The following is a 109,703-nucleotide window of genomic DNA, read 5'->3' on the forward strand; positions in this document are numbered from 1 at the left end:
AAGATGATGTAGCAGGAACCTTGTGAGAAAGCAGTGATGTCATCTCAAAGTTTTGATTATCAAATAAGGGCTCGGTCGACATGGTTAGAATGCACAGGAGGCGTGAGGAAAGCAAACTTCAAATGTGAAGAGAAAAGAAGTTCATCTGACATGTTGCAAATAAGGTAAGAACTCTGACAACGTGAAATGCTTCCCGGAGTGTTCAATCTTGCATTTTATAGAAAGGTGTCAGACAGGTTGTACATCAGGGCCCATGAGCGGGGTGAGTTATGAGAGAAAGCATAAGTGGAATTGCAGAATCTAGTAGAAGAGGCTGCGAAGGGGCAGGCTCCTGGTTAGCAACAGAGTTCTATGGGGAAAGAAGGGAATAAATATCACACTTACCTCTCAGAGGCCAAGTAAAGTTCTGCTTTGGAATACAGAATGGTTAATTCATAGAATGAGATGTGTATACAGAAGGAAAACTGTCTTTGAAGAAGAATACATTACAGGACTGGTCTTCAGCAAAGAATCAGTAAAACTCGAGTTATGGAGTTATAACTGAGCTTGTTCCCAAATTCTAAGGTACTTTGACTTTTGTAGTGAGACACTGTACCAAAGAATCATGACCATGGGCCACTGTGTCACTTTCTTTCACAGCTTCCTATTCTTCCCAGCCAGAGCTGGAAGTAAGCAAATGCGCCACAGCTCAACTTCGCATTACCCACCCAACCCTAACTGGCCCCTTCCCAGACTCCCACGCTGTTTGTGTGACAACACGTAGAATATAAACTCTAGTGGGTCATAGATCTAAATGTGAAAGCTCAAACTATAAAACTCTTAAAGGAAACTGGGAGTAAATCTTCATGACTTTGGGTTAGGCAATGATTTCCTAGACACACCATGAAAGGCACAAGTGATAAAAGAGAAGATTGATAAATTAGACTTCAAAATTAAAAATGTTTGTGCTTCAAAGGACACCATCAAAACAAAAGGACAACCCACAAAAATGGGAGAAAATGTTTGTGACATATCTAAGACACCTGTGTGTAGAATATAAAAAGAACCTTCACAGCTCATTAGTTTTAAAAAAAACAACCAAATTTAAAGATGAGTAAAGGACTTGAATAGACATTTTTCCAAAGAAGAGATATGAATGGCTAATAAGCACGTTAAAAGATCTTATCATTAGTCACTAGGGAAATACGAATCAAAACCACAATGAGATATCGTTTCAAATCCACTAACATGTCTATAATAAAAAAGATAGAAAATAACAGGCATCGGTAAGGATGGGGAGAAATTGGAACCCTCATACACTGCTGATGGGATTGTAAAAGGGGCAGCAACTTTGGGAAGCAGTTTGCCAGGTCCTCAAATGATTAAACAGTTATCATAAGAGTCAGCAATTCCATTCCTAGGTGTCTACCCAAAAGAAAAGAAAACACATCCACACAAAAACTCGTACACGAATGTTCATAGCAACGTTATTCATAATAGTCAAAAAGTGGAAACGATGCAAATGTCCATTCAATGGAATATTGTTTGGCCATAAAAGGAATGCGGTAATGCTACATCCTGTAAGACGGATGAACCTTAAAAACATAAACTTTCATTCATGCTAAGTGGAAGAAGCCGGTCACGGAAGACTACATATTGTATGATAACTACAGGAAATGTACAGAATAAGCAAAACCATAGAGACAGAAAGTAAATTAATGGTTGCCAAGCGCTGGAGGATGGGGGAGCAGGGAGTAGGGGTGGGAATTGACTGCTAATGGTTAAAAACTGTCTTTTGGGGGTGATGAAATGTTTCAAAATTAGATTACAGTGATGATTGAGCAACTCTGAAAATATACTAAAGCCAGTGAATTGTACAGGCTAAACAGGTCAACGTTGTAGCATATAAATTATATCTTAATAAAGGTGTTTTTAAAAGCATATATATGTATGCATATATAACCCATACACAAATAACCCATAGACATATACATATATGCTATATATGTCCACACATGCACACACACATGCGCACATACATGTAGGTGAACTCTAAAGTAGCCTGGGGTTCCTGTGACGATTCCCTGGCACTACAGCGTGCAGCATGATCTTAGGGTTTTCACATTCATAACATGTTGTGGGTTCCTATGAGAAGGGAATGTAAAATATACAAGACAGTAATTTGCCTTTTCAAGTCCCTGGTTTTGGGGCAGATGCTCTCGACAGACCTGGGTTCAATATTATCCTTTCCTGGAATAAAAGTTATAAGATCAAGGAGCCCTTCTTCCATCTAGGATGACTTAGACTGGAATAAAACTTCCAAAGCCCGTTTTCATTGTTCTCATTTCCCCAGGTAAGTTTATGAGAAATGTATAATCTTTGCTTCCTGAGCACAAACTTCTTTGTATATATTAGACTTGATTTTAACCATGAATCAAATCCTGTGCAATTTATTCTGGCCTGCCTGATTTATCCATTTCTAAGAGAAGAATGTTAGAGATTTCCACTGTAATTGTGAGTTTTTGATGTCTCTTCGCATGCCCACCAGTCCTTCCCTTACTTATTAATGCTGTAATGTTAGAGACATAAGGATTTATGATTACTCTACCTCTAAGTGAATTGCTCTTTCTGTCAGTATGAAATGTTCCTCTTTATTCTTCTCTGTACATTTCATCTTGAATTCTATTTTGCTTGATAGGAATGTTGTTCTGCTTGCTTTCTATTTCTTACCATCTACCTGGAAAATACTTTTTTCAGTTTATTTGTTTCCAATGCATCTCTTACAGATATCATATAGTTGAGGTCTCTTTCTTCATTTTATTTCATTTTGTTTTAGGTCAGCCTACTGGCCTAAAAATCTACTTTTTAATAAAGGAATTTAATACATTCATATTATTATAATTACGGATTATTGTACTTATTTCTGCCATATTATTTTATTTTTACTTTTTTGAAATAGTTTCATAATTATAGAATTATTGTAAGAGTAGTACAAAAGACTCCAATATATTTTTAGCCCACATTCACCAATGGTTAATATTTTGCCACATTCTTTATCATTCTTTGTCTCTCTCTCATTCTCTCTCTCTGATCTATTATATATATAATCTCTCTCTATACACACATACATATCATATGTATGTATTGTGCATCACATAGTTATATACGCATACAATTATTTTTCTATTTCTGAACCACTTGAGAGCACACTGCAAAGATCATATCCCTTTATTCTTATATTCTTCAGTGTGAATATTCTAAGAAAAAGAAAATTATCTTACATAACCACAGTAACATCATTAAAATCAGGATACTTAATGTTGTTGTGATACCATTATCTAATTAACAATTCATATTCAAATTTTTCCCAATAATATGCCTTACAGCAATTTTTTCCCCACCCCTGTGTCCAGTCCATCATTGTGCATTATGTTTAGTTGTCGTGTTCCTTTAGTTTCCTCTAATCTGGAACACTTCTGTAGCTTTTATTTTCATAATTTTGACATTTTTGAAGATTATAAGTCGGTTATTTTCTAGAATGTACCTCAATTTGTATTTTCTGTCATCTTGTTGTGTAGGTTTTGTACTTTTCATTGTTTATTTTTTCCTCTTCCTGGTCTTTTATTCAATTGTTGAAGCTTTTTGTTTGTTTTGTTTTGTTTACATTTAGTTTCTCTAGCTGCTTGGAAGTTACACAATCTACTTCTACTTTCGTAATGGTTACTCTCATATGATTAATACACCTATTAAACATATTTTTCTATCCACTGTCTAGAATGATCCAGCATTTAGCTCCACCCTGAGACAAAACAAGCTTTTGCTTACTTTCGTTTACCGGCTCCCTCTGCTTCTGCTACCACTTTCTATGCTGAGATCATCTGGGATTTTTATTTTTGATTGTTTTTCTTTAATCCATCCCTCAGTAATTATTAAGATTTAACTATAATTTATTCTGGTTTCTTTACACCCCCCCTCATTTTTTTCTATCTTATGTCTTCTTTTTGGGTTTATTTTTAATTATTTGAAAGTACAAACTTTACTAATTTTTTTGGAGATGATTCATGGTTGATAAAATTTTTGAATCCTTACATTTCCAAAAAGAGTCTTTGCTTTCACACTTGAGTTACAGTTTGGCTAGGTCAAAATTTTAGGGCCAATTTTTTCCCTCAGAACTTCGAAGATATTGTTCCAATTTATCCTTGTTTTCAGCATTATTGATGGGGTCTGATGTTAATATGATCTTTGTTCTTATGTAGGTCATCTGCTTTTTACTCTCTAGAAGCCTTTAGAATGCCCTCTTTATTCTTTTTGTTCTGAAATTTCACAAGGATGGATCCAGATATAATTCTTTTTTCATTTCTCCTGCTTGGAAACTGGTGGAGACCAATACGAACATTTTCTTTTTCTGAGAAATTTAATTTCACTAATTCCTCCATTATTTCCTCTTTTACATCCTCTCTGTTCTCTCTTCGTGGAACCCCGACTAAACGGCTATGGGAGTCTCTGAGTCAACCCTTCACATCTCTTTAACTTTTCTTTCATATTCTCTTTGTCTTATCCCACTATGTTTTCAGAGAATGCCTCAGCTTGGTATTTCAAAATGCTGTTTCTATGTGTCCCTTCTACTATTTAGCTCCCAAATTGACCTATTTATTTTGAGTATCAAATTTTTATTTTCTACAATATTCTGTTAATGTTTTAGTTATAGTTATAGTATCCTTCATCTTTCCAGAGATATTTTTATACTTATTCTAAAACCTCATGAGCTCTTTTAATTATGATCCTTCAAGACGTTTTACTTGTTGAATTTTGGCTTTTGTTTTGAGGTGTTAGTTGCAGAGTCTTAGTTGCTCGGTGATCTTTCGAAAATTTGTAAGTTTGTTCTGTCAAACACTGCCTGTGTGGGAGGGGAGAGACGCTGGGGCTTCCGGTTGGTGCCGGCGCTTCCCCTTCCCCTAGTGTGCCTTATCCAACACTAGAGGGCGCTCGTCTTGCTTTCTTGCCTGGCTTCTCCAGCCCGGAGCACAGCTTCGCTGATCTAGCCTGTTGGTTCATTCTATTCCTGTTTTGTCCTTTTCTATTATCTCTCCAGATCTTTCAGAGCCTTCCTCGGCTTGCCCACTGTCCCCTTCCTGCTGTTGGCTGTAATTTCCTGAGAGAAGGGGAGAATTATACGGTGAGGTCTTTGCTACTCAGATTTGGTTGTTGTTTTACCATGTTTTAGAAACTCGGAATTACAAATCTTGAGGGGAAAAAAAAGCAAGTATGTTTAACCAAAAAAGTTAAAATCTCTGCCTCAGAATATATGCTGCTAACTTTGTAGCCTCAAATGCTATTTAAAGCTTGGGAAACGAAGTTAGGAAAACTGATATTTGAGTTTCCATTCTGCCGCTTTTTCTAAGTGCTGTGATCTGTTTCTGAACCTCAACTGCTTGATCCGTAAGTGGGGGATAGTAAGAGTGTGTTCTTACATACTTTGTCAGTGTCACAGAGCTACTCAAAAGTCGTTATTCCTCACACTAAATAATGCCTCCTCAGACCTTGAGGGTGGGGGGAGGAGTAGGAAGTAGGAGAACAGAAGAAAAGACTGAGATGACCAAGATGGGGGAACAGGAGATTGCCACAGCTCTTGCCCCGGACTTCTGTTTTCTAATCACGGCTCTCAATTCCTTAGAATTCCTAAAACCAATCTTTTCTGTGTGTCTAATCTAGAAACAATGCTTTCCTTATGATATAAAACCTAGCCAAAAGAATCACTGTGAAGGTTCCCATTTAACCAGAGCGGATAATTGGTTATGGGGCATATCAGGTAGGGGATGGCTATTGATACTCAGTAGATAGGATTATAAAATTATATTAACTTTTCCCTGGAACTTCAGCAAAGTAACAGTTTTATACCCATCTTGTTGTCTGTGTAAAAGAACTTGGAGTTATCTAAAATCTGAATCTGAAAATACCTTCTATAAAGAGAAGACTTTGCATTTTTTCTTCTCAATGGTGAAAAACTGGATAGAACCATAAGCGCTTCCAAGGCTCTGAAATCCACATGGGCTGGAGCCCCAGGCAGAGTGCCCACCAGGACACTTCTCCTCAGAGGATTCTTATGCTCTTCCTCTCTTCAGGGAAGACAGTTTCTCAGCCATTTCAGCCCAAGATGTGCTCCAGTTACAGGTACTCACTTTGGGGCTTAATGTTCAGCGGTGCAATGAGCATGGATAATACTGCAATGCAATGGATAGAGAGAGAGATTTCGTCCCAATGCACTTTCACAGAGGTTATAACAGACGGCCTTAGCTACGATTGGAATTCTGTGTTTTACTTCTTGGTTAAAATAATTCTTTGCCAGAATATTTTCTTCACTAGCGTGAAACCATCTAGCTGAATCAAAATGGTGCTTCTGCCTAAGGATTTCTTATGTGGGTGATCATCATTTTTCAGAGGTGAGACTGTTTATTTCCCTCCATTCTCATTCTTCAGGGATTATTCCGTCATACAGGATTCAGCACGATTTACCCAGCACCCATTCACTCTTTTTGGGTTTATAGAAAGGATCAGTTTGGTCCGAGGTTTCTCATAGTTTAAAATGGAGGCATCTAGTGATGGTCAGGATTTGGGGAGGAAGTAGATTTAATAGGCTGGGAGAAGGGTGAGAGACTGGACACCATCTGGAGTTATTTCCAGCTACATCAGCCAGATTGTTATTGACCAGAAGCTGGCAGCTTTTCTGTGGCCTGCACTATACGAATATAGTGAGCTCAGCCAGGTCTCAGCTGACAGGCTCTCATATTTCTAGACACTCCAGCAGTGGGTCCCAGAATGTAGATTTCATGGACAAGGATAATTAAAAATAAAGGAATTATGAAGATACATAGAAGACGAAAAATCTTAGAATAAAGGTCAACTGTTTAAATTGAATAATTTCAAATATATGAAAAGACTCACTATCATGTCCTTAATTTTCTAATTTTCTTCCTGACCGATGAAAATCAAATCCTGGGTCAGCACTGGAACACACACATAAATGTCTGAGAACCAGTGTCCCTCATCCATGGATAGTCTGTAATTTTTCAGTCTGCAAATCCACTTCACATATTTAGAGAATACCTACTATGTCAGAATACAAGAGTGAACAACAGCCGTCCATTGTAACACACTTGTGTGCCCAATTATCCAGAACACTTCCCCAATGTCTTACTTGAGTTCACTATTCTTTCAAATAAAAGAAGTATTTGCATAATTATAATCACTCAAATAGCCATTTTTGGCTACTGTTTCAATCTCCAATCTGAATGACTCTAAGGGGAGTAAAAGGGTAATGTTTAAACATCAGAGTGTTTTCATGTTTGAGGGGATGATTTTAAACTCTGCTTGCTGAAAAAGCAAGAAAGATGAAGCATAAAGAAGAGCCTGTACACCTAGGTGAGACTGTGTCTTTGGTGTTATGTATATGTAACTAAGAAGCCAGAACTCAGATAAAGGAATTGCAGTCTTAATAGTACACTCCTGGAAAGCCAAAACTGCATTTCCTTTTTGTCCAATTAAGGAAAGTTTGACTGAAGGGCAGGAAGGTTTCGCTGTTCTGTCCTTATTGCTCAACGAGCTCGTTGAACAGGCTAAACGGGAGCAGAGTGAGCATTCAGGGGCGAGGCACTGCTTCATTCCGAGGGTTACTAGGCAGCTGCCAAAGACAGTTAAAAAAAATAAAAGAAAACTGCTCAAAGCCTGATGCATGAAGCACCAGATCGACGTGTTGGGGCTCGCAGTTTTAGTTACAGCAAACTAATTACCATCCGCGTAATTTCTAGTTATGGATGAGGGACTATTTGCGCAGCATCCAGTACTTTTCATATTATCTCACCTTGGAATCTGCAAATTAATAGAGGTAATATATTATTATGGATAAAGATTGAATCTGGCGATGATCTCAGACGCTGAAGGGACCAGCTGTCCCATAGCACAGGGGATTTTTTCATGCTTCTCGGGGACTTAAACTTGAACTTAAACCTCCAGTAGTGTTAATTTCTACTGGTAAGCTTTTGCCCTACTGGCCTTGCTTATATGGTTCAGAGCCCACAAATCTGATGTCACAGCATGACGCTCCCTGTCCTCTGCCGGGAGTCTCTTCTGTGGGCGCGCTCTCCTGATGAGAATCTGCCCTGCTCTGACTCTCGACTGCGTCAGTCTCTGCCAATTACCCTTGCGAAAAGAACTCCTTTAAAGCGTGTGATGCATTTGGCTTTCATACAATGGTCTAGTCACAAACTCTCTGTGACAGCTCTACCTTGAACAGCCCCGTTGGGAATCCAGAAGAGCTAAGGTTACACTTGGATTCTCTTTAACTACAATATTCTTTTGGCTTTTATACTGGCCCCAAACCTGGTATAAACAGTGTTTTTGTAATTGCTGAGTAGAGTTTTCTCACTGGTTTCTGCTGTCCACTCAAAGGAAACATGGAATATGGGCCCACAGAGAAGATCTTCATAATGATAACAGATAACCTTTACCGCGGCCTGACTATGTGACAGATACTGTGTTAAGCAGTTTACAATGGGCTGTCCCATTTATTCCTTACAACCACTCTATGGAATGGCGACTATTATTCCCATTTTACAGCTGAGGAAACTGAGACAGAAAGATTAAGGAAACCTGCCCAAAGTCACTCAGCTTGTGTGTGGTGGAGACAGGATTCCAATCAAGGTCAGTCTGAGTCCAAAGCCATGTTCCTACCTTCTTACACTTTCTCCTAGACAAGCCATTTGTCCTTCAGCCATGTGGGGTATTTGGGAGAGGAGATCAGCCATGACACACATGCACACACACAGAGTCTAGCTTTGCTCCCAGTCAGATGTGTGGTTAGTGCTTGTAGAGCTGACTGAGGGGGAGTCTCTACCTTGCTTGGGACACTGAATCTCTTCAAAAGACAGTACTTTCTTGAAGCCTCACCTGGTGGTGGGTGGTCTTGACGCACCATTTTGTTCAGGCCAGTTCTCCACAGATTCCTGGCCCCACCACTTGATTTAAGAGGGGTGGGGAGGACTTGGGAATTTACTTTTTTAAGAGACAGCCAACTTTATGATTCAGATAGTCCACAGACTATACTTTGAAAGGCACTGAAGCCATACAAGAAGGGACTAATATCTGTAGAGGCTAATATAGTATTTCCTGAGGGAGTGAAACTTTATAAAAGTGGGGCAGACAAGCCTGAACAGAGAATCTTTGGAATCCAGCTTTGGTCTGGAGCTTGCATATTGTTTCATTCCCTCTGGATTATATAAACTACAGTCAGGAAAAGGTGGGGAGCAACAACAATACTCCACACACACACTCCCCTATAATTTTGAGACTCCTTAATATCTTCTACAAATATGGTCTGAGATGCTTATATCGCCATTAGCAAAGGCTTTCTTTAGCCATGTCTGTGAATGAACCCGTGACCTTTCTTACTTTCGTCACATCTCGACCTTAGAACTCTCCAAACTCCAAGCAGCACTGACGAGGGACCTCTCAGCTGAGCCCCACACTGCTGCCAGACTGGGGCGGGGAACTGCTAGCCTTTGTTTTTGCTTTCCCTCCACCTGCCTCTGTCTCGGCTACACTCTCCTATCCAGCTCCGTGGAGGTAGATTCCATGTGTGAGTTCTCACTTGTTTCAGTTCCTGATCTCATTTTGTCTGAGATAAGAAGGGTGTGCAAAGATTTAGATTCCTACCTCAAGCCAGCAGGATTTAATATTTAAATCACATCCCATTCATTCAACAACGTGTGAGTGCCTACTCAAAATCTGAGCACCTACCATGTGTCAGGTATTGTTCTAAGCACTTGGGATACATGAGTAAACCCAACAGAAAGATCCCTGGCCTTGTAGAGCTTATATTCCAGTAGAGAAGACAGACAACAAACGATAACGGATTAAGGCAGTAAGTGCTATGAGGAAATGAAAAGGTAGAGTAGGGGATCTGTGTGTATGTGTGCCTTTGTGTGTGGGGGTCATGGTATTACATAGATGGCCAGGATAAGCCTTTTTAAGGAAATGAGAATTGTGCAAGGATGTAAGGGATGGGAGGGAGTTAGAGGAGATTTGTGGGAAGAGTATTCCAGCCAGAGTGATAAGCTAGGGCAAAGAGACTGTGGCAGGGATGTGCCTCGCATGCTCAAAGAATAGTCAGGAAGCCAGTGTAGCTGTAATAGATTGAACAAGAAGGATAATAGAAGGAGATAAAATAAGAGGTAATGACAGGGAAAGTCAAGAATAACTTCAGCTTTTTTGTCTGAGCTACTAGAGGATTGGAGTTGAGATCAGCTGAGGGAGGGAGGTCCGTGGATGGAGCATGGGGCAGGTTTAGGGAATAGGAATGAAGGTCGGAGGTTTGACCATTGTAATGAACAACATGGAGGTAGCTGGTGCTCCTGACAAAAGCAATTTCAGTGGAGTAATCGGGGTAAAAGCTGATTGGAGGGGGTTCAAATGGAATAAAGGGAAGGTAATTAGATAGAGTAAATATAGACAGTTCTTTCCAGTTATCTTGATACAAATAGAAAGGCAAAAAAGTGGGTCAGCAGCTCACAAAGAATTAAGAGAGGTGGTGCTATCATTGCTGTTTTTAAATGGGAGAAATATAGACAGGACCGTAAGACTAATAAGAATGATTCAATAGAAAGACAATTGATAGTGTGGGAGAGACAAAGGAAAATTGCTGGAGCCATGTCCTTGATAGGATGAAAGGGGTCGGGATCCAGTCCAGAAGTACAGTGACTGGCTTTGTAAAGAGTTCAGGGAGCTCATCTATGGCAACAGGTGAGAAAACTGAGCACATGGGAGATGATGCTGGTTGGTGGTCAGATGAGATGGTGTGAGTCTGGGGAAGTCCTCTTCTGATGCTTCAATTTTCTCAGTGAAGTGGGAAATAAAATAATCTGTTGAGAATGAAGATGGGTATGAGGTTTTGGGGTTAAAGAAGAGATGAGAAGCTATGAAAAGGTTGTCTGAGAGAGAGGGAGAGTGAGTGAACTTGAAATGTAAGGTATGACTGCTTATAGGCATTAGGGGCCCAGTTGTGCTTCTTGGTCATAAATTTAAAGTGCAACTTGTCAGGAGTTTGTGGTTTTTGTCCAGTCATATTTAGCTACACAGGTGCAGGTACAGAGTAGGCTGAGAATTGGATTTGACTCAGGGAGAACAGAGAAGGCACTCTAAAGAGGAGTTAATTGAAGAGAACTTAATGAAGGGACAATTTTCAAAGGTGTGGGCAACATTAAGGAAACCAACGAGGGTGGTGAGGCATCCCAGGGTTAGCAACAGCAGAGAGCCGTTACCACCCCCAAGGCTGAAAGGGCAAGAGGTAAGCGTCGTTATCAGAACCCTATGAGAGGTGTGGCTGCAGGAGAAGGGCCTGCCAATCCAGAGCTGCGGCCTTAGAGAAATTCAGCCACCGCTGAACTGTAGCCTGACAGGAGGGGAGCAGAGGGTTAATACCCCTACCTCTCTTTCTTCTGCCGCTGCAAGCCCGCTCTCCTGCTTGTGCCTCTCATTGGCTGAACCTAACTGGTAGCTAAAGGGGAAGGGAGCCTTGGTGCAGCATCTATACAGGGCAGCAACTAGCACACAGAGTGGACAAGGATGGAGAGTGGATCTGGAGGAGCAAACAGAAGAATATCCATCTGGACCGGAGTTGAGCCTTTGCCAAATAAGTAGACTGAAGTGAGAGAGGGGCAAGTGAGTCAAGCGAATACGCAAGGGAGTAATTATAATGGTTGCTTGTGGAATTCACACGGGTTAGGAGGAAAGAGAGGACATCAAGGGCATGAGGAATAGTGAGAATACAGAGGAATCACCATCTGGTGAGAGTGGAAGATAGCTGGCATTCAGGGAACAGAAGGAGTGAAGGAAGATAGGAGGTAAAGGTAGGAGGTAGTGGTCAAAAAGTAGGACTCATGGAATTGGTATCAGGGAGGAGTTGCAGTTGTTGATAATGACAAGGTCTAGATATTATGATGCAAGTGAGTGGCATCTACTATTTAGTGTTATCAGATATGACAACTACCCAGTTGTCCTGTTGCTCTGCCTGCTTGCTGCCTCAGTTGGTGGCACTGGCTTTTGCCTCAGCCCTGGTTTCCAACAGTACCCTGTTTAGTACTATGGTCCCTTCTAGAAGTGGAGACTTGCCCTGCAGTCCGGTATGGTTGACTGTGCCCCACTGTCTTTGGGGAAGTTTCCTGGCTGATGCCTATGGTTGTCCTGACCCAGGACTCACTTCTGATTGCCCATTGCAGAGTTTCACCACTAGGGGGAACCTGGCCAATTTCCCCTTGGACTCTAACTTTGACAGACGGTGGTTCGTGACTGCAGCTGGTGTGACACTCCCTCTGGGCCTCCCTCACCACCCCCCGCCCCCTTCAGAGTTAGCCTTGGCTGACTGAATGGATTCCCTCAAGAGCCTGTCCTCAAGCAGAATCGCTCTACCTCCCCACCTGTCTAGACTGCTATGAGGCCATTATGCCTTGAGTGAGAGGACTGAATTAGAACACTACTGAGAGGAGGATCTATAAATGGACAAGGTAAAAGTGGCAGATACTGGTCATTTAACAGTCTTTTCATAAGTCATACTATGTCCAACTCCAGATCTTGCATATCCAGAGTTTCTTCTCATAAATATTTGTAAAATACCTTTTTAGTTCATAGCCAAAAACTGAGCACTATGTTAACCTTTCTAGCAAAGAAAAATCATATGAGTTATATATAAAGTACATGATATAAAGCAGAAATAGCTTTCCAAACGTACTGTAATTATTTAGAGCTAGAATAATAGTAAATTTTAAAAGAAAAAAGAACGTCAGTGATAATTTGACAATGCTGGGCATGTGGTGCTCCTGTTACCTGGTGTAATAAAATAAAGAATCTGGCATCTGCCAATAATGAGAAACGGAACTGGAGCAAAATATTCAGTTTATAATAGTGACAAAAACTAGAAAATTCTTAGAAATAAATTTTTAAAGGAAAGTATAGGACCTATGTGAAGCAGACTAAAATCTTCCTGAAAGATATAAAATAAGATCTACGTAAAGTGAGAGACATTTTCATTTTGGATGTGAGGAAGACTAATATAAGAAAAATGTCTCTTCTTCCCAAATAAATGAGATTAGTTATTGCATTCCAACCTGAATCCCAAAAAGCTTAAAAAAAAAAATAACAGGCAAAATTGCTTTAGAATTAAGATAGAGGATTAAATATCTAAAAGTGACCAATAATTTCTTTAAAAGAAGGATTGAGAGGGGCTTACCTTTCCAATTATTAAAGCAATATCAAATGATTGTGCCTATGGTTGATAATACTGTGTCACTCTTGTATAATGGAAATTTCAGGGTTTTTTCCCCAATGCTCATACAGGTCTAGATGGATGTAGGGCTGGCTTTATTTTAGAATACTAGAAATGTAAATTGCAGTTTGGTGGTTACACCCATGGATTCTGAAGTCAGACTGTCTGGATTCAAATTTATTGGCTCTGCAAGCTCAGACATCTTAATATCTTGATGCCTGGTTTTGCCTTTGTCTAGTGGAATAATAACAGAACCTTTCCATGGAGTTGCTGTGAGGATTAAATGACTTAATCAAAACAACAAAAACTTAGGATAGTAGGCATCCTACTGTACCCATGAAGTAATTTTTCTAACTTTTTTCCCGCTTAACAATAGATCTTGGATATCCCTCCAACGTCCCTATAGATTTAACTCACTCTGTGAATAGCTGCCTAGCATTCCCTGGTCTGGATAAACCAAGGATATAGTTTTTTGCAATCTTTCGCCTATTGATAGACATATGGAGTTTTACAGTTTACCAGTACACACAATGCTACGATAAATACCCATGACTGTACAGCCTTGGAAATTGGTGTATTATATTCCTCTAGGATAAAAACCCCAGAGGTGAGATTGCTGGGCAAAAAGATCTCTCTTATTTAAACAGAAATTACCAAATTACTTTCTAAACTATTAGTAATAAGCCAACATGCACAAATAATATATATTTGTCCCTTTTTTCTGCATCCTCACCAGAACTGGATGCCGTAACACTTTTAAAGTTTTGCCAAACGATGACCAAAAAATGGAATCTTGTTTTCATTTTATTTAAAATTTCTAAACAATTAATGAAATGGATCATTTTTTCATATATTTATTGGTAGTTTCCATTTCCTTTCTTATGAAATGCCTGTTAATATTCTTTATCCATTGTTCAATAGGATTGTATGTCTTTTCCTTATCAATTTATGTAAAAGGGACAAAGGAACACTTTGTTTATTACATGTGTTGGAAAATATTAAATTTTTCCCAGTCTATCGTGTTTGTTTTTGGACTTTGTGATGTCTCGCATCCTTTTGTTTTCTGCTTTTATGTAGTCAAATATAGCTATTTTTACTTTATAGTTTTTGGTTTTCCTGTATTTCTAGTCTTTACAAAGAAATTCTCTTTGTACTGGATAATAAAAATATCCTTTTAAATTTCATATAGTGTGTTTATTTTATTTATAATCTTCAAGGTCTTCAATCCATCTGTAGTCTATTTGTGTGTGAGGTGGGGGCAGAACTTCCCATACGGATGGATGAATAATTAAGGCAGCACCGCTTATTACACAAACCACCCTTCATCCATTTTTTCTTAAGTTCTCAAGTATATTTTGATCTGTTTCTGGGTTTTCTGTTCTATCCTTCCTATCAATTTTTCTAGTCCTGTGCTAAAACTGTCTGAATTACAGTCCTTTTATTTTTTATTTGTATTGTTTGGTTTGCAAAATGTTTTCAATTTACTTAACATGTTTTCTTTTTTCTTTCAGCTTTATTGAGGTACAATTGAGAAATAAAACTATAAGATATTTAAAGTGTACACCATGATGATTTCATATACATATACAATGTGAAAGGACTCCTCCCATTAGTTAGTTAACATATCCATCATCCCACGTATTTATCTTTTTTTTTTTTTTTTTGGTGAGAACATTTAACTTCTACTCTTAGCAAATTTCACTTGTGCAATAGTGGTACAGTATTATCAACTGTAAGCACAGTCATTTTATATTGTTTTAACAGTTGATACAGATAAAGAAGAGGTTCAAAGTCTGAGCTCTGGGCACTCAAACATGAAGAGGATGAGTTAAGAGAAACAAACGGCAAAAGAAACTGAGGAAGCAACCAGAGAGGCAGGATGAAAACCAAGAGGATGTGGTATGCTGGGAGAGTGTTAAGGAAAAGGGAGAGCAGCTGGTAGGTCTGCTGACAGGGCAAGGTCTGAGGTTTGACCATTGTCATTAACAACATGGAGGTCATTGGTGACCCTGATAAAAGCAACGTCAGTGGAGTAACGGGGTAAAACCTGATTGGAGGGGATTCAAGTGGAATAAAAGGAAAGCAATTGGAGATAGTAAATATAGACAATTCTTTCTAGGAATCTTGCTACAAATGGAAAGGAAAAGAAATGGGGCAGTAGCTAATGAGTTAACAGAGGTATTGTTCTCTGTAAGTTAACATTTACAATGTACTATTTACATATTACATATGTAATTATGTTACTACACAAAGGCCTTGAGCTAGCAAATAAAATGAGACTTTTAAAAAGTGCAATTCTGTGGCTCCAGTCATTTTTCAACACTGCATGGCTCTAGATTTGCAAAGTAAACCTGGGGAAGCAGATATAGTTAACACTTTCTGCACCTATGCAAATAATCAAGCCAAACCTAACGAGACCAGCTTTTTCTCATGACCAAGAATAATCTTTGAGATTCTTATGGTCACAAAGGGGGAAGTTGTTAGGAAAATTGGAAAGACTTTGAAAGGGGCAAAAAAGACAACTGGGTATACTTTGAATGAAATACTAGATGTCCCTTCTGGGTTATCTGATGCTATACGCATTTTGCCTTTTTTTTTTTTCTTGGTCTTTGAGCTATTTTATAACCCTGTAAATTGCAGAAAACTAATGGAGACATGATTATTGCCCAGAGAAGCAATAAATTCTGCTGGTGGAGCTGCAATTTATTTCCCCCACGGAGAGGGCCACTTTTGCATCTGTTAGCAGATTCACGTCAGCATTCCTGATTGCTTATATATGTGTCTGTTCCTTGAATTCTTGGAATCATTTTTTTTAACATCTTACTGTTCCTTCGTTAATAATGAGCTAAATAAAAATTTTGAGACATGACTGCCTTCTGTCAGAGTCATAGTTTTACACTTGTAAAGAAAACATTTTTACCCATATGTTGTGTTTAAAGTCTTTAATATTTTTGAGCTCTCTTTAGATGGAAGGGGTCATATAGGGATCTAGCTTTATTTCCTTCAAAAAGCTAGTCATTTTTTCACCATTTATTGAGTAACCCTTTTCCCCTATGGATTTAAAGGCCACCTTTCTGGTGTTATTTGGTCCATTTAAGTGTTCTCTATTATGATCTATTTATTTATTTCCACATCAATACAAATCTAAGTTCAATGGCTTTATAAGACATTTTGATAATTTGACAGGTTATTTTCATGTTGCACTGATCCTGCCAAAGAAGAGACTGTCCTGCTGATTTGGATTAGTCTAAAATTGAAACTAATGAAAGATAGAAAATGGGTATACAAAAAATTGGCCCATTTGTTTGGGCCCATCAACCCCTTCCAGACTATCCTAACCAGGAAGAACACATTATGAATCTAGAAGGGAAGTGAACAGGTCCCCTGAGTTGCAACGTTAGTCATAGATTATTCCATAGGGGAGGTGGAGAATAACCCAGACCTAGACGATTATGTGTAAATAGGGAAGAACAGAACAGCATTAGCAGACACTCATGAAGCGATAGTGGAAGAAGCCAGAACTATCTAAAGCACTGAAGGACCGGACCTTTGGATCTAGAACAAAACCTGCTGATGTTCACAACAGGCTTTTAGATGCACACACTTTAACAACTGCTTGGGTTTGAAAGTGATAATTACTCACACTCTTTGCCCCTGGGGTTTTGCTCAATTAAGAAATAGACACAGGAGGCACCGTTAAGGATAAAAATATCAGCTTTATTGCTAATGAAGCTAGATTGGAGCACATGGCTTGGACTCCTGTGACCCAAATTTCCACCTTGAAATCCACAGGTGCAACCCATATGGCCCTGCAGAAGGGGCTGTCACCCAGGAAGCTCAGGGAGGGTCAAGACCGGACTCACACCGAGTCACAGCATGAAGTTCTAGGCTGTTTGTCACTAACCCTGTCCGCAAGAAGAATTTGGCTATCAGACTCTGGCCACCTTGCTGGGATGATCAAACTCCTAAGATCATGCGGAGGAGCCTGTGATGGATAAAGAAAAGGCCAGGCTGCAGGAGCCGTCCTCTCAATAGTTGCTGGAGAAATGAAAGTGCTGACAGAATTTCCTTTTTTATGAGTGGCTGCAACGTGGGTAGAGGAAGCCCCGAGTGCCTCCTACAACACAGCACAGAAATTGATACTCATAAAGATGACCCTGAGTTTAAAGAGAAAATAGTATGTTCAACCTACTCTGATCATGACGAATGGAGAAATATGTAATATGTTTCAGACCAGATAGATTTCTATCAGAAGTATTTTTTACAGTTTTGGCACTTAAATATAAGCTTGCACAAACACAGAGTGTTCTAGAACACTGACCAACGTGTGCAAATCTGTCTCCAACAATCCTGAATAGTGTGTACAGTACTCAAATGCCCCCCTTTTTAGTATTGCATCCCAAAAGAATGAACACAAAATTCACAAATACTGAGTTCACATTTTTAATGTTTAAAAACTATGTTAACAGAGCAGTTAGAGAACAGGACGTCTTACATTTCTTTATTTACATCACATCCTGAAAAAAAACCCATTTGATTAACTATGAATAGCAAAGTTCGGTGACTTGTGACTCAGTTAAATCACCCATCTGAAATTCATGTACAAGGTTTTTACATGAATAAAACAGTGGTATGCTATACATACTGGACTCAGATGAAATCTAAAATACACGGGACTCTAGAGGGTGGATTACGTACCAAGATTTTCAAGATTCAAGTGTTTGGGGAAAAAATTACTTAAGACAGTCCATGTTGGCGTCAACACTGAAAATAAAAGGCAGACATGCAAGATTTTCAAAATCTTAAAATAATAGTTCTTCTTTTTCCTCTCAAATATGTGCTCATAGTTAATGTTCAGGTTTTTTCCCCCTTTCAAAGATCCCAAAGTTTGGGAAATGCAGCAATTCAATTTTGAAAAAACAAAAAATTCTCCTCCCCAACTTCTGTTTTCATAAATACTGTGAGCGGTCTCAGTGTTAACAATGAAAGAGCATTCTGAAGAAACAATTCATCATTTTGGATATATCTATTTCTATATGACAATAATTTGGGTCTAAATATTCCTTATTTGTAGCTCAGAGAACTATCTTGTAAATAATGGATCTTACTACCAGAATAAGAAATCAATGCAACTATATCTCAGACATTTCTCTTTCTAAACAATTAGGATTTTTAGGTTCCAAGTTTACATTGAGAACTATGTTACCTGGGAGAGAATGTAAATTTTTCAAATTCCCAAACAAAACCACTAATATCTATGAAAACATTTATTCTCAATATGCAGATACTAGAGATTTCTATTTCAGTGTGGATAAACAACTGCAAAAATATACAGCCTCCTATTTATTTACAATATATTTACATACAAATGAAGTATTTCCTACAATAAGCCTCAGCTGCATAGATTCTTCCTTTTAAAAACACAAATTCAAGGCTGTACAGATGGGCCCGGTTCCGCAGCCCTTCCTCCAAGAAAATCTTGAAGGAGAATGTCTGAGCTTTGTGAAATTTATGTTTTTCAGGAACTTTCTCTTTTAGATTTAGTGATATTTTTCCATTATTAGTCACCCCACCCCCAATTTGTACCTAAAAGCTTTATATCATTATGAATAATTCACTGTGTGTATTTTAGAGGAAGTATTTTCTGTTAAAGGACTCTCAGATTTGCCATTCCTCAGGAAAACCATTGATTAGCATTGCTAAATGATATAGTCTGTGTTGTGGAAGTGGCTAGAAGTTTCCTGTGGACTGGAATGGAGGAATTATGTTAATGTTTACACCCTTTGTAAGCCTCAAGCCATTTACACTGATAAACTAAGGGAAACTAATAGCTTTTACTCTAAGACATAAAATTAAATTTGATCATGCCACTGACCTCCTCCTCACCCCACCTAAAGAATGTGCCGCCCAGCACCGCATTCTGATCTACTGACATGGAACTGAGCGCGACATTCTTTTCAGAGCAGTTTGGAGCTCCTTAAGCGTGCAGACCTCTCCGTAGAGAATTCCCTTTAAAAGGAGAACAGGATTGATCACCAAACAATAACCACAAACATTCTGGAGAACTGACTCCTGACACGAATTCAGCATTTCCTGTAAGGTTGCATTTACAAAGGGTGTTTTCTTTTAATTCCCCTCAAAAAACAAACAAACACAAAACCTCACTGTCATTTCTTCAGTTTTAAAAAAAAAGTAACCTCATTGTGCCTGAGCCCACAGTTCCGCCCGAGTGCAGGCAGCCTTCGTGTACAATTGTGCAGCTGCACCAGCATCTCCAGCAGAGGCGCTCCTGCTGCGAGGCCCTTTCCTCCCCTGCCCGGTTCCTGGTTCCCATTTCCTGCCTCATGGGTCCTAGGAACCATCCTCTGAGGTAGGACTAGGGGGGAAAAGGAGAGACTAATTGGCTGAGAGTGGTTCTCAAACTTGATGTGCCATGATCAGCTGGAGGACTTGTTAAAACACAGTTGGCAGGGCCCCCACTCGAGACTTTCTGATTTTACTAGGTCTGGGGTGGGGTCTGAGAACTGGCCTTCCAACAAGTTCCCAAATGCTGCTGATCTGGGGACCACACTTTGAGAACCACTGGCTTACGGGCTTGAGACCAACACTAGAAAGAAGTCAGTGCTGGGGTAACTGAGGTGTCCTCTGAGATACTGAGGAATCCCACCGCAGTCCTTTGTCTACCCCAAGCCCCATGACCATCACCCATGTGCGCCTTTCTCAGCGGGGTCTGCAAATGTCAAAGAGGAAAGTGGGTAGAGAGCTTCGTTACCCCCATCTGATGACTGGGCAGGTAAACCAAGGTTTACTAGCACTAAACCCATTCAAAGTGCTGTGTGCTGGCTTCAAGGACTGGCATATGGGAGAAGCTGTGCAGCAACCTCCTCCTCTGTAGCAGTCAGGGAAGGAGATAAACTTATAGGAGCAAAAGGTCCTGCAAATAGAAGCAGGCAGGCCAAGCCTGAGATTTCCAGAGATAAGAAAGGGTACCAGCTGAGGCACGTCCCTGGTGGTTTATAACCCACAAGAGGCCCCCTCATCTCCCCTCACCTCCTTCTACCACCAAGTTCTCTGCTGGTCCTCAACTATTTCCTCTCCTCCTTTACTGGAGACCCTGCATCAGGCTACTCTGGTCACCTTTAACTGGTGGCCGCCCTACCCCCACCATCCAGCAGGTGGTGTGTGGCTGGGTGGGCAGTCCAGATTCCACAACAGGAGTGACATATTCTTGGCAACTCTAAACAAATATCCCCCAGAAACAATGTTATATTTCATGGTTAGGTTCTTTGCCAATCTTGTTATATTATCCTATTTCAGATAAACTATAGGTTTGATCATCTTTTCTAGCTGGTCTGGGGGCCTACCCACCATGTATAACCTGGTTTCTAAAGGAAAATACATTCCAGGTTGCCAACAACCAACTGACGGAATTTTGCAATACAACCTGCTTATAAATCGGGGACAGCCTGTGCTTCACAAGGCAAGATTTCTTTCCTAGACACACTTAACTGCCCCCATTTCCAAAAAGTAACACTGAAGAAATCAGGGATTTATGGTATTCTGTGTTATAGTAACTAGAGAACAGTTCTAAATCCCAAGTCTGAACTGGCACCGTTCACTAGTGCCGAGATCCTATTTACCAAAGGAAAACGTGCTGCTCCCAGTGGCTAAGGTCGAATAGTCTTTAATCTACTAATTTAGCAGAAAAACTTCTCTAGCACTTGACTGGTTTCCCTAACATCTGTGATACATGTACTTTTGGCTACCAGTTCACTATTCTGAACAAGAATAAGAGCAGTACACTTGACAGCTAATCCCACACAGATGACGTCATTAATCAGTGATACTCAACAAATTATGGTAGGGTCTGTTGTATTCAGTCAACAATAAACTTAGATAAACATACAAAGATCTTAAAAACCCGTGGTATCACAGACATCAACAACGATGTACCTCCTCCTCTAAATATATCTCAAATAATAAAAATTCCTTGCACTGATGTATAAAATCTAGAGATCCAAAAATATCACTACACATCCCAAGAGTTAACGACAATTTTCTAAATTGACTTTGTGAGTGTAAAGTGGATTGTTATAAATTAATGAGGAAAATAGAAAGTAGCATAATATAGATTGCAAAATAAATTTTCACATTTTTTTTTTAACAAACGGTCATCCCACCACCTGACTCTTTCATTACGTGGTGCTCTAGACAAGCCCCTAAGGGCCAACCAACTTGTTCTGCTCAGTTTGTCTCCCTGCTCATCTAATATAGAAGACGCTGCTGAGAAGGATGGAGATGGCAGTGGATTCTCCTAGGTTAGGTCCTCACATATAGGTAGGTATTTATCTTTAAATCCCTGAACTCCGACCTAACGTGGATGCAATTCTGGAGCATTACATTAAAAGCTATGATGATCCTACCAAGAAATGCAGGAAACAACCTTTCCTTCTCCCCCAAGAGGATCATGACAAGATGCTCCATTGCCTACCTTTTCTATGGGACATTAGTCTGTAAAGGGGAGGGGACAGTTCCGTGTGACTCCCAGTGAGTGTGGAGGTCTTTGGGGGATTTGAATGGAGGAGGAACAGAACCCAGAGCTAAGTGCCTGGAAACTCTGCCAAGAGTCTGTGGTTAGATTCTGCTTATCTCTGGATAAGAAAGCTGTGCTCGGTGAACTTACGTGTTTGAGAAATTCAACCAGGATGCAGATGAAACAGAAGGCCTGTTTCAAGAGACCAGCTCACGAAGCACACACATTTCCTACTGTGGGATACGGACAATCCAAACACAGGCGATGGCCCAGCTTAGTGGGGAGACGGTTCTGGGTTTCTTTACTGTCCCCCATTCTTTTCTAAGCTACCTGGTCCCAAACTCTCTTCTTTTTCGGTCTCTGTGTGGTTTCCTTCCACCCCCTTTAGGAGAGGGGCTGCGAGGCAGCTCTGTCCTCCCATGTGGGTCACATCAGGTGGGCAACAATGACCCATGCCTGCGTTAGGGACGAGAAGAGGAAACAGCACAGCCACCAAAGTCCCTATCTGGGGGAAGAAAGGTACACAGCAATTTCATCACAAATCCTTCTCAAAGACCATCTCTGAGGTTCCTTTTCTTTTTCTTTTTTTCCCAAGACTCTGGATGGATTTTTAATGGAGAAGAAATAGGAATGAGGCTTATTTAACGTACAAAAATCTCGTATTTGTAATAACCTAAATTTATAGATATAAAACAAGTCTTTTAAAGACTCCCTTATAGTACCCAATATAAAACAGGAATTACTTATCTTAGATCATCCTTGGTTAGATACACATTATTCTCTGTGCAAAAAGCTGGTGGACATGAGTAAAAGCTACTGAGTTCATAATTTGATAAAATGTTTTTCCCCCTTCAACAACACAGGTGTAGGCCTGAAGGCTCTCTGAATCAGAGGAACACTGTCTTAGGCATTTTTGCTGTACTCTTGCTTCTCCATTTATTACAAAGGTGTCATAGGTCTCCCCTGGTAGAAGTTGATTCAGATTAGAGTAACTTTGACACAAGTTGCCAAGAGGGAAACAAAATTTCACTTGCTAGATTACCCAAATGTGTAGTTTAGCATATTTACCAAGGTAAGAATCATTCCACCCCTTTCTCAGCTGAGAGCGCTCGCCAGAGAATGTCTCTGCGTGGAGCAGGATGTAGTATGAGCGAGGCCACTGGACGGCCGAAGCTCGGCTGCCAGGTGATGAGAGCTGCCTCAAATATTGGGCATACTCTGATCCAGCAATGACACACGCCCTGTGACTCTCATATGATTATCCCTGTGTGCTATGTTAACCAAAATAGGCAACTTATTTACGAAACCATTCTTTTTTCTATAAAGCAAAATAAATATATACAATTCAAGACTCTTTTCTCTTCTAAAAAGTACAGATAGTGTGAGCTGAACATCAGTAGGAAAATTATTTCCGAATCTGGATATATAATAAATAAACATGATTGACGACCATGTGTTCAAAGTTCTAAGAGACCATGAAGTCACGAAAAACAGAGTTAGGAGAGTGAAAAAGAACTGATTGTGAAAAACATTAGGAAATATGATTGCATGAAATTTGAAAAAAAAAAAAATCCATAATCCTTAAATGGATCCCAAATCTGAAGGACATGAACGATTATAGAAACAGGTCTCTGTTTTCCTACCAAAGTGTTATTCCATTGTGTATCTTTTAAATTTCTGTTTGCTTCTGTAAACTTGCAAAAGAAGTGATGAGGGGTTGCTGACGTGTGGTGACTTGACTGAGCAGCAGACCGGAATCCTTCCTTTTCTCGGCTGGTCTCAGTGGCCTTCGTCACTATTCGATGAGCAGGCCCAGTCGTAGATGACCAAGGGAATGCTGACCAGGGAAAACAACACCCCCAGACCCAAGAACAGGGCAGCCTGGAGCAACAGAAAGCATGGGTTACTTCCCATCTGCACCTGGGAAAAATAGCAATGCTTTCCCCCTCCTTTTGTGTGCCCTTGTATTTGGCGTTTGTTACAACCATTGCTGAACTGTGAGAATCTTTCTAAAATGGTGTGAATTTGATTTTCCAAGGATGGGAAAATAAGCAAGCTAGACAGAACTGTCCTCCACATTCTGTTCTTTGACTCCATGGTCACCTCAGTGCGAATCTGTTCTACAGCTGACTGGGTCTCCTTACAGCTTCTTTTGAACTAAGATCACAACTGGAAAAAATAATGGGCTTCGAAAACACGGAGGTCATTTCGTTACTCTTTACCAACTAACCTAGGTTATCGCTGGCAGGCAAACGTCTGTTTGAATAAGTGGAAAAAAGATACAGAAAAGCAAAGCAGGTTTGATCACGTGAAATAGGAAATGAGTATCCGAAACTAAGTTACTTCAAGGATTGATGAAGGCCACAGGGGATAGGTTACTAAATCCAGAATCTGGAGAACACAAGATGATAAATTGCTTGGCCTGGAGAATATCCAGTGAGAGCTTTGCAGGGAGAAGGATGAAGCATCATGAGAGCCAAGGGGGCTGGGCTGGAATCTGGAGGGGGAGACAGAGCTAGGGGAAGGAGACTAGGCCAATGGTGGGGTTGAGAGGGTTGCACACGGTCTGACCCTCATGGGTCTGGTCTAACTCCCAGTGGGTTTCCACATGGACAGGAGCCCTTGTCTAATGTTCTTGGGTAGCTCCTACTACCAGCTTTATTACGGGAGCAGGGTTGGAGAGGCCCAGAGAATTCATGGGCAACAGGTCTCCACCACTTTCAGCTTTAATCGTAGTATACTTTACTGCTGTGCCAGAGTGACTGCTCTTTCCTCTCTGTCCTTATGAAATCCCCCTGCTGGTAAAAGAGAAGGATTTGAGATTTATGGCTTCAGGGATAATCCTGTTGGGGAAGTAGATGCTCTACCAGCATCAATGCAGCTGCTTCTAAAGGCACAGGGATGATCCCTCTTGCCTACATCTCTCATCCCAGTCTATTGACTCAGGTGATGTGTGCGACTGGGGTGCTTACACTATCTGGGAGGGCAGGTGAGAAGCCTTCTTCGAGGCCAAACATAATGGTGCTCCAGAAGGTACTCATGTAGCAGCCACTTCACCCCTGCTTCCCTCACTGTCTCCAAGTGCACCACCTTCAAGATGCCCTTGAACTTCACCAGACCTGGAAACAAGAATCCCAATATAGAAAGATTTCTGAATCCAGGTCTGTTGCTCCAAAGCATTTCTGTCAAATCCTAAAAAGACTCTTTAAACTAACCTGGCCATTTTTTTTGTATGTGTGAGGAAGATCGGCCCTTAGCTAACATCTGTTGCCAATTTTCCTCTGCTTTATATGTGGGACGCTACCACAGCATGGCTTGATAAGCGGCGTGTAGGTCCGTGCACAGGATCCAAACCTGGGCCACCAAAGTAGAGGATGTGAACTTAACCACTACACTACCGGGCTGGCCCTAACTCAGTCATTTTAATTAAGGCATCGCATGTTCCCTGGGCTGTAGGAAGGAGTTACATGACTAGGAATCATACACAAACAGTGGATTGCATAAAATCTTTCAGTCCTTCTCCATTTCATATTTTGCTAAAGACATGGCATCACCCTATAGAGACACAAGATGAGAAACGTCTAGTCTCCCAGCTGGCTCCCTAACTCAGAGCAAAGGCTAAGGCACGATAAGAGCAAAATCTGAAAAGATATTTTGAGGGAATGGAGAAGATGCTGGTATGATATTTTAAATCTCCCAAATGGGAAAACTACAGGACTGCTGCCTACCTTCGAGGCCACTGAAAGTAGTATTAGATGGTGGAGACAGACAATTTATCGGGTAAATTTAAATGAAAAACTAATCAGAAAAATTGGAGTGGCTGGCAGGAGACATACCCAAATTCTTTGAGTTCCTTTATCTCCATCCTGGCTTGTGATTTTTAAATAAAGAGATGAAGGAAGAATGAAAATAAGCATATTAGCAGATGTAACTCCTGCAAAACAAGAAAAAACAAAAGGTTGAGGTTGTTGTGAAATTTTAGCTTTCTAAACAGCTGTTGTAGAAGATAAGTGTTAGGTGAGAAAGCCATACCTACGACTCCAAATATATCCTTCATGGAGGGTATGAAGATCACCAACAAGTTGATAATAACCAAGAGTAGGCAGGTCACCAAGACGTGACGACATAAATTAAACTTTGTTTTCTTAGCCAGTTCAAATAAAGAGGAACGAACCTGCAAGAAAAGAAAACAAAGATTTGGTAAGGGCCGACAGCATGCCAACATTCACATTTCCCAGCAGTGTGACGGATATATTGGTGCACAGAAATTTGTGAAATGTTTTGTAAAACCTACTGGAGTTATAGATAGCTTAACAGTTTGGGAGGCCTGGGGCTTAAGAGGGAAAGTATTTTTATTTATGGCTGGTAGTTTTCTTTTGTGGGAGGGATAATTTCTGTTTTTGTTTTATCTATGATTGAGTGTTCTCTTCTGGTCCTTCCACATTCTCCTGTCATGTATGATGGAGATTCAAACATTCTATTTACATTTCTCTGTAAAGAAGAGGAACCGGTAAATTAGCATTAAGACGCATTCCATCAGGAGGCTACCCTAACTCAGTGATCCCACTTTCTTCCTGAAGAGCCTTAACCGAGTCGTGGGCTCCTTCCCCGGTGCCGTTTCAATGATGCAGGAACGTTACCCGCAGTAGGCTTTCTCTGCAACGAGCTCCTGAGGCAGAAGGAAAGGGGAGCCCTCCGCTTTTCTCAGATTGCACTGAGGCCTTTTACTCACCGTGAAAAATAACACTGGCACGGTGAGGATGACAGCAACAATGACAGCCAGCCGCACTGTCAGGATGAGAATGTCATCTTTGCTCTGGTACTTGTGAAGGAGGTCTGACTGCACATTTTCTAAAATGAGGGAAAAGTAAGAGGGTGTTAAAAAGAGACAAAAGCACATCAGTGAACGACAGTTTTTCTGAACAACAGAGAATTTGTAAACGAAGGGGCAAGGAGAGCAATGTTTTGGGTGTTGAGTGTCTGTTAAAACAATTTGTAAAGCTGAAAAGAAAAATCTCCTGTGTGAGACATGCTCCACCTGTCCATATGTAACTTTAGCTAACAGGAATTTATAGCAATCGGTCCAAGAAGCTACACACAGTGCGGATGCTTAATTTATACTAAATTAAACCTAGGAGTAAGTTGGAATTAAAAATAACATACAGCTGAAGCACAAAGCCCTTCTTACTCTAGATTTTTCCCTACTTGGTGCCACTCATCAACACCACCAAACAGCCACAGCCTTGCTGGGTGGACTGCAGGCCACTCGGAGCCTCTTTCAAACTCTTCTAACTCAACTTCCAGTGGCTGCGCAGCAGAGGCACTAACGGAAGCTTGTCACCATCAGGAAATAATTCTTCTCTTCCAGGTATGTTTCTTACCATAAAAACATTTAGCTTATGTACGACTTTGAACTTCTTCTCAACTCCGAACTTCAGAAAGTGTTATTTCCAGAGATAACCAAAGCTAGCAAGGCAGCCACGGAGCATGAAAATGCTCAGTCCTTTGACAAGAGACCACTCTCTCCCTCCCCCGCTGTCTCTCCTTTCATGGGCTTCTCATGGTGCCAGTCGAAGGTGTCTAGGTGGGAATTCCAGCTCTAGTCTATGCCATAGATTGGTCTCAGTTTTGGAAGAAGGACCTTAGGTTATAATAAAATCTCATTCATTCTAATTTCCTTGATTCAAAATTCATAACCATTTAAAAATAGCTGAGCCTTTTTCTTTAACTTAAGAGTATAAAAGGGTTTGGTATTCTCTACGAAAAAAAAAATGGATTTGCAAAGAAAAATCAGAGCTTGAACAAGATAACAGTGAGACTGTCCAACTAACATTAAGCTTTCTCTCTTCTCTCCCTCCCCTCACCCATTCCCAGCCCTGCAACTCTGCAGAAACTTAGAAACACCACTTTTATGCAAAAATTAAATGTGGTATTTATGGATTCATTAGACAACGCTATCCTCCATTGCTTGTGAAATGGTAATAAAACAATTGTATAATCATGGGTAGCCTTTCTTTCCAGGCTGAATTAATAATCTAGAAATGTATTTAAATTTTGAGACATTTGTGTTTATGAAAAGAAATGCCCCAAAGAAATATTATTTAATGGAGAAGAATGTGAAATATATGTATTTAAATTTAAATTAGGTCCCCTATTATAATGATAATAAAGGATGCTAACTAAAGCTGCAGGATAATTTGAACAGGATAGGATGAAGAAGTAGTAAAAGAAAGTCAAGCATTCATACAGGGTCAATAAAAGTTACAAATGAGCCCTTGTTCTCTTTTTCAGATTTCATTTCTTTTAACTTTCTATGTCATTCCTTCAAATCTTTGCAAGGCTCCAAGTTCCGGTGAACAATTAAGGGTTTTATTTTTAATTAACACGGAGTGTCATGAGGGTGGCACTCTGGTTTTTCTCACTTTCAACATCTGTCTCTGTCTCTCTTCTATTAATGGAATCTGACCCAATTCGCAACAGCAATTAGGAAAGCCTTCTCTGATATAGTTTGAAACTTTCCTCAGTAAAGGTGGCATGCTTATAAAACGCAATTTCTTTTAAGGACAGTGTTAGGAGAAAAAGCGCAGTACATCGTTTCAGTAAGTATTCCATTGTGCAGTCTGCATGAATATGTAAAGGGAACCCTCACCATTTGCTTTAAGTAAAAGAGACCAGCAAAAAACAATAGATTTGTTGCTTTTTTTGGCTATCATGTTAAAAGTTATTTTGACATTGAGTTTTACTAATTTATTTACAAATACCTCTATTTATGTACTGACAGAAATGACTTACCATAGAATGTCAAGTAGCCAAAAATGGCTGTCAAGAAGTACATAACGAACATGGCGAAAAAGGAGATATTTGAAACCATCTGCATCTTTTTCTGTGATCGACTAAAAACAAAGATAAAGGAATTTGAAAAGTTAAAAACCACATGACTGAATTTAAGCATCAGTGTTAATGCTGCAGAATACTAACCACTTTCTATCAGGCTAGGGCAGCTCTGACCAGCTGAAATTACCCCTGCAGTTAGGCCAGTTTAGATAACTTCTTTTGTACTGATTGGTATTGTGAGAGAGAGGTCCGCGAACTAACAATTCTTTGAGTGTTCTTCCCCATTCTTTTGAAAGAATATGGAGTTCTCATCTGAAGGGCAGAGAGTATTTCTTAATATTTGTGTTTGATATTATCTCCACACTGAGCCTTCAAATTCTGTTCTCCCAGCCCCAGAGATCAAGGGGAGAGCTGGAACGTGACCTCAGATGTTCTGTTGCTAAAGCTGCTATTGAGGTGCCAGTTTTCCCATTGCGGAGCCCCAGGGATGCACCCACAACTCTATACGTCTGCAGAGCAATAAGCACCCAAGAGATCATGGCTGCGATGGTGAGGGGCTCTATGTCTTAGGTCAGGTGTACTCTGGGAGTTTGGATGAACATTTAAGTTTCTTTAACTTACCCAAATAACTAATCTACCAGACTTGTACCCAATAACAGACCACAAATAGTCATAACATCTGGTTGTGTCATAACAGGGAGTATAGAAAACAAGAAAAATGAGAAGTACACACGTGAGGAAATTACAGACTAACGACTGGACTATTAAATTTAAAAGATGTCAAAGATATTTAAATACCCTAAGTATAGGATCATAAAGTAGGACTGATGTACACATAGGTAGATGTAGATATTTCAAAATTTACCCAGATATCAATTAAATATGAAAGAGAAAGAATCATGAATTCAATAGTAAATGACATCAATTTTATTTGTGTTTCAAAATAGAAATAGGTAGCTTTACTGTGTATCTTTTTGGAGCTTAAGACTATGCCATAATGACTATTTTTATATAGGAAGTCTGATAACAGGAGGCTAAAAAGAGAACCCATGAGGAAATTTATAAGCAGGCCTCTAGCTTTCTCCAGAACAGCAATCAAAAACAAATCCGTAGGGGGCCAGCCCGTGGCCGAGTGGTTACGTTCGCGCACTTTGCTTCGGCGGCCCAGGGTTTCACCGGTTCAAATCCCTGGCACGGACACGGCACCGCTCATCAGGCCATGCTGAGGTGGTGTCCCACATGCCACAGCTAGAAGGACCCACAACTAGAAATACACAACTATGTACCCGGGGTCTTTGGGGAGAAAAAGGAAAAATAAAATCTTTAAGAAAAAAAAAAACCACAACAAAACAAATCCTTAAAATCATCTTAATAGTTTAGAATGAACAACAATATTCTTCTGTCTAGCTTGTGGTTTTAAAATTGATTTCTTTCTGCCTGATTTACCAGCCTTTTCCACCTAAACCAATAGACACATCAGACACAATGTATTTAGCAGTTTATAGATGAATCTGAAGATGATTATTATCTATTTGCAAAATAAGAATAAGCAACATAAAGCAGCACAAATACTTGAACTCTCTTAAGTAATATAGTATTTGAAAAACCAAATTAACCAAAGAAGCCCCTATAGTTGGCCACTTTATATCTTTATGGCCAAAATATACTGCAGGTTTCTGATTTTCCTTGCTCCTTTTTTTTCTTAAAATACAGTCCTTTCTAAAGAATGGCAGAAAGTAAATCTTGAAGCTGGGTGATGAGTCTGCAAGGGCTCATTATACTCGTCCGTTTATTTTAATACAGTACTTGCCTGTTAATGAGGGGACGTGAAATGTTAAGGTAAAGAAATTAAACAAATCGCTTACTCTTTAAGCTCACTGTAAATTGGCAGGATTGACGGGTGGCAGACAAATGCAAATGCAATAGTTGGTAAAGCATACACGGTCTATTTGAAAGAAAAAAAAGAAACATTAAGAAAAGGCATTTTTCCCATAAAAATAAAACAGCTTCAGTATTTCTGAGCTGTCTTTTTGTCTGACAGCTCTTCAGATCCCCTGGATTATTTGCTTGTTAGGAGGGCTTTGATACCTAAAAGAGGAGCAGCTTTGCTAAGAGAGCTTATCTAGCTTGAGACATGAGGCACATGGCACAGAGAGGTTTTAGATCCGGCTCATCTGCAGCGTAGTTTACATACTTCAAGCACAGCGTCACCCCATATTTTTATGGTGCTAGCCGGTTACACAGCACTTTTCCTACATTATCTCACTGAGTCCACAGCAACCCTGAGCAGTAGACAGACCATTGCTCTTCTCCAGACTCCCTCCAACAGGTTAGGTGACATGCCCAGGATTTCCACCTCTATTTTACTGCTCTTTGCTCTATATAGAGTGCATTAAATCAGGCCTAAAAGATGGCATCTAAAAAGAAAATTACTTCCACATTCACTACTTTGGCTGTATCCTTAGAGCTTAGAGAGAGAGAGATGGAGCGATCTATTTAGTTTTCTTAGATAAGACTTTTTAAAACCCTCAAACTCAATATAACTTCTTACACAAAAAGAAGCTGGCGGAGAAGGAAGGAAAAGTAACATTTCTCATGCTTTAATTCTGCTGCAATACCGTACCAGGCACATTCTAAAAAACCCTGTAAGGACACAGGGATGGTTCAACATCCACAAATCAATCAATGTGATATACCACATTAACAAAATGAGGAACAGAAACCACATGATCATCTCCATGGACACAGAGAAAGCATTTGACAAGATCCAACATTCATTTATGATAAAAACTCTCAATAAAATGGGTATAGAAGGAAAGTACCTCAACATAATAAAGGCCATACATGACAAACCCACAGCCAACATCATCCTCAGAGGGGAGAAACTGAAAGCCATCCCTCTGAGAACAGGAACAAGACACGGTGCGCACTCTCACCACTCTTATTCAACGTAGCACTGAAGGTTTTGGTCAGAGCAATTAGGCAAGAAAAGGAAATAAAAGGAATCCAAATAGGTAATGAAGAAGTGAAACTCTTGCTGTTTGCAGATGACGTGATTTTGTATATAGAAAACCCTAAAAAAGTCCATCGGAAAACTATTAGAAATAATCAACAATTACAGCAAAGTTGCAGGGTACAAAATCAACTTACAAAAATCAGTTGCATTTCTATACTCTAATAATGAACTAACAGAAAGAGAATTCAAGAACACAATCCCATTCACAATCACAGCAAAAAAAACAAAATATATTGGAACAAATTTAACCAATGAGGTGAAAGACCTATACAATGAAAACTATAAGACATTATTGAAAGAAATCAATGATGACATAAAGAAATGGAAAGATATTCCATGCACATGGATTAGAAGAAGAAACATAGTTAAAATATTCATACTTTCCAAAGCAATCTACAGATTCAACACAATCCCAATCAAAATCCCAATGACATTCTTCATGGAAATAGAACAAAGTATCCTAAAATTCATATGGGGCACAAAAGACTCCAAATAGCTACAGCAATCCTGAGAAAAAAGAACAAAGCTGGAGGCATCACAATCCCTGACTTCAAAATATGCTACAAAGCTATAGTAATCAAAACAGCATGGTACTGACACAAAAACAGGCACACAGATCAATGGAACAAAATGAAAGCCCAGAAATAAAACCACACATCTACAGACAGCTAATCTTCAACAAAGGAGCTAAGAACATATAATGGAGAAAGGAAAGTGTCTTCAACAAATGGTGTTGGGAAAACTGGGACAGACACATGTAAAAGAATGAAAGTAGACTGTTATCTTATGCCATACACAAAAATAAACTCAAAATGGATCAAAGACTTGAAGGTAAGACCTGAAACCATAAAACTTCTAGAAGAAAATATAGGCAGTACACTCTTTGACATCAGTCCTAAAAGGATCTTTTTGAATACCATGTCTATGCGGACAAGGGAAACAAAAGAAAAAATAAACAAGTGGGACTTCATCAGACTAAAGAGCTTCTACAAGATAAGGGAAACCAGGATCAAAATGAAACAACAACCCACCAACTGGGAGAAAATATTTGCAAATCATATATCCGACAAGGAGTTATAATCTCCATAATATATAATGAACTCACACAACTCAAGAACAAAAAAATAAACCCAATCAAAAAATGGGCAGAAGATATGAACAGACGTTTCTCCAAAGATATACAGAAGGCCAAAAGGCACATGAAAAGATGTTCAACATAACTAATCAATAGGGAAATGCAAATCAAAACTACACTAAGATATCACCTTACATCTGTTCAAATGGCTATAATCACTAAGACAAAAAATAACAAATGTTGGAGAGGATGTGGAGGATTCCCACTGCTGGTAGGAATGCAAACTGGTGCAGACACTATGGAAAACAGTATGTAGATTTCTCAAAAAACTAAAAATAGAAATACCATATGACCCAGCTATCTAACTCCTGGGTATCTATCCAAAGAACTTGAAATCAACAATTTAACCTGACTTATGCACTCTATGTTCACTGCAGCATTATTCACAATAGTGAAGACATGGAAGCAACCCAAGTGCCCATCGACCGATGATTGAATAAACAAGATGTGGTATATATACACAATGGAATACTACTCAGCCATAAAAAGGGAAAAATCGTCCCATTTGCAACACCATGGATGGACTTTGAGGGTACTATGTTAAGCAAAATAAGCCAGACAGAGAAAAACAAACACCATATGATTTCACTTATATGTGGGAGATAAACAAAACATGGACAAAGAAAACAGTTTAGTGGTTACCATGGGGAAGAGGGGTAGGGAGTGGGCACAGAGGGTGCACTGACACATCTATATGGTGACTGACAAATAATGTACAACTGAAATTTCACAATGTGTAAACTATCATTACCTCAATAAAAAAACAAAACAAAAAACCCTGTAAGATACAGAAGAGAATCCTCATTTTTATACATAGGGTTGGGTAACTTGCCTGAGGATTCAAATCGAAGCCTGACCAGTTCCATAGGCCACTCTGCCCCATACTATTAAAAACATCTCAATAGTAGGAAAATTCCTTGAGTGACAATTTGTGGTGGAATCTATAATTCAACTGTGCAAGCTGGGAAAGTCTGTCTATTCTTGTCTGTCACCACGAGGGGAGAAGCAGTGGGCTACGGACGGTATTAATCTGTTTTTAAAGATCTATAAGGAAGAGAAAAGCTGAGACAATTACCCAGAAAGAGATTTTCAAAGAGAATGCTTAAGGTTGTCCTCCATGTAAACTGGGTGAGAAGGAGCAGGAACTATAATATTTGTATATTTCTCAAAGGTCTCTAAATGGACCGTGGAATTTGGAAACTATGGTACTATGTTCTTTTGAGAACAAATACATTCAAAACAATTTAATTATACCAAGTATGAAAAATATAATGCCCTTACTAAAAATGCTTTTTTATATTTAAAGGATAAGGACACCGACCTTTGAATTGAAGGTAACATATTTTGGAGTACACATGTCAGCATTTGTTGAATTAGCGCTTGTTGAATTTAGCTCTGGAACAACGCAGGGCATTTGAAATTTCTTGTAGATAACCTGGTATTAAAAAATATAGGAGAAACAATATCGACTTTATCAAATAAAGCCACATAATGAATAATTATTACAAGGCATTGTACTATGGCAAAACCAAACCAGCCACTTCAATCAGCACTTACCACTATTAGGAAAAAAACCATACAGCTCAGGGAAAATCCACTAGTATAGCCAAGATACCCTAAAAAAAAAGGTAAAAAAATTATTTCATCCATCCATCGCCTTGTTTCTTTTAATGCAGTGTTTCAAGCATAGTTTGGGGTTCCAGTAATATACAACATCCATGCCAATGTGAAGATTTATTATTTGATAGTGTTACTTGATTCAGCAAAAATGGTGACTTTAAATAAAACATTATATTATATTTTGATTCCAGTTCTCTCTGATACACTAGAGAATGCAGATTCCCAGGATCCAGGGAAAAAGAGCCTCTTAAATTTGGCCATAGCTCTCTGTTGCTGCGCTCTGATGGATTCCTATAGTAAAATCCATTTACCCTTGATCCGCTCGATGGTTCTCTATCATGCACTTGTGTGCATACTGAATATCAGCTACGATATTTCTCTTCCCAGATGAGGGGCATGCACAGAGGAGATGAAGGGACTTCTGGGGATAAACTGAGCATCTGGGGATCTTTACCTCGCTCCCCTCAGAATGCCTGGCAGACCTCCAACTACCGTAACCTCCAGCAAGGCAGAGTTAAGTGGCCTCTGGGGGGGTTGCCCCATTCTCAGCCCTGGGGGAGACGAGCCCTTCTCTACTTCAGCTGAAAAGAGCTCCGTGTAATACAGAGAGAAGCCGAAACACAATCCAGAAAATTAAGTAGTTAAAAAAAAAATCTACTTATAGACCTTACAGAACAGCTACAGAGGCTTGATATTTTTTGTACAAAACAGAACAAAAAACTATGGTTAGCAACCATTTCGGGAAGAACCTTAATCTAAATGTCTGCCTTGAATTAGCCCAGAATTAAAGGAAATGCATCTCAGGGGCTTTGGACTGGACAGCAACTAGTCAGTGTGTGAAATTCCCAGAACATCAGGCACACTTGTCTCTGGATAGAAGCACACACACTAACATCTCAAAACCAAATGGATATGACTTAGTGATTATCCACCACTTCTGAATTCTCACTTCTCTGTCCCCCTTCAATGAGGCCAATAATTGAGATTGGTTAGACTTGTAATTTAAGAGTGATTCATAATACTTTTAGGTATGAATACAAGGCAACTTTCTGTCTTGATAGTAGATTTGAAAATTCTACTTGTTTAAATACTCAGGGTATTTAAGACCTTGTATGAGGAGAATTTGATTTTCTGGGCTTTTCTGAGAATAGTCTGTAAGTTGTTCTATTGGAAATAGCACTGTCTGTTACTGCCCCAGAACCTTCCTTGTCTCCTCCACAGCTCAGCAGAGGGACTGCTTAGGAAGTTACACACTGACCAGTGTTTTTATCCCATATTAAAGTCAAGCTTGATTAATACTTGTAATTTATCATTCACTTATCTTTATCTTACAAGTAGAAGCACAAGGCAAAATTATTCCTTTTTATTAGGTTTCTGATTCATCTGGGCCCTGTGATAAAAGCAAGATCTCGCCTTACCTAAGTTCTTCAAGAGACACAGAGGGAGAATTATGCCAAAGGTAACTACCACCACCAGGACACGGCCATCCACATACCAGGCTCTGAAAGGCATTTGAACGGTTAGGTAGTATTTTCTTAGAAAGTGACTTTTTTTCTCAAATGTAAAATTTCACAATATATTTTAATTAATTTTTTCCTATTATTCATTTTTACCATTAGTTTTTACCATTATTCAGGTTTTATCCCAACACTTCAACCCAAGCACGACTCCTTTTACTATTGTCTCTCTCCCATGGGAGGGAAGAAGGGCTAGTTAGGGTTTTTCCTCCCACACTGGCTGAATGTGGCATTCCTTTGAATTATTTACGTGGTCTCAAAGCTAAATGCACACATTGCATTCTGTCAGATTACAACTTATCTTATCAATTATTTAAAGAGAGAGTTCCTTTTTGTTTTGCTTGGCTAAAATCATTGGGAAACAAGTCACCACAGGTAGGCATGGCTTTCTCCCTGATCTCTTGTATTTGACCTTGAATCCTGAGGCTAGAACACTAAGAATTCTGGCTGCTACGATTCTCCGTTGAAAGAAAACAGAGAAACTAAGACTGACAAAAATTGTTAAACAAGAGGGAGGGAAAACACAATGAGTGTGCTGAATGTAGCTGCAGCATTTTCCAGAGTTCCCTACATCTTCGGTGAGGTTGGCTCATGTAAATTTTGCCCCCAAAATGCTATGTCCTTTCTTCAAGAAAGAAGATGGGGTCTTAACTTTTTTGCATGTTCCACTTCTGTGTTAAAAATATCCCATATCTTGGGGCTGGCCCCGTGGCGGAGTGGCTAAGTTTGTGCGCTCTGCTGCAGGCGGCCCAGTGTTTCGTTGGTTCGAATCCTGGGCGCAGACATGGCACTGCTCATCAAGCCGCGCTGAGGCAGCATCCCACATGCCACAACTAGAAGGACCCACATCGAAGAATATACAACTATGTGCCGGGGGGCTTTGGGGAGAAAAAGGAAAAAATAAAATCTAAAAAAAAAAAATCCCATATCTATCTGTCTATTCCACAGACACTAGATATAGATTTCAGGCTCCTGGGAAAATGCAGTATCTACTGTTTGCAGCATGACAGATGAATCTACCTTTTAAATGCTCACACTCAAATGGTTCTCCTTGCTTCTTTCATTTATACAACAGCCCCAAAGAAATCTATTGTTGAAACAACAAAGAACAAAACAGCCTAGGGAAAAGTTTGTTTCTGTGATTTTCGTAAAACCAAAACTTTGGCTAGCCCACATTTAAATGAAAAATATTTTAGTTATTGTACCAAAAAATAGTCTGTAACTTACGAAAATGTCTCTTCCTTTCCCATTAGAAACTTTATGGCGGAGGGTAGTTCATTTTTGACTATGAAGAGGTAACTGAGCATTGCTGGAGGAAAATGAGAGCATTTTTAGAAAGAGGATACCAAGGCTCGTGTTGCAAGCTATATAAAAGGTTACCAGTCTGTTCTTAGACTAACCTTCAAAAAGACACACAGACAGCGTTAGGTACTCTCGCAGTGTACTTTGTTTTCAATAAATGACTGCTGTCTCTGTTTTACTTTCCGTGTGCCATTTTAGCAGTGAGAATGATAACTGCTTGAATGATGCTAAAACCTCCCAACACCAGAATTATGGTGGCCTCCCAAATACCAGAATTAGAAAAGCAACGATGTTTGCCCACTTTAAAATCACATGGGGAAAAGCGCGTTCTTTTTACCTCCAGTGTTCTGTAGAGAGGTCGCTCCAAAGATGACAAGCTTCCCTGTGGTGCCAAAGACCTGTTCTCCCAGCTTTTCATAAACCATGCAGCCTATTTACAAGTCATATTTGAGAACACAAGAAAGAAAGGGTTCTAAAAGTTAAAAAGAGCCAAGATTTCATCATTGTATTGACTATTTCCCAAGTTATTTTGTGTCTTTCTCAAAAATCACACAAACAGCCTTCTTTGCTTTGCAAGTGTTAAGGTATTTTCATTATAAAACAACCTCTTGACATTTTAAAATGTCAGACAGGACCACCATTTCTCCTTTTTTCAGGTTGACTGCAGAAGCATTACAATGAAACTGTTAGGTCATAGGCTTATTTCTCACTACCTCAAAGAGTCTTGCTGCTGTCCTGGGGGGAAATTCCTATTCTGATCTCATTCTCAGGCCTGGTGCATACCATTAAAATAAAGACTTAATTTAAAAACCAAAATTCTCATGGTTGGGATGAAAAGTTCCTTTTGAATTAATTACCTGAAGCTAACAAAGAATTATCTTAATGATATTCCATCAGTGCCTAATATGTCCTAACTATAATAACAAGCCTAGAAACACGTAATAGTCTCAACATCAGAATTCTGCTCATCAGTAAAATTTAGTTCAAATATATGCAACTCACAAAAGAGAGCCGTAGAAAAATCTGTCAAAAGAATAATTTGGCTAAGGCAAAATTCCAAAACGTTCAACTAGCCCATCTCAATAAATACTAAAATTCTAAACCATTCATTTAAAGAAGTGTTTATATTTCTGTATGACAGTTCAGTTCACATTTTCAAAAGGTTCACAGAAAGCAGTCTGGGTCAGGCTATAATTAAACCTTTGTTTAATCTCTCACAAGACTGGTGTTTAAATTAGACAATGGTTAGATCCTCAATTTATTACAAAATGTTCCAGAGAAGTAGACTCATCTATATACAGTAATAGTTGGCCAATGTGGTTTCAGCTAACGTAAAAGTCAAAGTATTACAAACATAATCCAGTGTCCCAGAAATAGAAAATAAACACTTCAGGTGTCACACTGCCCAGAGAACTGGGAGTCTTTTCATAGCACGCTCACTCCCACATTGCCTTGAGAGTCACATTTTCTCCTCAGAACATGCACAAAAGAGAAGAAAAGCTCTGTTTGCTTTCAAAACCTTGGAGGCTATAATATAAAAACATGGGATCCTTATTCTGAATTTATGAAGACCTAAGGAAAGACTGAAGCCTTTAAAACGAAGACATCTTAAACTAGAAAAACAGGCATAATAGAGGGTTCAGTTTAAATGACAATACTATTTGTTCCTTGTTCATGACAATTTAATTTCTATGTTGCTGTATCTATTTCTCTAGGTAAATATCATTACAGGTCTTCCAGGCACTGTAGGTCAGAGTACTCCTTTTCTTTAATAATTAAGTTACTGAACAGAAAGGGTGTCACTTGTTGCCAATATTCCCATGAAAATCATTCACCCTGGTTTTAACAAAATTAGACATATTATCAGCTTACCTGTTTCCTTGGAACAGACCAACAGGAGGTTTATTGAATAGATAGACAGCAGTGTTACTGAAGTCAAAAGGACCCTAAAGGAAAGAAAACGTCTTGTAATAACCAGAAAAAGCATACGCTGACCTTACATTTTAGAAGGGCAAAGGTTTATTTATACAGTTAACATCATTTATTGCTAGTATCCAAATTTTGGAATCTATTAGTCACACCCTCTTTAAAGTCCTCAATAAAAATATTCTACCAAATAAAGAGCTGCTCATTAGAATCTGAGTAACTCTAACAGTTCAAATCCTTTACGTAATTCAAAGCCGAAACAGCTCTCTGGGATCATTTCAGTTGAGATGACTTTCAAACAAGATTATGAAGGGAGCTTTTGTAGTCTACGGTGCACTTTCTGTTACATCCCGGTGAGAAAGTGTGAGAAGGCGGTGTGGGGATCGGGGGCGGGGGGGAGGGGTGAGTGGGGAGGCTAGGGAAAGGCATGCAGTGACCCTTAGGCCAGTGACCTTGTGACTTTGGGCAACTTGCTCAATTTCTCCCATCCCTAGATTCCTCACATTTGAGACACAAGCCAAATGATGTCTACAGTTCTTTTCATCTAATCACTTTACTGCTATTTTTGAAACTATACATTGGCCCACTGAAATAATTCACGGTTTTTGCACCTGGTTTCTCTTAAAAGAGTAAGCCCCTCTTTTAACAGATGGGAAAAGTTTGACAATCAAGCATAATGAAAAGACTTTTTTGAATGACGAACTCATGTTTTTGTTTCAGTACATCTGGCTCATTATCAAACCCTACTCAAGAAAAAGCACAGTTAAAATGGTGTGGGAGATTACATAGATTATTTCTGAATCATTTGGTTAAAACAGACATAATAATTGACAATAAAGCCCGTTTGTTAGAAAAGAAAAAATTCCAGTCCCCCAGATGAAACGACTCACTTCCTGACGTAGGGAAATAGATCCCTGGAACAATACATTACTACAATTGATTCCACGTTTGAGTCATTAAGGCAATTATTTTTCTAGCAAATCCTGTTGAGAGGTACCTGGCACATCATAAAATTCTTCCCAACCCCTTTCCCCATCCTGCACACCTGTTGTACCACTGCCCTTGGATCCAGCTCAGACGTCCCCTCCTCAGGTGCCCTCCCTTCCCCAGGTGGATAGACTGCTCCTTAGTTCTCTCATGTCTTACAGCATGTCATTTCTCCTATGTGCAGTGCAGCCACCAGGAGATAAATGGGAGTAAAGAATGGTCCACTGCAGAGCAGATGGACTGCCAGAGATTGGCCAGAAAACAAAAGAGGGATAGGGGGCTGGCCCCATGGCTGAGTGGTTAAGTTCTCGCGCTCCGCTGCAGGCGGCCCAGTGTTTCGTCGGTTCGAATCCTGGGCGGGGACATGGCACTGCTCATTGAACCATGCTGAGGGAGCGTCCCACATGCCACAACTAGAAGGACCCACAACTAAGAATATACAACTATGTACTGGGGGGCTTTGGGGAGAAAAAGGAAAACAATAAAATCTTTAAAAACAAAAAAATAAGAGGGGCAGAGCTCAGCAGAGGTAAAACAAACACTGAGAGAAAGAATAGAAAACCTAACACTTTGGGTGAAGGTCAAACTGACCAGCTAGTAAAGGGGAATTTAGGTTAAGATATGATTGTAAGGAAGTGCATTCAGATATATAGTGACTTAGCTAAGATCCTTGGGTAGGAGGGTGATTAAGAGGGTAAGTCCCTTATTATCTATTCTGGTTGAGGAACACGAGAAACTGAGAGCGAGCATTTGTTAACCAACCCAGTAGTTTTGAGATATGTAATGGAACATGATTTGAGATGCTCTGCCGGAGAATAAGATACAGCACACAATTGTGGTAGGATTTTTATCTTACAAGATAAAGAGTATTTATGTCAAAGAAGCAAGCTTTGAGTTTCACTCAGAGTTCTCATGTCTTGAGGGACACGGAATACTAAGTGGCAACTTCTACATGTGCCTGTGATAGGCCATCGAGGATTTCTGTGTGGCACAGAAGAGCCTGGGCTTCCCATTTGGGGATAGGATGGATGAAATTTTAGGATTAGCCATGTCCTGTTCTGGAGTGACCAGGTGCCCTGTTGAGTCGATTCTCCTGGGACTGACCTGGGGAGGAGAGCCCCTCTCCTGCAGTTATTACCTCTGGGCCCCTGGCTAATGAGTAAGATTATGACCTTGCAGGAACTATGTGCCTACCAGGAGGGATAATTACTAACATATACATAATGATTAACCGAAGGCCCTCAGCCCAGGAGAACTGGGTACTTATTAGCAAAAGAAACATTCTAAGGAGACATCTGTTCCCTCAGCTAGTAGCCCTGGGACCGTGGTTCTTGCACAGGGTTGCCTCTTCACACATTCTACTGGGTTGAACCTCTTTGTAGGTGATGCTCAGCTGGCCTGTGGCCCTTGGCAAGCGGTAAAGGATTTCTTCATAAACTCTCCATATCACCTCTTTTTCATTTCAAGTGGGAGAAAAATGTTGATAGGAAAGATTTTAGCGAGGAGTTCACTTCTCTTCTCCCTCACACTTAACAGCGGAATGAGGTCCTCCCACAGTGATGAAACCAACCCACCTGCTCCCACGTTTAAGAGATCTAACACTGCATCCCAGAAGGAAGGACCTGTTGCAAGAGTCTGATAGTCTTTGCCTTTAACGACCCAATCTCTGAAAACTCTCTCCTCCATCCCTCCCAAAATATAGATCTTCCCTTCAAAGACTGCAAGCTAATATAAAACAAGAAGCTTTTTCTACCAGGCCACTAAGGGGCAAATTCTGTATATCAAATTCTAAGAGTGCTTTAGGCTATAACAGAACCTAGCATTAATGAGATTAAAATTTAGAAAACTATACCTCCTTGTTTAGATTCTTAGAAAGAAGCAACAAGTTGTCTAATTGGCTAAAACAGATCCTAGAATAATTTCAGAGGATCCAGTCAGAGATGTCAGAGACCCAGAAAACATGACATCTAAAATAAAAGGGCAGGAGGAATGACTCGAGAGAACGTAATGACTTAATTTGACCATTTCTTCCATTTTGAAGATTTTGCCCCTATTTGTCCAATTAGGTATTTGTACATAATTGGGGTTTCCTGGAATAAAACATAAGTAGGTATTCCTGTGCTGAGAGGAAAACAAGTGATTCATTTTTTCATTTCATCTGGATATCATGTAAGCTTTCACATTGCTAACCATTGACCAAAAGTTTTAATGTGGTTGGGGCAAAAGCGGCTTGCTGAAAAAGGCATGTTTCAATGGGAACTAAACCTCAGCAATAGGCCATTAAGTTGTCAAGGTGTTGATATTTCAAACTTATGTTCAGCCTTGCACAGAAGGGGATCTAGAACATGTAACTGGACATGGGCCCTGGGGAAGCAGTGGCAGGAGAATGAGTCTTACGAAGGAGGCGGTCAGAAACTTTTGAGAACCCTCATGTCAGCAACACTTGAAAGACATGGTACAGAGACATCCTAGGAGATTTTGTGTCCCCTGAGAAGAAAGAGGCTTCTAGACTCCTGGGTTAGAAAGAAACCGTTAGAGACTAGCTTGTCTTGCTTTTCATGCGGGACAGGAACCCTCTATGCTCCACACCGACACACAGACATCCAGGTCTGCAAAGCATTTTCTGACAGGGGACACACATGCAGCCCACCCCGTTTCTGGAAAGTGCTAGGCACTGGAACTGAGGCTGAGCTGAAACCGCTGCTGCTATTTCTACCCTCGGTCCTCCTTTTACCCTCTGGACCTACTTGAATCTACTTGAAATCTAAACTCTCTTCCACCTAACAGTCCATCTGATGGTACTCATTTTAAGATTGCGTTCTTTGACTTAAACATCTCCATTCTTTCAGCTGTTCACCCTGCGATGGAGTGTTCAGGCTGTTTACCCCTCAGTCATGGTCCAGTTTCTCAACCATCCCTTTTAATGGCTGAGTGCCAAGTAAAGCACAATGTTATCACATTAGTTTTGGTCCAAACAATGCAAAGCATGGTAAGATTATTAATTTGAGTTGGACACCATGCTTCTTTTAAGGCAACCTATTTTGGTATCCATTTTTATGGCAGGCATGTCACAATTTTCATTCTTATTGAGCTTCTGGTGCGAACTCCTATTAGGCTAATCTTCCTGGTTCTCTCCCCGACTCCGCCCTTATTTCCACTACATTTTATCTTTCCAGTCTTGTGACAGGTTTTTAAATTGTTGATCCTTTTTACTTATGTATCAACTACCTCATCAAACTTCACATCTTGAGTCTGCCTTCATCCAAGTCACTGGGGTTAACTTTGAATAGAACAAGACCATCTGGAAAGTGGCCCATCATCCAGCCAACTGCTCAAGCCAGAAACCTGGAAGTCATCCTTCATCTCTCATCTACTCTCTCATCCCTCATATCTAATTCATTGGCAAGTAGCCTATCATTTCTACCTCTGAAATATATCCCAAATCCAAGGCTTTTTTTCCATCTCCACTGGTACCACTCTAACCAAGCCACCACCATCTTTAATTTCTGGGCAACTGTGATAATCCTCTTCCCAGTAGCCAGGGTAATCTTTTTATTTTATTGCTTTATTATGTTTTTCTATTACTAGACATAGGACAGGCCACAATGGTTTTGTTCACAGTCATGGCCTGTCCTGGTTACCTATTTACATACCATACCAAACACAGCACATGGCAGACTCTTAGCTAAGAAGAAGTGAATTTACAAATATTAGAACCTCCTATGTAAGTCAGGTGAGCCTATGCCAGATATCTTGCTAAAATCAAGATCCACTCTGCCTAAGACAGTCCTGTGACCTACTCGGTCACTCATCTCAAAAGATGAAGTTAGTTTGGCACGACTATTTAGGAAAACTCTGTTGGCCTCCACAGAGCAATATTTTCTGCTGTAATTGCACATAAACAAGCTATTTAATCCTTTGCTCTCAAATATTGCTTGAAATCGACTTTTTACCACTTTCAAAAGCTGGGATGAAATTTGCCCATTCTCTGGCAATACTCCTGTGCGCCAAGATTTCTTAAAAATTTCTGACAGTGGTCCTAGATACATTTACTCTATTTGCTGTAAGAAAATTTTGACTCACACCTTAAACAATGAACATCTAAACATCTATTTAAAAAACATCTATTTGTCATTGTTTTGAATCATATTGACAGGACTGTAACTCTTTGTTCCTCCATAATTTACCCAAAGATTATGTAGATAATGTTATAGTAAATTTCACTTTTAAAGTACTATATGCTAATAAAATGGAAAGCTGTGACAAAAATGGAAGGAAACATTTAAGATGATGGAAATGTTCTCCACCATGAGTGCAGTGGTGATTTCACAACTATATTTGGGTAAACTTATCAAATCCTATCCTTTAAATTGGGAAATTTTACTGTATAAAAATTATACCTCCAAAAAAACACACAACCCCACAGCACTTTAAGGTAGACGAGACTCTTAAAAACCTAGCTAGATAAGAAGAAATCATATGACATACTCCCAAACCAGCATCAGAGCCCTTACAGAGGTGGAGGTGAAGCAGAAGTCACCGCTGCGCATCCAGAAATAGCTCAGATGGGGGTGTTTGGGGCTGCCACGCAGGCGAATGCTTTCAACTCTTCCAGGACCCATTCCTCCCAAAGGACAGAGAACCCTTACCAACTGTCCCCAGGATGCCTCTCCCTTGCCAAAGTTTAAAACAGCCATTCTCAAACTTTACTGTGTATATACCAATCTCCTTAGGATCTTGTTAAAGATTCTAACTGAGTAGGTTTGGAGTGGGGCCTGTGCATTTCTAACAAGCTCCCAGGTAACACTGATGCTGCTGGTCCATGGACCACACTTGGAGTAGCTAGGATTGAAAGCTTTGAGCTCTGGCCCTGTGGTGTAGACATCTCAGTGTTTCTGTTTCTCACAACTACTGAATAGCGCCACATCTCCTGCCACACTGCACAACGTCACACACCAACGTCACAGCGTGGTGACCCGTGACAGAGACCCCACAGCTGTCCAGGTGAGACTGCAACGAAGGGAAGCATTTACAGCTGAATCATTATCATCCCTGTGGGACGCTGACCGGCTCTCAGGGTGAAAGCGAGATCCTGTCTACTTCTTTTGGTCCACTTCCTCAGGGTATTAGGGCCTTCCTTACTTCACCAGGATATATATTTTAAAGTTATTTTCAACTCCACCTCCCGCCTCCACCCATGTCTCTTTCCTTCCAAAAGGGATCTGAGACTCACGACACCATGTAATTCTTCCTCTTCTAAACCCAGTTAAAAGTATAAAACTTTTACCATCCTCATGATTAGAATAGTCCGTATAGAAACTCCCTGTGCTGGAGGAAAAGTGGTCTTTATTACCAGGCCTGCTTTTATCTGTCATCACCTCGCACCAATCCACAGCCCCTCACTCCAAAATTCAGACATATATGCTGGTTGAGGGGAAATATTTACAAGAAAAGGTAAAACTCTAGTACAAGGGAATTGGACAAACTGCAGGAAACCTTGTTTTCTGGCCGCATCTTTTCCCAGCCCTTTCTCTCCATCGCTGGTCTCTCCCTCATTCTCTTCTACCTCTTACCTTTCTCCTACTTTTCCAAACCGTCTCCGCCTTCCTGCACTTTCCTCCTGTACTTTCTCATTCATCTTCTACCTCCACCTACTTTTCCAAACCGTCTCCGCCTTCCTGCACTTTCCTCCTGTACTTTCTCATTCATCTTCTACCTCCACTGACTCTCCCTGCTCTTCCATTCCACTCCAACTCTTCCCGAGGAGACTATCTCTATGAAGTGAGTACAGATGTAAAAGCACTGCTGAAGAGAGTACAGCGCTGCCTGGGGATGGAGGAAGAAGGTCTGGGCAGCATGGGGAACCCAAGTGAGGATGAATTTAAAGTGTTATCCATCTGTATGTTAGAGAGCTCACATTCAGGGGTTTTCCAGGCTGGTGTGACAGAGAATTAGTGGAGAAAGGAAATTCAGGATGTGAGAAAGAGAGGGGTTTAAGTGAGAGACTGTGACGCCTAAGCTGGAGAGAGAAGGAAGCACGCAGCCCAGAGTTCTCAATACATTCAAGGACAGCTACAGTGTGAGCATCTGAAGAGGAGCCTGAAAGTAGAAGAGGCGGTGGTCCGGAGCAGGATGGATGTCTGGAGGGTAACTGCAGAGGCAGGCGGTGCGGCGTGGCTCCTGGCCCTGGGAAGCCATGCCGGAGAGACGTTTAAGTGGAGAGGAAAGGGGACACAGAGGAAGAATCATGTAGTTAAGGCAAACTCAAACGGAAGGAGATGTGCCTGGAAGCGAGGAGAGAGGGGACAAGGTGTTCCGAGTTCCTAATTCATGTGAAAATTTGAAATATTTTGAAAAAGTTCAGAATTCTTTTACATACAAATACATTTCCTAGAGCTTTAATTTACTTTAATGGAGAGCAATATAATTCACAAAACACTTTATTGATCATTACTAATGATAAATTTAGAGATATTCACTACATCAAGCCCACACTAAGCACTTTTTAAAATACTTCACTTACGGGTAGTATTATTTCTATCTAGTTTACAGATGAGGAAATTGAAGTTAAGGGGTTAAGTGTTTGGTCTAAGGCCACGCAAAACTAGCATCAGAGCCCGAAACCTTGGTAGTCTGACTCCAAAGGCCTTACCCACCATGCTATATTGTCTGCCAAAGCCAAATGTCCACAGAGGAATGACAGTGTAAAAAGTAACAGCTAAGCAGAAGACAAAAATCTTAGAATGAAATACATCCAAATGTTAACAGAGCTTGGTTTAAAGTGAGACTTGGGGTGATTTCTTTATACTTTATGCATTTTCAAAATGGTCTTTATTATCTTTTACAATAATAGTATTAAAATGAATAATATAAAGAAACTTTCAAATGACACTATTATTATTCCAAACCTTTTGGAGGGGGTTGTATTTGTTTAAGCCCCAAGTTCATTAACATAGTCCCTATTTCATTTAAGGAACTCACAAAATACTTACAGAAAGGAGCAGAAACATATAATAGTTCAGTCCTAAAGTGGACTTCTTAGTCACGAAATCCTGATTAAATTTCAACGTTCTGAGGATCAGAGGACCAGCGCACGAGCATCTGGTAGCGTGTGATTATTTGTAATATTTACAAATTGAACTAGAGAATGAAAGAGATGTTTTTTAAAGGCTGGGCAGAGAACAGGTGGCGATCAGCTATTTGTACAATTCCTTCCATTTCTTCCCTTATAGTTAAACTATATTCTTTGGTGCAAAGCTTCTCTTAAACTAGCTCCACCGTTGGTTAGGTATTTTGTTTTGTCTAGAAAAAGAAATATGCATCGCTGATGACCAAATCAACTAATATCTAACATAATCCTAAAAAGAAGGAAGTATTTAAAAGAGGTATGCATATAGAAATAGAATTTATCAGTTCACTTGATGCTTTGTGAGGCTAAACAAGTTAGGGGGTCTGAGCTTAAAGGAGGAAGTTGTACCAGTAGCAGAGAAAGCCATGTGCCACCACCACTTCCTGTTTTTGCCTCTAGTCGTTTCTAGACGCCTGTGGGTTTTGCGGGCACTCCATCTGTAACTCTTGACATGTCCTCCTTCCTTTTCTTCCACTCCACAAGGATAACTGGTTTCTCTTCTCCTCAAACCTAGATCTTCACCTTTCAGAATGATGCCCCCTTTATCATACTCAAAATATGTTAACTCCCGAGTGACAGAAAAATTCCACATAGCCATTAGATAAAGGAATGTGCTGTTCTTGGTGGGTAGTTTGGGCTTCCATTCCAGCAGGAATGATGGATTTGGGGCTTCATTCATACTTTCCTACTCTGTTTCCATGGTAACAATGCACCATTAAGGAGAGATGGGAGAGTTAAGAGGAATACACCATGGGCTTGTTCTCCCTTCCCCCGTCCCACCACCAGCGTCATCCTGGGCAAGTTTCTCAGCCTCTGTGAATCTTAGTTTCTTTATCTATAAAATGGGGATGATAAATAGGGTTGTGATAAAGATCCCATAAAACAACGTATACTTTATAACTATCTTTTTTTTTTTTTTTTTTTAACCCTTTACAAAAGAAAAAGCCATTCTCAGATAGCAAGCCATACAAAAAGGCTGCAGGTGGCTTTGGTGTGTAGGCTAGTTTACCGACCTCTGAAAGAGATGTAGGCCATGCACGCCACGTGCCTGAGGGAAGGTGAAGCCTGTGGCCACAGAACAAAGCAAAACTTGCCCACACAAGGGCAGTTTCCAATCTACTAAACTAACTAACACTCCATGAGTAATAAAAGTTCAAGCTAACCCTGAAAATCTAAATGTCTGGACTATTCTGACCGACTGTGCTGTAACCCACAAAAGTGAAGGGAAAAGGCATTCTGTGCATCATGGAGGTGAATAATACTGTTAAAACCTCAGGCAGTAGAGTTAAAATGCCTCTTGCAGGCTAAAAAACCCACACTGCTCCAAAATGGACGTCTCGCTGTTGTCCTTAGGTAGCACAGCAGCACCGGATGCAGATCGGCACAGATAGGACTGAGAACGGAGCACATGCTCCTGCGCATGCGTGCGCAAGCACGCTACCTCTCTGGGGCCAAGAGAACTGACTTCTTGGAACCCCATATCAGCCACATCTTAGATGACTTTGATTTAAGCATAACTGCTCAACTTTTAAAAACAATGGGTGAGACTCATCTCCTACGCTTGCCAACTCTGTTTACAAAATAGGCGTTCATTTTTAGCACAACAATAACCACTCTCCTATCTCCCTATTTCTGAAAAGCTTCTTAATCCAGTGAATTTCAATAGAGTTCAATGGCACTGCCGCTGTCCTTTTTACATGTATTTCAAATGCTGGCAAGCCTGAATGTGCCATTTCTCCCCTTCCAGTATTATTATTCCCAAACAAGAGACTCTGATGCCAATTTTTGCTGCCAGCTGAAGGACAATTTTCTCTTCAGATCATTTCTAAGGAACAGTGACTATAACTCAAAGAATTTTACAAACAAGTAACTGATTGACAAGACCGAAGATGAATGTGACTATACCCGTGGATCTCCTAGGATCATCCGGAAGAGCAGGGTTTCCTTATTGACTTCCTCTTAATCACCCAATTTTTATATCACAAGATCCAATTTGGTCTTTCTTTAGGATGCAAAGAGCTGACTGCTTAGGAGTGCACAGAGAACACAGCTTAACATTTAGAAGGAATAACTTGATAAATATCACACGGACCATCTTTGTTACCGCTGAGAGCAAAATTATCATCTTGGGGGTGTGATTCAAACTTTTTGGAATATATATAAAGTAATACAGCAATGACAGTTCAAGAACATGCAGAGTATTTGCAAAAGTACGCTGCAATCTCATGCCAATTTAGTAGAATTTGCTGAAGATTTAGAGACTTCAGAGAGCTATGGTGAGGGAGTTATTTAATACAAACCTCCTGATAGAAAGAGAAGCCCATTTTTGTGACCCAAGAGTAATGACCAAATGCCTATAATATATGACCAGGACTTAGGGCAATGTGTTGATGGCTCTCTAGTTCTAATTCCACTTCTGTCTACCCTTTATGCAGGCTCAGTTGTAAAACACTGAATTTAAAGAGAGAAAGGACCTCGTAGTCTGATCTTAGTTTGTAGAGAATCTTATTTTTTAGATTTACCCTTATTGGCATGACAGTTTACTGGTTTGTTTGTAAACACTGTAATTATAGACAATACAATGTTGCATCTTTTTGTTGGTTGGATAATGATACATGGTTCACAAAGGTAAATATTAGGGGAGAGAGAGAGAGAGAGAGAAGAATTCACCTACAATTGAAGCAAACAGTCCAACACAAAGGGAAGGGAATTGCTATACATTCACAACGACAATTACTGTCCCTTTGGCCAATAGCAATTTAACAACAAATGCCTTTTCAGCAATGCAATACTAACCTCGAACTGTTATTTCTTAACAGTCTCTGAACTATTCTGAGTTTTCAAATGGAGGCGCCTTCCCAGGAAAGTAACCAATGAGTGGTAAGTCCCATGGTAACCTTGTGATTATCATTACATCTCTGCAGCCTACTTAAAATTTCAGGGTGAACTAAACCTTTCCGTTGATTTTTTCCCCCGATAAGTTTGCAACAATTATGAGAGCCATTGTTTTGCCCTAAAGCCCAGTTTTTAGTTTTGCGAAATCTAAATCTTACATATTCATTCATTCATTTATTCATTTCAGTGAAACTTTATTGAGAATCAGCTATATGCGAGCCATATTCCAGATTGTGTTGGAGGGAGGAAAGATGATTTGAACAAGGAAAAATTAGACATTAGTCCTGCCCTTACAGGGCTCAGAGTTCAATAGGGAAGGTAAAATATAGCCTAAATAATGGAAGAAATTCTTGCTAATAGAAAGGTAAAGATTACTCTGAAAAGGGAAGGAAGAAGATCCTCCTTTCCACCTGGGAGAATCAGAGAAACATTTCTGGAGATGGCATCTGACCTGGGCCTTACGGGACTGTCAGGATTCAGAAGCACAGAGACGGACATGGGAGTGGGGTGGCGGAAAGGCTGAGGTGACAGGCAGCCACCGTGCAGGTGGCCTCTACAGAAAAGACGGAGGTTAGCGTGGCTGACGCAGAGCCCATCTGAAGGGAGAAGAGACTGAAAATACAGTTGGAACAGGTGACACAGCACTGATTGCTCATTCTAGCTCTCATGGCCTAAATATCTACCCTGAAAATATTTTTTCTCAAGTTTTCTGTAGGTAAGAAGCAAAGGAAAACGTCTTATGGCATTGGTTTTAAGTTCTCTAAAAAAACTGTTTATTCAACTAGTTTCTTCCCCTCAAAACACAGGGTAAAAGAGATCATTTAAAGAGTATAAATTTTCCATTCCCACTCCACCCCCAGGCCCCGTGTCACTCTCCAGACGTAACCAGAGTCGACAGTTTTCTTGTATACCCTTCCCAGAGAGACTGTGCAACCGTCTGCCTCCACACTGACTTCTGCCCAATATTCAATTTGCTTCTACTTAATAATATTCCTGGGAAATTTTTCCATACCAGTACATCTAAGTCTATTTTTCTCTTTTAAATAGTAGTGTAATATTCTGTTTTATGGAACTACTATGGTTAGTTAACCAATTCCCTAATAACGGACTTGGTGTTATTTGACTTTGCTATTACTTGGTTTTTAACTCTTAATAACAACAAGTTTAGTTACATCCTTGAAAGGAATGAAATTCAAGGGTTCCGGAAGGCAGTGGGAGATCTTAAATCACACATGAGGCAAAATCAAGCACAGATATGACAAATATGAAGCAGTTCAGAAGGTTTACCGGATTTGCAACAGACTTTAAGCGTATATTTTACTTGTTGTGACCAGAAACTTGACCACCCCGATCCACCATTTGGTATACTTGATACTGCAAAACTGTTTTCATTGCAACAAAGGTGATGGTTCTTAGTGGAACAGTAGTAAAATAATTCAGGAATACTGACTGATTTTACAAGATGATTTTAAAGCTAAAGTATTAACTTGCAAGTATCCATTGATGAGAATATAATTTCTCTCATGATGGACATCAATAAGGTAAGCTTGGTTTCTGAAGAAAGCATCACTGAAGGGCAATCTAGTGCTTCAGATCACAGGGATTTCAGAGTCAAGCAAGCGTGGATGGAACCCTGGCTCCCTTCTTTCAAAGTCCTTATTAAGCCTCAGTTACTTCATCTGTAAAATGGGGCCAATACTTACTTCACAGTGTGGCAGGTGGGGATTAAATGAGATAACATGGCATATATAGTTACCGTTCAGTAAATGTTAACCATTATTTAGTGACTACCTAATTAACACTTTAACAAACACTTATGATATAGTGTTACTATGTACCAGGCACTACTGGCACTCTCTCCATCTCTCTCTTTCGCTCACAAACACACACACACTCACTCGTTATCTTCTCATAGCAGCCCCATGGGGTTAGTACTAATTAATAAATGTCTTCTTGCATGCCACTTTTCAGAGTGTGCTTTTAGATGCATTATCTCCTTTTATTCTCACAACCACTACCCAAGTGAGAGAAAAAATGGAAAACAAGACCCAAAAAAGTCTGGAATTACAATCAACCAAAATAAAATTTAAACTATTGTTTTATACAGATTGTAGTGTTTCACAATTATTTCAGATTGTTTACAAACTCAGTGTTTATAATTAACTATGATATCTCTTTGAACTCTCAGAAGTGTCATGAATTACCTTCTTTTTCATGGTTTTAAATGTAAGGGCTACATTATTAAAACAATAATACATAATAATAATACATGCTGAGAAGTTATGGAAAAATAGAAAGCATTTATTGCTTTATCAGATTCTGTATAGTATAATAAACATCTCAGTCACCTAGCACCATGAGGAGATGATATGTTCTAAAAAGATTAATTTTCTATAAAACGGATGCCTTTAATAGAAATCTTTAGAAAACGTAACTTTCCTGTTTTGGGCTGGGATGGGGGAGATGGTAATGTGAAATCAAAATCCAAACCAAACCCATCATTCTTCCATGCTAATACTTACTTTTAATCCCTGCTTTTGCTATGACTGCGTTATGGGGAAGCTGTGTAGAAAGATTAGGCGTAGGAGTAGTAGGAAGCTACAGTGGGGGCAGATTTCTTCAGCACCCATTGCCCTTTCCTCAGATCCCTGCTTTTAGGAAAACTCAATTCAATAGGTGCATTTGGCCCTAGGCACTTGTGCCTCAGCACATCCCGGAATTGCTGCCTCAGGAGACAGCCCCATTTTGTTCCCAACAGAGAACATACACCTTCAGAAGAATTGTAAACTGAGATTCCCCACTCCTGTACCTCCCGTTCCTCAGATGGAATTATAAGGCCTCAGAATTCAGGAAAACACAAACCCTAACAGCACTCTTACAATAGGGCAGAATTCACTGACTCTAACTGAATCAGATGCATGTTAAAGAGGGATGACAGCCATTATGGTGAGGTCAAAAAAATGAGCCCCAAACTTATCCAAGAAAAAGAGATTACCCCAGCAAGTTTCCAGATGACCCCAGCGAAGAGTTCTGCACCCAGCCTCAGTGAGACACGGAGGAGCCTTCCCAGCTGCTTTTCTAAAGAAGCCTGGACAGGCTTGGACTCTCTCTCTGTGTTGGCCAATTTGAGTCTGGACCAGGGCCCTGTACCAGATGAAATATCTCGATCCTGCCAACTGCTTCTTGGCTTTGAGCAGCTGTAGGAGCAGCTGGTTTTGCAACACACAGAGTGAGCCCTTGTTTGGAGGTAGGAGAGTTCTACATTTTTGCAAAACTTACAAGTTTGGGTCTTTACCCAACTACCTTCATGACGGTTAACCTGAAGATTTAGTGTGTTGTGCTTGCTATTCGCACATCTGACAAATAACCAAAGGATCTATAATAGTTTTATCCAGGGGAAATCTACTTGCAACTATAAAAGTCAAGTTTATCCAATTCTTTGCTTCAGTCAGAAACTGAAGGGTCATGAGATAAGAGATCAATTATCCCCAAACCAGCAGAATCAAAAATCAACCAAATTCCAGGAATGGTAGATTGAATACAAGAATTTACTCCTGCTCCCTCCTGATATCCCGGTAAAGGGATTTGTTTTTCCTAAGGCATAAAACTGCTAAGATAGTAAAAGCACATGAGAGGAGATGACAATAATGAAATTTCAGAAGCTGGAAAGTAGACAGAGCTGAATCTTAAATTGGCAGTGGAGAAAGCCAAGAGCAATTTACACCACAGAATTCCCAAAAGGCCCTGGTGGCATTACTGGAAGTAGAACAATGGAAGGGATGCGCTAAAATAAAGAGGATCTGTTGAACTTCTTTCAAGAAATAGCTAGACTCCCCAGACCGGCACCTGCTCTGTAAAGGAGTGATTGCTCCTCTCCCATCCTCACAAAAGATCCATATCTGAAGATACTTTCTTTGGAAAGTATAAAATATTTCTCTGGGTGAGGGATTCAGCACAACTTATGGCGGAGGGGGTGCTGTAATGAACTCTGGGACCAGGTAAACACGTGCATGCTGAGAAACTCACCCCAGCCCTTTTCCCCACTTGGTTCCCAGAACGATGGCAGCAATGCCCAGACCCTGCAGGCAGGGGACTGGAAGATCTTCTCTGGGTGATCTGAACAGCCAAAATGAAAGTGACACTGCTGGTTCCCCAAATAATAGGCTGTCGACAGCACCTCAAGTGAAGCTATTACCAACAAGTCCCGCTCATGTGTACGAGGCTCAGGATAGCCTTGTTTCCCATCCCCACCCCCCACCCCCCATTCTTGAATATAGCAGAGGAAGAAGGACCACCTGACATCTGAGGGAAGATTCTGAAATGAAAGATGGAGTCTAAAGCAAACAAAAAAGTCAACTTGCACCACGGGGATACCATCAGCAGAATTCAGATTGTGGGAAACTCTACAGGATGAATGGCCCAGTTTCTTCAACAAATAAATTGCATGGAAAAAAAGGAGAGAGAGAAATGAGGGACCTATAGATTAAAAGAGACTTGAAACACCTATTAACTAACTGCACTATATGGACCTCATTTGAGTACTGATTTGAACAATGTAGTTGTTTTAAAAAGATGAAATAATCAGAGCAATTTAAATATTTTTTGGATATTTGATGATATTAAGGAGCTGTTGTTAATTTTTTTGTATGACATATTATGGTTATGTTTTAATAGTCCTTATATGTTGGAGAAATAGACTGAAATACTTATGGATGAAATGATATAATAACTCGGATTTGCTTCAAGACCCTATGGGTAAGGAGGATGGCTAAATAAGCATGGTCATGGGATGAAGGGAACACGGGAATCTTTTATATCGTTTTCTCTACTTTATGTTTGAAATTTTCTATAACAGAGAAGATCTATCATTGGAATCCTCAGAGAAGATAATGAAATCATAAAACAGAAACAAAATAATATAAAAAAGAAACAAAGAATTTTTAAAAGTTCCTATAAATAAAAAATAACAGACATAAAACATTAAGTAAAGAGTTGGGAAAAAATTGAGGACATATCACAGAAAGTAAACCGAAAAATTATAGAAATGAAAATAAAGAAAAGAATAAAAAATCAGAGGACTAGTCCAGAAGGTCCAAAATCTGGGTAACAGTTCCAGAAAGAGAGAAAAGAGAAAGAGGAGAAAGGAATTCATTAATACAATAATCTAAGAAAATGTCCCCAAACTGAAGACCATGAATTTCTAAAAGAAAAGGATGCACCAATTGCCTGACACAATGGATGAAAACAGGTCTACATCAAGACATATCCTTGTAAAACTGCAGAACATTGGGAACAAAAATATTTGACAAGTTTCCAGAAAAAACAAAAAAACAAAAGACAAAAACTCTGGCTATAGATAAAAGATCAGGAATCAGAAGCATGCAAGACTTGATAACAGAAAAAACTAGAAAGCAATGGAACAATACCTTCAAAATTCTCAAGGAAGTTATTGCCAACAGAGTTCCATAGCTAGCCAAACTGCCAACCAAAGGTGAAGGTAGAATAAAAACATTTTTCAGACATGAAGGCCTCAAAAACTTCTTCCTTTTTTCTTTTGCTGAGGAAAATTTGCCCTGAGCTAACATCTGTGCCAATCTTCCTCTATTTTGTATGTGGGTCGCCACCACAGCTTGGCTGCTGACAAGTGGTGTAGGTCTGCATTTGGGAATGGAACCTGGGCTGCTGAAGTGGAGCATACTGAACTTAACCACTAGACCCTGGGGCCAGACCCTCAAAAAATTCATTTTTATTCATCCTTTATCAGCAACAAAAGCAAAGAAATAAATCCAGAAAGAAGAAGAAGAAATGGAACACAGGAAACAAGAGACCTAGCAGAGAAGAGAGGTGAAGGGAATTCCCAGAATGGTGAGAAAAGGTTCCAAAGTAAAAGTCTCCTCTCTATGCCTCAGTTCCCTTATTGTGAAACAGGAACTAGTGATAGTACCTATCTAAGAGACTTGTAAGGATTCAGCATAAGACATTTAGGGTAGAACCTGGCACAAAGTAACCGCTACAAGAGTTGTCGTCGTCATCAACATCATCACAGAACTCAGTCTATACTATGTTAACATATAACTACTTGATATATTACAATAACTAAAAAAAAAGAAATCAATGTAAAACACATTTCTGAAGTGAATATATTTCCAAATTTGGAATGACTGAAAATAGTCACAGAACCATAGGGTTTTGGAGGTTGGCAGGGTTCTGAGGTTTTTCTAGTGCAATTTCCCTGTTTTAAAGGGTAGAAAATTGAAGCTCAGAGCTTCTAAGTAACTTGCTTAAGACCACCTAGCTATTTAGAAGAGTTGGGACTAGGAGTCAGGTGTCTCATGTCATCGCACTGAAAATCCGAAGAGCCGTGACACAAGCTACATCTGCGGTATCCTCAGAGGGTCAGCTTCACACAGACAAAACAAAATTACCATAGAAATATTTTGTCCAACTCTGTCATTCTACCCTAAAACTCGGTACTTGGCTCAAGATATACATAAGCAGAAAGGCCACATAGAAAGATGCAGCCAGGGCAATGAAGAGAGAAGGATACAGCTGGGCTTACTGAGTTCCATGGACAATAAGGAAGAAAATGTATTGAATTCACAATTTGACACAAAGTTGTTTTAATTCTAGGAAGGACACCTCTAGGGGTTTACACACAAAAGTAAGAATATTAATCGTGCTATGGACCAATATGGCGCAGCATGGATGGGCATTTCTGATCCCTGAGTAATGCAATGGGTAGCAATGCACCTCCATTACAGTTTTCGAAGTCTTTTTAAAGGAATATACACAATTTGTAGGATTAGCAGCCATTTCAGTCACTACTTCCAAGGAAATGATGCTCCCATCAAAATGATCTGGCAGTCAGGACGACTGAGCAAGGCCAATGAAGAGTGTGAGGGTAGTCAGGGGCAAGAAGGCAAGATCCTGGAAGAAGAGGATTTCCTCCTTGCCTCATCAGGCAAAGCACCACTGATATTCCCTTTGAAGTTTGAGAGGGCAATCAGGCTGGGTGAGAATTTTCCTAGCATAAATTCCATGATCTGTCTTGATCTTGTTTCCACTAAAAATAAGTCTTCTGTACATCTGTAGAAAGTCCCACTCAACAGTTTGAGATGAACTTATTTCAAAAGAAAATTGCCCATTTTCTTTTCACTGAATCTCAGAGGAAAAGTGCATGCTAATTTCTCATCTTTAAAACACTGCAAACTTCTATGCTTCTTGAATATTTATTTAAAACAAATTTGTAGTTACCTTTGGATATAGAACATGTTCCATAGCAATCCAAATACCAAAGTGATGACTTGTTGGATTAAACACCTCTTAATATTTTGACCATTTAGCAGACATTTAAAGTGACAGGTAAAGAGTACAAAAATACAAAAAACACTATTCTCAAATGTTTTCATCTCTTTTACAAATGCTTATTTTGGTATTTTTGACTAACAAAAAGATTTTCTCCTTCCACTTTCTTATAAACGTTAGGTGCATCTTGGAACATCATTCAAACAGAGTAAAAGTACATACTGTAACTTAGCCAAGTTAGTAAAAACATCATAAGAAATAAAAACTATTTAGGAATATTTTCCATTTCTTCTGTATACAAACAGAAACATACAGAAAATACAGTTTTAAAATGGAAAGTACTGCAGTGTCAATACTCACAGAAAAAGCAGGATGCCAGTGTTCGCCAGGGCAAAGGCGAGTCCCAAAATCCCACTGCCCATGATGGCGTTGCTTAGGTTAAAAACAGACATGCCTAAGGAGGTTGTTCCTGGAATCTGAACAGAGACACAAACATTCACTCTAAGCAAACAGTCGCCAAGAAAGTTCATCCTGCCAAAGCCTTTAAAGCACTATTAGGAACCAACAGAGGAATGAAATTCAAGAAACCCTTCCTTAGCGGTCTAGTTATTTTTTTTTTCAATGGATTTCAGGAGAAAACACATAGGGTCTGAGGAACATCCTGGTGAATACAGATAGCTATGCTTATGGTACTATGCTACATGCATTAAGAACATCTGTCCCAATTTACATGATGAAAAAAACAAGCATATTTTATTATAATGACACTTACATATTCATCACATTTCTTTTTTTCCAAATGGCTGTTAGTGAGACTTCTTCTGCTTTCACGGTCAGAAATAAACTTGCTGTAAAGACATGTATAATAATTAAACTTCATGATAATGATTTGAAGCTTAGCATTAGGACTAAATGATTTATTTCTAACCAAAACATCACACATGAAAAATTATCAGTCGGTTACCTAAGAGTTTACAGCCCTATTCAACTGTCCTTGGTTTCTGTTTTGTCTTGGTTTTTTTTTTTCCCAGTATTAGTTGTCTGCATTCTTGTTTTACCAAATAAACTGTAAGTGCTTAAGGGTGGAGACTTTGCCTCATTCGTTTTTGTATCCCTCACTTACTTAGAATAAAACAATGCAAACAGTAGATGCTCATCTTGAGATGAAATGAAAGACAGCTGTGTGTCAAAAAGAGCTATACATTCCAAATCATTTTAATACTAATACATCAAAATACTATATGCACCGTAAGTTAACTTTTATATAGATTTTTCTCTAACTGCAAATCAGATAATGTCAAGAATTCCTTTGGAGCTCATATTCCTGTAGTACAAAGTTATTAAATAGGAATTCCCTCTCCCCTGCAAAAAAGAAAGCAACTCTTTCCCCATCAAACATTCCCTCATCACCTGCTAGATGCAAGTCACTAGAGCATGAGATGAGGGAGACACGGGGGTGTGTAATAAGAGACACAGACCCTAGGCTGTAGGAGTTCAGATTAGGAAATTAAGGTTGGGGGAGGGAGGGCATCTAGTTCATAGTTAGGGGCACAGTTAGGGCTTTAAGAAAGCATGGGATTTAGAATTTGAGTTGGAATCCTCACTAGCTCTGAGGGCCTGGACATGTTACCTCAGTTTCCTCGTCTGTGAAATGGGAGTAACACTATTACATTATCACATAGCCTTATTGGGAGAACTAAATGAGAGAGCTGGGGTAGAACTTCAGTACAGCTCCGGGCTCAGAGTCAGAGCAATAGATGTGACTCGTTCCTCTCCATGGGGGAAGTGGGACTTGAGTGGGGATGGGAAAGATTCAGACAGGCCGAGTGGAGTAAACTATATACAAATATAGAGAAGTAGGAATTCAGAAGGCTCTAAGAATCATCAAATATATTCAGGATTAGTATCAGAACTGTACGGCTGAAATTGCTAATTTTTAAAAAATTCCCCATTAAAAAAAAAACAAGAGCTATCGTCAAAGAAAAGTCCATTCACAGGCAAACTGCTGCATGTATTAGTGTGATACGTTAGGGATGCTTTTTGGCTCTTCTGGAAATTTAATTATTGGGTCTTAGGAAGAACTAATCACAGTGAACTTTTAAAAATTATGTTATTGAGGTCATATTGGCTTATAACACTGTGTAAATTTCAGGTGCACATTATCGCATATCAGTTTCTGTATAGATTGCATCATGTTCCCCCCAATGGTCTAGTTTTTATCCGTCACCAGACATATGTGCCCCTTCCTCCCTTTTGCCCTCCCCTGAACCCTTCCCCTCCGGTAACCACTAATCTGTTCTCCTTATCTATGTGTTTGTTTATGTTCTACATATGAGTGAAATCATACAGTGTTTGTCTTTCTCTGTCTGCTTTATGTTGCTTAGCATAATACCCTCAAGGTCCATGCATGTTGTTGCAAATGGGACGATTTTGTCTTTTTATGGCTGAGTAGTATTCTATTGTGTGTGTGTGTGTGTGTGTGTGTGTGTGTGTGTGTGTATACCACATCTTCTTTATTCATTCATCAGTTGAGGGGCACTTGGATTGCTTCCATGTCTTCACTATTGTGAATAATGCTGCAATGAACACAGGGGAGCATAAATCTCTTTGAATTGTTGATTTCATGTTCTTTGGATAAATACCCAGTAGTAGGATAGCTGGATCATATGTTATTTCTATTCTTGGTTTTTTGAGAAGTCTCCATAGTGGCTGTACCAGTTTGCATTCCTCCCAGCAGTGTGTGAGGGTTCGCTTTTCTCCACATGCTCTCCAACATCTGTTAATTCTTTTCTTGTTAATTATAGCATTCTGACAGGCACAAGGTGAAAGCTCATTGTCGTTTTGATTGCATTTCCCTGAAGATTAGTGATGTTGAACATCTTTTCATGTGCCTGTTTGCCATCTGTATATCTTCTTTGGAAAAATGTCTGTTCATATCCTCTGCCCATCTTTTGATTGGGTTGTTTTTTGTTATTGAGTTGTATGAGTTCTTTATATTTTTTGGAAATTAACCCCTGGTCAGATATATGATTTGCAAATATTTTCTCTCAGTTGGTGGGTTGTCTTGTTGTTTCATTCATGGTTTCCTTTGCCTTGCAGAAGCTTTTAGTCTGATGTAGTCCCAACCGTTTATTTTTTCTTTTGTTTGCCTTGCCTGAGTAGACATGGAATTTGAAAAGATACCGCTAAGACTGACGTCAGAGTGTACTGCCTATATTTTCTTCCAGGAGTTTTATGGTTTCAGGTCTTACACTCAAGTCTTTAATCCATTTTGAGCTAATTTTTGTGTATGGTGTAAGATAATGGTCTACTTTCATTGTTTTGCATGTGGCTGTCCAGTTTTCCCAACACCATTTATTAAAGAGACTTTCTGTTCCCATAGTATGTTCTCGGCTCCTTTGTCAAAGACTAGCTGTCCATAGATGTGTGGTTGTATTTTTGGCTTTCAATTCTGTTCCATTGATGTGTTTCTGTTTTTCTGCCGCTAGTATGCTGTTTTGACTACTACAGCTTTGTAGCATATTTTGAAGTCAGGGATTGTGATACTTCCGTGTTTGTTCTTTTTTCTCAGGATTGCTTTGGCTATTCAGGGTCTTTTGTTGTTCCTTATAAATTTTAGCCTTCTTTGTTCTATTTCTGTGAAGAATGTCATTGGGATTGGGATTGGGATTGCATTGAATCTGTAGATTGACTTAGGTCATATGGACATTTTAACTATATTTATTCTTTTAATCCATGAGCATGGAATAACTTTCCATTCCTTTATGTCTTCTTCAATTTCTTTCAATAATTTCGTATAGTTTTCAGTGTATAGGTCTTTCACCTCCTTGGTTAAATTTATCCCTAGATGTTTTATCCTTTTTCTTGTGATTGTAAATGGCATTATATTCTTGACTTCTCTTTCTGCTAGAAATGCAACTGATTTTTGTACATTGACTTTACACCCCACAACTTTGCTGTAGTTGTTGATTATTTCTAAATAGTTTTCTGGTGGATTCTTTAAGATTTTCTACATACAGAATCATGTCATCCAAAAACAGTGAGAGTTTTACTTCTTCCTTTCCAATTTGGATCCCTTCTATTTCTTTTTCTTGTCTAATTGCTCTGGCCAAAATCTCCAGTACTATGTTGAATAAGAGTGGTGAGAATGGTCACACTTGTCCTGTTCCTGTTCTCAGAGGGATGGCTTTCAGTTTTTCCCCATTGAGTATAATGTTGGCTGTGGGTTTTTCATATATGTCTTTTATTATTTTGAGGTATTTTCCTTCTATACCCATTTCATTGAGGGTTTTTATCATAAACGGATGTTGGATCTTGTCAAATACTTTCTTTGCATCTAATAAAATGATCATGTGATTTTTATTCCTCATTTTGTTAATGTGGTGTGTCACATTGATTGATTTGTGGATACTGAACCATCCCTGCATCCCTGGAATAAATCCCATTTGATCATGGTGTAGGATCCTTTTAATGTATTGTTGTATTCAATTTGCTAATATTTTGTTGAGGATTTTTGCATCCATGTTCATCAGCAATACTGGCCTGTAATTTTCCTTTTTGGTGTTATCCTTGTCTGGTTTTGGTATCAGGGTAATGTTGGCATCCTACAATGAGTTAGGTAGCATCCTGTCTTCTTCAATATTTTGGAATAGTTTGAGAAGGATAGGTATTAAATCTTCTTTGAGTGTTTGGTAGAATTCACCAGAGAAGTCATCTGGTCCTGGAGTTTTGTTTTTTGGAAAGTTTTTGATTGCTGTTTCAGTCTCTTGTGATTGGTCTATTCAGATTCTCTATTTCTTCTTGATCCAGTTTTGGGAGGTTGTATGATTCCAAGGATTTATCTATTTCTTCTAGCTTATCCAATTTGTTGGCATATAGCTTCTCATAGTATCCTCTTATAATTCTTTGTATTTCTGTGGCATCTGGTGGTTTTCTGTGACGGTTTCTCAATTTCCTCTTTATTTATGATTTATGACTCTATTCTGATTTTTTGTATTGTGGTTGCTACGAGGTTTGTATAAAAGATCTCATAGACGAGACTGTCCATTTTCTGATAGCCTCATATCTCCATTAACCTAAGCAGGTTCCATCTATTTTCTCTTCCCCTTCTGTGTTTTTGTTGTCACAGGTTATTCTTTTTTGTGTTGTGAATTTGTGACTAAATTGAAGTGGTTACAGTTACTTTTGATACTTTCTTTCTCTTTATCTTTTATGTTATAATTAAGTGTTTGCTAACCTATTCCGATAGCTGCAATTTTCTGATCTTGTCTATATTTCTCCTTGTTCAAAGCACTGTAAATCTTTGCCTTTTAGTTTCAGGTAGGAGGGTTCCCTTAATCATTTCTTGTAAGGCAGGTCTAGTGGAGATAAAGTCCCTCAGCTTTTGTCTATCTGGGAAAGCTTTTATTTCCCTGTTATATATGAAGGATAATTTCACTGGATAGAGGATTCTTGGCTGATAGTTTTTGTCTTTCAGTATTTTGAATTTATCATTCCACTCTCTCCTAGCCAGTAAAGTCTCTGTTGAGAAATCTGCTGAAAGCCTGATGGGGGTTCTTTTGTAGGTTATTTTCTTCTCTCTTGCTGCCCTTAGGATGTTTTCTTTGTCATTGGCTCTTGACAGGTTTAATATTATATGCCTTGCAGAAGGTCTTGTTGCATTGACGTAATTAGGATTTCTACTGGCATCATGTACTTGTGTGTCCAGTTTCTTCCTCAGGTTTGTGAAGTTCTCAGCCATTATTTCTTTGAACAAGCTCTCTGTTCCTTTCCCTCTTTGGGATACCTATACTCCTTATGTTACTTTTCCTAATTGAGTTGGATAATTCTCAAAGAATTTCTTCATTTTTTAAAAATGTTAGTTCTCTCTCCTCTTCTACCTGAATCATTTCTAGATTTCTCTCTTCCTTATGGTCTGCTTTATTTTTAATGCTTCCTACTTTTTTCCCCCATCTCTTTAACTGTATTCTTCATCTCCAGAATTTGTTGGGGTATTTTTTAGAGCTTCAATCTCTTTGGTAAAATATTCCTTCTGTTCATTAATTTTATTCCTGAGCTCACTGAACTATCTTTTGGGGTTTTTTGTAACTGGTTGAGCAGCTTTAAGATAGCCGTTTCGCATTCTCTGTCAGAGTGTAGTCTTCTGTGACTTCAGGTCTGGTTTCTGGAGTTGCTAATTTCTTTCTGTTCTGCAGCATCACAGCAGTTCCTCATGGTGTTTGATGAAGTCATCCTCTGCTGGCGCATTTGTGGTAGTAATCACCTTTTCTTATTTGGGTACAGCTTTGGTTCCTTTGCTTCTGGTCACCTGGGTCTGGTGTTCCTTCACTGCCTCTCCCTGGGTTCAGATCCTGTTGTCCTGTGCACCACCTGTGCTGCTGTTCTCAGGTTGTCTAGGGGTGCTGGGTGCACTACTCCCAGGGATGCTAGGTTCACAGGTGTCACTGTCACTGGCAGGACCCTGGGGGACCTGGGGACTTGTATACAGCCCCTGCTGCTAGTGTAGCTGGTGTTGGGGCTGCTGCCACTGCAGGCTGGATCACCAGATCTGTGGTGGTTCTTGTTGCTTCCAGCCACACAGATTCCCATTGGGACCGTTGTGGGGCGGGGCGGGGGGTGCAGGGGCTGTTTTTTCTGCTCCTGCCCTGTGGGCTTGTAGTTGAGCCCGCTCTGTGTTTACATGGGCACTGCAGCAGCCCTTGTGCAGGCCACCTTCTCTGAGGCCAGCTGCTGCACTCAGTGGGTGAGGCTGCTGGGGGTGGGGGTGGGGATGGCACTGGCCACCTTTCCTCGGCTGAGCCACTGCAACTGTGCACAGAGCGTTTGTGTGGGTAGGGCACCTCCACAGGCTGGGGCTCTGCACTCCAAAAACATTACGTGGGCAGGGCTGCCCCTGCCTCCACTCACAGTGGCACTGGCAGCTGAGCGAAGATCCTGTCCTGGGTTGCTGCCTGGCGGGGAGAGGGGAGGGGGCTGCTCCCCTAGGTCCACTGCTTCCTGGGGGTCCAGTACACCCACCTTCAGATGTATAGCTGCCAGCATCCTGTGGTGCTAGGTAGGGAATCCTTTGCTGGTTAATGGATGTTCATTTAGTTGGAACTTGGGGAGACAGAAAGGGACCAACTCACTCTGCCATGACGCTGATGTCCTACAGTGCGTTTTTCACTAAGAAATGTAAAGCCAGTTGAACTGGACTGTTTTAAAGAGGCATATATCTTTAAACTACATTATATTTTCATGTGCTTTTTTGAATGATCCTATATTTCACAATAAAACATTTTTTAGTGAAAGATACATATCATCAATGTTAGTTTTATTTATCTACCCTTTTCATCTTTAATCCAACGACTTCTCCCTGGCATTACTTCTCCATTGTCCATTTGCATTATTTCACCAGGATAAAGCAGACAGGCAATAGACGTACTACAGACTTCCTCGGAGACCATCACCTGGTATAAGCAGCACAATCTGCGGGTGATTCCCTCCAGCATCTGCCTCTGCCTAGGACTTTCCAGTTACTGAGAGATATCAACAGGAAGTAGAAGAAAACTCCCGTCTCCTGAAATGCAGCTGCTGATGCTCCAGCAGAGGAGAGCCTAGACCAACTAATGCCAAAATAGGAACGTCAGGCGGTGCAAAATTGAGATGAGATAAGGAATCCAGAGAAGGAACAACCATTATTAGGTGGGATTAGCCAGAGGAAACTTAAAGGCAGAGACCTAAGAAAAGAGTATTGAGGTTCTTAGCAAGAGAATGACATAATGAAAGAAGTATCTTTGGAGACCAACCTGGCAATTGTATAGCGTTGCTACTAATGATTAGTTTGACCCTCTTTTGCCCTTAACGTTTTAAATCTTTCCACAGAATTGAGGTTTACAGATCTGGCTGGAGAGGGGCAAGGGAAAGCTGCCTTCCTTTTCATACAGGCAGCCCAAAGAAATCTGGGTGTGTGACTTTCCAAAATGAAACGGACTCATATTTAGTGTTGGTGTTAAAGAAAAGACTGTATTTAATCAGGCTAATTTTAATACCCAACTCAAGTCTACCAAATCTTTATTCAGATGGTCCCCCATTTGCCTTTCTTGTGGAGGGACTTGTTTTCCAAAGAGAATTTCCATTACTTTTAAATTGAGAGAAAAGTCTGAATGTTTTCAAACAAACCAAACAAAACACCAATAAACCGCCTGCTATGGCAGATCTAAGTTCCCTGCCTGGCAAGACTCCCCGGAATTGGTAGCAGAGGACTGGCGGGTAGAGAAGAAAGAGATGCAGGCACTGTGACACAAGGGGCATTCAGTAGGGTCGAACACTGTGCAACGGAAGGGGATGAAGAATAAGGCCCCTGCGTGACTGCCAGCTCTCTCCCGAAGAACTTCTGCAGGATGAGAAGAATGAAACTGACTTACAGAGCTGCTGTGATGAGTAACCATTGAAAAATACAATAGGAAACATTGTGTGTCAAGTGCCTCCCTGATTCTGCCTTCCGGTCTACTTCTTCTGGCCTGCTTTCTGCAGCAAGACATAGAAGGTTTTCCAAAAAAATCGTCACTGCTTTTCCTGAAAAAGTTTCAAGTACAAATTGCTCACCCTGCAATTCTAGGTACTGCTTCATTTGATTTTTGCCTCAATGTCCTAATCGCAGCTCCCCTGCTCCTAAAAATGATCTTCCCAAGAGGGAGTGAGGAATGAGACATGACCAATACATTCCGAGAACAGAGACTGAAAAACAAGTAGTAGGAATCCATTCTCTCCTCAGGAGACCCTCCCTCCTCTCAGCCCAAGCCTTCCTGCCGGTTCAAAGCCCTCATCTTCCATGAGTCTTATACTCTGATTTGAACCGAGTTTTCTGACTCTGACCTATTTACTGTTTTTCTGTGGCACAGATTGTGCCACTAGGCTCCTCCAGCATCCTGAGGCGTTGCATAGTGCTCGCGGTCCCTCAGCTCCTTCTTATATGGACCTGTTCATACATTAGCAACTCAGAGGAACCCTCCAGAAACCTCATCTGCATCTTCTATTTAGGAATTCGGGAGTAGCTCAGGCTGCAGGGAAGTCTAGCTCAGTAAGAATGAAGCACTTAGAGCAAGCCTCTTTATTCTCTTTATGGTGTTTCAACTTTTTCTTCTCTTTAGTCTTTAAATCTTCGCTTTGTACTTCTGTAAACTTTTTTTTAAACAAAATAAAACCAACCTTTTTTGTAATGGAAAAGTCCATTCGAAATAACTAGGTCAAGCAGCTTATCACAAGTTTCTGTTATCTCACCATTTAAAAAATGCAATTGTGTGTTAAAAAACACTGACCTGTGGCAAAGAAATTGAATTAAAACTTCTCTTTATTGACTTAAAAATGGGCTATGGGAGAAGGTGCCTTTGACATGGGATCTCAGGATGACAAAAGTATTATTACAACAGAGTTTTCACTGGGTCAGCCTGTACTCACAAAGCAGAATTTGATCAACCAATTGTTCTGCAAACAGATCGAGACAAAACAAAAACCTACAGTGGCTGTGGCAGTGACCTTCAATAGACAAAGCCTGAAAAAGGATGTAGGCGTTGCATTGAGGTACTGTGAAGGGAGGCGAGCAATATAGGGCAGTGATTTAAAACCAAAAATAAATCAACAACAACAACAACAATCCAATTACGGCTGGGTTGTACAATGGGAAGATAATCTTCCTATTTTAATCTCTACCAATCAGGTTCTCACTAGATTATAATGTTTCATCTAAGGATTCATAACACAAAAGAGATGAGTGGTTGAACTTAAATGACCTTTCCTAGTTCTTTCCCTGAAATTCTAAAGTTCTATAAAAAAGGAAAAGAGAACAGGAGGAAAGAAGCAAGTAACAGAGATTGGAAAATGTGAAAGAATTAAAGAAACAGCAGGCATTTTAAGAGAAGTCTGAGAGGGACACAGAGCCTTACTTGGTGGATAAACTCTCTTGAAAATAGAACAAAACAGACTTTAATTGTAACAGGAGCAATTCAAGCAAGGAAAGAATTTTCTGACATAAAAACTGAATATAGGAGGAAGTTATGGAATCTTCTATCCTAAGGTGTGGAAAAGACATTAGAAGAAGAGAGAGAGAACTTTTCAAGAGTGCTCCCAAGTGATACAAATTTAGTATATGAACTCTGAAAGAGACACAGGGACCAAAAATAAATAAATAAATAAAAGCTGATGCAGGGTGTAGTGAAAAGAGTTGCCCCAAATTCTTTTAAGAAAAATCTCATTTTTCCTAGATGCTTCCTGGGTCATAACAACAATAGAGATGAGAGCATAGAGCTGAGAACTCTATAGGCGAGATGCAACATAGAGATGAGAACAACAGTAGATAAAGATTAAAATATGTGAATATTTGCCTGGATACAGCTAGAATAATATACTAACATTTCAACAACTTGAAGCTAATAATAACCAGCAATCATCCAAAGCCTAAAGCAATATTATTATTCCTGGGGGTGGAGAAGTGCTTGGCAAAGAAAGAGGGTTGCACTTTTATTGATATACACTTTTTTCATACTAAAAGGCTTACCATTACTAGACACTGTGCCAAGTACTTGACATGGATTTTCTCATCTATTTTCACAATAATTACATGTGGTTGGTATTATTATTAGCTCCATTTTACAGAAATTAAGTAACTTGACCAAAGTTGCATTACTAATAACTATGCTGTTGAGCCAGGATTTGAACCTAAGCTGGCTGATTGCACAGCCTGAGTTTTTAACCTACAAAGAGTATTGCATCTAATATTCCCCAACAATCCCAAGAGATAAGGTATTATTATTATTCCTGTCTTACAGGGATGGAATTTAGGCTCAAAGCACAAGATCACACAAGATCTACTGATACAGCCAGGATTCAATACAAGTCTAAATGAAAACGTGCACTTAACTGCTCTCTCTGTGTCTGTCTGTCTGTCTCTCTCATTTAAAAAATACTTTGTAATGTCCACAGTCTATCAGGCACTATTATCATATCACTACAGGGTACAAGAAATAAAGATGATTAAGGTGGTTCCTTCTCTCAAGAAGCACACATCTAGAGGAAGAGTCTAGAGAGTACTACTCAAAGTGTGGTCCATGGACCAGCAGTACGGGCATCACCTGGGAGCTTTCTAGAAATTAGAATCTCAGGCCCCAACCCAGACAGAGTCAATCAAAATCTGCATTTTAACAACATTTCCAGGTGTTTCATATGCACATGAAAATGTCAGCAGTCCTCACCTAGTGGACATTTTGAAAGGTTTTGTTGTTCCAGGTATAGATTTCTCTGACTACAACCCCAAAATTAGGGTATGAAATAAAACAATTGAGCTGCAATAAGGACAGGGGTCCTAATGCCCAAATGGCTGTACTCTATTTTCAACTGAACTTAAAAAAATGATTCTTATAGTATCATAATGGGGAGTTTCCAGGCAAAGCTATCTGCTAGATGCCAGATAATGAGAGATGAATATTTATTTTCAACATTTACTCTAGTTCTCTAAAAAGAGGCACTGTTTCCTACAAGTTCACTGTTTTGGGAGCTGGTTCTCTTAGATTCATCTGGTTAGGTCTACCTTCCTCCCATCACTGTGAAAAAGCTGAAGAGCGAGAGGGACTCAGGTGAAACTATTGCAGGAATCATGGTAGGGGTCTTTTTTGATTTTTGCCTGAGGCTAAAAAGCTGAGACTTCATCCTGTAATATGTTGTTTTTAATTTTAATCGTTCTAGAGCCAAAAATGAAGCAAGATTCATGAACTGTGTCAGTGAAGGAGGGGAGACAAAATAAATAAATGCATCACACTGCATGGGCAACAGTGGAACCCAATTCTGCAAAACAAGTGGTCCACACCCAAGAGCTCTCCCGCTGCACCAGTCCTTGCCTTAGTCACAGTCCACAGGGAAGTGAGCTCACCTGGGCAAGGTGCCCAAGTCAGGGGCAAGAATGGGTGCTTCCACCTACTGCAAGTGGTAATCCCCTCAAAAACTTAAGACTTTCAGTAGGCAAAACTTTTTAAGATCAACTTCAGATTCTAAACAGAATATTATAAATCACTCTTATTTTAAGGTCCTCAAGCTTTGCATTGCTTTGGGAATGAAGCTTCGTTATAAAACTAAAATGTCCTATTTGTGAAATGGTTAGAACCCCATCTATGGTTAAGTGCAGGCCAGCAGTGACTGCAGAACACTCCAGAAGTACAGAGCATGAACTGGCACTTGTAGAGTTTAATACAACTAATAAAGACTATCTTTTCTGTGAATGCCCGAGCACTATAACCAAAGGCAGCAGGATAGAGAAGGGCAGGAATTCAGACAGACCTGTGTATGCCCTTGGGAAAGTTATTTTATTTTTCTGAGTTTCGGTTTCTCTATTTGTAAACGAAATTTTTAAATTTTCCTTATTTGCGAAAGAATATTTTGCATGATGTTATAAGGATAAACAGCAATATACATAGAAACACCTGGCACTCAAGAAACCATAGTTACTATAAATAATTAGTCAGAAAGAGGAAAGAAGCAAACTTGAGTCCAACAATACGAAATATCACAACACAGTAAATAACACTTGGATGATAATGAGGAAGTGTCTGGGTTGGAGACTTGACCTCAAAGAACATTTAAGTAAGAGAAAAAGGAGGCGAGGCAGAGCTGAAACTTCTGAGTATATATAAATACGGCAGCTAAGTCCTCTGCTGGACTTTCAATTATCAGAATGTAGAGCAGATTATCAGAAATGATTTCCTCAGAGACGCTTGGTTAGTTGATGTAAAGTTTTCATCCTCCTCCATCCCAAGTTCCTTTTGAGCCCCCGCCCCAAAGCGCAGCATCGTTGGTATCTAATAAGTAGTCCTGTGTACTCCCCTCTCTTCTCCTAGCCTTTAGGAGGCCTCATGCTTCAGACGAGCAGCATCACTAACTCCCAGCTAGAGGGCTTCCTGCCAAGGGCTCCACATAAGCTGCTACAAAATCAGTAGGTCAGAGGATGCCCCAAATCATTAAAAAAAAAAAGAGAGAGAGAGAGAGACATTTGGTCCTACTCTACACAGAACCCAAGAGTTGGAAGGACTTGTTGGAAGGAGGTCACAGTTTATTCAAGAGCTTCCAGATCAGTGCTCTTCCCACCTACGTCTCTACCTCCTCTCATTCATGCTATCTCTTCTTTTCTATCTGTTTCATGTACTGTTTCTCTACTACAGTTTCTCATAGAGCCATCTGAGCTCAACTATTATTGTTATTATTTAAAATCCATGTTACAAATTATGCTTGTAATGATGTATTTGTAGTTTTAATACAGGAACATTGGCAAACGCGACTTTGACCATTTTTTGCTTAAAATGTGGGCGAGGTCAGATGACTGTAGTACACACTCAGACACGAGATGCAGTGAAATTCCAACACTCCGTCTAATTCATAAGTACAGAGCTTTTGAAAAGTTAGGGCTGGTTGGGGTCCAATGTATTCACACATTTTTATTAGATTCAATTGAAAGATTTGAAAAGATGAATAAATTACTTTCCTATTTGCTTCATCTGCTATTGCAGACTATGCCCAACAGATGTCACATAAGAAATTCAAATTACATCTTCAAATGGAGCATAACCTTAGTAATGAATAATTCAAGAAAATAACTGAAAACCAGAATAATATTTTAGAGACATTTCTTTCATTGGATGGAAGTGTTAGTGGAAAAATACTCACCTATTTATTTGACCATTTTCTACTTCAGTGAAATCATTGGAATCATTGCTAATGTTATCGTCTTCGGGCACCGTCATGTTTTGCAACTCGGTTAATTCGAGTCCACTTTTGAAATGCATCATGTTTAGAAAGTACCTGTAGTCAAAAAATTAGCCCAAATTCTCCTGTTCTGAGTGTATTTACAAGTGGATAGCAGCAAAAATATCAGCTTGACACTCCTGAAATACAATACCATGAAAAATAAACATATGAATATCACCATTGATGAAAAATAAACTATTACAAGTAAACAAATAGTTAATTTACTGATACGCCAACTTTTACATTTTGCTACTGGATGCATTAAAACAATCTTTGTACATCAAGTTATAGAGGCTGTAAATGTTTATGCCTTTCATAAATCTCTCTCCATTTCTAACTATAAAATGAGTCACGTCACATAATCTTTATGCTCATGTCAGCTGCAGGCAATATAGACACCCTTTTATGAAACAGTGTGCTTAAAATGAAAGCGATTCAGTTATTTTAATGCATCAGACCACAGGGCGCACAGATAGCTGGGTACAGACTGCACAGACACAAAAGCACCTCTGATTTAGCAATCCCAGTTTAATAAAAATGGAAATCCTCATTAAATGGCATCATGAGGGATCAACTACCCAACCTAAAGGTCAAGCAGCAGAGGACCAATCTGTCTTTTGAAATTTAGCAAACAGTTTATCCATCAACTGAAAGCGATTAAATCAGTCTCTCCAATGAAATCACCCCATGTCAGGGTATTAGGAAATTAAAAACTCATACCCAGGGGATTTAGGTTAATCCACCTGAAACTATATTTCCTCATCAGAAACGAAAGACTTGCAGAGTTCACGTTTTCCTCCACGTGGAGAACTGTGATTTAAATGCTGAGGGGTCACCAATAGCATGTAAGGGGGAAAAAGGTTTCAGACACACACATCACCAATCAAAAAGCAGGTGGCAACAGAGGTAAACGCAACTTCAAAAGCAAGCCCTGTGTACGTACGGGAGCCTCACTGGGACAATCTCAGTGAGGTGATGGGGACCACGGAATGAAGCTGAATGGCAATGAGATTTTTTTTTACCTCCAATGGTAAACCCCCTTGGATGACGTTTGATATTTTGTCTGATCCTGAATTCCAGAAGACGACTGTAACCTAGTTAAGGTCAAAACTCCAATGTGCCCATTTAAACATTCTAATTTACGCCAAGAAGCATTTTGCTAATTGATAATATCTTCAGGGCCCATAGAAAGTACCCTAGAATGATACTTTTTCAGGAATTTTCTCTTCTCTTCTTCCCTACACTAGGCCATGCGTTATTCCTTTTTATTCACAGTCTCCTATCTAGAATGGAACTTCCCTGGTTCCAGGATCCTTTACAGCTTCCACAACATAAATACTATGTAACACCTCGGCTTCCGGGCCTCATCTTCCTGTGGGGCAGGGCTTCTCCTGGAAAGCAGGAAGCAGGACAGGAAGATTTAAGCTCCATGACCTCCTGGTCTGAGGCCAACCTGGCAGCTCGTGGCTGAGTCTTCTAGCCAGAGTAATAGCGCCAGAGCAATCTCTAATTGCTTTCAGTGCCTTCACACAGCAGCAATGTTTACAACCTGTCTTCACTTTGCAAAAGTTGAAGTGCATTAAAGGGGCTGAACCCCACTCTCACGCCTTGGCCCCCTCTGATGAAAGCTGCACAAATAGGTAATTTCTAGAAGTCTTGCCACACTGGCTCTCTCCTGTGTGACGCCCTCAGGGGCTACTGAAGTGATACTACAGGACTGGTAGAAAGTTGATTCAGTGGATGAAGTTCCCAGTCTGGGTTCAGAGTCCTTTTCTCTCCACAAACTGATAGGAAATAGGGACTAGATAACAATTTTCTGACACAAGGCAAGGTTGACTAACAATAAATCTGAAGTCTACTGTTTGAATTGAAAGTTTCATATCAATATATGTGTGTGTGTGTATACAAATAACACACATGTATATAAACATAAATATATATAACTAATTTTAAAAATGGACAAAAAGAGAAAAGAACAAAAAGAAAAGAGAAAGTCCTCGCTGCTAAAATTATGTCAGTATTAGGCAAATACCAGTACTAAGTCAATCACATAGAATAAACTTTTCTTCCTTTGGTTTGAAGAGAAATTTATTGTTTCACAGTTCTGGAGGCTAGAAGTCCACGGTCAAGGTGTCGCCAGTTTAATTCCTTCTGAGGCTCCTCTCCTTGGCCTGCAGATAGCTGCCCTCTTGCTGTGTCTTCACAGCGTTTTTCCTCCGTCTGTGTAGTGTCTGTGTCCTAATCTACTCTTCTGTTTTTTGGAATAAATTTGTATTGTTGTGAAATAACCTATCTGAAATCTGACTTGTTATTGAAAATGCAAACTCAGAAAATGGAGAAAACTAGCAAAGTTAGTGACACCTGTCACTTAGGTTAAGCCCACACTTAGAAAACACTATCCATTCAACGGATCCTATATCTATTGAGTGCGAGGTGATGAAGGGATTTAAAAAGTTTGGAAAATGTCAGATTCAGGGATCTGAGGCAGCTTCATAGAAAAGTCACATTTGAACTGGCTCTTGCAAAAGAAATTTTTTTTTTCTGATTCTAAAACTAAATACATGCTCACTGTAGAATCCTTAGAACAGACGTTGTAAAAGAAATCTCACCACTGAAAAATGGCCACCATTAGATTTTTTCTTTTTTTGAGGAAGATTAGTCCTGAGCTAACTACTGTCAATCCTCCTCTTTTTGCTGAAGAAGACTGGCCCTGAGCTAACATCCGTGACCATCTTCCTCCATTTTATATGTGGGACGCCTGCCACAGCATGGCTTGCCAAGCAGTGCCATGTCCGCACCCGGGATCCGAACCGGCGAACCCCGCACTGCCAAGAAGCGGAACGTGCGAACTTCACTGCTGCACCACCGGGCCGACCCCAACCACCATTAGATTTTGATGTATTTCCTCCTTTATTCTTCCTTTTCTTTTCCTTTCTCCCTCTTTAGCTCCCTCTCTCTTTTTTATTTGACACTGAGATTTTAGACTGTTTTTAACCTACTTTTCTCCTGTAGCATTACATTGTAAGCATTTTGAAGAAAGAAGTGTTTTTAAAAACATATTAGTTCCTTATCAATAAATAATATAGGTTTTTGTAGAAAAGTCAGACAATAGAAGTTTGCAAATGAAGGATGAAACAAGTAAGAAGAAAAAAGTTACCTGTTCTCTCAGCAGTCAGAGATGACCACTGTATATATATTGGAGTATGAACTTCCAGGATTTTCTATGCACATAGATACAGCGCCTGGCATACAGTAGACACTCAATAAATATCTGTTAAATGAAAAACGTGAGTACAAATAAAAAATATGTACACATGTACAAAAATGGAAATCATACCATAGATTTTTTAAAACATATTTTTTTCACTTAAGATCTGGGCTCCTATCCTGAGTTATGTCAGTAAACGCGGGTCTACACCATTACCGCAAATGCTTGCTTAACTGCTTGTCTGTGCCATAAACTGACATCTAACCCATTACTACGGGACAGTCACACTGCTTGGTGGACAGGAGACTGACAGGCGGAGATGGGGCCTGAGCTGACACTTGTCATTGACATGGTCAATGGCTCAAGGGCAGAAGTGCAGGTTGAGTTCAAGAAGCAAAGAATTACAGTTTCACTGAAAGATGGAAGCAATTATCAGACTCTGCAATTAATTAAAAGGCCGAATGGGGTGATGGTGTGAAGATCTTGATGTTAACCCAACCATAATTACTATCTCCCAACATTTATAATAGGCTAAAAATTTGTTTACTCAACACAGAACATTTCTGAGCCTTTACCGCAATCTTGTGAGGTACTCTTAAGCAAGCATTAGTATCTTCATATTCATATGGGTACATTCTACTAACAGTATCAATGTCAAATACATAAACTTATTCTCTACTCTGCATGAGGTTAAGTACCAAAGGAGAGGATACACAAAGAAACTGCAAACTTTACATTGCTCAGAGCTTATTTCAGAAAGCAAGACCCACCCACTTAAAGTGACAGTATACCATAAAACATTAGCATGATGGAGACCAAATTACATGGCAGATCAAAGAACAAGTCCAGAGAGATTTCAGAGACATACATACATATGTACATACAGGAAAGAAGGAAGGAAGGAAGGAAAGTGCAAAGGAACAAAGGAAGAAAGGAAGGAAGGAGGGAGGAAGGGAGGAAGGAAGGGAGGAAAATACATGAGGCCTGGAGAAATCAGGTAAGATTTTACAAAGAGAGAGGATTTGTACTATGTCTAAAAAAGGTAGGATTTAGGCTGAGGGATAGGGAAGGGCTTACTTGTATTGGGACCAGCGCAAGCAAAGACATGGAGGGTACATATGCATACAACTGCCTTATATGACCATTCGGATGGACCTAGCTAGAGGGAGCAAGGGATGTGTTTTTCAGTAATAGGAGGTTTTAAGGGTTTGGTAAAAGATGATTAAAAGATTGTAGAGGGAAAACTAAACCAAAGAATATGTTGTGACTGAATCATTGTTCAAAATTACTTTTTGAGATAAATAAGCAAAAATACAATTTCAATTGCTAATATACTTTGTGGTGGATTGGCCCGCTCAGTGTTTGTTCCCACTTCTTTCTAGTCCAGTTCTGTAGAGAATGGAAAGTGGAAAACTACATTTCCCACATTCCTTTGCAGCTAGGGTTTTAGATATGATTTAGGTTCCACCAATCAGAGAGCAAGGTAGTGGGGGCACGGCATCCATTTTGCTAGCAGGTGCAGCAAATAGCCCTGGAACCAACAGTTGTGGCTATGGATTCCTAATCATCAGATTTGGCACAAGTGATGCGTTTTTGGCTCATGCAGTTGAGACAATGAGAAACAAGTTTCCTGATGGAGGCACAAGTAGCAGTTCCCTTAGCAGGCCAGTGGAGTGGTGGTGTTCTGGTAATTATTCCCAGAGGCCCAGCCTAGAGCCCACTCTGCCTTCTCTTCTAACAATTCTACAGGCACTTAATTCCCTGTATTAAATCCCTTTTGCTTAACATACATAGAAAGATCTGTTATATGAAACTAACCCCTGACCGATGTTCTTAGTTTTATTTTTTCTCCCTTTTAAATTTTTATTATGAGAACTTTTTTTTAATGTTTTTGGTGAGGAAGATTGGCCCTGAGCTAACATCTGTTGCCAATCTTCCTCTTTTTTTTTTCTCCCCAAATCCCCAGCACATGGTTGTATATCCTAGTTGCAAATCATTCTAATTCTTCTATGTGGGATGCCACCACAGTATCAAGCGGTGCTCAGTACCCGCCCCAGGATCTGAACCCGCTAACCCCCAGGCTCTGAAGTGGAGCGTGCAAACTTAACCACTCAGCCACAGGGCCAGCCCCCATGAGAACTTTTAAACTATATAAAAGTGGACAGAACAGAATAATAAACCACCATGTACCAACTTTAACAATTATCAATTCAGGCCACTCTTGTTAAAGTTTTACCCCGCCCCCCCCCACACACACACACAACATAGAATTATTTTAAAGCATATCTCAGATATCTGATCATCTGTAAATATTTCAGCACACATCTTTAAAAGTAAGAACTCTTTTTAAAAACAATACCACCATTTTACTATCAAACCAAAACAATAAGAGGAGTTCCTTAATATCTCTAAATATCCAGTCACATACACTTAATTTTAAAATTGTTATGAATCACTATTTGGTTTTTTTATTCTGAAGAACTAATAAGATCACACTGTCCTAGCTCAGCTCCTGAGAATCAACTGTGATAGCTAGGTTTTCAGAAAGCGTTAGGCCTAAGGCCAACGATGGTCCCATTCTTCCTGTGGTCTCTTTCCATGACTGACTGAGCCTGTTTACCGGCTTGGGGTCCTTGGATCACGAGGGTCTTAGATAGTAATAATATGCATCTATGAGCTGCTTTTCTGTATTTCAAAAGGCCTCAAACAGTCTTAAACAGGTTAATTAAAAAGTCAGGTATCCTTGCTTTTGACTAGATTGCATTAACTTGATGTGATAATCCTAGATTCTTACTGGAAATTTTATGCATCTTTGAGCATCAAAAATGGGAAATGAATTAATATATTAAAGGTGTAGTCAAAACTCATTAAACAGTATACTTAAGATCCGGGCATTGCATAGCATATAAATTATACTTCAACTAAAAATAAAAGCTTAAAATTGATACTCAAAATCTTTGAAAACCTGAGGTCCTTGGGAGGTGGGGAATAATAAAATGGCCTTTTGGTAACTTTGGTAAGGCTGGGAGCCAGGGAGCAATCTCAGAAGAAAAGATGTTTTGCCTCTTCCTACTCAAGACTCATGACGGAACCTGTGCTAGTGGTCTCTGTTCTGCCCGCACCCTGTACAGCCACTTACGCTCTGCTGGCTTCCCCGACCTCTGTGAGTCATCACGCTCAGCTCCATATCTTGAAAGCGACCTTGTCTAGGACCTTGAACTACCACCTCCCTCCTCTCTTTACTGCCAACAGCCTGAACAACTCGCTTCTGTCCTCATCAATCCCCTGAAACCCAGCCCGACTGGCAAATTCTGGCTCCACCACATAGGAGCTCTGTGATCCCAGTACAAGTAGGTTAACTTCTCTTTGCCTCAGTTTCCTCATCTGTAAAATGGAGATAAAGTAATAAATACCCACCTTACACAGTCGTTATAAAGAGTCCATGAATGAGACCATGTGCAGCACTTACAATAGTGCCCGACCTGGTTCTAGCTATTGTGACTGTCATTGCTACTATTGCCACCACTCACTTTCTAATCAAGGCTAGTGGCCGTTTCTCAGTCCACGTTCTCTTTAACTCCTTCCAGAGCAGGGAGCACTGTTTCCTGACCTCTCCCAACTTGCTCCTCACAGCATCCTCTGACGGGCTGCCTCTGTGCCTCCTTTGCCAGATCCCTTCCCCTTCCCCCCCTTGGGGTAGGGGCAGCTCTTCGGCCTAACCTCTTCCCTCCACACACTCCAAATTCCTTCCTTTTTAAGATTTCAAGCCTGTAGATGCCTTCAACCCACGAGGGCATCTTTCAGATCTTTTTTCCCAGGCCTTTTCATTTTATAAAGTTCCTTTGCATTATGAAATAGGATCTCCCTCATAAATACTACTTGATAATGATCAAGTCACTTAACATGTCACATGTTTCTTTGTCTGTAAAATGAGAAGGCTGGAGAGAGAGAGATGATCTCTCAGGTTCCTTCCTGCTCAGAAAAATTTCCACAAATTCTTTTTCGACTCCAGCAGCCCACTGGACCCCTCCACGTGGCTGTTTGCCATTACCTCCAACTCCACGTGCCTAACTGAACACATCACCTGACCTCACACATCAGCTTTTCTATTTCTGTTAAAGATAATGTTCATTCTCTTCATCACTCGGACTTGCATCCTGGGTATCACTTTAATACTACCTCCTATCTAATCAGTCACCAAGAGCTATCGACATTCCTTCATAATGTTCCTTCCTTCCACAACCCTAACTTTGTCACTTTCGCTCTCCTTCATGCTATCTACAGATCCCTACCCCCTCCCATCTACAGACACGGATTGTTCCTGAAAACACGCACCCTGCTCATTCCTCTCCCCTCCTTGCCAGTCATGACTCTTCCTAATGTCTACAGGATGCAGTCCAATCTCTGGCACCTCGAATTCAAAGCCCAGATTGCTCATAACTATCTCTTTAATTTTCTCTCCCATGACATTCCTTCTGAACCTTCCATTCCTGCAATGGATCTACTCTTACGCAGTTTTCTGCTTTTTAACACCATTCCCTTGGCCTTGAACACACTTCCCCCACCTTCCCATCCAGCCTGTGCCTACCGCAGTATGACATTTCTTTCAAAATCCAGCTTGCTTGCTTGTAAACTTTTTTTTAATTTCAAACCAACTACTCTGTGATGTCTTTCTCCAATGACCAACTCATTGTTGATTACTTACTTGTGATAAATTCTTACAGCACTTTTGTATAGATTACTCACTGGCTTATAGCAAGAGCTCTCATATATTTTAATAATTGTTTTATGTAATTATCCTTCTCGCTAACTACAACTTCAACTCCCTGAGGGGAGAGACCATAGACCTCATAGCTCCCTAGCACATGGCGAGAGGATATATGTGTTAACAATGATGATGACTAAACTCAAAAAGAAAGCTATGATCATCTGTCTGCAGACAATCTATCAGTGACCCTCACAAACACAATTTCCCCAGGAAAACAACACCAAAGAGGAAGATAAAGGAAGCAAGTATACAGGCCTACCGCATAGTTTTCATTGTCTGCCACTTAATTTCTTTTACATTTGACCTGGGCATGTGGGAATTATGAAAACACATTTAAAACTGTAAAGTATTGCATAAATAGAAAGTATTTATCATTAAGATCCTGGCCGCGATGCCTGGAATGTTTAAGAATTCTCGGCATGATTTCTAAAAGTCCAGAGAAAGAGTTGTACTGAAGCAGTGGTTCTCAACTGGGGACAATTTTGGCCCCCAACCCCAGGGGACATTTGGCGATGTCTGGAGACATTTTTGGTTGTCACAAGTGAGAGGGTGCTGCAGGTTTCCAGTGCAGAGAGGTCAGGGATGCCACTCAACCTCACACAATGCACAGGATGTGTGTCCACAACAAGGAGCTATCCGGCCCCCAAAGTCAGTAGTGCCGAAGGTGAGAAGCCTTGTCTTAGAGGAAGCCCTCCAGGGATGAGGACTGACCCTTTCTGTGTGGGGCTGGGAGACGAGCTGCTCACTTCCTCGGACAGATTGCCCCATGTCCTCTCTTGTTCACAGTGTTCCGATACCTGTTCCTATGCTCCATAATTCCTCTTCTGTTCAGTTCCCAGATGATCTTTTAAATGTCTGTTATCAATATGCCAAGCCTAGGATGTCTGGGAATGAACCTATCCGTATACAGATGTTTTGAAACTACTCTGATTTCTCTAAGACAGAAAATACTGATAAACTCCAGAAGTTAATGAAGTCAACCTGTAACTCTGCATATAGGAGGACGCAATGCATACTACACTAAGAACAACAGTAACAACAACATTTGATGCTTCATTTAATTAGAACAGTGAGTGTATCTGAGCAGTATGAATAACCAAATTAAAAATCTTTCTCATCAACTGAAAATTCAGAGAGTTAGGTATTTACTAAAAACTTATGGAGATGAAAACAGCCTGGACTATTTCAGCCTTTGAGAAAATTTTTTTTCTTTGTACATGCATGTTTTTGCTCTTATGATATTTCTGATCAAGGATTGCCATTGAACTAAAAACAATAGATGGGAATGTCTTCGTTTTTAAGCCCTAGTTAAGCTATGACAGCTAACTGCTAACAAAATACTCTAGGAAAAACAAATATGAATTGTAAAGCACTACAAAGTGGTGCATGAAAAGAAGATCATTTATTTTTTAAAAATTTAAATATGCCTTTATTTGAAAAGAGAAAAACATAATAAAACACGGTATAATCCAATACCAAATCATGGTATAGTCTTTGAACAAATTTTTCCTTCTCTCTGGGCCTCTGTCTTCTCACTTTAAAACAGGAAGGTCAGATTAACTGACGCTCTCCCACAGAGCTCTCCCAGGTCTAAAATCCTCTGAATGTATGATTCTATAGACTGTTTCTTAATGGATCTCTTTCGGAGATAAGAAGATGGGCTTGTGGACAAATCTTTTGAGTAGGTGACTTAAACTAGTGGTCCTCAATTCTGACTAGACAAAGGAATCACCTCGGAGCTTTAAAAAAATAATGGTGATAACTCCCCTCCCCCCAACAGACACCAGTTTCTGATTTCATTGGCCTAGGATGGAATCCAAGCATATTTTGAATGCTCTCCAGGGGATTCTAATGTGCGGCCAGCGGTAAGATCTACAGATTTAGACAAGGGTTAAGACCGGTGCAGCCAGGACCCAGGCAGGTAAGATACAGGAGCAAGGCAGATTGGGCATAAAGAGCTGGAGAACACGTGTCCCATCTATCTCAGTAGGAATAAGCCAGATCTTTTGATTTTTGTTTCAAGAAATGCTGGAATTTTAAGTAAAATTCTGATATTTAAATGTTGACAATTAATTTCAAACAATTTTAAAAGCAAGTGTAGGTCACGCAATATATACCCGTAGGCTTCATTTGGTTCTATAGCCACCAGTCTGCAACATGAACAAAACCAGTTCAATAAATCCAACTCGACTTTTTCTCTCTACTCTGTCCTATCCTTGTCCCACTCAGAGCCCCCTCCTCCCATACCTGGGGCCACAGCCTGTCCCTTTCCTTTTCCTTTCCATTGTCTCTTTCTGTTCCAATCTTCTTCGTCACTCCTAAGAGATGGAAAGTGAGATCCGCACATTAAATCTTTATGCGGCCCTGCTGTATCTCTGGGCAGTCTTCTACGTCTGGGAAAACTCAGGTTAGAAATTGTAACCTGAGGCTGTGACTCCATGATGTCAACAACCGGTTGGTTTAGTCGAATCAGAAGAAAAGTCACTCAAGCTCACAATTTTGCGTAACTAGGACTTTATCAAACAACATATGGAGGTCTTGATTTGATTTCTGATTTGCATATTAGAATTATCCCTCGTGTTATTTTTTTGAAAAAATTCCCATATCTGGGCTCTACCCAAGGCCAACTAAATCTGACTCTCTGGACATGGAGTCTCGGCACTGGTAGCTTGTAAAAGACCCCAGGTGAGTCTAATGTGAAGCCAGAGTTGAGAATCACTAATCTAAACCTACTGATTAGCAGTGAGTTTAACTCCAGATGCTTATCATCTGGAATAGTTCTTTTAACTTGTTCAAGGATTTTCTTAGCTCTGTTCTCATTGTATCTTCACAACTCTGTGAGTTCAGCAGCTCAGACACTATGCTTAGCATGGGACAGATGAGAAAATGAGGCATGAAGATGTTAAATGAGTTTCTCAAGCACACCCAGCTAATTATTGACAAAGACATTGTAACTTCACTTGAGGCAGAGTTCTGGGGCTTGCAAAGTTTCCCCAAACCATGGTGCCTTCCCAGTCACTGAACTCCTTTACTGTTAGTTAATAACTCTAACGTACAGGTGGTCTCTAGAAAACCAAGGAATATAATGAGATCATATTTCAGAAATAAGTATAACCATGTTTTTAGAAGACTCAATTTCAGGGTAGTGTTCCAAGGTGTCATTTTCTGAAGTCTACGATGCAATTTTGAATGTGCTGACATGATTCCCCTACCCCAACCCTTCCTTTCAGAGCTGCATATTCTCCCAGAGCCTGAAAAGATTCAGAGAGTTTCCATTAAGATATTATTTTCAGAAAAGTATTTTTAAATGCTTACATATTTACAGAATATCAGAGGTAAGGGGAGCTTTACTGATCCTACTTTCCTCACCCTCTCTGATAGAGGAGAAACCTGAAGTCTCTTTAATTCAATATATGTGGAGTGCAACACCATGCCAAGCACTTTGCATCCATTATCTTAATGAAATCCTCAGGATAACTCAATAAGATGAGTACCACTACCACGACCATCATCATCATTCCCATCATCATTTCCATTTAACAATTAAAAAAACCCCTGAGGTTTAGCAATGCTAAACAACTTGTCAAAGGTCCCGTCCCACCACCCCCTCTCCCCCCACTCCCTCCCCCCTCCCGCTGGTAAATTGAGACCTGGGATTTACATTTGATTTGAAGCCTATGGCATTATTCTCCACTTTCCATCATCAGGAGTGACAATAGTGCAAACAGTGAAAGATAAATCATTATGAAAATGCCAAGAGGTGATCAGCAAACACTAATTTGAAGAGGTAGAGAAGTGATGTTTGGGCCAGGCCTTCACAAATATATAGGATTTCAGTAGACATTCCAGTCTGCAATCAACACCAATATTGAAGCAGAAAAGTGACAGGGAGGGCATAGGGTGAACTGGGAGAAAGAGAGGATAAGAGGAGAGGGTAAGAGGCGAGGAGACAGACTGTGGAGGGCCCTGAGTGTCTGGCTGAGGAGTTTTAGACTTTAATGAAGGCAATGGGAACACACTAAAGGTACTTAAAAGCAAGGTCATGGAAAAATGTGAACTGCGTTCTGGAAAAACAGATCTCATGCAAGTGTCAATATTGAACTTGGGGAGCAGACCTTGGTATGGAGGAGACCAACCAGAAAGCCTACATGCCTCACTAACCGGCTTCTTCACTCTTAACCACGTGTCGCGCTTGCATCTTCCTCCCCTGAGCGCTGGTTTCCTCAGGACACCTCCATGTCTGTTTCATGATTCTTGTATCTCAATGCACTACTTGAATTGCCATGTCTAGGTCAGGTGACAGGGACCTGAACTTGGGCAGTGGAAGTGAAGATGAGAAGGCAACTTTGAGGAGCATTTGCAAAGGCCTGGTAACTGCTCAGGAGTGGAGGGAGAGGGTAAGAGAGAAAAAGGAGCAGAGTAGGAAAAAACCCTACTGTTTCAACTTAGGAGAAGGGGCACAAATAACGAGACATAGACAGGAAAGGATGGCAACAATAGCATAAAGAGGTGAACAATGTGGCTTGGCCAAGATCTCAATCTGACGGGCGTTTATCAAGCAGCGGCTCTGTGTTGGGCATTAGGGGAACAATAACCAGTAAGACTGGGTTTTGCCCTCAAGTCTTATCCCCCAGAAGGAGGAAAAGACAAGACTAGCAATAGCCAAATGCCTATTCTCCTAGCCTCAGGACAAATGTCACCCCCTCACACAGGCCTGCCCAGAGGGTCATCTCTCTCAAGCACCCTCCCCATGGCAAAATTCTGTTTTATTTCTTCACTGCACTAACAGATACCTCAAATTCAACTGAACGTGCAGGTACTCTTTTCCCCAGGAGAATGGAAGTGTCACAGAAGCACGAACTTTATTTTGTTGGCTGCCTGCCACACATCAAGCTCTCAGTAGGAAACACTTACTGAATACGTTGAAAAAAAAAAATAACTGAATAAACCTCATCAAGGTTAAGACTTCAAACCAGGCGGATTTCCGGATGCCTGAGGCGACATACTGAGAACTAAAGTGACTCTGAAGGGTAAAGCCATTTTGAGGGGGCCCACACGGGATCAGTGGCCACCCTTGGCCGTCTTGCATGGATTTCTGGAGTACCCACCGAGCGTGAGATGTTTAAGAACGAGGCCAGCCGGCCACCTAGCTCAGGTTTTATTTCCGTTGTCCTTCTGACGTCAGAAGCACGAGTTGCCGCACAGTTTCTTCTATCAAGGTGACAAATTACAGCCTTGCTAGGCCCTGCAGCCTACAAACCATAGATTGACTCTCTCCTCCCCCTTATATTAAAAAATTTAAAACCCCCTGCAGAGATGTCAAATCCGCTTCCAAACGCAAATAAATACCGTTTCCTAGCGCTGGGGTCTTTTTCGCTCTTCCTCCATCCATCCCCCTGGACTCGTCTGAGAAAGTACCTGATCCCGGCGGCAATGAGGGTTGCACTGGAGAAACAGTGCTATAAACACCGGCTCCGCGCCGCAGAGCGAGACACAAAGGACTTTCGATTCTAGCACCACCTTCCCGGGCCGAAGACAGCCTGTGAGAGGCACCCCGAAACGACGTGACGCTGTGACCGCGAAATTCTTTTTGCCGCCATATGCACTCGCACCTTCTCTGACTACAGTTTAGCCCAAACCCCGGGGCTGTGGTTCCGCAGGGAACAGCGCCCAGGTAGTCTTATAACCTGTGGGGTCCCAGTGGGTGCTGAGGAGCCCGACGCTCGGGAAGGCGGATTATGGAAGGGGGGTCGCGCCCCGGGGTGCACACTACGACGAAGGAGCTCTTGCCTCCCGGTACCGACGCGGCGAGTTGAAAGGCCTTTTGTGGCGACGTTTAGGGAAGCAAGCGAGGTGCCCGGGGTGGGAGGAGGGGGTGGGAGCGGAGGCGAAGGCAGTCCGCGCCCGGGCCCCGCGCGAGCGATGGCCTTTTGTTCGCCAGCTCCAGCGGATCCCGACTCTCAGTGTGCCCTTCTCTCTTTCTCCCCTTCTTCATTTTGGAAAGAACCTCTTCAGGCCGAGAAGGGGCACTGAGTCACAGCCAGCATCCTTTAGTAACCTCCCCCTGCATCGTCCTACTCTTCGTCGTTACTGAGAGAGGGGCCGAGCTCCAGGAAGGGGAAGAAACCGTGCTTCAGTTTACTGGCGCTCGGTGCCTCCCTTCCCCAGCCGGCGGCCAGTCCCCGAGACACCCTAGGGGACATCACATGCCCTCCTCTGGGCTCTGCAGACACACGGAATTACCCCCAAATGTCCGGGATTCAAACACACCTCGGGTATGCAGTCGCGTCCTCACCTCGGCTGCGCTCTCCCTCCAGGCCGGCGTGGTCCCTGCCCCTCGTATAGTTTAACATATCTGGTGCCACACTCTGCCACTATGAAAACTGACCCAAAAAGTAAGCCACAGCCCACGCAAAGGTGAAATCAGGGGCCCCTGCGCCTCCTTACGCTGCCGCGTGCGTTGGAAAGAACAAGAGACCGGACTTTTCCTTTTCTAAAACCAAAATGCATCCGGCACAGCCGCGCGCTCCTTCCTTCCTTTCGAGCCCGCATGGACGACTTCTACGCTGGCGCCTCCTCTCACATCTAAAACATCCCTTTCCTCCCCGCCGCCACTCCCTCGGCTCTCCGTGGGCACGAAAATCACCTTACCTCGGGCAATAAAGGGAAAAGTCAGGGTGTTCGCCCTTCTGGGATTTTCCCCTGGCCGAGCGATGCCCTTTGTGTCAAGGTCTGGCTGCCTCGGCCGGGAAGAGGTGGCCTCCGTCAGCAAGGGCTGGGCGGGGAAGCTTGGCTTGGCGTGGCGGATTTCCCAGCAAGGTGAAGGGCGGAGGATCGCGGCGACCTTCAAGCGGAGCGGCGTGGCAACCCCAGCCCGCGCGCTCCTTTTCGGGCCGATTGCATCAGCATCTGCCCCCACCACTAACCCCCACCCACACTCTGCTCGCCAGCCTCCCACTTACATCCACACGCTTGGGCGCTGAGGGTCTCGAATCGTAGTCATTCTCCTACTCGCGGGCGCGTCGCCCTTGCGCATCCATGGCTCGTGATGGTTTATCGGGGAAAGTCAGGCCATTCCTCCGCGTCCGCGCGCCGTCGCCTCCCCTCCCGCGCCGGCTCTTTAATCGCAGCTGTGTGTCACTGAGCCGTACCCATCACATGGTGTCTGCTGGCGGCCGCGCCTTGCAGCCTCTCTCTCGCCGCTCGCTGAGGATGTAGCGGCCGTGGCCGGCGGAGATTGAGCATCGGGAAGGGGTGAGGGAGGGGTTGCGGGGAGCGCGTGTGCCTGGCGCACTGGCGGTGGCACCGGCAGCGAAGGCTGTGCGCAGCCTGGACACCTGCCCCACGCCCTCCTGGGGCCCAGCAGCGAGCTCAGAACTCAACTGCGGCGGCAGCTGGAGACTGGGAGCCCGTGGGGATGGAGGTGGGGGCGGCTACGAGGGTGCAAGCGGAGGAAAAGAGGGTTGTGCACTGGGGTGGGGGGCATTTTGGGGTACGGCGGAGCCGGCAGGGGCCGGGGGAGCGAGGGGAGTTGCATTGTGGGAAGGGCGCAGCGTGAGAATGGCCGCGGGAGTGGCTGGTCCACGCGCAGCCCTGCGAGCCGCTGGCAGCGCCTGGAGCTGCGGGCCGCGATGGAGCGATGCCTTGGCTCCGGGAATGGCATCGAGACGGCCTGGGCTGGCGGGGAGGGGGCCGAAGCAGCCGGAGGAGCGCGGCGCGGTCCCCTTTGGAAAGCCTTTGTCCCTCACCCGCAGTGGGAGGTGCCTCCCCTCTTCCGGATCCAGCACCCCCAGCCTTCGCCGGCCCTCCCCGAGATCTGTGCTGTGGAGCTCTGTTTTGGGGACTGGGTGTGACGCGACCCGAAGGATTTGCTGAGCTCGGAGCGCGCCCGTCTAGGCGCGGAGAGGCCGGAGCCCGCTGTCGTCCCCCTGGAGCCCCCCGTATTCCACCCCCGGGTTAACTGACCAGGGCGCTCCAAATCCTGCGGGCAGGAGGAGCGAGGGAGCAGGATGGAGGGCACTGGGGCAGCTGGGCCCTTTCCCTTCCTTTTGCTTACTCTTTGTTTCTGGCATAGCCCCTTTAACTGAGTGGGCACTTCCTTGCAGGGGAGTTGTGATCCCTTAAAATGGCGACAGGAAATCCCACCTGCGCGTCACCCAATTAGACTGTCGTTAGAGCGCGAATTTGCCGGGTGGAAACTCGAGCTTTTTACTGACAGGAATGCTTCAGTCTCCGTGTTCCATCAAAACAGGAAAAGGAAGGTGAATCATCATTGAACAATTAATCTACCTGGAGCGTTTCAGGCGGGCAGACTGAGTAGTCACTGTAATGGAGTGGCTGTCGCTTTTCTATCACCGCTGGAAAAGCGAGAGAACAACCAAATGTCGGACTCCTCAGAACTGACTAATATCCTAATTCCCGTCGAATGGCGGTAAATGGTCTTCATTAGTTCAACAGTGGCTTCCTGAGAACCCTGTTTAGAAGGCACGCTCGTGAATAAACCTGAGAAACCGAGAAGTCAGTGCAAGCAGACGGGGACACAACGATGGGCAGCCTCGCGGGACAGACCTGCTTTCAAATTCCACTCCCGAGGCTTATTGCTTCCCCCACCTGCTTAACTTTTATCCTAGTCCTGTCTTCCTAATTCCTAAAAAAGAGGGTCAATAGTACCCACATCATAGTGATATTCTAAGGTCATGGAAAGGTTGATTCTTTTCCCCATCCTTCCTAGAAGCAGCCAATTGAGTATGAAATTACTAATTTTAAGTAGTGTACACCTTGGCCAGCACAAATAATTCTTATGAATAAGGTAAGAAATCCGAATAGGCAAAGTAGATAAACTGTGAGCAGAGCTCTATAAGCCGGGTGAAAGGGTTACCTTATTAACCACGATGTGTACCCACCAGTGTTTGTTTGGAGAGCATCTGATCTCAAGCTTTTCTTTTGATTACAGTTTTAACCTCCTTGCTAGTTTCAATGCACCAAAAAGACTGCAGTCACCTAGCATTTTTTGGATTGGATTCAATGGTGATGAATTGAGCTCCTACTCCTTGCCAGCTGCTGTGCTAAGCATTTTATATGTAAATATGATCTCATTTAGTCCTTTCAATCACTGAATTAGGTATTATCTTCTTTGTATAAACAAGAAAGCGGGTTCCAAAAGGCTAAGTTGGCCATGTTCATTTAAGACAGTAGGGGGTGAGATGGGAAGGGAGGGCGGGATTCCTGCCCAAGTCTACATTCAAAGTCCAACTCAGTCTTAACCATGATGCTACAACCGTTTGCAACGAGACACTCTTGGACCTGTAGTTTCACTGCTCATCTGGAGTTTGGTCAACATCCTGCAACTGGAGTGCAAATATCAGCATGGAGGCTGGAATGATGGACTGTTGCTATGTGGACAATTGGGAGAAGGAGAGGGAGGTAGTGTTCGGGCCGAGTGCCCCGTAACTTCAGGGGGAGGTTTTCCCCAGCACTGCTGTTGGTGAAGCTCCCTTGCAGAGGTCCTTTCAGTGGCTCAGCCCTCAAACCCAATTGCTCTGGTCTCAAATGGGGGCAAAGGGTGTCACAATGACGGTTCCCCTGTTCACTGTGTGCTTACTGAGAGACAAGCAACAGGCTAAGCACCTTAAAGATAGCCTCTCCTCTAATCCTCACAACATTCCTGGGAGGGGTGGACCAACCTAATCCCTGATTCAGAGGGTAGGAAATTGATCCCAGTCCACCCAGCTCTAATGGGCACATCTAGGTCTTGAACCCAGAGCTGACTCCCAAGCTGGTTCTCTATGCCTGGCTCTAAAATGTTCCCTCATGCTAGAAGAATGCTCTTTAGAGGGCCAGGGGCTGGGATGGGTCCCAGGCCGCTTTGCCTTCAGATGGAACCGAGGCAGAACATTGCCAGATGGCCAAACCACAGAATGGGTCCAAACCAAAAAGGTCCAAGATGGCGATGGGGTGCCAGCCACAAAAGGAAATGTGTGCAAAAGGTGCCATGTGCAAGAACGGAAGATCCACGCATGCCCCAAATGCCCCACCCTGAGCAACGGCGCTGAGACTGTTCTACCTTCACATCCCATAAGAACGCTGCTCACCTTCCCTGAGGAGAAGGTGTTTTGGAGCAAGAGCTCTTCCTCCTCCATTCATTGATCAATAAATAACGTTTCTGCTCTGCTATTTCAGGAAAAAAAGAAAAATCAGCTGATCCCTCCTCTTAAATCCTCCTAAAAGTACTGCCCGACTCAGCCTCAGGTCCCCGAGATGGGAACCACTGCCCTGTCCCCAGAGACGCCAGGGAGTCAATTTGCTCTGTAATAGGTCTGTGAGCACCAGGGGCTCCTGTTGATAGTATCTAATGTTGATACTATCTAATGTTCTCTGCGGCCCTTCCCAATTGAGTAGATTTCCCAAAATGGTGCTAAGGTGGTCAAGACACATTAACAGGTTTTATTGAGGGCTGCCCTATGGAACTGAGAAAATAAAAATTCTGTATCTGCTCTGAAAATGAGGCCGGAGAAGGAATCTGTACTGTAAAAGCAGAATTGAATCGCCTCAGGTCACGGGGGAGTTTTCTGGTGGCCCCATCGGCCCTTTCTGCATGGTTCCAGGACGGAGGGGCAGTTCTGGGAAGAAAGATCAATCCACCCCAAAGAGGATTCGGCCTGAACTTAAGCCACATCTGCTCTCATCCCAGCTTCAGCTCAGCTTCACCGGGTTGCACTCGCCCCCGTCTGGGTTGCCCAATAGGACAGCTGGAAAGGGTCACACCAGCTGTGCCCTTCCAGAGAAAGCCTGCGTTCCTCCATGGGTTTGCAAAGCTTTCCAAACACATCTGGTCTGATCCTAGCAGACTTCTTGTGTATGGATTTTGAGTAATAGGACCCCAACTGTCTTCTAATATATATATAGCTTTTCTTTGTAATCTGTCAAGGACTGTTACAGGGCAGTCTGAATTTTGACAATGATGAAAAATAGAAAAGTCAACTGGTAAGGTTATTTCAGAATAAGTGTCCAGAACATTTCCTACTTGTAACAGAAGTAGCACAGCCATCTATGAACAAATCTGACCTCGTTAGAAAATAAGTTATTCGTGCAATCAGCCTTCTATTCCTATTTATAGGGTCTACCCTCAAACAATAGATGGTCTTTAAAACTATTGGTTTGTCTTTACTGATGTAATCACACTTCTTTTCCTGACTGACCCCTTTTTACCATCTTTGATGTTCCTGGAATCTTATCCATAGGTGACAGTGTTTTGACACTAGGAGTTAGTTAAGCAGCCACAGCAAAAAGTAAATGTGCAGCTGAAGGAGTCCCCAGTTGTCTTGGCCATCCTTCTGCAGAGACATGGCACTGTGCATCCTACACCCCCTTGGTAGCACTGTGACAGGGCCTACAGTCGCCTCTTCCAGCTTTGTGATGAACATTCTTCCTTGCCAGGTTTGTAATTTGCTCTGGCAGGAGGTCAACAACCCCCACTGACTCTAAACTGAATTGAAATTAAAATCCCAGAGCGGACCTCAAAGAATGTCCATTGTCTCTGATTTGGGCCCAGTTCAGGTTTGTAGAGTCACTTATTTTTCGTCTGTTAGGGGAGTGGGAGCGGGTTTCATTAGGGATTCTGACTGTGAGGCAGTTCCGTCTCATTCATTCAAGGTAAACTCAAGAACCAGGGCCAGTGATCCATCCTGAGAGTTTCATATCGAATTTACCTGACATTTATGCATCATTCTCCAGGTCAACGGTGACTGCATCTTCCTATTTTGTTGCCAAATGGAGTAATAATAACCATCTGATGATCAAATGACTCAGTGTCTACAGAGTACTTACCACAATGCTTGGTACATAAGAAATGCTCAGTAAAGTGTACCTGTTATTATTTTGCACACTTTGCAGAAATAAGCACAGGGCAATGAATTTTCAAAGCTCCAGTTTATAGGCACAAAGTATTCTGTTGTGTTCACCCCATACCGACACAGCGTTAAGCCCACACCTCTACTCCCATTCCTCCTTGTGTGGGAATGGGGAGACAGACGGTATTAGAGAATAGTTAGTCCTATTCCATTTCAACTCCTAACCTTACCTCTAAGGTGAGAAAGGGAAGTTTAGGATCTACATAAGAATGTGTTAATTAAAAAGTAGAAGTGTTCCAAAATCAAGCATGGCATCTGCACTTACTAATGGTGCCAGTGTAAATTGGTACAACTTTTTGTTCAGTAGTGAATTTAGTAGTTAAGGGTATGGACTCTGGGGCCAGACTTCCTGAGTTCTAATCCTGGCTCCATAGCCTATTAGCTCTGTGACCTTGGACAAGTTACTTAACTTTTCTGTGCCTCAGTTTCTTCATCTTTAAAACACGAATAAACAATAACACCTACCTATTAGGTTATGAGAAATATGTATGTTAATATGTGTAAACACTTAAAATAGTCCACAACATATTTTAAGTATTTAATAAATAATAATTATTACTGTAAAACAATTTGTCAATAAATAGGAGGAACTTAGATCCCATTGGTGTCACTTCTGGGAATGTGCACCGTGAAAATAATGCACAAAGATGTTCATGAATAGCACAGAAGGTAAAGTCATAGGCTTTGGAATCAGCAAGTAAAGGTCAAAAGCATGTTTAGCAGTATTCATTCAAAGCAAGGATAAAAAATTCATAAATGACAGGTCCAAATTAAATACTCGGCGCCTAGGCTTAGGGAGAACTATACACTCTCCGTAAGTCTTAGAGATCCTCGGGAAACAGGGCACAGGGCTGACTGCTCCTTAGTCCTGATCCAGTGTGGTCATTCTTACTTTCTTATCAGTTTGGGTGTCCAAAGGCAATATAGCAGAGAACGGATCTTCATTCAACAGCAAGAGAAACCAAAGCGATAGCGAGGAAGTGATGAGCGCATCAAGGAAAGTGAGGAGACAGACAAGAAAATGAGGAAATGAACGACAAGCTCAGAAGGCAGGAATATCTGGAAGAAGTCACAAATGCGCAGCATGAGCCATCTCAGGCCAGGACCAGGGCTGGGTCATCTTAGGATGTTGGAAGTGCTCATGGGGTGCTATTTGATGCTAAAATCTTGCTGGGCAGAAATATGCTTTTTTTCTTTTCTGATAGAAAGGTAGCTTTGAGGAGGAGGGGCTTTTTTCATTTTTACTTGTTTTTTTATTGCTGGCAGTAGTTAAGGGGAAGAATCCTATCCATTACTTGAGTAGAGTAACACACTTTACTAAAACAAGTTTCCATTATAAATAATTGTTCTTAAAATAAGAAATACTCAGTAATTTTCAGTGTGCTTGATTTTGAAGGACTGTTTATTCAGTTATATTTTAGGTATCTGGTGCTATTTCAAAATCACAAATGGGGTGATTTTAACAAGATTTAAAACTGATAATCTTCCATTGATATGCATTTATAGCTACCTACACACATGCATATATATGTGCTTCCAAAATAAAATGCTCAAAGTTTTTGATTCAAATATAGTATGTCCAAAATTGAACTCACTGTTTTTCCCCCCAACCCAAACCGTCTTCTCCCATAGACCCCATCTTGGGAAATAACCCCAATGTGGACCAATTGTTCAAGCTAGAAGCAGGGGAGTATCTTAGCTTTCTCCTTCACATCAAATTAATTCATTCTTTGAATGAACATTTACTATTAAGTGCCAGGCGTTCTTTAGTCTTCCATGGAGCTTGGAGTTAGAGCGAGAGACCAATATTCCTCAAATGATCTCACCAGCAAATGTGTAAATTACGGATGGAGGTAAGTGATTTGAGGAAAAGGACCTCAGAGCATGACTCTTGGAGTTTAGCAGATGAACATGCACTGGTCTGGGAATCAGAGAAGGCTTCCCTGAGAACCTGAGCCTTGTTTGGATTCTAGCCTCCTTGCTAAGGGTTTTAATAAGGAGGAGGTGATGGACATCAACCAATGTGCATTTTCAAAGGAATAATCACCAGTCCTGTCACTCCACCTCCTAAACATTTCTGGCTTTTGTTCCTTTCCCTCCATCTTCGTGACCATAACTAGCATGAGCCTCCATTAACTCATTCCTGAGAAAGTTTTCTCCAAAGGACGTTGATAATTATCTCATCATTAAAAATATCTTGATGATACTTATGCAACATAATATGTACATGTATGTATTCGTCAATAATACATATATGTATTGCTGTCCTATTTATTAGGTACATTAAAAACATTCACAAAAAAATTTAAAAATTAAATAGTAAGATTTTATAGTTTACATTTACTTGTTAGTATTTTATTCTATTACCAAAATAAATTCCTAATTATTTAAATATTAACATTTTAGTTAGATAAATTAGGTTCAATACATTTTATTTTTAAAATCTTAGTTTAACACCCTGTGATACAGCCATTCACAAATCTGGTTCCAAATTTGAGTTATTTTGACTCTTGAGGTTGATGGCTGTCATAGCTGGAAAAGAGACCTCACAGAGACACTGGATCCAGTGGAGGCAGTGTTGGCTGCACTTACCGATCAAGCCATTCACTTCTTAATCCCACCTGCTAATTTACAAAGATCTATTTTTTTTATTGTTAGTCTATAAATATACACTTAGATGAAGGTCATCATTAATGATTATAGAAGTGAACCCACAAACCCTACCTGATAACTTGATAACTTGAGTTTGTTTTGGCCAACTCCTTATCACATTTGATTAGATGGTCATTGCTTTACCTTGCAATGTGGCTGACCAAAGGGCTCTTACTAGGAGTAAAAGTGTCAGCTCTATTTTTTCTTATTTCATTATGCTTGTATTATTATTAATTTTTTCTTTTTTCTTTTTTTGCTAAGGAAGATTCACCCTGAGCTAACATCTTTGCCAATCTCCCTCTACCTTTTTTGTATGCGGATCGCTGCCACACCATGGCCACTGATGAGTGGTGTAGGTCTGCACTTGGGAACCGAACCTGGGTTGCCCAAGCGGAGCATGCTGAACTTAACCACTTTGCCATGGGGCCAGCCACTGGGTTATTATTTTTAATCTGAAGTTTCTTTAGAGGAACGTTTTAAGTCTATTTGTCCATTTTTGGAGGACAAGTTAAGCTAGATAAAACAGAAAATATAATTTATAAATTCACTCAAGCACACAGAAATGCTGAAAGGGGACACATCAACAAGGGCACTATTGTCACCCTTGTGCTCCTTCCTCAAGATACCTTGAGAACTGCAAGTGACAGGAGGGCATCTAATGTGTATGCTGAGGGAGGGCTATCGTCAACCCATTCAACCCATTAATCTACACGGGAGTTCCAGTAGTTTCTCCCTGCAGTCCATTTTGTCCCGCCACCTCGCCTTCCATGGGAGCCTCCTCACTGGCCTCGCTCTGTCCACTCTTGGCCACCTTGTCTCCCCACTGCAGTTTCGAAGTCACTTCCTCCGGGTGGCCATTTCTGAAACCCAAACTAGCTTGTATGCTTCCCTACATTGAAATTATTTATTCAGACACTGTCTTCCCTGCTGGACTGCAAGCTTATAAAGGCACGTGGCATGTTTTTAACTCTTTCCAAGCATCAGACATAATAGAAGCTCAGTAAATATTTGTCCAATTAATGAATGTGTGAATGAGTAAATAGAATATCTTTACAGTTAAGTAGCTCTAATTCTTTCATATTTAATTTAAATTTCAGGCTCTTAAAAGGACAAGGAATGTAAAAATGTATGTAAAATATTTACCAAATGTTCATTTAGCTAAGTTTTTAAAGTTTCGGAGCCTGTGTACACAAATCAGTTGAATAGCCACTTTTGGCATCGTGTGACGAATAAATTACACTTTTAAAACATCAAGGGTAAATGCCTATTGAGTGTCATTTTCAAAAGGAAAAAGCAAACCTCAGCCTGTGTTTAAAAATTAGTGTATTGCGGTTAACAGGGTTCTTGTTTATGCAAATTACCTGGAAGATTCAGCACCCGGACACCTTAAAATTACCCTTCATTAATAGCAAGTATATGGTTTTTACTTCCAGAATGATCTGGATAAGTGTCAGCATTCTCCAAGTCACATTCCCTGTATGAAATTAACATTTTTAAATGGAATCTAATTAAATTTTGTGCTTTAAAAAAAGTTACAAGTTAATTTGTTCTGTTGTTCCTCCTCGCTCTCCTTATAACAATTAGTATTTAGACATAATCTTATAGTTAAGATATGAACCAGTTAGCAATATCAATTTAGTAATGAATTCAATAGCTCTTTCTCTGTATTCAATGCTGTTAGTTTGATCAAAAAAGAAATTCACTGATCTTTCCTTTTCAGTTTTGAAAAGGAACGGAATGATAGAAAACTCTCTTACTGCTTGGCATTTGTCCATTCATTCATTTGTTTAATGAAAGTTTTCAAAGTTAGTTCTATTTTGCAGTGTTAGTTATCTGATTCTCTCATCTCCTTTGGACACTTGCTCCTGCATTTTTTTTTTTACTATTGTATTTTCATCTTCTTCTCTACTGAGTGTATTCAGACCTCTCCCATTGTTAAAAAGAAAGAAAGAAAGGGAGGAGGAGACAAGGAGGGGGAAGGGAGAGAGGGAGAAAGAAAGGGAGGAAATTTCCCTTGATTTGACATTTCTCTCTAGCTATAGCTCTCATCTTTCTTCCACTTAGGAGCCAAGCTTCTCCAAAAAATAGTTTACAATATCTTTCCAATTCGTTACCTCCCATTCACTCTTTAAATATACACACACACAATTGCAAAATTAATTTATTATCACTGTAGAAAAGTTTGAAAATGCAGTCAAATGTAAAGAAGAAAACCAAAATCATCCGTAAGTTTACAGACTATAGATAACCACTACTCACATTTTAGTTCATTTGGTATATGTGCATACCTTTTTTACAATCAGAATCATGTCCAGTTTTGTATTTTTATATGACATCAAATTTTGGTCATTTTACTATATTATTAACAATACCAGAGAAAGGAAATTCTCTTCAATAAATGGTGTCGGGAAAACTGGACAACCACACGCAAAAGAATGAAAGTAGACCATTATCTTTTGCCATACACAAAAACTAACTCAAAATAAATTAAAGACTTGAATGTAAGACCTGAAACTATAAAACTCCTAGAAGAAAATATAGGCAGTACAGTCTTTGACATTGGTCTTAGCAGTATCTTTTCAAATTCCATGTCTACTCAGGCAAGGGAAACAAAAGAAAAAATAAACAAATCGGACTACATCAGTCTAAAAAGCTTCCACAAGGCAAAGGAAACCATAAACAAAACGAAAAGACAACCCACCAACTAGGAGAAAATATGTGCAAATCATATATCCTACAAGGGGTTAATTTCCAAAATATATAAAGAACTCACACAACTCAATAACAAAAAAAACAAACAACCCAATCAAACAATGGGCAGAGGATATGAACAGACATTTCTCCAAAGAAGATATACAGATGGTCAACAGGCACATGAAAAGATGTTCAACGTCACCAATTATTAGGGAAATGCAAATCAAAACTATGCTGAGATAGCACCTCACACCTGTTAGAATGGCTATAATTACCAAGACAAAAATAACAAATGTTGGAGAGGATGTGGAGAAAAGAGAACCTTCATACACTGCTAGTGGGAATGCAAACTGGTGTGGCCACTATGGAAAACAGTATAGAGATTTCTCAAAAAATTATCTCAAAAAAAATCCAGCTATCCCACTACTGGGTATTTATCCAAAGAACTTCAAATCAACAACCCAAAGAGATTTATGCTCCCCTATGTTCATTGCAGCATTTTTCACAATAGCTAAGATGTGGAAGCAACCCAAGTGCCCATCAACTGATAAATGGATAAAGAAGATGTGGTATATATATGCAATGGAATACTACTCAGCCATAAAAAAGACAAAATTGTCCCATTTCCTACAACGTGGATGGACCTTGAGGGTATGCTGTTAAGTGAAATATGCCAGACAGAGAAAGACAAATACTGCATGATTCACTTATATGTGGAAGATAAACAAATACGTGGATGAAGGGAACAGATTAGTGGTTACCAGAGGGGAAGGGGGCTGGCGCATGGGGGAAAGGGATAAAGGGTCACTCATGTATGGTGATGGATAAAAATTAGGCTACTGGTGGCAAGCACAATGCAGTCTATACTGAAAATGATAAATAATAATGTACATCTCAAACTACACAGTGTTATAAACCATTATGATCTCAATAAAATAATTGAAAAAAATTCCTCAAAAACATAAATTTTGATGCTACAAAATATTCCATTGTATGGTTTTGCAATCATTCCCATTAATTTCAGATTTTCACTTTTTAATACATGTATATAATACTTTTGCCCCATCTCTGATTATTTCCATAGGACAAATCTCTAGAAGTAGAATTCCAGGGTTAAATTAAAGCAGAATTTTAAATCACTTGATACAAATTTAAAGTCACTTTCTAGAAAGAGAGTATGCATTAAAATATGAATAGTGTGTGAAGGTGCTTATGGCATTGAATCTTCAGCATTCTTGACTATTATAATTTTGCTAATTTTCATTTATTTAGTTAGTGTAGAAGAGTTTCTGGGTTTAATTTGCATTTCTTTTGTTACTGGTTTTATTGAACTTCTAAAATGTGCTTCTTAGACCTTTTATTTCTTCTATGAAATGTTTATCATGTGCTTTATTCATTTTTCTCCTAATATTTTAGTGTTTTTAAATCCATTTGTTTAAGCTTTTTATATTTTAAAAGTCATAATTGTAGCTACATTTTTTCAGTTTTGTTTGCCTTTTATTTTTTTATATGCGAAAGTTTAAAATTTTAATGTCAATGAACTGTTGAGTTTTTTTCTTAGACCTACAAATTCATTTCTCATATAGAGATAAGATAATATTTACCAGAATTTGGCCTTAGTTCTCATGACTAAGATTTTCTCTCTCATTTAATTCTTTAATCCCTCTAGTGAGAGTTAAGAATCTAAACTGATTTGTTCCAAATCACTAACCAATGATTCTGGCACCAGTTGTGAAAATTCCTTCTCTTCTCCTCTCGGTTGTAGTGACTCCTTCGTCAGATATTATTACTTTTTAAAACATATATATATATACACATAATAAGGCTCCACTCCTGATCTAACTATTCTGTCTACTGACCTGTCTATTCTTTGATTACCTACATCTATCTATTAGACCTTTGTTGTATGTTTTAATATCAACTAGGGCACAAGCCTTTTCATGTTTTTCTTAGCTATTCTTATCTGTTTATTATTCCAGATGAATTTTAGGATAACTACCAAGTCAATAAAACAAAAACAGTAGAATTGGACTTCTGTTCCACCTAAAAATCAATTTAAATATACACATAAAACATTTACAACAAAAACACATAAAATACCTAAAAATTTTCTTAAAAAGAAACATGTAGGCTCCTTCTACATTTTTTAAAATATGAAATTTTGCTAATATACAAATAAAGATCTGAATACACTGAGAAATATACCATGATCCTGAATAGCCTGAAGACAGAAATTTTTCCTAAATTAATCTAAAAAAAAGTAACTGTGTAAATAAAATCTTATCTTTTAAAATGAAAAATGGGTTGTCTTAACCATACACAGCTAAGATATCACTTTTAGGTAAATTACATTTCTACGCATAAATAGGAACTCCTTATGTACTTAATTTTAAACCATCCATGATATATTTGCTGACGTTCTATAAGTAAAGATAACGCACAAAATTTGTGTTTGCTCTATGGAGTCAAAAAGAATCTTGGTCTAAGTTACCAAAAATGTTTGAAAATTAGGCAATTCAATATCTTTCATAGGCTGGGTTCCTTGGGAGGCAGTCCGAGACTGAGATTAAAGAGCAGAAAGTTTGTTGGTGAATGCTCTTGAGCGCCACACTTGAGGAAGGGAAGGAAAGGAAGCAACAGGAGGCAGGAGAGAGAAGTGGGGCTATGACAGTCTCAACAAAGCCTCAGCCAGGCCCCAGGGGTTCCAAGGCTGTGGTGGTCCTTCAGAGCTGTCTTGAGCTAGGGTGACGGCCAGATAATTTTACTCCCATGTTAACCACTCATGGATGCAGGCTACCACGGGAAGGGAGTGTGACCTTGAGCTTTCTTCAGCTAAGATACTTCCATAAGAGGGCAGATAAATGAGGGCTTCCCCCAGTGGCAGTCCTAAAGGAGGACATGGGCAGTGTCCCACAGTGTCCTCTATAGCATAAACTTAAAGCAGTCCTTATAATTTCCACATCGTGTATCCTATATCCATGCATACTCAATAAATATTTCTAACAGTACAAAATAATTCTTTCCTTTTTTAAAGATTGGCACCTGAGGGGCCAGCCTGGTGGTGCAGTGGTTAAGTTCTCACGTTCCGCTTCGGCGGCCTGGGGTTCACCGGTTCGGATCCCGGTTCGGATCCCGGTGCGGACATGGCGCCACTTGGCAAGCCATGCTGTGGTAGGCATCCCACATATAAAGTAGAGGAAGATGCACGGATGTTAGCTCAGGGCCAGTCTTCCTCAGCAAAAAGAGGAGGGTTGCCAGCAGATGTTAGCTCAGGGCTAATCTTCCTCAAAAAAAAAAAAAAAGATTGGCACCTGAGCTAACATCTGTTGCCAATCTTCTTCTTCTTTTGCTTCTTCCCCCCTAAACTCCCCAGTACATAGTTGTATATTCTAGTTATGGGTCCTTCTAGTTGTGGCATGTGGGACGCTGCCTCAGCATGGCCTGATGAGCAATGCCATGTCTGCACCCAGGATCTGAACCAGCGAAACCTTGGCCGCCAAAGCGGGAGCACGTGAACTTAACCACTTGGCCAGGGGGCCAGACCCACCATTCCCTTGTTTAGTGAAGCAGCAGAACAAAAAGAAGGCGGGAGGAAGAGCAAGGGATCAAGGTCCACCACACATTCTTGAACAGGGGACAGTTGTTTGTTGATGGTAATCTGTCCGTATTTTAAAAAATAGCTCACTTTCCTCACCTGTTGGAAGCAGGGCGGGGGAGGATGGAGGGGAGACCCCATCTGTGTGCCTGCTGAGGAAGACTGCAGGGCAAGGGACAGAAGGATGGTGACCGGACACCTGTCTGTGCCCATCTCCAGGTCATGTGTTTACCTGTTGCCTGTTTCAGCCTCACAACAACCTGTCGGATGGATACTATCACCCTCAGTTTCCAGAGGGAGCTTTGAAGGGCAGAGAGGGGATGTAACTTAGTCAAGATTTCCTAGACAGCAGCTAAGCTAGAATTCAAACAGATCCTTCTGCCCTCCGTGCTTGCATTTCTTTCTATTATATGCTGTAAAAATGAGGGATAGAACAGAACAAGACAATTAGAAATCATCTTCCCATTCTAGAATCTTCTTTAGCATTCAGTTTTATCATTCACTGGTTTAATAAGCATTTATTGAGTGATTACCAGGCACTTTACAATTTATTGGGATTAAAAAGAATGAGTAAGGGCTGGCCCAGGGGTCGGGTGGTTAAGGTTCCTCGTGCTCCGTTTTGGCAGCCTGGGTTTCGTGGGTTTGGATCCCGGGTGCAGACCTACCCCATTCACCAGCCACTCTGTGGAAGTGTCACACATACAAAAAAATGGAGGAGGATTAGCACAGATGTCAGCTCAGCACTAATCCTTCTCAAGCAGAAAAAGAGGAGGATTGGCAGCAGCTGTTAGCTAGGGTGAATCTTCTTCAGCAAAAAAAAAAAAAGAAGAAGGAGAAGAAGAAGAATGACTAAAATACAATTTGGGTCATGAATATCTACTGAGCTTATCAGTCCTATTAATTATTAGGGTGTTTGCTATTTTGTTCCTATATCAGTGTCAAAGTAACTGAAATAATTATCCAATTAATTTCTTTGATGGCTTGCCCGAGTTACCTAAATGCATGACAAAATGGCATTTGAAAGACATTAAAAACCTAGGGTATGCCCGTGGGTGGATTTTTGGAGATGAAAGGAGAATATGCTGGCATGGACGGGGACCCATTTTTCTAATGGAAGCAAAGTAAAAGAATGTAATGTAAGGAGAGTAAAAATGCCAGGCGAGAGGGGCATTCCTGAGTTGTTTGTCGACTTTACTGAAGAACCTAAAATAGTAAGTTAGACACTCTTCATTCTTTCTTTTGGTACGGGATCCTGGGTACAAGCATGGGCTTTGCCACTAAATATACCCAAGTTCTAGTCTTGTCCATGTGCAAGATGCATGTGTGGGCAAGTGACATCCTCCTTAACCTTGAGCAGCTTCACTGGTAAAACAAGGATAATAATAGAACCTATCTCGTGGGATTGTTGAGTGGATTACATGAGATACAAGCTGACACAGAGGCTGACACTAGAGCTTACTACTTGTTAGCTCTTGTTAAGAATTAGTATTCTTCAGGGCTGGCCCTGTGGCCGAGTGGTTAAGTTCACGTGCTCTGGTTTGGCAGCCTGGTGTTTGCTGGTTTGAATCCCGGGCGTGGACGTACACACTGCTCATCAGGCCTTGCTGTGGCAGCATCCCACATAGAAGAAGCAGAACGCCCTACAACTAGGATATACAACTATGTACTGGAGGTTTATGGAGAAGAAAGAAGAGGAAGATTGGTAACCTAAGATAGCTCAGTGCCAATCTTCCTCACCGAAAAAAAAAAAAGAATTAGTATCCTTTACTTGAACACTTGTTTAACTCTTTTTACCTTCAATATGGGAGACAGTAGATGCTGGTGGTTAAGAAAATGGTCTCTGGAACCAGACAACCTGAGTTCAAACCCAGGCTCTGCCTTGGGCAAATCACTTAATCATATTGTCCCTTGATTTCCTTGTCTGCAAAGCGGAGGTTAGAAGAGTTCTTACTCGAAGTGGTGTCATGAAGATTAAGCCTCTAGAGCAGCACCATATAGGACGAGCTGTGTGAATATTGACTGTCATCATCATCCTCATCGCCAGCAGCAGCAGCACTGCTTGGATTGCTAGACACTGCCCCTCTAGATCAGGTGATATTGGAAAACACACAAGCCCTCAGATACACATGAACATACTGACATGTACACAACACACACACACACACCCCAGCTACAAATAGTCCAAGCTGCTACAGTCACTTCTCCAGGGGGACCAGCAATGCACTTACGCCCCTGTGGAATTTTCCTGGGAAAGGGAGCTGCCTTCTGTAACACAATTTAAGGGCAAGATAAGACGAAAAGAATGAGCAGCCTGTGGCATAGCCAGCCCGGGACAAAGGGTAACACTGGTGGCCTCCTCACCTCCCTTATCAGCCTCCTTTCCTTCTTTGTGTCGCTGGCTCCCGCCCTCCACTGCTCTCCCGGGGCCTCTCCTGTGTCCAGTCCCTGGTGTCAGTGAATTTCTGCCTTGAGCCCTCGCTAAAGTATGAACTCTAATTAGGGTATTTGCTGATAACTTCAGGTGTGAAATCTCCCAGGGGGCCTTTTCATTTTTACAGGAGGAGGGGCAGTGCCTCTTTGTTGCTTCCCCCCCCTCCAGACCTCCCCTTCTCCTTGCCGTCTGCCTGCGTCATGGGAAGAGCAGCACAGATGGAGCCCTGGGACTTTTCCTTCCGATTCCACCTGCTGCTCCTCTGGAGGCGCTGGGGTATACGTGCAGGGTTGGCGGGGACACAACCAACAGCAGCTGTTCTGCTCCCTTACCAGATTATGAGTCAAAGCAGGGGCTCCTATTTTGGGTTTAGAAAAGGTTCTCATGAGTATCTAGTCAGTCTCTTTGACTTCTCTCCTACAAGAAACTCACGCTATTAGTTGGAGAAAACAAGGGAGCCAGAGGGTGCATTAAAAAGAGGAAAGAGAAAGAGGTTTACGTGAGGGCTTTGACAAGGTCCCTGAAGGGACTAGACCTGTCTCGGATGTGCCAGTGCAATGCAGGTGTCAGCTAAGAGTGCCCAGATAGACCTTGAATGCATCATGGAAACAGCATTCCAAGCTGCGATGCTGGGATTTCCTCCGTAACATCCCGGATAGAGGTCTTCTAGCTTCTTGGAACTATTTATTTTGTTTTCAGGTTGCTCTGCTTATCCTTTCTCCATCCTTCCCCTCCTCACCCTCCCCCTCCCTCGGCCACACGACAGGCACTGCAGACCCTTGAGAGCAGCTTCTCAGGCGTTCTCTCGGTAGCCACCGCCATCACCCCAGGCCAACGCCGGCTCCATCGGTCTTGTCTTCTCTTCCTCAGCACAGTACTCGGTCATTCCCTATATGTGTGTCGACAGTATGTCCTGCACTTTGAAATGTCAGATGTGTGGTCTGTGCTCACTTTGGCCATCTGTCGTGGGATCATATGTCCCAGATTTTGTTTGGAGATGTCACTCTGGACCTATAGGCCACTCCTCCAAATTCTCTAACTCTGACCCCTGGTCTTGTTCTCTTCTTGCCCCTTCAACCCATTACAACTTCCTAGATACTTTGCACAGGTACTTGTAAAATTTGCTGACCTCTAAAGAACTCTAAATATTGTTCTAAAGTATTGGTGGACATGGAACACGGGGGTGACCAGAATGTGTTAGGAGACAGTACAACTAATCTTAGGGGTGGAGGTGTGTAAGAAGGAGTGCAGAGTTAGGGTCCAAAGTTAACATAAAAGAGGAAAAGTGCATCCAGTCGAATTTACATCTGAAATCCTTTAAAACTTTGGTTCTTTCTTTTCCTTGACAAATATTTGTCTTCTGTAGATTATTTTTGTTTCTCTATCTCTTTATTAGTTAATATTTTTCTACGGCCCGCAATTAATTCTTCAATGTCTTCCTTGAGAATATCTACTCAACCTGTTGGTACTCAAGAACCAACACCGCTGGCATCAGCTGGGAGCCTGTTAGAAGCGCAGACTCTCAGGCCCCACCTTGGACCTATGGAATCAGCATCTGCGCTTTGCCCAGATCCCTCAGTGACTCCCAGGCACACTGTAGTCTGAGAAGGACTGGACTAAGCCTCCCAGCCACGTGCAAATACACTAGGCTTAAAAATCTTTAAATGGTGATGTTTTGTTGCAAATTTGCACCATTGTACACCAATCATTTTATCCTTGACTGTATGCATTGATTTTTTTTTTAGAAAGGGGAATATAGGTAAATTCAGGGACATTCAAGATGAGGGTGATGTACTCTAACAAGGACAAGGATAGAGTACTTCACTATACTTCTAGGAGAAGTTGGAGGTTTAAATCTTCGTCACATGATAAAAATGGTGATGAGGAAAGGAAGGGACATGAGCAGAATCCAAAGTAACCTCAGGACTGGAGCTGGAAAGGCAGGGGATAGCCTTGGAATGGCCATATTGGGTTGCAGTGAGAAAGAGTCAACAGGCACTAACCCAATACCCATGGTTGGAAAGCTGAAGCAACGTGGGGCAGGTAATAGAATAGCACGTGGACATTGAGCAAAGAAATCATGTGACTAAAGAGGATATTGAATTTTTTAAAGAAGTTGTAAAAGATGGACTGGAACTTTTCCGAGCCTCAGTTTTCCCATCTGTAAAGTGGAGGGTAATTTCTAGTATGCGGATTGTTGTAAGGAATAAAAATAAATCGCGTACAGGGCTCCGGCCAAGGTTGGCACATAGGAAGCACTCAACTGGCACAGAGGTAGCTGTAATTATTCTTTTGTGGGCTTGGAGAGACTGAAAGCAGAGAGAACATCTAGGATGCACTTCCAGTGGTAATAATAATAGCAACAGTGATAGTGTGCGGGGCACTATTCTAAAAGTGCTTTACAGAAAGTAAGACATCCACTCCTCATAACGGTTCTATGAGGTAGGTACTGCTATCTCCATTTGTCAGACTGGAACTGAGAGACAGAGAGGGTAAGTGACTTCCATAAGTTGCCATAGACAGGATTCAAATGCAGTGTGACTTCAGATCTGGCACTCTGGACCACCAGGCTATTCCACCGCAAGTGTTCCAGGGAAGACAAGGAGAGATGTAGTGGGAAGAATAGAAAAGAAAAAGAGGGACCAGCCCAGTGGCGCAGCAGTTAAGTTTGCACATTCCACTTCGGTGGCCCGGGCTTCACAGGTTCGGATCCTGGGTGTGGACGTCCGCACCACTAGTCAAGCCATGCTGTGGCAGGTGTCCCACATATAATGTAGAGGAAGATGGGCACGGATGTTAGCCCAGGACCAGTCTTCCTCAGCAAAAGAGGAGGATTGGCGGCAGATGTTAGCTCAGGGCTAATCTTCCTCAAAAAAAAAAGAAAGAAAAAGAAAAAGAGGGGCACAACCCAGCCAGCAGTGAGAAAGAGAGGGCAGTGTGTGAGCAAACAGCCCCGGGGGAATATGCAAAGTCCGCAATAACTCCGAGCTGGTGAGCAGAGCCAGAAGGAAAACGGCACTGATGCCAGAGATGGAGGCTTGTTTTGGTTTTGGCTTTCCATCCTCAAAATGGCTAAGGTTTGGTCAAAATCTCTTGGATCATTTTGGAGCTATAAAAATTATTTTTGAAAAATAGGGTTGCTTTTGCTTTTTGAACAAAGAACGTTCAGAACCGGTCATTCACCTGAAGCCTGTGTGTTCAGTGATTAGTTTTGTACATAGGTGAGCATTTCTCTCAAGTAGCACATATTTAAAGAGCATAAGTGGCTTTTTTTTACACCCCATTGAATTTACACTGGTTTTACCTTCCTGTACAGATGGCCTGGTTTTCCTCTTCCTGTGCTTAATTCTCACTGAAGCCAGAGAGTGTTGAATGCCCAGGAGGATTCCGCAGAGTTAGGGAATACAGGAAGAGGAGTCAGATGGTGCTAATATTATAACAAGACTGCAGGGAACACTTCTTAAAGTTAGGATATTACACATAAAGTGTTAAAAACATATTTTTGCAGCATAGTTAATAAAATGGGAAGATGCAAGAAACATTAACAGAAAATAAAGTAGGAAACTAATAGCATATGCAGGATGATTTAAAATTAAAAGGTGAAATTTAAAAGTGTATATAAATGTACGTTATATATATTATCATATATATTTTTAAAGGCCAGGACTTTATAAAAAATATTAATAGTGGTTATTTCTGGGCAAAAGGACTTAGGGTGATTTTATTTTCTTTTTAAAATTCATTTTCATCTTTTGTACACTGTGTGTGTATTAATTTTATAATCAGAAAAATCCCATACCTTTAAAAAGAAAAGCAACATTTAGAGTTTCTCTTTCCTGCTAGGTGTTTAAATCTGAATTAAAGGTGCAGTTTCTGCTGAGATTTTTTCCTTGGGGGCAGGATTAGTCCCCAAGATTTCTTCAGTTGTCGTGTTATTGGTTTGTTTCTCGAGCCTTAAGTGCGGGGAAGAAGCGAAGCGCCTCGTCTTTCACCAGCTGTTAATTGTTTAGCAGCGCTAAGTAGAATCGCTTTTCCTATTAAGTGGAAAAGTCAGCCTAGAGGGATGGCGGGTGGGGGCGAGGTGAAGGAAAACCCTTCCGAAGAGCCTTCCTCTTGAGCATTTTTCAGCGATGACTACTCCAGGGACACAGCCAGCTGCAGCCTACAGCTGTGTTTCCAGCTGCGCCTGGTGGGGCTGGAGGTTGCAAGTGTCAAGCCCTCTTTGCTTGGGCATGTACACTAGCCAGTAAATACGGAAGAGCTGTGGGTACCCGAATGTCTAGGGACGGGGCTTTCTGGACAACTTCCGGAAAGTTGAAGGTCTACGTTTCAGATGTCAGAAAGATGACGTGAACTAATACACATGAAAAGTGAAACTTGCAAAGCGCTATGTGGATGTGTTTGGTGAGATTACAATTACTTCTCTTCTTCAGCTCTGCAACTCTAAAGCTTGATCACCATTACTTTCACAAATGGAATAGACAATTTTTATCGCTTAGCATATTTTAAAATTCTGAAAACAACATTGCAATGACCGTGAAGAATGCTTTAGAACAAGAGAAAAAATGACCCATGATTCAAGAACCCAATTATTTCCATTTTGGGTGCTTTAAAGTGTTTATGCTTATATTATAAGAAAAATTAAACTATCTTGCAGGGAAAAAATATCATCCTCCTAAAATTGCGCCACCCTAACACAACTGCCATCTATTCTGTGTATTCCCTTCCAAGTGTTTTTCTAGAGGCAATATCTTAAATTGTAAACAATTTAAATCTTAAATTGTAATGGATATAATTCATATTCTGGTCTCCTCTTGCTTTTCTGTTTAATATCATATGAAGTAGGGGACAGTTTAGGGTAATGGTTGAAAAACTCCACGCTCTGGAGTCAGGTCAGAGCTTCTTTAATTCTCATCCTACCAAGCGGAAAAGGCAAGTGAGCCTGGAGAGGGGCGGCTTGAAAGAAGAACCTTCAAAAGAGCCGTAAGTGGGGGTAACACCCACATCACAGAATTATTGTGAGACAGAAATGAAGTAATATCCGCAACACGGCTAATATATCCTCTGGGACATAGTAAGCTTTCCATAGATGGTTAGTGAACCCTATATATGTTCTTACATAGACTTTATAAAAATTATTTTAATATCAATATAAGATTCCATCAGACAAATGTCCTATAATATCTTTATTGCTGACCATTAATTTTCTTATAATTTTTGAGCATTATAAACAATGCAGGACATGGTTTTTCCCACATTTTAGATTATCTCTTGAGGCTATATAATTTAATGGAATTACTGTGTCCACGAACATTTTATGGATCCTATACAGCAAAACTGTCTGTCAAAAGCGAGGGGGAAATTAAATCATTCCCAGATAAACAAAATCTGAGGGTTTGCTACCAGTCGACTTGCCCTGCGAGAAATGCTAAAGGGCGTCCTGCAGGTCGAAATGAAAAGACAATAGACGGTAGTTTGAAGCCACATGAAGAAATAAAGAGCTCAATAAAGAGAAATACTTGAGCAATTATAAAATCTAGTAAAATATAAAATTATAAAAATCTTATAATACTAGATTTGTATTAATACTAGGTTTTTAACTCCACCTTTCATTCTTTACATGATTTAAGAGACTATTACATTTAAAAAAGCACAATTATTTGTCTAAAAGCTAGTATTATTGCAACTTTGGTTTGTAGCTTCACATTGTTTTCTACATAATTTGAGAGACTAATACATCTTTCAAAAATTACTGCTTTATGTTTTTGGATGCACAATGTATAAAGACGCAATTTTACGACATCAAGAACAGGAAGGGGTGGGGGCAGAAACATAAAGGAGCAGAGTTTCTGTGTGTTATTGAAATGCATGTGAAATCCTCTTGATAACCACAAAGAAAATAACAAACAACCAATTCAAAAATGGGCAAAGAACCTGAACAGACGTTTCTCCAAAGAAGAGATACAAATGGCCAACAAGCATACGAAAAGATGTTCAACATCACTAATCTTTGGGGAAATGCAAATCAAAACTACAGTGAGATACCACCTCACACCCATTAGTATGGCTACTATCAAAAAAACAGAAAACAAGTGTTGGCGACAATGTGGAAAAATTGGAACCTTTGTACACAGCTGGTGAGACTAGAAAGTGGTACAGCTGCCGTGGAAAATAGTGTGGCAGTTCCTCAAAAAGTTAAAATTTCCATATCCTCTAGCCAACCTCATTTCTGGGTGTATAAACAAAAGCATTGAAAGCAAAGTCTTGGAGAGTTGTACACTCATGTTCATAGCAGCATTATTTACAATAGCTAAACTGTGGAAGCAAACAAGTGTCCTTCAGCAGATGAAAGGACAAGCAGAATGTGGTATATACATACAGGGGACTATTATTCAGCCTTAAAAGGGGAGGAATATGCTACAATGTGGATGGACCTTGAGGACATTACACAAAGTGAAATAAGCCAGTCACAAATAGACAAATACTGTATGATTCCATTCATACGAACCACTTAGAGTGATCAAATCACAGAAACAGAAAGTAGAATGGTGGTTGTCAGGGGTGGAGGAGAGGAAGAGCTGGGGAGTTATTGTTTAACGGGTATAGAGTTTCCGTTTCTAACATGAAAATAGTTCTGGGGTGGGCTCCATGGCCTAGTGGTTAAGTTCGCACGCTCCGCTGCGGCGGCCCAGGGTTCCTGGGCACGGACATGGCACCACTCATCAGGCCATGTTGAGGCAGCATCCCACATCCCACAACTAGAAGGACCTGCAACTAAGATATACAACTATGTACTAGGGGGGGTTGGGAAATAAAGCAGAAAAAAAAAAAAAAAAAGATTGGCAACAGTTGTTAGCCCAGGTGCCAATCCTTAGAAAAAAAAAAAAAGGAAGATTGGCAACAGTTGTTAGCCTAGGTGCCAATCTTTAAAAAAAAAAAGAAAATAGTTCTGGAGATGGGTGGTGGTGATGATCGCACGATACTATGAAGGTACTTGATACCGCTAAACTGTACCCTTAAAAATGGTTGAGAGTGTAAATTTTATGTTATGTATATTTTAACACCATAAAAAGAAGCCTCTGAGAGAAAATCTGAGGAATGTACATGTATTTTAGTGCATAGGGTTTATGAACTCTATTTTGACTACTTATTGGTCCTTTTTGTTTCTTTCCTGATTTTCAGCTCTGTT

General features: G+C 40.8%; 1 protein-coding gene across 9 annotated transcripts; it reads right to left on the bottom strand.

The window, feature by feature from the left end:
- Window positions 1–17,718: 17,718 nt before the first annotated feature.
- On the bottom strand, window positions 17,719–86,748 carry SLC38A1 (solute carrier family 38 member 1). Of its 9 annotated transcripts, none has more exons than XM_014740928.3 (17): window positions 86,196–86,748; window positions 74,415–74,528; window positions 71,177–71,394; window positions 58,263–58,338; window positions 57,851–57,966; window positions 39,121–39,194; window positions 37,586–37,678; window positions 37,174–37,255; window positions 35,848–35,930; window positions 34,367–34,425; window positions 34,131–34,244; window positions 30,524–30,603; window positions 28,617–28,717; window positions 26,557–26,675; window positions 25,857–25,998; window positions 25,661–25,758; window positions 17,719–23,705 (listed from the first exon to the last, which is right to left on the bottom strand). In XM_014740928.3, the coding sequence occupies exons 3-17, from the start codon at window positions 71,296–71,298 to the stop codon at window positions 23,604–23,606; spliced, it is 1,461 nt and encodes a 486-aa protein (XP_014596414.2). In that variant the 5' UTR covers window positions 71,299–71,394; window positions 74,415–74,528; window positions 86,196–86,748; the 3' UTR covers window positions 17,719–23,603. The 9 variants fall into 9 exon arrangements, with proteins under 9 accessions (XP_014596414.2, XP_070126269.1, XP_014596415.2 ...); XM_070270168.1 differs by having other exon boundaries at window positions 71,177–71,311; window positions 86,196–86,694; XM_014740929.3 differs by having other exon boundaries at window positions 85,885–86,644.
- Between the last annotated feature and the right edge of the window lie 22,955 nt (window positions 86,749–109,703).

Source organism: Equus caballus, chromosome 6 (genome assembly GCF_041296265.1).
Source record: "Equus caballus isolate H_3958 breed thoroughbred chromosome 6, TB-T2T, whole genome shotgun sequence".
NCBI lineage: Eukaryota > Metazoa > Chordata > Mammalia > Perissodactyla > Equidae > Equus > Equus caballus.

What these genes read in the sequence shown, in the direction of transcription:
- SLC38A1 (XM_014740928.3), bottom strand. Translation starts at nt 71,298, where the DNA reads ATGATGCATTTCAAAAGTGGACTCGAATTAACCGAGTTGCAAAACATG. An exon ending in AAAAGAAATGTGATGAATAT is followed by an intron (nt 57,967 to 58,262) that starts GTAAGTGTCATT and finishes GTCTCTGTTCAG; the next exon opens with ATTCCAGGAACAACCTCCTT. An exon ending in ATTTACAGTGAGCTTAAAGA is followed by an intron (nt 28,718 to 30,523) that starts GTAAGCGATTTG and finishes CTTTGTTTTTAG; the next exon opens with TCGATCACAGAAAAAGATGC.